This window comes from Chenopodium album, chromosome 23 (assembly GCF_948465745.1).
Source record: "Chenopodium album chromosome 23, dcCheAlbu1.1, whole genome shotgun sequence".
Taxonomy (NCBI): Eukaryota; Viridiplantae; Streptophyta; class Magnoliopsida; order Caryophyllales; family Amaranthaceae; genus Chenopodium; species Chenopodium album.
Genome location: NC_137856.1, coordinates 38,183,863 through 38,299,392, shown reverse-complemented (window position 1 = coordinate 38,299,392; position 115,530 = coordinate 38,183,863). Strand labels below are relative to the sequence as shown.

At 34.8% G+C, this 115,530-nt stretch overlaps 9 protein-coding genes and 2 pseudogenes across 11 annotated transcripts; 6 read left to right on the top strand and 5 right to left on the bottom strand.

Annotated features, from left to right (window-relative positions):
- Positions 1–4,993: 4,993 nt before the first annotated feature.
- On the bottom strand, positions 4,994–6,734 carry LOC145608478 (protein PSK SIMULATOR 3-like). The gene has a single exon (XM_081664093.1). It carries the CDS (start codon positions 6,478–6,480, stop codon positions 5,047–5,049), a length of 1,434 nt encoding a protein of 477 aa, XP_081520219.1. The 5' UTR covers positions 6,481–6,734; the 3' UTR covers positions 4,994–5,046.
- A 16,119-nt stretch (positions 6,735–22,853) lies between these two features.
- LOC145607819 (cleavage and polyadenylation specificity factor subunit 1-like) lies at positions 22,854–43,396 on the bottom strand. The gene is made up of 26 exons (XM_081663417.1): positions 43,000–43,396; positions 42,027–42,173; positions 40,582–40,735; positions 39,033–39,168; positions 38,601–38,746; positions 37,833–37,928; positions 37,638–37,690; positions 37,076–37,207; positions 35,193–35,244; positions 34,929–35,048; positions 34,637–34,771; positions 32,401–32,529; positions 32,088–32,165; positions 31,213–31,353; positions 30,308–30,402; positions 29,763–29,959; positions 28,900–29,678; positions 28,520–28,600; positions 28,368–28,433; positions 28,201–28,278; positions 27,462–27,692; positions 27,210–27,338; positions 26,882–27,055; positions 25,075–25,260; positions 23,591–23,976; positions 22,854–23,452 (listed from the first exon to the last, which is right to left on the bottom strand). Exons 1-26 carry the CDS (start codon positions 43,311–43,313, stop codon positions 23,338–23,340), a joined length of 4,350 nt encoding a protein of 1,449 aa, XP_081519543.1. The 5' UTR covers positions 43,314–43,396; the 3' UTR covers positions 22,854–23,337.
- A 2,250-nt stretch (positions 43,397–45,646) lies between these two features.
- Positions 45,647–50,906, top strand: LOC145609304 (uncharacterized). Its single transcript, XM_081664818.1, has 16 exons — positions 45,647–46,121; positions 46,830–46,973; positions 47,235–47,370; positions 47,598–47,685; positions 48,123–48,173; positions 48,350–48,447; positions 48,537–48,615; positions 48,703–48,759; positions 48,922–48,980; positions 49,264–49,342; positions 49,430–49,495; positions 49,597–49,659; positions 49,789–49,851; positions 49,993–50,037; positions 50,152–50,243; positions 50,472–50,906. The coding sequence occupies exons 1-16, from the start codon at positions 45,941–45,943 to the stop codon at positions 50,488–50,490; spliced, it is 1,320 nt and encodes a 439-aa protein (XP_081520944.1). The 5' UTR covers positions 45,647–45,940; the 3' UTR covers positions 50,491–50,906.
- Positions 50,907–51,636: 730 nt separating this feature from the next.
- Positions 51,637–69,418, bottom strand: LOC145606842 (protein transport protein SEC24 B-like). 2 transcript variants are annotated; one of them, XM_081662684.1, is made up of 25 exons: positions 69,281–69,418; positions 67,881–68,793; positions 67,054–67,275; positions 66,057–66,131; positions 65,842–65,940; positions 65,123–65,234; positions 64,121–64,248; positions 62,783–62,902; positions 62,239–62,319; positions 61,840–61,917; positions 61,665–61,757; positions 61,285–61,339; positions 60,153–60,229; positions 59,505–59,576; positions 59,298–59,381; positions 58,213–58,332; positions 58,038–58,106; positions 56,315–56,392; positions 55,995–56,133; positions 55,746–55,910; positions 54,134–54,279; positions 53,837–54,016; positions 53,327–53,415; positions 53,200–53,231; positions 51,637–52,115 (listed from the first exon to the last, which is right to left on the bottom strand). In XM_081662684.1, exons 2-25 carry the CDS (start codon positions 68,721–68,723, stop codon positions 52,009–52,011), a joined length of 3,264 nt encoding a protein of 1,087 aa, XP_081518810.1. In that variant the 5' UTR covers positions 68,724–68,793; positions 69,281–69,418; the 3' UTR covers positions 51,637–52,008. The 2 variants fall into 2 exon arrangements, with proteins under 2 accessions (XP_081518810.1, XP_081518811.1); XM_081662685.1 differs by having other exon boundaries at positions 67,881–68,754; positions 69,281–69,361.
- A 586-nt stretch (positions 69,419–70,004) lies between these two features.
- LOC145609282 (uncharacterized) lies at positions 70,005–72,725 on the top strand. Its single transcript, XM_081664805.1, has 5 exons — positions 70,005–70,297; positions 70,618–70,822; positions 71,365–71,433; positions 71,612–71,744; positions 71,846–72,725. The coding sequence occupies exons 1-5, from the start codon at positions 70,060–70,062 to the stop codon at positions 72,464–72,466; spliced, it is 1,266 nt and encodes a 421-aa protein (XP_081520931.1). The 5' UTR covers positions 70,005–70,059; the 3' UTR covers positions 72,467–72,725.
- A 692-nt stretch (positions 72,726–73,417) lies between these two features.
- Positions 73,418–76,655, bottom strand: LOC145608491 (cysteine and histidine-rich domain-containing protein RAR1-like). Its single transcript, XM_081664107.1, has 6 exons — positions 76,473–76,655; positions 75,585–75,587; positions 74,721–74,803; positions 74,356–74,522; positions 73,950–74,167; positions 73,418–73,861 (listed from the first exon to the last, which is right to left on the bottom strand). The coding sequence occupies exons 1-6, from the start codon at positions 76,572–76,574 to the stop codon at positions 73,766–73,768; spliced, it is 669 nt and encodes a 222-aa protein (XP_081520233.1). The 5' UTR covers positions 76,575–76,655; the 3' UTR covers positions 73,418–73,765.
- A 4,745-nt stretch (positions 76,656–81,400) lies between these two features.
- LOC145607777 (K(+) efflux antiporter 5-like) lies at positions 81,401–92,768 on the bottom strand. The gene is made up of 20 exons (XM_081663367.1): positions 92,359–92,768; positions 90,694–90,737; positions 89,230–89,297; positions 88,379–88,463; positions 88,202–88,263; positions 87,940–88,015; positions 87,734–87,808; positions 87,200–87,271; positions 86,928–87,011; positions 86,758–86,826; positions 86,577–86,654; positions 86,398–86,486; positions 86,150–86,246; positions 84,847–84,900; positions 83,901–83,996; positions 83,431–83,619; positions 83,270–83,347; positions 82,239–82,283; positions 82,026–82,121; positions 81,401–81,874 (listed from the first exon to the last, which is right to left on the bottom strand). Exons 1-20 carry the CDS (start codon positions 92,603–92,605, stop codon positions 81,827–81,829), a joined length of 1,752 nt encoding a protein of 583 aa, XP_081519493.1. The 5' UTR covers positions 92,606–92,768; the 3' UTR covers positions 81,401–81,826.
- A 2,005-nt stretch (positions 92,769–94,773) lies between these two features.
- Positions 94,774–97,591, top strand: LOC145608709 (putative protein phosphatase 2C 49). 2 transcript variants are annotated; one of them, XM_081664316.1, is made up of 4 exons: positions 94,774–94,975; positions 95,390–95,436; positions 96,374–96,780; positions 96,920–97,591. In XM_081664316.1, the coding sequence occupies exons 3-4, from the start codon at positions 96,458–96,460 to the stop codon at positions 97,479–97,481; spliced, it is 885 nt and encodes a 294-aa protein (XP_081520442.1). In that variant the 5' UTR covers positions 94,774–94,975; positions 95,390–95,436; positions 96,374–96,457; the 3' UTR covers positions 97,482–97,591. The 2 variants fall into 2 exon arrangements, with proteins under 2 accessions (XP_081520442.1, XP_081520443.1); XM_081664317.1 differs by lacking the exon at positions 95,390–95,436.
- Positions 97,592–98,269: 678 nt separating this feature from the next.
- On the top strand, positions 98,270–99,790 carry LOC145609097 (CDGSH iron-sulfur domain-containing protein NEET-like). The gene is made up of 2 exons (XM_081664661.1): positions 98,270–98,535; positions 99,523–99,790. The coding sequence occupies exons 1-2, from the start codon at positions 98,339–98,341 to the stop codon at positions 99,623–99,625; spliced, it is 300 nt and encodes a 99-aa protein (XP_081520787.1). The 5' UTR covers positions 98,270–98,338; the 3' UTR covers positions 99,626–99,790.
- An 8,599-nt stretch (positions 99,791–108,389) lies between these two features.
- On the top strand, positions 108,390–110,644 carry LOC145608077 (xyloglucan galactosyltransferase XLT2 pseudogene; annotated as a pseudogene).
- A 2,307-nt stretch (positions 110,645–112,951) lies between these two features.
- On the top strand, positions 112,952–114,657 carry LOC145608360 (xyloglucan galactosyltransferase XLT2 pseudogene; annotated as a pseudogene).
- Positions 114,658–115,530: the final 873 nt, after the last annotated feature.

The window sequence follows — 115,530 nt, the reverse complement described above, 5'->3', positions numbered from 1 at the left end:
GCTCCTAGCTAGGCTTTTACCACTCCCCTCAAGCAATATAGTCCTAATTTAACTTCATTTGTTATATATACTATTTTATAAACGTGGTAAAACTAACTCGTATCTAATTATTTAATTACTAAACTTGAATTATATGATTCAAGCTATATGCCAAACTACGGGATTTAATTTTGAACTATACCAAAGCTCTTCCGACTGAAATTTTATTCGCTAAAAATATGAATACTAAACGAATCATCTATTATGACGACCCAACTCAAGCCAATATCGATCAAACCTAGCTAACAACTTGATCATCACCTAATATGACCCAAACCAAATAAAATATAATCCAATTTGAAACCTTTAGATTTAGATTTGTAGCTTATAGTATAGGTCTTTTGACAGGTATGATTGTCTCTTACTTTCTAAGAGTTTGCAATATACTTGTATCTTATTTGTCTTTATTGTTTTCAGCTGTAACTGTAATGCGAATCTTCTTCTTGTATTGTCTATAGTGACAAAGTGAATTATTCATTATTTTACCAAAAAAAAATAAAGATATGAGTATAAAAGAGTTCTCAAATCTCTTACAAAATTGCATTATGAATTAATCAATCAATCAATCAATCAATCAAAGCCTTAATCCCAAAAGTGGGGTCGGCTAACATGAACCAAATTTGATTATTCCGTGTAGTCATCAACATAAATCTTTCTCCTCCATCCCTTACGATCCAAAACTTCATCCTCACGTAAATCCATGCACTTCATATCCTTCCTCACTCCTTCCAACCAAGTCATCTTTGGTCTCCCTCTTCCACGTTTAATCCCTCCATGGTCCCACTCTTCCACTCTTCGCACCGGTGCACCCTCGGGTCTCCGTCTTACATGTCCAAACCAACGCAGACGATTTTCCCTTAATTTATCTACAATGCCCGCCACACCTACTTTCTTGCGAATAACCTCATTTCTGATTCTATCTCTTAAAGTGTTTCCACACATCCACCTTAACATGCGCATTTCCGTAACCTCCATCTTTTTAATATGCTCTTTCTTAGAAGCCCAACATTCTGTACCATAGAGCAACACTGGTCTTATGGCAGTCCTGTAGAATTTTCCCTTCAACTTTAAGGGAATGCTGCGGTCGCATAGCACTCCCGTGGCCGCTCTCCATTTAAGCCACCCTGACTTAATCCTGTGGGTCACGTCTTGATCAATGTCACCATTCTTCTGGATGATCGACCCTAGGTACTTAAAACATTCACTCATGGTCAAATCCTTTCCATCCAAACTCACCACTTCATTGCTTGTCCCCCTCTGAGTGCCAAAACGACATACCAAATATTCAGTCTTACTCCGACTTAGCTTAAACCCTCTAGATTCCAACCTTTGCCTCCATTGCTCCAACTTGACATTAACCCCATCCTTAGTCTCATCCACCAAAACGATATCATCTGCGAACAGCATACACCATGGAACCTCATCTTGAATTGGTCTAGTTAATTCGTCTAGAACCGTTGCAAAAAGAAAAGGGCTTAATGCAGACCCTTGATGCAATCCGATTGTAATAGGGAAATCTTTTGTCAACCCTCCGCATGTCCTCACATTTGTTGACACATCCCGATACATATCCTTAACTAGGTCTACATACCTTCGTGGGATACCTTTCTTCAACATTGCCCACCAAAGTATCTCTCTTGGCACCTTGTCATATGCCTTCTCTAAATCAATAAAGACCATATGAAGATCTTTCTTCTTTACCCTATAAAACTCCATCATTTGTCTTATCAAATGGATTGCCTCCATAGTAGATCTCCCAGGCATAAAACCAAATTGGTTATCTGAAATGCTTGTGCATGCCCTCAACCTTTGTTCAATCACCCTTTCCCACAACTTCATAGTATGGCTCATAAGCTTAATTCCTCGATAGTTAGAACAATCTTGAGCGTCTCCTTTGTTTTTATAAACCGGGACCAAGGTGCTCTTCCTCCAATCTTGTGGGATCCTTGTAGCCGTCCATATCTTGTTGAAAAGGTTTGTTAACCAATCAATACCAATCTTACCCAAACACCTCCACACCTCTATCGGTACCCCATCAGGGCCAACCGCCTTCTTAGGTTTCATCTTCCTCAGTGCAATCTCCACCTCTACTCTCCTAATCCTTCGCACATACTCCATGTTGATTTCTTCATCACTCATAGAGGTATCTCCTATCACAACTCCATTACTTCCATTAAATAATTCATCGAAGTACCCCTTCCACCTGTCCTTGATGCCCTCCTCTTGCACTAGGACCATTTGGTTCTTATCTTTGACACACTTCACCATGCCAATATCCTTCCTTGCCTCTTGTCTTCTCTTTGCCATCTTATAAATGATCCTTTCTCCCTCCTTGGAATCAAGCTTTTCATAAACCTCCTGATATGCCTTTTCTTTTGCTTGGCGAACAACTGCCTTTGCCTTACTCTTAGCCTCCTTATACGCTGCAAAGGTTTCATCACTCCTACATTTTCCTAAGGCTTGATAGCATTCCCTTTTTTGCTTAATTACTGCTTTCACCTCTTCATTCCACCACGAAGTATCTCTCTGTACCGAAGTTCTTCCCCTTACTTCCCCTAAGACCTCTTTGGCCACTCTTAGGAAACAGTTCTTCATTCGTAACCAGGTCATGTCCGGATCCACCTCTCCATCCCAATCCGCTTCTTCAATTACCTTTTCTGTAAAAACCTTAGCTTTTGCATCCCTTAGGGTCCACCATCTTATCCTTGGTTCTTCTTGTCTAACTTTTTTCTTCGCCTTCTCTTTCAGACGAATAGTCATTACCAATAGCCGGTGTTGGGTGACCACACTCTCCCCTGGGATAACCTTACAGTTTATGCAACTTTGTCTATCTATGCTCCTTGTGAGCAGGAAGTCTATTTGAGTTGCATTTGCTCCATTCCGAAAAGTTATCAAGTGTGAATCCCTCTTCTTAAACCAAGTATTAGCCAAAATTAAATCATATGATTGGGCAAAATCCATAATAGCTTCACCACCGGCGTCCCTCTGCCCATACCCAAAGCCTCCATGGACACTCTCATAGCCATCTCGGCTCGCCCCAACGTGCCCATTTAGATCCCCTCCAATATATAACTTCTCTGAGTGGTGGACACCCTGCACCACCTCGTCTAGGTCCTCCCAAAATTGTCGTTTCTCTTCTGCATCTAAACCCACTTGGGGAGCATAAGCACTGATAACATTCACAATCTCCTTGCCACATAGCAACTTCAGCCTTATCAACCTATCGTTCTTCCGATAGACCTCGATCACCTCTTTTGCTAACCTCTCATCGAGAACCACACCAACTCCGTTCCTAGCTCCACCATTCCTTGTTCTGTGGCTCGTTTCTTGCCCAACATACCATACCTTATACCCCAAAACCAAGCCTCGAGCTCCTTCTCCTGTCCATCTTGTCTCTTGGAGGCACATGATGTTCACGCGTCGTCTTTTCATTACTTCTACCAATTCTGCTGATTTTCCCGTAAGAGACCCCACATTCCAAGAACCAATCCGCAAACTAAATTCTTTTCTCCCACGCTCCCTCCTGATCCCAACTCCAAGTCCTTGATTATTTGACACCACAATTGGGCAATATGGCGCGTCGCTTCTGGGCGACGACCTAGCAACCCTTACATACTTATCACTGCACCCGGGTCTGGGAAGTGCAGCGCGTCGCTCAGTAGGGAACGCCCCAATGGCACGCCCTTGCTCATTTGACACCACACTCGGGCAATGTGGCGCGTCGCTTCTGGGCGACGACCTAGCAACCCTTGCATACTTATCACTACACCCGGGTCTAGGAAGTGCAGCGCGTCGCTGAGTAGGGAACGCCCCCACGAAAATATCTGTTTGGCTCATGTCATGGGATGTGACGAAGTTTTATACTGGCTGTCACTGGCCTACCGTAACCCTCCTCCTTTATCCAGGCTTGGGACTGGCAGCGGGAAACCCACTGGCGGAGTTTGCATTATGAATTAATATACAAACTAAATGACTAATGTCGTTATTACTGTGTAGTTTAACGGGCTAGGCATTTTGAAAGTGAAAAATATAGAGTATTCCGCAATAAGATATTACCAAATAATTTGATAAAATTCTGCATGCTGAAATCATACTGCAAGGTTGAAAATACGAGTACTCATAATAGTACGGTATTACGTTTGATGATACTGTACTTCACATTACATGCCTTTTTCGATTTTCCCACTCAATAATTTCAAGAACGCACGCTATTAGATAAATATTATCTAGGTTAGTAAACCTAGAATCACAGTATGACCGTCAAAGATTTTCTTTTTATTTTTTTTGTTAAAATTTCGAATCGATTCAAAAACATGTGTTCACCATTTAAAAAAAAAAAATAAATAAATAAATAAAACCATGTTAGGTATATTAGAAATAATTTTTTAACAAAAAAAATGTCGCTATTTTTTCAATCATTTGAATATTGGTATCGTAGTAGCTAAGATAAGAAAGATTGAAAAATAGAAACGATTTTGATTTGGTACCTCACTGCTTGATTGATTAATGCTATAATGGTGTGTAATTGAATTCATTAAAATGTGGTAATGCAAATAATAGGTCTATGTCAAAAGAATGACAAGCTGTAATTATAATTGTATTGCAAGAAAGAACAATTTCACATGGTAGGAAATCATATAGTATAATTTTAATGAAATTATATCATAGTCAAATATATATCACAAAGTCATCAACTTATTATTATAGTAGTAGTTATTTTTCTTAAATTTCACTCAACCATCATATTTCATGTACAACAACAAACTTAAATTTTGTACTATTTAGAAGTAAGTATTAGGATCATCAAGTACTACAAACTATACAAATTAAGGGTCAGATTTTTCTTAGAAGACCCTTTGATCGATCTCATCAATCAATGAGATCTCAAAATTCAATCCACCCATTTTTATGAGTTGAATTCTAATTAATTAATAAAGTAATTAACAGCTAAAAATCAATCAAAGCAACCCCTTAGAAAATAACTCAAAATTACAAGTTAATATGGTACTAAGATTGTAGATTATTGATAGGAGAACTACTTTTGTTGTTGAAGAAGAAATTGGAGCATTCTAGCAAGGCTTTTGCATTCATTTCGCGCTCGAATCGCCATATGTAATTCAACCCAACTAGTAATTCTGTAATAGCAGCTTCAGTTTTGTCTTTGTTGGCAAAATATAGTGTTTGTAATAACAAGACATTGGTTGATTTCGGCATTAGATTTTGTTGTTCGAAGCTTCTTTCATTTTGCCACTTGATCATGTTATGTGCTAATGGACCCAACCAAGTGAGGATTCGCCCGAGGGCGTCCCTCCACTCTGCGGCTAAAACGGGGTCGGTTGCTGAGAACCCGACCCCTTTTAGCCTGGCGCGGAGGGAGGATCTTATGCTATTGGGAAGCATAGCATAAACATCCTCCCTCGCGTCTAATCCCACCAAGTGGGGTGACTTGATCATTTTCTCTAGGACAATGATCAAGTTAGAGTAGTGCAACGCCAAGGCCGCCGCCCCCAACGTAGTTGGGGGTGGCGTCAAGTCTTTGGTTCTAGACTCAAAGAACCCAACTCTATTTCCGGTCCCTAAACCAATTGTAGTCATCCTCTTGTTGAGGCGGAGTGGGGTGGATGTTAACGGCCCTGACACATAAGAATTATGGTTGCCACTGAGATCCGATGAAGGAAATACAGTGGCCGAAGCAGAGAGACTTCTAGGAAGCGTGCTTGGGTGAGGGTAGTAACTCTGTCCGATCCCGAACACAAACTTAATTCTTGCAAGGACAGTAAATATCAAACGAGCCAAAAGAAGGACAACCGAATCATAACTTCGGTTCCAAAGCGATTTCTCTTTCACGTACTTGATTTCTTGCTTTTGCCACACTACTTTCTGCTGGACCTCTAACGCACCTTCCGGAGGCGTTTTCTTTAAACTATTTTGTATCGAGTTCAGCTCCTCTATCTCCCGGTACAGCGCAGCAGTAGCTGCGATGTACCGGTCTATCCTCCGGACCAACCCCTCTAGGTCCTTCCCGCACAGGGCGGCCCAATTATAATGGTCCCGCCCTGTGCTGGCAAAATCCTCCAAACACTCCGAAAAAGACCGGAGTGTAGGATCCGTAGCACGGTCACTCAACCGTGCTACAGCCTTACAAATAACATGAAGATTCTGAACCATCTCGGCACACGCCAACCCAAGAAGGAAAGACTCGTCATTAGAGACGATCTTCCGAACTCCTTCAAGGGCTATAGCCTCGTTCTTGAGACGGACAATATTCTTATCAGATAAAGATTGGTGTAGCGCAAGAAGCTTAGAAAAAAGACCAGCAATCTCAAAAGCTAAAACACCAACATTCCTAGATTTTGATCTAGCAAGTTTAGAAGTTGGATGAATAAGTTTGTGAGAAATTTGTGATTTGAGTCTGCTTAACCAAGTAGTTTCTCTCGCCATTAGGAGGAGAGAGAAAGTAAAGATTTAATGGTATGATTGAGGAAAAGAGTTATGGGAGGAGAGCTTATAGAAGAAGATAAGAGGAAGAAGAAATAAAAAGGGGTGATTGATTATTGGAGTGAAGAATGAATTGAAGGGGAAAAACTGAAAAAGAGATAAATGAGCAAGTGGAAGCTCGTGGGATGTAGTGAAAGCACTAGAAATACAAGTGAAAAAATTGGAGAGAGAAAGTTGTAATCAAGACTAAAACTAGAATCCACAAAATGAGAGTATGGTGAATGAATGTATTACATAGAGAAGAGGGAGAATGTGGGAATGGGAAGGGAGTTGGAGTGTTGAACCCACATGTGTGCTGCAATTGGATGGGGGTAACTTTGTCCTTTTGTGGGCCTTTGGTTTTCGATATCGTTTTAAAAAATATATATTCTCCCAATTCATAAATAAAAGTCTCATTTATGTTCAGATTAAAGATAATATTGTTCACATATTCGAGTAATATACCATGAATATAGTAATGAAAAAAAAAATATGTAAAAAAAATGGAAGGAGAAATAAGTTTTGGGTGAAATTAGACTTTTAAAATTAAAAGAAATTGTTTGGGCTTTTTTTTTTTTTTGTAAGATGTATTATGGAGTAGTAATCACTAATTAGTAATCAGCTTTAAGAAGAGAGCGTGGAGTTTAGATAATCATGTCTTTTCATTTGCTTCAAAAATCAAAACCATTAACATTGGAAATATTTTTTATATGCTGAATTGCTGGTGAGGGCCTGAGCTGAGGCTAAAGACGCAACCTTTTGACACTAATTGCATGACCCAACGTGGTATTCATATATAATAGCTACAAGTATGTGTTAGGTGATTGAGATGTAGGTTTTGTTTGGTTATCAATTGTTATTGCTTTGACTGGTTGACTAGTTTAATTAATCGACGAATGTTTTATTTAATAAGATGTTTAATAAAATCAATTAATGGATTAAACAATAATATTGGTTATAAAAACAACTAAAATCTAGAGATTATAAAGGTGTCATAGTCATTTCTTCCAACATTTTTTATGTCATTTGGACACGTAAAAAAGTTCTAAACACAAGCCAAAAACCGATCAAAAAGCTAAGAAGGAACGATCAACCGGAAACGACCACAGTGTAATCATATGCAACTTATTATATTTCATCTAGACAATCTAGTATGTATCTCAATTCATAAAAGTTAATAGTTGACGTAATAGGAATATGATGAAATTGAAAGGCTACCTACTAATGTATCACCTTAGTGTTGAAGAAGTTTACCTTAATAATTAGCTAGTAGTTCAAATGGACTGAATATAATCAAGAATTGAGAGTTGTAAACAAGAAGTTTGGTGTTTCTCTGCTTTCTAATGGAGTAAAATTTCAAAATTCAATGATGCATGGTCAAACATTATGAAAGATCAATTATTCATCAAAGACTTATTGAAGCATCAGAAAAAAAAACTCAAATTGTAGCTAAGAAATGATTAAAAAGCCATATCATGTGCATATATAAGCTGCATTTAACCAGACTTTCGTGTCTATATTGGTTCATGCATTCACTTAATTTGCTTGTCATATTCTAAAATGATCATCTATTACCTAGTACCTACAAACTAAAGGGATATGGTTTGAAGTTTGAACTCAATTACTCAATTATATGGTATTTATTTAGTATATAACGTCTTGGGTCACTTGGTAATTAAAGATTACTATCTCATTTCTTAGAGATTTGGAGTTCGAATATTGCTAAGTGATGAGGATGCTTGAGATTATTAGGGATGGATAATCTCCTTACCTTTTTTTCGAATTTCCTACACTCTCAAAGTCTCAAGTCAGTCAAGTGTATAGCCTTTAACTCGTATAAAATACAATAAGTTTATAGCCTTTAACTCGTATAAAATACGATAAGTTTTTAATGGAATCCATAAGAGCTTGGGAGGCCACTTGAATATATGATTGAAACCATATAAATTGCTTCAATTCGTAACTAATAATTTAACATGTTACGAACTAGCCTCTTAGCTTGCAATTGACTCAAGGGCTTTACAAGCTTCTATGTGACTAACTAGTGGGTATTCAAGTCTTCAAACAATATTATAAGACCATAGGATGCACCCTGCTATTACTAGTTTTCGACATTAAAATCCTAATAAAATCTTCAAAAATGGTCTGATTTCTTGAATTATATCCTTTAATTTTCTATTAATATCTTCCAAGATCTGATCTCCAGACCAAGAAGACAAACATGTACTTTCAACAACCTTACAAGTATGCAAATTTAACAACAAAATAAATGACATGTAAAGATGAAATCTCATGTAAAAGATAATTGTTGAGAAAAGAGAGTTCAAACCGCATGAACTGATGATCAAATTGGGAAACTAAGAGAAGTAGTAATAATACTAGTGTTGTCTTTGAGTTGCATGATATAAATGATAGCTTATGCTCCTGGGTAGGCTGCAAACTTTACAAAATGTCATGATAATTTCATAAAATTGGACACAGTGCATGCTTTTATTTTTATTTTATTGTATAGAAAAATAATTTACAAGAGTGGTCCAAAATTTTCATGTCTTTGATATGTCTCCTCATGCGCCATACCCATGTTCATCTATTTGATTGGCATCATGCATGGTTTTCTTTCTCTCTCTATGTTAGTGTGTGGTCAAACAATCAAGTAATCTAACTACCCATTTGCATTTGTAAATAAGTAAAAGAAAATGACACATACAATCTTCACAAGGGTTCTAATAAATAAGAAGCGAAATCACATGTATGTTGGTTGATTAAGTATTAATTATAGATCGGAAAGTGATTCTGTTATATGTTTTATTATACAATAGTTTATACTCCCTCCGTTTATAAATACTTGCTTCATTTCTCCATGCACGGAGTTTTGGAGAAAGTAATAAAATATGGAGATAATGGGATTGGTGGGAGAATAAAAAAGTGTAAAAACCAAAAGTAGTGGAGAGAATTGAAGGAGGAAGAATATGGAATTAATATTGTTGGGTCCACTTGGTGAGAAAAATTAATTAAAAATTGTAAAAGCTTTCCAAATAAGGAAATGGAGCAAGTATTTAAAAATGGCCATAAAAGGAAAATTGAACAAGTATTTAAAACGGAGGGAGTAATATCATATCCGTTATAGAATGTACTTAGGGCCTATTCTCATACGTTGAAATTCAATTCAATTCAGTTCAGTTCATTTAGCTCCTAATTTCCTTCTCTTATAAAATATTCAGTTCCGTTCAGCCCTCAATTCAATTCAGTCAATGAGAACAGGCATTTATAGTTTAATTTTTATTTTAAGAGTTGCATATATAATAAATTAAAAGTACTCGTAATTTTTTGTATTAATAAAGGGGTAAATAATTAGCAAGATTAGTAATGATTAAAGTAGGTGAGCTCTTTTGTTTTGGAATAATCTGGCAATCAGTATCATATCGCCTGCGCATGTGCAAAGTGACATAATTAATTCGCCAATACTTATTTAATTAACACTACATTACCAAGAAGATTTCAACGAAATATTATTTAATATGCTGATTTTATGTGACTAGATTATCTGGTGATTGAATATCGCAATTTTCAATTGGAGGATTATATCATCCTTCAATTGGAGGAACATCTATTCTACTTATTCAGGAATCAGGATGACTCTATATTATAGTCCTTGAACAAGGAGTAACTATGCAAAGTTTTACATAGAACAATTGTTCGTATGAGTATAATCATATATATTACGGAGTAAATTTAAATCACAATATTTATAGTAACAAAAATGGCATTTGTAACTTTATAACGGGATCAACTATGTGTATCTATTAGTTTTTAGTTTAAAATTATTTCGATTACTACTTATAATAAGATAAACTAACGATCAAATGTTATTATGTTTATTTATGTTCTCTGTAATAATGTATTTCTAGGATTACAATTAGACAGTGATATAATTAGCTTGAAAGAGGCTGTCGACTAGTTAAACAAAGAATTTACTACTGTACTAGTTATTTAGTTAACAGCTGTTAAAATGAGATTAATTAAGAAAACCCCCTAAAAAAGGCAAGAAAAGTGAGGATCCTTGTAAGTGAAATTAACCTTTTGCCTACCAATGGAAAGGCAGTAAAGTTGTGACTTTGTCCACTTGTCGGATCAGGAATGACATCCATTCTCATTTTTTTTTTATCTTGGCTTTGAGTGCTTCGTGCTTGTGCTCCCATTCCTTTTTTTTTTTTTTTTTTTTTTTTTTATTACTAAAATCTATCTATGCTAATAAATTAAAAAGCGTTTATAAAACCGTCAATGCGTCACGTAAACTCCTCCAAATCATGCCATATAACTTCACAAATACTTGATGATGCCATGTCATTTCATAAACACATTTATGATGTCACATCACCTACCAACTCTAATCATGCATGTCACACCATCACTTCATATAAAAAATTTGGGATAAGTATCGAACCTTAAACCACATATAACAAAATTGACTACGTACTCAACCATCTAAGCCAATTATCAAAAATGTTACAAATATAAAAAAAAAAAAAAAAGAGAAATATACATTACTATAAACCACATCGTTTCAGACAAACACACACACACATTCATTCAATAAAAATGACATGCATAATCTAGAGGCGTGTACGAAAACAGGTAAAATGACCGTTTAAGAGCATATTGGATGGTTTCACCAACCTAATTGGATTCTCATAGGGTATTAGGGATCATGGTAAGAATCTCGGCAATTTTTATTTCCAAACGAAAAAGGGCAAAAAATTACAAAATTGAAGCAAATCTATAATCGACGCTTTTTGAGTAAATTTTGAGGTTTCGGGGCTCGGTGGCGAAAACTCTTGAGACCCTAAGGGATGCATCTCGGAGTCATATAATGTTGTTTGAAACCATATAAGATCATTGTATGTTTTCATAAACGTCCATGATAAGCTTGAGTTTACGAAATCAGTGCAATTCAAATTTGAAACATGTAAAATGACCTTTTAAGGGCATATTAGATGTTTCCACTGACCCAATTGGATTCCTGGATGGTATTAAAGACCATGGTAAACATATCGGCAATTTTTATTTCCGGGCGAAAAATGGTCAAAAATTTACAAAATTGAAGACTATAATCCACGCTTTTTAAGTAAATTTTGATGTTTCAGGGCCCGTCTGTGAAAAGTCTTGAGACCCTAGGGGATACATCTCGGGGTCATATAATGCCGTTTGAAACCATACATGATCATTATATGTTGTCATAAACGTCCGTAGTAGGCTTGTTTTTACGAAATCGGTGCAAGTTGCGAACGGGTAAATTGACTGTTTAAGGGAATATTGGATGGTTGCAACCACCCAATAGACTCCCGGGGTGTATTACGGTCCATGGTAAATATCTCGGCAATTTATATTTCCGGACGAAAAACAGTAAAAAATTTACAAAATTAAAGGCTATAATCCACGCTTTTTGAGGAAACTTTGAGGTTTCGGGGCCCAGTGGTGAAAAGTCATGAGACCCTAGGGGATACATCTTGGGGTCATATAATGCCGTTTGAAACCATACATGATCATTATATAAAGTCATGAACGTCCGTGGTAGGCTCGAGTTTACGAAATCGGTGTAGTTGCGAACGGGTAAATTGACTGTTTAAGGGCATACTGGATGGTTGCACCCACCCAAATAAACTCCCGCGGTGTATTACGGTCCATGGTAAACATCTCGGCACTTCATAATTCCGGAGGAAAAACGATCAAAAATTTACAAAATTGAAGGCTATAATCCACGCTTTTTGAGGAAATTTTGAGGTTTCGGCACCCAGTGCGAAAAAGTCTTGAGACCCTAGGGGATACATCTCGGGGTCATATAATGCCGTTTGAAACCATATATGATCATTATATAATGTCATGAACGTCTGTTGTAGGTCTGAGTTCACCAATCAGTGTAGTTGCGAACGGGTACATTGACTATTTAAGGGCATATTGAATGGTTGCACCCACCCAAATAGACTCCCGATTTGTATTAGGGTCCATGGTAAACATCTCGGCAATTTTTATTTTCGGGCGAAAAAATGGTCAAAAAATTGCAAAATTGAAGGCTATAATCCACACTTTTTGAGGAATTTTTTAGGTTTTAGGGCCCGGTGGCAAAAACTCGTAAGACCCTAAAGGACACATTTCGGGGTCATATAATGCCGTTTAAAACTATATATGATCATTGTATGTTGTCATAAACGTCCGTGGTAGGCTTGAGTTTACGAAATCGGTGCAAGTTTCGAACATGTAAATTGATCGTTTAAAGACATATTAGATGGTTCCACCGACCCAATTGGACTCCTGGATGGTATTAGGGACCATGGTAAACATCTTGGCACTTTTTATTTTCAGGCAAAAAATAGTAAAAAATTTACAAAATTAAAGGCAATAATCAACGTTTTTTGAGTAAATTTTGAGATTTCGGGGCCCGGTTGCGAAAAGTCTTGAGATCCTAGAGTATACATCTTGAAGTCATATAATGTCGTTTGAAACCATATATGATCATTATATGTTGTCATAAACGTTCGTGGTAGGTTTGAGTTTACGAAATCGGTGCAAGTTGGGAATGGGTACATTGACTGTTTATAGGCATATTGAATGGTTGCACCCACCCAAATAGACTCACAGAGTGTAATAGGGTCCATGGTAAACATCTCGGCAATTTTTTTTTCGGGCGAAAAATGGTCAAAAATTTACAAAATTGAAGGCTATAATCCACGTTTTTTGAGGAAATTTTGAGGTTTCGAGACCCGGTGGCGAAAAGGCCGAAAACTTGTGAGACCCTAATGGATACATCTCAGGGTCATATAAAGCCGTTTGAAACCATATATGATCATTATATATTGTCATGAACGTCCGTGGAAGGCTTGCGTTTACGAAATCAGTGCAAGTTGCGAACGGGTAAATTGACTGTTTAAAGGCATATTGAATGGTTGTACCCACCCAAATAGACTCCCGGGGTGTATTAGGGTCCATTGTAAACATCTCGGCAATTTGTATTTCCGGGTGAAAAATCGTCAAAAATTTACAAAATTGAAGGCTATAATCCACGTTTTTTAAGGAATTTTTGAGGTTTCAGGGTCCGATGTCGAAAAGTAATGAGACCTTAGGGGATACATCTTAGGGTCATATAAACCCGTTTGAAACCATATTAATCATTATATATATGTTGTCATGAACGTCCTTGCATGGTAGCTAGGCTTGAGTTTAAGAAATCAGTGCAAGTTGAGAACGGGTAAATTTACTGTTTAAGGGCATATTGAATGGTTGCACCCACCCAAATAGTCTCACGAGGTGTATTAAGGTCCATGGTAAACATCTTGGCAATTTTTATTTACGTGCCAAAATTGGTCTAAAATTTGCAAAATTGGTCCACGCTTTTTGAGGAATTTTTGAGGTTTCGGGGCCCGGTGGCGAAAACTCGTGAAACCCTAAGGGATACATCTCGGGGTCATACAATGTTGTTTAAAATCATATATGATCATTGTATGTTGTCATAAACGTCCGTGGTAGGAATGAGTTTACGAAATCACTACAAGTTTCGAACATGTAAAATGACCGTTTTTAGGCATATTTTATGGTTCCACCGACCTAATTGGAATCCTGGATGGTAATAAGGACCATGGTAAATATCTCGGCAATTTTTAATTTCGGGCAAAAAATGGTAAAATATTTACAAAATTGAAGGCTTATATCCACGCTTTTTGAGCAAATTTTGAGGTTTCGGGGCCCGGTGGCGAAAAGTCTTGAGACCCTAGGGTATACATCTTGGGGTCATATAATGCCGTTTGAAACCATATATGATCATTATATGTTGTCATAAACGTCCGTGGTAGACTTGAGTTTACGAAATCAGTGCAAGTTGCGAACGGGTAAATTTACTGTTTAAGGGCATATTGAATGGTTGCACCCACCCAAATAGACTCACGGGGTGTAATAGGCTCCATGGTAAACATCTCGGCAATTTTTATTTCTGGCGAAAAATGGTCAAAAATTTACAAAATTAAAGGCAATAATCCGAACTTTCTGAGGAAATTTTGAGGTTTCGGGGCCCGGTGGCGAAAAATTGTGAGACCCTAATAGATACATCTCGGGGTCATATAATGCCGTTTGAAACCATATATGATCATTATATGTTTTAATAAACGTCCGTGGTAAGTTTGAGTTTACGAAATCACTACAAGTTACGAACATGTAAATAACCGTTTAAGAGGATATTGGATGGTTCCACTGACCCAATTGCACTCCTGGATGGTATAAGGGACCATTGTAAACATCTCGGCAATTTTTATTTGCGGGCGACAAAAGGTAAAAAATTTACAAAATTGAAGGCGATAATCCACACATTTAATTTGAGGAAATTTTGAGGTTTCAGGGCCCGATGGCGAAAACTCTTGAGACCCTAGGGGATACATCTCGAGGTCATAAAATGTCGATTGAAACCATATATGATCATTACATGTTGTTATAAACGTCTGTGGTAGGCTTGAGTTTACGAAATTGGTGCAAGTTGCGAACGGGTAAATTGACTGTTTAAGGGCATATTGGATTGTAGCACCCACCCAAATAGACTCCCATATGGTGTATTAAGGTCCATGGTTAACATCTCGACAATTTTTATTTCCGGTGAAAAATGGTTAAAAATTTAGAAAATTGAAGGCTATAATCCACGCTTTTTGAGGAAATTTTGAGGTTCCGGGACCCGGTGACGAAAACTCTTGATACCCTAAGGGATACATCTCGGGGTCATAAAATGTCATTTGAAACCATATATGATCATTATATGTTTTAATAAATGTCCGTAGTAGTCTTGAGTTTATGAAATCACTACAAGTTATGAACATGTAAAATGACCGTTTAAGAGCGTATTGGATGGTTCCACTGACCCAATTGGACTCCTGGTTGTTAGTAGGGACCATGGTAAATATCTCGGCAATTTTTATTTTTGGGCGAAAAAGGTCAAAAATTTACAAAATTGAAGGCTATAATCCACGCTTTTTGACGTAATTTTGAGATTTTGGGGCCCGGTGGCGAAAACTCTTGAGATCCTAGGGGATATATCTCGAGGTTATATAATACCGTTTGAAACCATATATGATCATTATATGTTGTCATAAACGTCCGTGGTAGGCTTGAGTTTACGAAATCGATGCAAGTTGCAAACGGTTAAATTGATCGTTTAACAGCATATTGGATGGTTGCACCCACCCAAATAGACTCCCGGGGTGTATTAGGGTCCATGGTAAACATCTCAGCAATTTTTATTTTCGGGCGAAAAAATGGTCAAAAATTTACAAAATTAAAGGCTATTATCCATGATTTTTGAGGAAATTTTGAGATTTTAGGGCCCAGTGGCGAAAAATCTTGAGACACTGGGGGATATATTTCGTAGTCATAAAATTCCGTTTGAAACCATATATGATCATTATATGTTGTCATAAACATCTGTGATAGGCTTGAGTTGACAAAATCACTACAAGTTGCGAATATGTAAAATGACCGTTAAGGGCATATTGGATGGTTCCACCGACCCAATTGGACTCTTGGATGGTATTAGGGACAATGGTAAACATCTCAGCGATTTTTATCTCCGGGCGAAAAATGGTCAAAAATTTACAAAATTGAAGGCTATAATCCACGCTTTTTGACGTAATTTTGAGGTTTTGAGGCCCGGTGGCAAAAACTCTTGAGATCTCAAGGGATACATCTTGGGGTCATATAATGCCGTTTGCAACCATATATGATGATCATTATATGTTGTCATAAATGTCCGTGGTGGGCTTGAGTTTACGAAATCGGTGCAAGTTGCGAACGGGTAAATTGACTGTTTAAGGGCATATTGAATGGTTGCACTCACCCAAATGGACTCACGGAGTGTATTAGGATCCATGGTAAACATCTCGGCAATTTTTATTTCTGGGCGAAAAATGGTAAAAAATTTACAAAATTAAAGGTTATAATCCACGCTTTTTGAGGAAGTTTTGAGGTTTCGGGGCCCGATGACGAAAACTCTTGAGACCCTAAGGGTTACATCTTGGGGTCATAAAATGCCGTTTGAAACCATATATGATCATTATCTAGTCAAGTTGGATATTACCAAGAACAACCTCATGCTTAGTATGTGGAATTATTATTTTTTTTTCTTGAGAACAAGTATGTGGTATTATTAATTATTAAATAAAGCTTAATTGATTAGATGCCTATTTCATTTAAACACGACGAAGAGAGTATCACTTATTCACTTAATGATATCTTTAATACTTCATATCTCATTAAAATAAGGGTTGTTTTATTTGCAAAAATTGTCATAATATATTTTTCCGTCGTATATATATAAAGTTTTATACCACACGTACGGAGATATATATGTACCAAAACTTAGCTGTATAACTCTAGTAATGTGGAACGATGTAATGTACTGAGTACAAGTAGTGTAGCAGTCCCTTTGACCCATGCATCGCCACTAAAAGTTGTTCATATCAATGAAATCTTTAAGGCGGAGACAACGGGATATGCAAGTAGATGTAATAAGAAGGTGAAAAAGGCATTTTCAACAATCCAAATGCATCTTGTTCTTGAGAATCTATAATAGTCGACATTGCATATATTTCTTCGACGAGATCTCTTTCAATAATTATTGGGAAAAGAAGCCTTACTAATAATTTTAATCCTTTCATCTATACATATTTTGCGTAGGTGTCCTCTTGACATTGGTCAACATTCCATCAACTAAATTCGTTGTTTATTATCATTATTATTATTTTTTTTTTATTGAGAATAAAATTTGTATAAATTAAAATAGTTTATTAGATGGTGTCTATCAAGACACGCACCCTAATTTTCATAGATTAAAATAATTTTGATACATCATTTATATAATCAACACTAACAACTAAAAATTGTTCAAGAAATGTCATGCTAGGATTTAGTAAATTTGAGTAGATAATACAATATTATTGTATAGAATTAATTTAATTGATTAAGACGGTTAATAAATTATTGTCTTTTTCATCCAAGTACAAAGAACTAATATGCTTAGTCGGGTTACGACGAAACTAGTAATCTTAGAAATAAGATCATTTTTAACTACTTTGATTTCGGTGATCCGTATTATCATCAAATCAAGAAAGATTCAGCATCTCGTTTTGTTTAAATAAATTGTATATTTCATATAGACTAATATTCAGCACTATTTTTCAATCTTATCTTGCATGAGCCAGGAAGCATGGTGTATAGTGTATGTTCTAAAGCCTTGGCCAAATGGCCAACAATCCTAATTTTTTTTTAACTTAAATATATAAATATGACGTTGAATAAGATTACTAATATATGTTATAACAATTTAAGATTACCAATATGCGTTATGACTTAGTAATGAGCCATTTCAACTTTTTTGCTCTATTTATGTACACGTGTACTTTTGTCATATAGATCAATTATAAGAAATTGAAGTTCCTCAGCCGTGAGTGGATAACCCAGCTCCAAATGCTTTCGCAGAATCATAGTTAACATCTTCGTGTTTGTTTGTTAAAATTATTTCAATTATTTAAAAATATTCATTAAATTGAATTAAACATGATACCACATGATAACGATTTAATTTTTTTCACATACTAGTTAAAACTTTGATTAAAAAATAGTGTGGAGTAATTGGTAACATATCTAATTCTAATGTGATAAGTAACTAAAATAGGAAGATAAGAGGGAATAAAAATAAAATAATGAAGTCAAATCAAGAAACACATGTTATATGATGTGTAGACATCATATCATTTGACTTGTATTATTTTTGGTAAAATCTCATTTGACTTATTAGAATTGGCTAGATTGCATGTATACACCCATATAAAATTACAAATAGGCCAATAATCATACATTATGGTGCTTTATGAATAGACCGACCAATAACCATGATCAACTTTTACTAAATTGCCACATAATATGAGCTTGTAATTCAACATAAAATCATCATAACTCTTAAGAAAATTTATGAATAATTGACGGTTGCCACAACAACAATTCCATTAAGTCACGATTTTCATTTCTAAAAAATCACATAATAGAGATAAATCCAATAAATAAGTGCCAAAATTAAGTCAAAAAGAAGATAGTGTTGGGTAAAATATGAATATGATTGATAGAAATTGTAGATTATCAATTGGAAATGTATGGTGAAGAAAATTTCCCAATTAAAGTTGTCTATATATTGTTGTGCCCTAGCATATAATGTGGTACTACTAATACTATACCAACTATATTCTATAATTATAATTGAGCCCACTAACTTCATAAATGGTTGTACGTTTGCTCCTTTTGAGCTACAATTTCTTTACTTGCACGGTACATTAATATAACATTGATTTTTCACATTAGGTAAAATTTAAAAAGAAAGACCTGCTTTTTTTTTTTTACTCTTCCGTATGTCAAACAAAGTAGTTCAATCATGCCATTGTAATTAGAAGTTTTTATTGTTCACTAAATATTCGAATATTTCTACCATGAACTCAAATACTAGTACAAATAATATTCTGTATAAAGTTTCTATTATACACCCGGACATACATATATTGGGACAATCGGTGATGTACTTTGTATATAAGACTAGCGCAATATAAGGTATTGACCTTAAAACAGACAAGAGGCAGGCAAATAGTGGGCATAGTGGAACAACACAAAAAATAAAAAGAGGGAAATAATGTTTCACCCGAAAATGTAGCTGAAACCTCCACTTAAAATAGGTTGAATATGAAATGGATGTGAGCTTTTATACCACTAATAATATTAGCTGAATTCTTTCTGAAATTGTAAGAATTTAAGGGGGACTTCACTGCATTAATGTGCATGTTACCTGCATTCTTTAGGGACACTATTCGACAATTCACTCACATCCACTCCTTCGTTATAGATTAATAATGAATTTATTTATTGTGTTCTTATTTTTTGGAAAAACATGTTCGACTTCAATTCAAGTCTCCTGAATCTTGATACATCTTTTTCGTATTTGCTCCTATCATATTCGGTATCATTAATATCATGAATAATACCACATTGTATAAGTAAACCGGCCTAAAATATGAACATTTATATCCAAAATACATATTTTGTATCAATAAAATCATGTCACAATGTCATTTTACAATATGATCAATATATGAAGTATGTATTAATTAATTATTATAACTTGGTCTGATTAAGTAAGCTCTTAAAGTAAACAAAAATAGCTAGCTAAAAGTCTATAACATTCTATTCATCAGAAATAGGGTAAACCTGTTACTTAGGGTCTGTTCACATTTACTAAGCTAAGCTGATTGGAGCTGAACTGACTAAGCTGAAATGAATATTTTATGAGAGAAGGAAATTAGGAGCTGAGCTAAACTGAACAAAACTGATTGGAGCTGAAGTGAACAGGCCCTAAAGTGGAAAAAAAAAAAATTATGCGAAATAATATGATCCTTTATAATCCGTGTATCATTATTTATCTTTGGTATAGATGTTGTATAACGAGTTATTCATTTTAAAAATTTAATTCCTGATGATTGAAAATAGTTTCAATCAAATCCAAAGATTACTGCTTTACACCATTGTACCAAAATAACGTACCATCAACTTTTTCATGAACTTTTTTTATTTTTTTTTGGCAATGATCCCTATATATCTATACTGGCCCAAATTATTCCACTTCTTTATTGGTTTCTACCAAATGTGTATGTAAACATGTGTTCAAATGTTCAACTTTTTTTTTTTATTTTTGTCCTCTAGCTATATATACCTTAGCTTCTATGTTCGTGAAGTGTGTAAAGAATTGTAATAAAACAAAAGTGCCTAAAGAATTAGATTCTACAGAGTAGTTTATAATCTCAGCAATAAAATCTTCTTTAATTCATTTGATTTTGATAGAATCTCAACAAATTCATCATTAATCTCAGCTTTTTTAGCCTACTAATTTAAATGATTTGGAATATGATTTACTATATACAATATACTACAATCAAGACCACAAATCATGTAAATTAAATATGCTAGTGTAACTAGTATGAAATCAAAGCTAGTTGTGACAAGTGACTTAATTAGTATGTGTACACCAAAATAGGTAAATTTGAAAGATAGAACACTACTTTCCCCCCTAATCCGTTAGTTGACAAGAATAAAACTCGTAAGTTGATATCAGAATTTTGACAAAATTTGGATGATCTTAAACATTATAAAGTTTGCTCATTTCCGCCATCACGAGTCTAATCCTCCAAAGGATTATCAAGACAACACCACCGTCAATTAATAAAGTATTGATATGCATTTTCAATATATACTCTATCAAGATCTACAAGAAGAATAAGTTCTCATTAAACAATTGACAAGAGTAATTTATTTACGTTTACACAAACATTAATAATTTGTAGAGGTTCTAATAAGATTTAGGACGATTCTCGAGGTTATTATATGTCTATACATACTCAAGAGATAAACCAAAACATACTTACATGATTACATAGTATAAATCATACTTATTATTAAGAGTTGATCATGTCCATTGTCCAGCAGCCTTAGCTTTGTGGGGCAAAATGTGCATGTGTGGTATTAAGAGATATCTCACTTTTGTTTTAAAAGAAAAAAGAAGTGTCAAGAATTTGCCTTTTGAAATTAAGAGAATACAAAAGCGTGTTTTTGGTAAGATAATTAAATTATAATTTAAAAAAAGGGCAAAATTAGTGGAAAATGTGAGTAGAATAGAAGATATGGAAGGAATTGTTGCACTTTATGTGGGCATACCCTTAAAGATGGATGGTCCTACGCCCAACAAACAATGCCACTCTTCTTAATTGTGTTTATCACTTAGTTGTTCTTTATTTTTGTTATATTTTCTTTTGATTTAGGGCATTTTTTTAATTGATAAATTTGATCCAAATCTAAATTTGTACTGTTTGTTAGCTTTGTGTTTTTCTCCAACTTTCTTCACTTAAGTTGAGCATGCTAGATGGGGCAATGCTCACGTGTGCCGACATCATTCTTATGTAAACTCTTTCTAATCAATACATTATGAACACATGTTTATGGTTGGTCATTTTTCGGTTACTTCTTTTGACTACATCATTTTGTTTGAGAGTATTTTTCAGTCTTAAATTAGTTGCTTCATTTTTTTTTTTGTCATTTCAATTTCAATTAATTGCTCTATATCTTTATGATTTTTAATTTTTAAATAAATTATTAATATAAAATTATTCATTAGTTCATTAAGACACTTTCGAGTTTCCACATAGGAATGAAGAGGGCTACAAAATTATAATGTGGAAAAAAAATTCAAATAATAGTACTAAATTTAGAAAGTTAAGACTAGCATCCTACTAATTACAAGAATTTTGATAAGAGTGAACCATTCAGTAAAAATGAAAAAAAAAATAGAAGTTCAGTCGTTTAAAATCTATTTTGAAATCAACTCGACTCAACTCATTATTAACAAAGTAGGAGGGAAACAATATAAAGCCAAACTTAAATCATTTCGATGGAGCCCATTAACTCTCATATTGGAATATGATACAGAACATGAATATATACTACTATGATTTTAACATACAAAACAGTTTAGAAGGGTAATTTCATGTTAAATAAGGTAGCTAGTGGGATCAGTTCTTCACTTATATAGTACCAGTAGATAGTGAACAAAGGGGAATCTAATTAAAAAAAACTAAGTGCCCTTAAATCATTGCTTAACGACATAGATGATAAAAACATCCAGCCATTCATATCACACTAAAGCTTTTCCTGTGCAGTTAACAACCATCATTTTTGTGTCTCAATTCTTTGACTAAACGCCGTAAATTTGGTCCTACCCAAACCAATTTCTAATCATATTTTGAAAATTTTAGACTTATCATAATGATCCAGCTTCAAGCACATTATATATATATACTTCTAAAAGTAAAAATCCAACAAGATAATGTATTGAATTCAAAGCCAATAACTAGACAATCAAGGTTTTTGCTGCCTCACTGGCCCAGTTTCTGGGTTGCCCTTTCGTATTACCAAACTTCTGAATTGCCGCGAGATCAAAGAGTTCCTTTCTAAGACCGACATCGGCTGCATGATGGGCAAGTTTTGCGTGAAACTATCTCAAAACAACAAACACAAAACTGATCTTATTTGCCACTTTAACTACCGGTTTAACATACACAGTTGCTTAAGGCGTTGAAGCTATAGTACTGTACTCCATCAGTGTGACTACTAACCTTGACATAGTATAATGGGCATAAATCAATTCCTTAGATCTTGCAGTGACTTAAAGAAGAGTGTTGTTCTTCGTCCAACAACTACACAATTACTTTTTAGCCTCTACTGAAAGTTGGTCATGATCTTGAAAAAAGCCTAACCATTTACCTTAAGGTATAGTACGGAGTTTCTGTTTTACAATATTTTTTTACACCGAAATTTGAATATGCCAACGAAAGAACAGCAAAAGAAATAATACGAGAACAAGAAACATTTTACAGAATCAAATTTCACTAAACTAGACAACATGTACAATACAAACAGCCATTTACAGTGATATTGACTCTTGTGACCCAGATATGACGGGAACTTGGGGAGAAAACAAATAGGGGAAAAAAAAGAGGATAGAAAGAATTTTACAGTACCCTCCCAGCAGTCACTATAGAATCAGCTCTTCTAGGTGTTGGCCTACGTTACTCCGCCACCCTGTTGTAGGTCTAGTGTCAAGTGTTTTGACATGATAGCGTCGGACACGAAACGCAAATCTGAGCCAGTGCATCATAGGTCTTGGCCTTGTTTTCTTGGCAACCGTATGATTGGAAGTATATGCTCTTATAGAAAGCTTGTTCCTAGAGAAAGGTCGTTAAAATTAGATAAAATTTGTGATCTTGTAGTCCCAATCTGGTGGGCGATTTCTAGTTGTTCTTCTAGCGGTAACATCTCATAACTGCAAGAGAAAAAACATCATGATAATGAGTATCTTAGTACTTAGTTTTACTCATTTGATTATATTTGGAAGCAGCAGTAAAATTAGTTTTCAGCAGAAACATGTCGTGTAGCAAGGAAAAGAGTAACAGAAACTCACTGGCAAAGCAGCTCAAAATCAACTATGTTGTCAGGCCCAGGGCGATGTGCCCTACCGCATGACTGGAATTGGCGAAAAGATTTCGGATTTAGCCCAGCAACATGAGGAGCAGCATCAACAAGCTTTCTCTGCAGCGATTGCAGCCTCCGAAATGATAGCTCATCAAGTGGTGCAATACAGCCAATGCTTCCATCAAGAGTACCAAATAATAGCGCGTATCTATTAGTTTTATCAGGGCCTGGAGTAGCATTTGGTTTATCAGACGAAGCAGGAAGCATTTGCAATCGCAGGAATTTCGTCACATGGGCACCAATATGAAATTCAGCTCTTGAAAGAAGCTTTTGTCCTTTCCAACTCTCAGACAACTTTGGCGCATAGTAGAAAACCTATTGGCAGAAAATATTAACATATGGGGAAATGTAGCCAGAATCAGATAGAGGAAAACTTGTAAAAGTCGCATGAAAAAATTAGAAAGGTAGTAAAGCTGGTAATGGAAAACCAAAGCCATGAGTAATTTCAGCAATCCATTAGTCTAGCAGAAATCAGTAGTAAACAATTGCTCCAAATATAATCAAATGAGTGGTACTAACTACTAAGATACTCAGTAAAACACAACTAAAATTACTAACAACTAATATAATTAAATGAGTAATTTAAGTTGTTTTTTTAATTTCTACTCTGTAATTTTGATCTGTGGACAAATGTTTATGCTTAGAACATTGTCAAATAAAATAACAATAAGTAAACAAATAACTGTAGCACAGGAAACATGTTCGGACATCAGAGTTGAAAACGTGCCACCGTCTTTCTTTAAACAGCCAATTAATGTTCAGTTAATTCTTTTCCATTTCACCAAATATATTTAAGAGCTGATGAAACAACAAAAACAATAATTCTATCAAACCCTCATACAACAATTTTAACTTGAACAAGCAACCCAAATCTTATTTTCCACAAATAATTGTCTAGGTATATTTTATACCAGCACTATATTAGAGTAGTTGTAAATAATAATAAGCATCCTACATTATACTATAGTTCTTTAAAAGCTAAAACTTTGAAAAGAAACAAGCCAGATAATCCACCCAGCCCAAGATCAGATGTCTTCCAATACATGTATCGCAGAAGACACATCCCAATCTCCCACTCCAATTCATCAATTGCTTTTGCATAAAAAAAAGTGTCGAAGAACAAAAGTCTACTATCTGATCATTTTGTTCCTCTTGATAAACTACCTAGAAGGCCATAGACTGCCCTATTCCATCTATCTTTCCAACCTACCACGGAGCAACATTCTATTAAATTAGTATATTTGCACAAACTTACATAGATTTGATTAAAGAGCCATCTGTAGGTTAACAACTCATAAGTAATCCCATCAAGTTATAGTCCAATGCTGCTACATTCTTTCACTGTTCCATATCTATCTCTATTTCTATTTCAACTACAACATAACTTTTTTAAACCATAGGAAAAATGCTGACCTGAACATTTTTCTGTTCATCTGAAACTACAAGGCTGAGTGTACTCCCATCGATCAGGAATTCGGTTGAAAAACAATCAAGTGACCCAAAATCCTTTGCCAACAAGCTAAGTTGAGAACCTTGTTCCTTCCAGTTAAGAAAATATATGCTCTTATGAATGTCTCCAAGGAGAATGAAATTTTTAACCTGCAACAGTCAAGAAAATAATGATTATATTGAAGAAACATTCTTTATATATATATCTCAAATCTCTATTGCAAAAGGTGTCAAAAGCAATTAAAAATAATTTTAAAATATATGATTCATGATATCAAAAAATGGATTTACCATAATATTGCATTTTATAATTACAAAAATAGAAAAGAAGAAAAGATAAAGGAGAAACTACAAAAGCAGAAAATACACTCACTGGAATATCAAGGAATCATCAGAGCATCTATAACTCACAAGTTAAATGTCTATCATCAAACATCCAAGTCAGTGCATGAAAGTCTATAACTAACCTTTATCTTTGAATAAGAAAAAATCCATAAAAATTGAAAAAAGGATTTCAGGGAGTGAGACTAGTGGCGGAACAAGATGAAAAAAAATATATTAAAAATCCAATCATGTATTACCCAAAAAAAAAAAAAAAAAAAAAAGACCAGGGAGGTCCAAAAAGACCCACAAGGCAACAAGCTTAAACCCCGATAAGCTAAACACACCACCCAGTCCCATCTTGAAGCCAGAGAAGATACCTGATCCCGAAAAATAATACCATTCCTCCACCATCAAACATAAACAAACGAAAATTTGCAGCTCACCACAATTGAGTCCCAACAACATATTGTCTCTGAAACAGATAAAACTTCATATTGGACCTTTAATAACCCAGGCAGTATGTGGGGTAACCCAGCTAACCCCAACAAGAAAAAGCCTTTGCCATATACAAGCTATTATGTCACAATGCAATAACTAGTGGTTTACCATCTTTCCATCACCAAAGAAAGTACACAAACCCTTTTTGAAACTTCAATTATTACATACACTGAGCTTTCTCCAAACTATCAACCTAAACCAATGCTTTGACCCACTTTGGAAGTCTATAAAGGTGGAACCAAAGAAAGATTTCAAGGTACAACTTTTGTGCCAGTGGCTGGAGAAAGAACACGAGTCATGAAACTATATTTTGTATACTGAGATCCACAGAAACCAATTCAATATTGCTCAACAAATTTGAATGCCTTCCATGACTCCTACTCAAAAAGATTCCTCCTGAAGTGACAGTTCTAAGAGAAATTAACCATTTGAAGAAACCGCCCACCAAAGAAGAGAGAACTCAGAGTGGTGAGTATCAAACCATCTATGGAGCCATTGGAAAAGTACACTAAATTGTCGTGCCCCTTCCCAAGAATCCACCCAAAAGCAATCTGATTTTTACTCACAAAAGAAAAATGAAGACACTGTGAACCGAACTTTCAAGGAATCTAGAAAAGAAATTATGTTTTTTATCTGTCGAAACTGTTTGAACCATTTCCATCTGACTTATACCCACATTAACATGGATAATAAACTTAAGCAAGCAGGTTTATAAATGACAAAGCAAAACTTGAAGTATATTCAAAGGTCCATCACAAAAAAGCTCCATCTTACAACATAACTTTAAAACATTTGTGATCTCAAAAATGTAATGGAAAATAAAATGATGCACATTGCACATACCACAAAAATAGATGGCAACCACAAAAGCAATATATAGCACTCATCTAGTGTACAAACAAAAAAGGGGGTCGAGGAGTAGAAACCAGTGCCAAAAGGGAATACATACAATGTTTAAGCTCACAACATGCAGAGGAGCATCAAAGAATGCCACGCCATTCAAGTCTGTACCAGTCCATTTGTGCAAGATAATTTTAGTACCAGCAGCTATCAGCAAATGACCTTGAAGCGAAGCTACAGCAGATATAGCACCCTTCAATTCCTTGGTATACATTTCTGAAACCTAAGAGGAAACCCGGGGAATAAAATAAACTTACAAATAAGTGAGCTGCGACATGCACAACTTTTGGTAAAGTTTATGCCATAACATAAAACTATATAGCAGAAGTATGAACATCAAGAACTAACTGTTAGAACTGTAAGATTCAGCAGGATACCAAATTTTGAGGATTATCTGATCGTCCAAGGGCATATAAGAGCACACGCCCTCTTGCTGCCACATCCTCTCCTTGCACATAGGCTGTGCCGATAGCTAAGAGTGTTTCATTCTCTTTAGTGGTTGTGTTCTGCAGAAGACGATAACCACAGAAGAAAATGAGAGAGAGAAAGCTAACAGCAATCATCAAAGCTGCAGGCAAGAGATCGCATAGATTAGTCCATTAAGTTATATAAATGTATAGTGAGCTTACTAGCAAGGTAACCATTCTAGCAGTGAGAGCATTTTCTGAACTTTGCATAGGGATAGTAGCTTTTGTTTGCCAGGTTCCACCAGATTTTTCTGGCTCCATTATCCGAATTTCAAATGCATCTATAGTGTAAGTCCTCTGTAGCTCATCAGAACTAAGATTATCATGATCAATCTGATGGCCAGTTTCTTGATCAACTAGAGATGAAAGAATCTGATTTAAGGGCTTCATAACCTGCAAGGGATGACATCATTTAATTTTGCAGATAGGACCATGATGCATGATACATTAGAAGCACCTTTCAGATTGTAATTCACCTATCAAAGTACATTGAGAAGAAAGCAGTAGAAAATAGGAAGGCAAGAGGCATATTAGTAAAATGCCAGACTTGTTTCCAGCACAAAATAGCGCAAGGCAGCATAAAAATACTAAGGCAATGCTACCTATGATAAGCTGCCCACTGAAAATAACTTTTTCACATTGGCGAAGTTAAAGATGTGTGTGGGTGGATTAAAGCATGTGCAATGCAAGGCACTGACTCACAGACTCGCCAATACTGAAAGCAAAATTAAGTGCAACATACACAAATGCAGGGGAATATGAACCAAGAATTATAAATAGATTGATCCTCAATCAGCAAAGTTACAATATGGAAAATTTAAGCTACCGACTCTTCAACCATCAAATTTCCAACAGCAAAAGCTTTAATACTCATGAAAGAACGAAGGTTACAGGAACTCACAGGAAACGAAACAATAAGTGGGTATAAATTCTTATCAGCAAAGTAGGTGACTTGATGGGGAGTGCCCTTCAATGGAATCTAACAAAAAAAAAAAAAAAAACTCTCAAGTTAGCTCATAGATATAATAAATAAATTTGTGCAAAAAAAAAAAAAAGGAAAACTGTTACTTTCTGCATGGGCCAGTAATTGTCGTAACTCAATCCAGATGGCAGCTGGCAAATTTTAAGCAAACCCTATCACATAGAAGTAAAAAAGTAATATCAGTCAAGTGCCACAAAAGTTAGGATTATCAACTAATGTGCCAAATCTAAGGAAATACCTGTGAGGTCACATATATAAATCCATGATTGCAATTCACATTGTGAAGAACCGTGAATGCGACAATGGACCCATCACACAGCTGCAACCAAAGAAATGACTTGTGTTAAACTGTTAACTATGTTAGACCTTTTTTACAAATACGAGCAACAGCATGAACAATAATGACATGAATTTAAGAGAAACAACAAACAATAGTAACAAGAGATGTCAAAAGCCTTAGAGAGAAAAAAAAGAGAGAGAGAGAACAGAACTAAGTACCAAATGTTATGTTATAAATGGTTACTAAGTACATATAACCTACAAAAGCAATATTTCTCATGCGGGTTGGGAAAAGGAAAATGATTGATATGCTATATATTCAAGCTGCAATAAACCGACCTGTGGGTGAACACGCAAACGCTCCCTGAAGACCATAAACCAAGCTGGTCTCATCCCGGAAAGAAAAAATCCCTGATGACCACCAATATTCTTATAAATGGAAATACGAGGCATGGCACCTTCTGCGGACACTTCCTCACGTGTGTGCATATCCAAGGGAATGCGGAGAAACCTCAAATTTCGCAGCCTAGAGGAACTTGTGCTATCATGAGTGATTAAATCTTGTCCTCCTTTTTCATCTTCATTTTTAGCATTTTCTTGAGCCTCAAATAAATACGCATGGTAACAAAGAATTGTTCCATCTGTCAATATTCCAAATAGAAAAGGACGGCTGTGCTGTCCAGACCATCTGTGCATTACTACTTCAGAAACTTTAATGTTCTGCACATTTTCTTTTCTGGCCTGACCTGCAGTATCCTCAGAACTCTTGGAGATCTCGTGAAGTTCTAGCAGTGACTCTTTGACAAAGGAATCAGTAAGATAGGCCTTTCCAGAGATAAATTTTTCAACAGTGAAAACGCAATTAAAACCAGGCACATCAAATATATCAAGGGTGCCATTATCATAACAAGTGATACAGTAGATATCCCCATCATGTGACACCCCATCTGACCCAACAATGGTCTCACCAACACCAGTTGAAAGCCAAGCATCCGTACTGGCCTTCCGAAGCCATGGCTCAGGACCCCTATCATTATAAAGTGTACAAGCAGAGATTGATTTCTTTAAACCCTCGAATACTGAAGGAACATCAATGGAAACAGTGCAATTGGAAGGATCTGCATATGATTTTGCAAAAAGCCAAGATGAGATATTATGGTGAAACAGCATCAGCATACAGGACAACAATATAATTATCATACCTCCAACAAGAAGCTGGACACTATGATCACTCATCTTCAATAATACATAAGGATCAGCAATTGAAACTGCTGAAACAGTTATGCCATCAGACCCAGAGCCAGATTCAGTGCCGTTAGATCCAAAAGTTAGCTCCTGGGTCATGTAGGAACCATCTAGGATTCGGGCACCACGAGCATAGACCTGAATAACACGACGCCTGGAAACAAAACCCAAAAAACACAAGAAACAACCTCAGTAAAGATTATACGACAACTACCACTCATCAACAAGTGGTTAAAAGAACTGTCCACTTTGTGACACAGCAGAACACCCTAAAATAGATGCATTTGAGTATCATAAGTATAAAACTCTTGCAAGTAAAAAAAAAAAAACTGGTTCGACAAGATCATGGACTTGTGGGCACTGACTAGCAAGCAACAGTCTGTTTGCTCGGAGCATATGCAACAACAAAATTTAGAGATATACAGTTCTAAATTGAGGAAATTCTCCTACCTAAGCCTAGGCCATGTTTTAGAGATATAAATGCATTGCTGTAAATAATCACCTTCCAAATAAATTTCCTGCAGCAATTGTACTCCCTTGAACATAATAGTCAACACTTTCAGTAACTTCCCCTAGAAGATCAGCTGTTTCAAGAACCTGAAAAGACAGGAAAACACATTATCAAAATAAAATTGGACAAAAAATTGATTAACATACGAAAAAGCTTCAGAATATCATGATGTAAGCACTTCACAACAACAAAGTATGGAATTCTTCCAATTTGGATAGGATGCAGTAAAGTTTTTCTTTCAACATCTGATACTAGGAAGTTAAGACTTGAATATAATAGGAAGTTAAGATTTGAATAAAAAGAATAAAGTAGTCAACTTCAAAATTGGAATTCTCAAGCTCAGCAGTAAGGTTTCTCTTTTCTTTTCTGTACAAAATTGTTAAGAGGATAGTCGAATATAAGTTAAGGGACAAAAGCTATTGATCCTCACTACCATAAATTGTTTGACCTTGCACAAAGAAGATAGGAGAGCAGCTACTGGGGTCCTGGGGCCAAATAATTCAAAGAATGAACCAAGCTCAAAAAAAAAAAAAAAAAAAAAAAAAAAAAAAAAAAAAAAAAAACACCAGGTATGAATTCAGAATAAAGCTGATAAATCAGCCAAATAACATTGCATCTGCATTTTTAGAATAGAAAATAATTGGGAAACAGGGGTTCTCAAGTCAAAAAGAAATTAGAAGCATAACAAGCATAGTGTTGTGACTCCACGAAGGAGCATATGCTTAATTAAAAGCTCTGCTGTAAACTGTCTCTACAGCGGCCAAAACAATATACCCAATTGAAAAACAGAATGCTCCCAATTTCGCAAAAAATAATATGAACATAAGAGAGTAAAAGCAACGAAAATTCAATCTGCTTCAGCAACTTTGATCGACATAAAGTGGATATCTCCATACCATCGTTCGTGCTTCTAAGCTTATGATCAAATATGCATGATATTCATCCTCCTCTGCTGCTATCTTGGATGCATCAGAGTTATGACTGCGAGAACTCTTGTGATAGACGGTCCAAATCCCTTTAACTCCAGGTAATTCGACCTGATAAATAACCAAAGCAAAAAGAAAGTATGAAGCCATTTACTCAGAACATCACATAGCAAAAAGAACATAATGACACTCTTCAAAATTTTAAGAACTAATAAAATAAAGTCCATACAGAATGCACAAACATTGAGGTTGTTGAGTGAGCATATTTTAAAGAACCATGGAATTAGACGACATATCTATCAAAATCCATCCACTCATCCTCCACCCCACCGGCTGCGAAGATTCAAATGTGTACAAGTACTAATAAAAGTGTCATGAATGCATCTTTTGTGTCATTCAGGTGAAGAAATTAACAGCAAGGCCAAGCTGGTGATGAAATTCAAGCATAAACATATATAACAAACCTCCAAGAGATTTTATTTTTTTTTTTTTTTTTTTTTGGTAAAACACAAACCACTTCCAGGCAAGTATCATAGGTTACTGCCTTTACTGCAATTTATGTAAAAGGGGGGAGCAGCAACAGATGATAATAACACGAATAACCTACCAGAAATATCTGGAATTCCGTACTCATATCATAAAAAAATTGAAGAGCATATCAACAGAATTTGCAAGATCGTTATGATGACAAGAAGTCAACAAAAAAGGGAGGGGGGAGGGCATAGCAATCCAAAGTCTCACAATCAAGCACAAACATCTAGTAACATCCCATCCCACCCCACCCTGAAAAAGATGACCAGCATAGATAGAAAAGCACAAATACCAATAAATCTACCAGAACACACCTCAGTAATCGTTTCAGGGCGAATTGAACGCTGAATAACACAAAGTGCACCATTTTTCCCATGTCCAGAACAACAAACCTGCATGAAAAACATTATTAAAAGTAGCAAGAAAACCAATGACAAGGGAAATCTGATCAAATGATAACATTGGACATAAATTCAACTTTTCCAAAAAAACTAGAAGGACTACAAATTTCATGAGAACTTCTGATCTTATTCCCCCCCCCCCCCCCCCCCAAAAAAACAAAAACAAAGAACGTAAGATTTATCCCAGAGCCCTTATTCCAGATTAGCTTAGGGCAGCAGAACTGACCATTTCATAGTTACTCTGCTTAGCCATTCCAGTGGCATTTGGGTTTGCATTGATCCTTAACCCATATGAGAAATCCTTCAGGGGACCAATATTTATCAATGAATCCCTCACTGCAAAAGCAAAAGATTTCTGCAAAAATAAAATCAAGTGAAGCAAAATCACTAACAGATCATACCAATGCCTTATTTGGCATAATACTTTCAATTTAAGCCACACATAATATGTCAAAAAACCTGTACATTAATAAGTCCCACCATTAGCATCAAAAAAAAAAAAAAAAAAAAAGTCCCAACATTCTATAATCTAGGATATATAAGCAATTGTTTACAATTCACATGCATTTTCAAAAGCAATTCTTACGCTTCTTCTTTTCTTGATACGGGAACTCATCTAAGGGTATAATAGCAAATGACCTTTAAGTTCAATGTTCAATTTTAATCTATAACTCTGTATGCTAGATCCTAAAGACCCTAAGATTAAAAATCAAATCATCATAGTATAGAATAAATATAAACTTCTACTAGGTACAAATAAAGTCTATTTCATTGGGCATTTGAGACAAAGCCCATATACCACATCATTGGCATGCTCTCATACAGATGAAATGTTGCACTTTCTGCCTGCCTAAGAAAAGAAGAATATGTTAAGTCATTTTTTACCCCTTTCCTAAGGCTCTTTCTCTTTGGCACTTATCATTAGCCTTGTTTGGGACAGCAAGAAGTTCTTGTTGCCTGAAAAAAAGGACATAAAAAGGTTCTCTTGCTGAAGCTGTAGCGTAAAATATAATTCCATAGGCAATTTGGTGATGCAATTGGAAAGAAAACCAGCAGATCTGGAAAGTATTGGAGTGAATCTTCCCTTCTCAAGTTTAGAGTCCAACTTTTTAAGGGTATGTAGGTGGAGTCAAGTTTTAGTGTGTGAGCATTGCTAAACTTTTCTTGATTTTGTATGTAAAAAGCTTCATGAGAGCTTAAGCTTTTAAGTCCTAACAAAGCTCTCGTTCAATATATGGATACCAACTAGTCCTATATTACAAAACACACCTTACAAAATAGATAAGAATTCAAACTAACTGAAGATAATAGCTTATATCCAACTAAGTCAATAGTACGATATCTAAAGAGCCAAAATTCTAAAACCCAAGGCACCTCGCCTCAGACTGGCTGGCATCTATCACCCACATTACCAGGAACCTGGTCAGATATAATGCTTCCAACAACTTCAGGTCTAGGGGCCAGCTAGGTTCAGGAATGTGGATCGGGGGACACACCATACTGCCAGATCCAAGGACTTGACCAGATGGAAACAAACTTAGGGAAAACAATATAGAGATTCACAGCTCTAAATTCTGAGATAATTCTTAATAATTTGTTATATTCTATGGTAAATCTTAAGAAACAAGTATTTGTTATTTTGTAATGCATTAGAACAGAACTATGGAATGCACCTTACAGCACAGGGCTTAATGATCTTATATCACAGCTCTGCACATGTCAGGCAAAAAGGAGGAATACAAACAAGAGAAAGATAAAATATAATAGTGCACTAATCAAATGGAGGGTGAAATGACAGACTTTTAACACACTGGCTTCAAATTTATTGATCTTTTCCTTCATAGGAAACAGGATATTCACCACAGAAATATGTCCATTGACATATCACTTAACTGATTGGAGCTAATTAGATAACCTTTTCCCTCTCCCCTAACCAAAAAAAGAAAAAAAAAAACAAAAAAACAAAAAAAACCCCAAAGTATGCCTTACACTGTGTTGGATGAAAATTTAGAAAGGAAAGGGAGTGAAGAGGAAGGGAGGGAAGAAATAAAGTAAAAAGGGTTGGACACAGAAGCAGGGGAAAGGAGGTGAGATAAAGAACGAGGTCGGATATAGAAGCAAAAGAAAGAGGAGAGCAGGAGAGGCAGAACTTATGTGACTGGAAGTTACCATTTTCAATCTCTCCAATATAGGAGAGATTAATTTTTTTAATATTAAAGGACAGAATATTCTTCCCTCCCCTCCTTTTCCCTCACCCTCATAATGTACTATCCCAGACAATGGAACATCCCTTGCTCCTTCTCTCTTCTTTTCTCCTCAAATCTTTCAACCCAAACACACTGTCAAAGAAAAAAATCAGGGGAAAAAACACAAATTTAAAAAGGGATGAGGATATACAGGCTATGGAACAATTTTTCAAAGATCAGTGCTCCATAATGCACTATACTAATAGAAGGACATACCTGAGCTGAGTCTGCTTTATTAGGAGTCGAGCCATATAAAGAAAGCTCCTCACCACCAACCATGTCTTGCAACGCATCAGATGATGATCGCCGTAGGCGTTTCATTGACGGGGCATCACCTTCAATATCCCCAACCTGGCAAACAGAGAGTGCAACAGGATCTTAGAATTAATAAATGCATAGAAGCAAAAATGAAAATAAATCGAAAGGAATAAAGAGAGGATAAGAGAAACAACTAGATTCATGCAGTAACAAAAGTTAAGCGAGGAAATATTAGGAGTATATAAAGCACCTCTTCCTTCACAGAAGATGCAGAGGCTGTAGGAGCAGTTCCAAAAGTATATTGCACAAGCAAGCTGTCTCCCAGGCGGCTACCCAGAAAGAACAAAGAATTTCCTACTGTCGTAATATCCTATAAAAAATTAAGAATAGCTAAATTGCATCTATAAAATCCATGAAATTATGAGGAAAAAAATGGCAAAGAAGAATAATGATGAAAACAATAATTACATAAACTATGAAGGTGAAACTCGACAAATTCATGAATACAACTAACCGAAGTAAGAACAGAAGCTCTGGACTTCACTAGGTCAAGCCTCTGCACAACCCTACACATCAAGGATAGGAATGATAACAATAAGAATTGACCATATAATTAAAATTACCCAAATATGAGTAGCATATAGGAAAATTTCACCAGAACTAGATTTTCATAAATTTCCTAACCTAAATGCCAACTACTTAGCAGGATTCAACAATCAACATACCACAAAAAATGTAAAAGACACAGCCCAAACTGCTCATACTCTTTGTAGTTAACTTCTTCCTTTTCTAGAAGGTGTGAAAGAACAAAATCCTAGTCTTAAAGTCAATGATATTATAAAAACCTCGGGGAGATCAAGTGAATAAAACATCCCCCTTCCAACCATAAAATATAGAGTTTCATATTCACCCACCAAAATCTTGATGCAACTGAGTCCAATTAGCGTCACAACCAGAACTTTGGCTAATCATACCTCCATTTGGCACTGCCCCTAAACAATACCCAAAATTTGGGTGCGCTACAAGAAACTTGAAAGAAAAATGAAACAGGAGTGCAACACCGCCATGCCTCTACACTTATCATCAGTAAAATAAAAGTATCTTCTGCTGTATGCAGCAATATTTATCAGTTCAGCACAGCTGGGCAACTCGGTTTACTACAAGCTTTGGTAGACATAACCAACACCTCATTCAAGCATTAAATCCTTCAAATGGGATGAAAAAAAGCTTCAAAAACAATCATCTTCCTCACAACAAATGTACAACACCTAAAAACAAACAGGCTTACTTGATTACGGTCCTCCAATTACATAAAAGGGGGAAAAAAAACTTTTCAAAAACTAGATAGTTGAATTCCCCATGGCATTAATACTTGCACCACTGAATGACAGTCCAACATTTTAAAACTAGATATTTAAATAATAGTCATCCCTAAAATTTCATCTAACATTTCATGATCCTACTCCAATTAACATCAATCAACTACAAGCTCATTAAAAGAAATACATACTTTATCCGTTTTTTAATACTTGCAACACTTCCTTGAAATGGAAATGTAACAATACTCAAAACACACTATAATTAGTAAGCTTTTTTTGTTAAAAGTTGTACTGTTACCCTTAGTAAAGCTCATGGCCCATTTGTAAAAAAAAAAAAAAAAAAAAAAAAAAAACTCATGGCTCACTACATTATACTTCTAACAATCTCTCACTCCACCCCCCCACCCCCATTTTAAGTGTATTAAATCATGCGATGCCCACTTTTTTTAAATACCGTGAAAAAGTGTGTTGAATTATTCAGATCCGGAGGAAGTATTTACTTATAACAAGGTAAAATTTATAAATGGTACCAAAGCAGTGTAAATACGTACAAAAGGAGAACAGTCAACAATATATGCTCGTAAGCTATCAGGTAAAATTTTCTAACAGAACCATACTCCATACTTTAAGAGTCCAACCTCTCTCCGTCCTTTTTCATACCACAGGAGCAACCTTGGCAGCATGAGGTTGAACCCATTTTATCCCAGAAAAACCACTACAAATGAATAACATGGTTTTTTTTTTTTTTGGGGGGGGGGGGGGGGTGTGGAATAAAACCAAAACACAAAGACAGAAGAGTCACTCTTTGGAAACATGCGGCAGAAATTTGCTACCTATAAGATAAAATGTATACTGTGAAAAAGAATTAAAACATCCAACCCAGCAACTAAAAGTGAAACAGAAATACCATATAAGATAAAATGCATATTGCGAAAATGAATTAAAAGTTTGCATCAACAATATTTAGTGGAATATCAATTAAACTACAAATGCATTACTGTGGCTTAGAATCTCCAAGTGTTTGGAATCAAATAACTATCAAGCACTTAGAGAATAAAAAAGAGATAAGAACACCTACCTTCCATCATAAACAAGTGTCAGCAAAAGTAGTTCACCAGTTTTAGTTGACAGCATAGCAACGTCATTAGCTAACCAAGCTGCATGGGCAGTATCAAGCTCCACAGTGAAACTTGATCTTGGCATCTCTTGGCTGATAGGAATGATGTGTAGGAAGCACACCAAAAAAGTGCACAAACAGTGAGAAAAATATAGCACAAACATCAACTTTAGGCTTGAATGATCTCCATCATCCAACAGGCATATGTAATTAAGTCATAATGGTTAATATCTTAGAGAAACAGGAAGCACTACTTTAGTATCCTTTACGTTTTAAATTTTACCCTTACAACATAATAGTTTCTATATTCACAGGTACTATATTAAACCCGGCAAAAGTGAGAACTGAGAACATTTTAAAGTAAACCGACGTAGTAAAAGGAGAAAAATCATGATGTACAGATTAATAGTATGCCACTAGCCTAGTAAAAGAGGTACTTGTGAAATTATTGGGGTATAATCATTCCACATTTGAGCATTAGTAATGGATATAAGGTAACATTAGAGAAGAAAACAAAAGTTACCTCCCATCAGCTGAAACTGCAAACGTGTTCACAGCCAAGGCACATGACATTGACTACCAAAGAAAAGAAGATTTACAATCATTAATAAACCATAATATAGATTTAGAGTAAAGATTGCTGAAATACAACAAATGAAACATAAACCATAACTATGAAACAGCAATGAGATTAATGCGTGCAAGCAAAACGTATTACCTGGCTGTGATAATAAACGGCATTAGAGGAGATTACAATAACACCACCAATCGGAGAAGGAACTGCAAGCAGCTTGTAAGCATCATGTGGCAGGTTCTGTTGTCAGATGCATGAAAAGACATGATCTGAGTATGCCAAGACAAATATAAAGCTAGAACTAATACACAGCATGATACAATGTTCAACTTAGATGCATCCTCAAATCTTATCTGAAATGTGTGAATATATACATCATTCAAAGACCTATTCACATTGTCACAAAAAAAATAATAATAAAAAATAAAAAAAAGGGAAAAAAAAAAGACCTCTTCCAAATAAACAGCAAAGTTCAATAAATTTTGTCATATCAAGTGTCACAAACCACCAATCAATACATATTGTTATACCAAGACTATAAACAAAGGCAGAGTTCAACAATACTGTCATATCAAGACTAATATTGCAGTACACTTTTAGGAGTTATAACCTCTAAGCCTGGGCAAAAAGTTTCAGTTGCACTCATTAGAATAAAATAAATAAATAAATAAATAAATAAATAAAAAAACTCTCTTGTTAGAAGCAATTGTCTTATTGGAGGATCAGATATGTGGGCATCGGAAGCTATTGATCAACCATAAACCCTTTTTTCTATTGATGGGCCATCTGTAATCCCAAAGCCTTAACTTGTAGATAAGCAACTCCAACCCATTATTCCTATTTAGTAATTTTTAACAGGGCAACTAAGCCAGTTTGACCTACTAAAGTCATTTCATCCAGCTGAAAACTTACCATAGCTGACCATATAAGGGGATGTTGCTTCATTGTTGTATTGATACTAAGCGCTGAAAGCATGCAAGTGTGGTGCTTCCATGAGATCCTTCCTGCCCAAGTAAGCTCCCGTTCATGAAGTATTACCAGCACAGGTTCAATGTATCCTGAAAACCAATCCATGTACATTGAAAATACTTCACCAGAAGTAGAGCTGAAAAGCACTATACTTAAACACACAAGAACATGTGCCAGACCAGCATACATTTACATATTCATAAATGCTAATATTGCTAAGCCTAATCACAGCAATTACATGAAATTATAATTTATCACATCCGTTGATTTTTTAAAATCGGTGGGACAATGCAAACAAACAAACGGACAAGGCTATTTAGTAAATAAAGACAAAATTCATAGAAATGGTAGAATATAATTTTCACTGAACCTCACCATGAACGAATACAAAATCTTTAACATGCTTGATATCCAAATCCCTTAGATTAATTATGTAGGATGATTCAACTCGAGCGGAAGCCGCACCTCCAACACCAGAATTCTCATCATCCCCAACCAAACCAGTACCAGCCTGTATCACCATAGGATATAGTACAATTACACTATATACTGAACAGCAAATAGAATGACATGAATCAATAGTTTAAAAAACAAAATTCCAATCAAATATTGTAAACTTCTATGGTTGAAACTACTGGATCAAGCTAACCTTGTCAACTGTCCCAATGACATAAAAGCTTCTCATGTAACTCACTATTGTATTTCTGTTAATGAGCTCTAAGACATACACAAAGGCAGATGGAATCTATGTCAAAGATTTTTCCGATAAAGAATACCCGTTTTGTTGCATAACAGGCTGCCAGCCAGCCCACAAAACATATAAGCTAAATTTAAAAGCCTACACTTTGGTTATCTTTCTTCTTTTTCACTCCGCAAATTCTATGGAATTACAAAAGAAAGTACTTAATCCGACAGATTTCCTCCTAGGCCATACAGCATAATTCACCCAAAGGGCTGGAGATACTCAAAAACCTAGATAGGACAATTTTAATTCACAGCATCTTCTCCACTTTCGTCTCAAGCAAAGAAGCAAAAGACAAACAAATGGATCTCAGTCTCTCCAATCTTATTACAAAAGATAAATGTTAGAAGAAAGGCAGTGTCTGACCTCAGATTTCCAGCCTATAACTGAACTGAGTTTATCTAATGTCTTCCATTTACATTTTCCAGGTCACATGAAAACTTCTACTCATCCCTTAATAAACTGAGGTCATTGACCACCAAAAGAAATAAAACCTAATTCACAGACAACATATCAGCAGGGGTTAATATTTACTTCATGCAGCTTATAAAGGTAATATGGCCAGTCAAAGTCATGTTTTGGCTTCTCACCACATATTCCTAGCAACCAGTTACTTCAAACTGATGCCTATAACCTTAATAACCAATACTTATGAGTTTACTATCCTGTCTCTTTTGCCTCAGCAATCATAAATTAAAAGGAAAATAAAAAACCAGAATTGAAAATGTTAATAACAAAAAAATATATGCAACAAAATTATAGGTCAAATGATATTAATATTTCACTCCTAAAAAATCGTGGGTTATAAGAGTGTGAGGTAAAAAAATCATGCAAAGGCTAGCTGCAATCGATTCCAGATTAGCTCTTATGTAATTCAAAATTGTATCATAAGTGGGAAATTCACCTAAGTCCTTCATTGTGCAATTATACATTTTGATAACAAAAGAAAACACAAAAGCCTCAGCTTCTGCTAGGGAACACCTTGAGAATAGCATCTTCTTCATTTTATGTAGTTAGAAGATTGAGTTTTCAAACAGGTGAAAAAGAAAAGAAAAGTAATAAAAATCTTCTGTTAAAAAAAAAAAGGTACTTTATTAATATAAATAAATAAATAAATAAATAATATAAAATATAAAAAAAGGCTGGAAAGCAAGCATGGATAGTGACAGATGAAAAAGAGACCTGAACAGTCTTAAGTATTATCATTTGCAGATCATAAACAAGAACTCCGCCGCACCTGCCTTGAGGATCAACTTTTACCAAAGGGCCTCTAGCAAAGGATTCTCTTCCCCTCTTCAGATGAAACCAATCTGGACCTTCAAAACAATGCAATGAGCTGAAGACAAATTGCACAACATCAGACACTACAGATTGAGAATGGGAGTTCAATAATCAGTGAAAAGATGATGAGAATATTAATAATAAAATAAGGATCTTTGGACAAGCCATGAGCATACTCTGTAACCATCTAAAAGTCGCAAACAATGTGAGGGCACTCAAGAATCAACTATTTATTACATAAAATCAAGAAGAATGGTAAACACACTTTTTTTTTTTCTTTAGTTGCTTTTTCTGAAAAGATAGTAGTTGGGATGTACTAGGACAAAAAAAACTGATGATCAAAATATTGGTAATAGCTTTTCTTTACAACAGAAATATTTACATCAGCAAGATATTTAAACCAACAGGCACAACAAGTCCCTGAAATAATTTTAATAAAGGAATTCCCTGAAAGGTTAATATTCCTTGAGCACAACATATTTATGGAAAGAAGTCAAGGCAGGGAAGCACCCTCACATTTGGGAAGAAGCTTCAGCAATGAAACACCCTCTTTCAAATATATTTACTGATCATCATTACCTGGCTCATACATATCAGCATTTTATTATAGTTATTTCTATGGTTTAAAATGGTTATTAGGTCTATTGAAAATTCAATCTTTGCGGGGAAACCTTCTGAATAGGAACTTGAAGAACATTGATTTTGTTCAGAATTATTGAGGAGATCAAAGGGTTCGCCTGGGAGGTATCTCCTATAATAAACACTTTAGTACTTTACACAGCTTTTCCCCAGTTTATATATATTTGGAAATCAAAGTTCCGGAAAATTTACAAGGCCTTTTTTTTCAAGCACCTTCAGACAACAACTATGATAATTTAATGTTCGGAGACCAAATGAACCCTTTCAGCTTATTTACGTTATGAAATCACAAGTAGAAACAGCGAACTAGATAATTCTAGGTTGCCAGCTGTCTAGTTCTCATTGGCATTATCTCTTTGAGCCTTGAGGTTATCAGAAAGCAGAGTTCAGTAAGGCTAGAGTTTTGATGCACCTAAAAACTCCTATTGAGGATCAATATATAAGCCTACAATTCTATTTTCTATATGCCCATTCAAGAGCGAATCCATATCACAATATACATGAAACCTATATGTTTAAGCATAAAAAGTGGTTAGATACTGATGTATATGATAATGCAGAGCTATTAATATAAAACAACAAACAAAAAAAAAATAAGAATGTAAGTAATTAGTTCAGATATGGAACCTAACTAGCCAAACATAATTTATTTGAAAGTAACAGAATTTAAAATGTCTCCATTTCATAGTGAATTTTATCATTCTTACCTGGCACGAAGACTGTGAGTAGAGTCATCAAACTCCAAGACAGATATCTTTGCATCCCGGAATGTTAATATGACTGAATCTCTCCTTTTTGAACTGTCAATTCCACCAACTGAGAGGACAGCCATGGATTCAATGTTACCATGCAACCTGGCATGCCCCAATAGCATATTATGCATTCAGAACTACACAAACAAGCAAATAAATTACAGAGTCTATGACTTAAATCATAAATTCTTTCCCTCTTTTCTAAATTCCAATAATCATGTTGCCAAAATTTCATTCCAATTTACCTACAAAAATTTCTAATTATTCTAACCCGAATGGTTAATATTGTAGATTATATCACCTATTTTCGCAGATTTCAGCTTCAAATTGATTTCAAATGGTCAAAAAGCTACATTTTCCACCGAACCCCCCTTCCCCTTGTCTAAAGTCTATTTAGTCCAATTGCCAATGTATAATTCCAGTTTACAGTTATTCTCACCCAAATGGTTAACAATGTAAGCATGATTGCCTAATTTCAGCTTCAATTCAAGTGCAAATGGTCAAAAACACAAAACCAGCCTACATTTCCCACAAAGACCCCCTTTCTTAAAGTCTAATTATTCCAATTGCCAAAATATCATTCCAAATATAACAAATAATTCTAAACATTCTAATTTAAGAGTTAAAATTGTACAAGTTCAGCTTCAATTTAAGTTCAAAAGCTCAAACCAACCTACATTTTCCTGCCAACACCCCCCTTCCTTTCTAAACTGTAATCCATCCAATAGCCAAAAAAATCATTCAATTCCACCAAAAAATTCTAACAATTCTAACCCTAATGATCAATATTATACGCATTATCCCCTATTTGTCTCAAATTGAGCTCCAATAAAAGCTCAAAATCAACTACATTTTCCACCAACACCCCAATAAACCAACCTAAACTTCAGTAATAGAAAACAAGAAGAGAGTAAAAGTAAAAAAAAACCTATAATGGCAAACAAGCTCCAAAGAAGCACCAGAGACACCGGACATGACGCCACCGCGCTTGGCATCGGAAGCAGCATTATTTTCCTGAACCCGAACGACGTAAACCTCGAGAACGTTAGCGGCGGAAACGATTAAATTAGGGATAGGACCAATGCCCTGACTACGGCGAGGCCAGTCGGAGTCGAGGTCATCGGAAGGAATAGGAGGGATGAATTGAGGGGTGGAGTCGGAGATTGAGTGAGTGAGATAGCCGGCAACGCAGTTTTCGATGCCGGTTGGGCAGTGCATCATCTTGTATGCTGCGTAACTCATTGTTGTTGATCAGTAGAGAGAGAAAGTGTGGGAGGAGAGAGAAAGATGAGAGTGAGTGAGTGAGTGAGTGAGTGAGTGAGGGAGGGAGGTGTTTTAGGGTTTTGGAGAGTTGAGGGGGGGATTGCAAATTTGCAAATGTTGTGTGCCTAAAACCCTGAGTTAGACGCTTGGCGGGACGATGGTGCGGTCGGGTTCGATTCCTTTGTTAATTACTCCGTATTACTTGCTAGTCGCTGCGACTTTGTTTGGTTCATTGTTAGCAAAGGAAAAGAAGAGAAAGGAAAGGAGGGGAAAAGAAAGGAAGAGAGGGGAAAAGACGGAAATTTTATTTCCAATGTTTGGGAAATGAAATGTAATGAAGGGAAGAGAAAGGAAATATGCTTTTATTTCTCTTTTCAGTCAAATTCCTCCAAATTTGGGAGGAAAGGAAACTAAAAATTTGTAAAGAGGCTTTCCTTTCACTTCCCTTCCTTTCCTTTAAATTTTCATGTCATTCGTCAAACCAAACATGGGAATATATTAAAAACCTTTTCCTTTCTTTTCTTTTCCTGGCAAATCCCTTCAACCAAAAAGGGCCTACAATTTTTTTTAAAAACGTCTACGTCTCACGTAAACTACCTTCACTACACCACATCACCAACTCAACTAATCATTGCGCCACGTCATGCACAAGGTGTTCCTAAAAACGTCTACGTCTCACGTTAACTACCCTCACTACATCACATCACCAACTCAACTAATCATTAGTTCATGTCATGCACTTAAATAAAAATAATAAATTTCACCACAAGATTTGAACACGCAACCCCTAAATCTAAAACTAAGTGTTTTACCACCAATGTAAGTTATTTTTAATGTATTCTTTTGAATGCGAAATATTAATATGTAACAAATGACAATTCAATATGAACAACAAATTTAATTGAGTTATAAATTACAATACTATGTATATTAATGATCAAATTTAAGAAATAACCCGGGGCATCGCCCAGCCCAAAAACTAGTTAATCAATAATTTTCATGTTGTAAGTTATGTGAAAATTGATAAAATATGCTACATGGCATAGGTTAAAACTTAAGAGTATTTGGTTTAAATATGGTGTGAATGTCCACACTTTAGTGTCTTCATTTGCAATTAAATAATTAATATCTAGTCAACCTTATTGTCATCCCCTAATATTATAACCTACAAGGCTACAATGTAATAGTAATTTGCACTAATATATATAGTCACGCAAATTTACTTGTATGATAAACACAAATGTTACATAAGAGTCAAATACTACATAAGAAAAATATACACAGGTAGTAATCTTACATTTCTTACCTTCTTTTCTTAATCCTCTCTGTATCTATTTCATACACTATAAAATTATTATGAACATTTGGATTAAAATGTAAATTAAATAAGACTTTTAGATATTAAATTCTTTCTCTAATTTTAAATAAATGCCTCAGTCAAACTAGACGAGTATGTCAACGTAAATGTTTCACTAATGTTATCATTTGTCATCAATAAATGTAAATTACGAAGTATAAAAAGTTGATATTTGAAAATGGTATTTTTGAATATGCATATATGTTTTTTTTATTAATAAATTATTAACAAAGTGACTTATGTGAATAGGCAAAAAGTTAAAATGAGACATTTATTTTGAAACAAAAGCAGACAATACAAAGTAATATTGTACACCCTTTGCATACACAAAAACAGTTGTTAATTTATATACTAGTTTAACTCTGGTTCTTTATAAAGTTATCTAGGATTATACTTTGAATTGATAGGGCAAATCAAAATCGAATTATGAAATTGTACTAGAAAATTGGTAGGTTCCATCATGCCACTGTATAACTCAAAGTGCGAATTACTAAAATGTCATTATTAATGTTTTAACTATACAGTCTACACATAAGGCAAATTCTAAAATTATTTGAATTGCTAAACTATCGCAACTTTTAAATCCGTAAATTCATAATGATTGAAATTTTCAAACAATATAGTACGGATCGAGTATAGATAAGTACATCAATCATCAATGTAGTAATGTTTGTTACATGCAATTTCTAGGTCGTGGCCCATGACATAGACATACGAAACTACGAAAGAACCAATTTTGGTTGTTTTAGTACAGAAAGAAATTGACTTCACATTACCAACAATTACAAAACGACGAGGATTGAGGAAAGCAAAATTGTCCATATCAAAAGAAAACATCCCTGTCTTAGGAGCGTTATTGGGCAAAAACGAGGGACCCCACAATTTCAAAATTTCCAGGAAAAATGCTGTTAAATATCGTTAACAATTAACATCATCATCTTCAAACAAACTCAAAATTCCACCCATTTTTTCCCTCCTTTTATTTCTGCCTTATTTTCTCTCTCCTCCGAAATCTTCGCCATTTTTTCTTCAAATTCCTTTCTCTCTCTTCTCGCCATTTTCTCTCTCCTAGGGTTTTCATTTTTCAATTCAGAGAGAAAGAGAGGGAGAACAGAGGGAGAAAGGAGAGAGGTTTTCCGCGCTTCGATGAAGGTGTAATAATATTGTTATCGAATTCATGTCTATTATTGTGTTGATTGAGGTTTCAATTTGAGTGTTGATTGAAGAAGATTAGAGAGAATTGATTAAAATGGGTTTAAAAATAGACGAAGTTGAAGAAAAAGCTTGCGTTTTCGAGGAATCGTTTGAGATTGATTTTGATTATGAGTTCGATGTTGCCAAATTCTATGATTTTACGCAGCTTGAGACGCCTGAGGAGATTGCGGAATCCGAGCTGTGGTTTGATTTAGCTCAAGGCCATCCTCCTTCTCGTAAGATTATTGTTGTTTTTTGAATTTGAATTTACGTAATACTCCGAGATATAATTATCTGTAAGATTTTTGCAGTTCTTTGAATATGAGTTTACTTAGTACTCCGTAATATAATTATCTTGTGATTCACATATACATAGTATCAATGTACTCGTCGTGCACCTCATGATTATTGATTCCGTGTAGAGAAAGTATTTTATGTTTTTGTGAGGAACTTAATGTGCAAAAGTTCATAAATAAGCTTAAAAGTAACTAGTGACAGTAACATGATGTGGTGGTACGATATTACAAATTCTGCAGGTAGTAATTGAAACGTTGGTTAAACTTGCAGTTGCACTTTGTATTGAACTGAGGCAGCTAGCTAGCTCCTTTCCTGAGCATAAGAAATTCTTATAAAATCAAACATCTAAATTCGTTTAACAACGAAACCTGCTCATGACAAGCAAACTTGCACGACCAGTGTGTTACGTGTGTTGTTGACCATTGAAAGTAGTTTATAGGTAAAATTTAAAATGTATCTGACTTCAATTTGCAAAAATGTTTTGTACTATTTGTTGTATGAATTTATTAAACTGTGGCGCAATTTGTGTGAAGAACAAGATTTATTTGTGATGTATGGATAGTTCTGTAATACAAACTTGGGTTAGAGGATACTATTCAGTATTCACCATTCATCTTTTGTAATATCTAGATTGTTACCATTGTCAGCTTTGATAGTCAAGTTGGATATGGAAGCGGACGATTTTACAGACAGTGTAAGTTCTTCCCCAAGGTGTGGAACTCTGAGCGTATCTTCCATCGACAATGACAGTGCAGGCTCTGAAGTTTCCTTAATTGATAAGGGGGAAAAAGGTTTGATCATAGTTTTTCTATGCACATTTTGGTTGGTTTCTGTATATTTCATTATTTTGCGCTTTTAGGATCGCCGTTTCACAAATTTGAGACTGTGAAGCACCTGTTTAATGTGTCCTGTAATGTTGAGAGGCACCTGTATGTATAATACTTGTTAAAAATGACATTCAAAACTTAGAAGGCCGGCTAACCGTTATTAAACCACTTTATAGTTGATTGATTTTATTATTCCTCTGAATCCTGCAACCAATTTTTTGACAGGATCACAGATGCTGAAGTTGAAGTCCACATCTCAGCCAAATTATCAAGTGAGCTCAAGATTGTTACAACCTACAGCAAGCCTTTTGGCCAAGAAAAATCAGTACATAGATGTTTATTCGACAAGAATTTCCAGAAGGTATTCCCTACGTGTTTCATTTCCTAACATTAATTGTGATATACTTTTAATGCACCATCTATAAAGTAAAATGCAGTGTTCACCATTTTCTGTGTTGAAGTTTAGTTCCTCGCTTCCCTTTTTGTTACTATCAAAGTGCTGTAATTATCGAAGTAGTCTTACATATGCCTCCTCCCCCAGGGAATATCATCCTAATTTTCTTCTTTGTACTCTTTTCTCTTTTTCAGACTTCAGAAGCTTGGAAACCCAATCAAGTCTCCTGGAGAAACCGATGCTACCAAAAGGCAAAAGCTGGAGATTGGTTACCTGCGCAAGGTTATTACTCTTCATCACAATTGTCTTGCAATCATTATTGTCTAATAACTGATGGATTTCACTTGTCTTCTTCTTATGATGTGCAAAACAGCATAAGATTGTTCTGTCTCAAACTGGTCATAGCATTATAATGACATGAAGTAACCTTTTTTCTTTCCTATTCTTTCCCCATTTTTATCCATCAATTTCTCCTCGATCATGAGGGCAACCCTACAACTAAATACCTACTTATTCGATGCCCACCAGATATATGATATTGTTGCATATGGAGAAGCTTTAAGGGTGAGCTAGAACCTTATGCATCTGAAACAGAGGTTTCTTGATTGTTCTTGTTAACACCAACATACATTATTATACGGGGTAGAAAATTCTAGATTGCTAGTAATCTATAGTATAGTATAGTATGTAACAATTCTTTTCGTTTTATGCATAAGCAGGTTGCTCAGCTTAAACACCAAACAAGTTTTTCGCACAAGTCATCCAAAAAGGTAAAGAATGTACGAATATATCATTGTAATATTGCTATAGAGGGCACTGATTGGTTCCCTTTTTAGATACATCTCACCTTCAGTGTAAGACATTTTGCAGAAACATGAGTTTGTTTTTATATATAAAAATATCTGGTATCATATCAGCTAAGGATTACTTTCTGTGTTTTTTCAAGGCTGAAACCACTGTTGTGAACTCAACTAATACAAAGCCAAAAGTAACTGTTCCGAAAGAACCAGACTTGGCAACGACACATAGAGCACTGAGACAAAGGTTGTTAACTTGTTGCAAATTTTTTTTATTCAATATAAATTATGATTAGAATTCTAGATTTATGTGTATTATGCTTTATATTATTCCAGGTCCAAGAATACAACCCAACTGGACAATGATGTAAAATATAACAGTTCCACCCTTAGAGCAAGACCCTCAGATAAAAAAGTAGGTAACTTGTTACATGGAGATAGTATTCTGATATGTGTCCACAGGCCACTCTTACTTAATTTGCTTGTATTCCTTGAATGCCAGATTCAGGAGAGTCAATCTTATAAGAATAAAAGTACACCACCCTTGCCACAGTGTCAGGTTACTTTCTCTTTGGAACTAATGTAGTTTAATTTGGTTATTGTTAAATTTTACTAAATTAGCTACAAAATGTTTCTTTATAAGATCTTAAGCAAATTTAATCAGTAAGAAAGTATTTACCAGTATTTTATTAGATGAAAAAATTCAGCTTCTTTTGTACAGGAAAGTAATGTACGTGGTGGAAAGGCTACTAGTGGTAGTGCAATGCTCGACTATAAAAGGTAGTCTAACATCACTGGTTCTCATGCCCAGTTTTCTTTCCATTACTTATAAATTGTGTTTTCTTCTGTCATATTTATTTTACTATCTCTAAGTCTGGTTTGGAGGGAATTTCAAGCCTTTCTTTCACTTAATTGTGAAAAACTAGTGCATATCTGTTTCTTGTGACCATAGCTGTATGATTGTCTTTCCAAACTTTTTTTCCATGATGTTGAGTTAATTTTCTGAATGGTTAGTTTTTGTTTGGAGGTTTGTGGAGGATTTTTGACTTGGTTATGTTTTTAGGATAAACTCCAGCAAAACTTTGGTGCGACAGAAATCTGATGTACTCGATAACTTCAGAGCTCATCCTTTGAACAAAAAGGTAATATTACTACAAAGATGTGATCTCATTCTCACTGATAATTAACACTCACATTAAATTATAACTGAACACCAGTTCTGCACACAGATCTTATCAAGTAAAAGCGATATTGGTGTTTTTCGAAATTTTAAAAGGGAGAACACAGTCCCTAAGGTAATTCTGCTGTCAACTGTTTTTTTTTCTTCTGCATCCTCAATAAATTTTCCCCCAGTATGTTTCTAGTATTTCTTAATCTTTTCTGTGATATTTATAAGGAATTCAAGCTTTCCAGCAGTAAGAAATTTTCCCAGAATCCACCAACTGAATTATTCAGTAAGGTAGATTAATGTGATCCTTATCCTGTTCTTTTCTGTCTAATGTTTCAACTTGTCTTTTTATTTAATTTTATGTACATCTTAGCGTCATGTTCAATTTTTTTTATATACTTTAAATACTGTTTTTGCCAGCTATCTCTGATTCCTGGAAATCATTCTTCATCACTGCTTGAAGAACACCCTCTCCAAGTAAAGGTATATGCCTTGTTAGCATGGAAAATGTATTTCTCAATTACATTCTACCACCTTGGACACCATTACTTGCAGACTTAGGGTCCTTAGAGTATATCGAGTGTGCTTATTTATTTTTATTTTTTATTCTTATTAACAATAAAGGTTCTGAAGAAGAATGTATCATTACCCAGCATGAAGGAAAACAAGGTATAGCAGCATGAAACTTACAAGTCACCGAACACTATCAGTGATGAACTTTGAATTTCAATATCTAGCTAAATGCATGTTATGTTTTTCTTACATTTTAAAGTGGCAATCTAGAATGCGAATGCAGTCATTGGGAAATCGATGAGCTGTTTTGGAAACGGGAGGCGGATGATCACAGACATTAAAAACCATCTCAGTAATTCCAGGTAGAAATTAGGACAAGATTTATGTTCTGCTAAAATTAGGACAAGATTTATGTTCTGCTAAAAGTTCACATTACATTGCATTGAAACGTTTTTGGTCACTGCACTACTTAGAACTGTATATTTGAGCTTAATTAACCTTAAAAAAAAACAATCCGTTCTCTTTAAACTGCGTACACATGGCCCATTCCATAATCAGGTTATTACAACATTCCTGCTTTAATTTTGCAGGAGCTTCACAATTAGCTAAGAATATATCATCACTGTTTACATATGCTGGTCTTATCCCGCTGGAACAAGGAATATCGTCGTAATTGTGTATACATGGCCTGTCTGTGCTGTCGTACGAGTTCCTTGCTTACCACCAACGTGCTCAGCATCAAAAGACTGCTTTAGGTGGTCGCGCAGTCGCGCTCTCAGCTAGTAATCAATCGGTAAATATTGTAAATGGCATGAAAGCAGGAATTAACTTAAAATCAATTTTGTAGATCCCAAGTCTTCACCATTTCCTGTTGTACATAACTCACTGAGGGTGTATCAAATATAATTGATGCACACCACTCAGTGAAATTAAGTAGAGTAACTTATTTTCATTTTAAATGTAGACAACCCCAAGAAATTAAAGTAAAGTTTTTACATTGCCATACTCTGTTATAAAAATTTATGGGAAAGGAATCTCATGTACAACTCAAGTTGTCTTAATCGAATTGTTACTTAATATCATCAAACTTTAGTTTGCAAAAATGGCTTGTTACAATTCCAAACCATAAATTGTATTTCCTCAAGTTCTGATTGATTGCAAATAGTAGAATATAAACGCAAAAGTTCACAATACTACTGAAATGTGACCAAAATGGGAGTCATTTTTTTTTAAAAAAAATTATTATTAATTGAGGATGGATGAAATCGACAAGTGTTGCAAATTGCAATCAATTAAAATAGGAGAGATTAATTGAAACCATTGCTTATGAATCAGGGGCGAAGCCAGGGGTGGGCTGCCCCCTGTGGCCAGCAGCCCAACTTTTTTTATATGTAGCTCTGAAATTGTATGATATATGCAAGAAAGTAATAACCTCTGGCCTTGCCCCTGAAAATGATAATGCCATGTTTGCTCTAATCGCTGTATTATGAAAGTGTACTTGTAAGTAAGCTCTAAAAATTATGTTGTATAGAATTCTTTTCTATTACGCAATTTTTTAGAGCTGTTAATACTTCCTTTATGCTTAACCATTGTTGTGGGTATTGACAAAGGATTTTCTTTGCGCACTGTTCATCCAAAGTTTAGGATCAAGCAATTTTCCCATCTCTGCCTCCGCTGTTGCTTCATCTTTAACAAATTTATCATAGCAGTGCTCAGCTTAAAAAGGGGAAAGTTAATGAAAAACTTGGAATCTGCTAGACCAAAAACATGAAAGTATTTGACCTATAGACGTCGATCTGTGCAAAAAACTCAAATGTTGTAGTTAATATTCCTTACATGAATGATGGACGTTTAAGGGAATCAAGGAAAGATGTGATGATGATGGATCACTCTGATTTTAGCTAAAAACCAATCACTTAGTACTTGTCAGGAAGAAATATTACAAGCACAAACTTGAAATTAAAATAATGACGACAAATCCCTACTTAACTTAATAAAGAAAATTACATCATCCACACTAACTGATTTCGTATGAGGCAATATATTTGTCTTCCTTCCCGTGACTTCATGCACCATCCATCTTATGACTGTCGCTATTCGTACAAGTAATTCAGATATATACATTGGTTAATCCATTTTAACTTGTATCTGCCGGTGTATATGTACCAGAAACTCAACATAGGATAAGCCCAATGGAGACTTGTCTTCTACCATGTATGAGAAAAATAACATTCCTGAAAGCAAAAGAAACAGTCAAACATAAGAGAGGCCACTTCAGTAGGGTTAAAATTAGTTTTATACAAATTATGCATGATCATCATATTAAAAATGTCTATTAATACATTTTATTCACAATTCCTTTTCTCAGTCTATATATCCTATCACTAATTTTATTTTATTTTATTTTATTTTATTTTTAAATGCTGAGAAATTAGGTTGATAGGTCAGACAAAATTAGTTAGAACTTGCACTAAAAGATGGTTTGTTATTATGAGATTGTTTGAACTATGACAACTGAGAAGACCATATGGCCAACCTAGAGAGTTACTAGAGGTTATTGTTGTATTCTAGATTATATAGTATATCTTCATCCATCTTGCTCAACTTCGCAGGGGGCAATGGGTAAAGGTTGACTACCAAGATTTGGTCCAATTGACTTAAAAAGTTGAGGTATGCAAATGCAAGCCCATCAGGTGAAAAATTTCTAGTGAAACTTAGTCAGAACCCCTGGTGTTCATAATCACAGTTACACAACATATTTCAGATGTCCAATAAAGATGCCATATTTCCTAATATAAAATGGTTTAGGATTGGTCTCTTTGTAAATTCATGTCATATCCTAATGGGGTTAGGACTTACAACAATAAATAGTTAAATTATGCATAATAGAGCATGATGTGTAATACAGTTCAACTTAATATTCTTTCATTGTACTTGCATTTCTTTACACACTTATTTTAAACAATACATTTCTTACTATATGTTCCTTTATTATGAAATGCATGGCTCTTTATGGTGAGATTTGTTCTTTTAGTTTGAGCTACATGTTCTTTTACTGTGAGTTATAGGTTTTCCAGATCCTGTAGGATCTAATGTGCAACTTTTCAGAAGTCAAATAGAAGGTTTTTTTTGTAGAAAAAAGAGGGGCCGAAAGGGTAAACATCTACATGAGGTACAGTTGCTCATCATACAAGAGACCTACATATATGAACTCACACATACAAGCATCACTTATTGGTCAGATAAACTTATACATTCAGAAATATAGGTAACAGTGTATCACTAATATAAAAATAAAATAATAAAAAAAAGCCTTACCTGAAGAGTCTCCTTGCTTGCACAATTTTAAGCTGCAAGGAAGGTATATTTGGCAATAATTAATGGCATTTCATAAAAGAGATAATGTAAAAGTTATCTTAAAAAACTAAGAGAACTTGAGGTGTACCGTAGATAGGAACATCTCTGACGTCGTATCTCATTAATGACATCATTAAGTTTCTTTGACTGTGAATTATCATGCTGCTGTAGCACAAACTGCACATACAAGAATACAAAAACTGTTTTTCAAAAAACATGAAGGCTACCTAATATCTTTTCTCATCCACTGACCAACTACCTTAGGGAAGACCAAGAAAATTGGATTATTCTAGTAATCACAAGAAGTTATTGTTTGCATCTCTGAATACATACAGTATATATCTACTTCATTGTAGTACTGTACACTTGAAGAGCATAGACATGAATAGTTTTACAAAAATGCATAGAACTACCTTCATCTGCACTTGGACACATATTTTAACAAATAAATTGTCATCCACAAATGATAGCACTGAAAAACTTATTTGGCACATTGTGCTTGCAGCTTACAACACCATTATGTAAGGGAGCCTAAGGAGAAATGTTTGAAAAGTTTGTAAGGGTAGGTATGATGAACTTTAACATGAGCTTGGCATACCTGAGTAGGAATCTCAGCAACTGATGAAAAGCCAAATAGTTGCTGCAAAGTATTAGAATTCACGGAATTCCCAATATAAATTAAAGCATCCAGGCCATTCTCAAGAAGATAGATTCCATCATCACTGATGTTTTCACTAGAAAGTGGGAGTGCAGATGGAATAAGTGAGCCATCCGTTTCCTGATAAGTAGCAGAAGAGGAGACAAAGCAATGCAGCATCTATGTAAGAACAGAGATTTTAAAAAAAAAAAAAAAAGATGGCCAACAAAAAAGCTGCAAGAAAGCAATCAAATGTACCTTAGAGAAAAGATCATGGACAGCAATCAGCCTAGGATATACCAATGGAACTCCAAGAGGCGCAGATACAGAAGAAACATATGTCATCCAGAATGACCGATCATCTATTCTTCCATCGGTTCTTAGTCCGGTACTCTTAGTTAATGCTGAAAAGAGTAATACACAATATCACCATTTCATAAAAAATAATTCCCAACCAGCTGATACAATTTGACATCATTCATATGATGACCTACTTATATCTTGTATGGTGACAATGCAATGGAGATGATCAGGGGTCCACCTCTAAGTTCTTCCTAAATCATGGCCAAACCATGTTACCAAATGTGCAGCAGAATGCACTAATGCTACGCCTAATAATCTAGATAGATTTCAAAGAAACAACCGTCATAATTCAGGTTCACTGAAACAAGACAATTTTTTGGTGAAGCTTAAACTGCGTGACAACATGGCATCTAGCCTTCAACAAACGTTCTTTTTGGAGTACATACGTGGTCAACAGACACAAACAGCTGATATTGTAGCAATGCAGAGGCAGCCATCAAATTCAAATGTAATCAAGAATACCTCTCAGTTTATTATTTTACTTCAAAATGCAGCAGAGTGCAGATACGAAAGTGGTTGGGACTTCCATAGCATACTTGACTTAGGAGTCATTATCTCATTTTAACAGGTTTTCATAGTATGTTAGTATCATCATCATCATCGTGTCTCAGGTATTTCATGTTCTTGACCTGGGTTTGTTACTTATTTCTAGATATTTGAAGGAAACATGTTTTAAAAAGTGTCAGAATGTAAGTTATTCAAGAAGAAAATTAAGCTATAACTTCAGACTACGCAAAATGCTAAATGTAACTCTGGTTATTACTACGAGGACAGGTCATGACAAGTTTAGATATGAATGTCCCCAAAGAAGCACAGCTTGATTAGTAAGTGCCTTGGTATTCCACAACATAAGAAGGACTCATATCCTTGCACCCCCTACCTTGTGTCGTGATAAATAGATGTGGTAGGCAAAGGTCAGAATTAATATAGTTACCCCCTCCAACGCTACCCCATCTGCTCACCCTCTACGTCTCTAACAGATGAAAACTAGTTAGCAAGGTAACCAACTAAAATGAAATGCAGAGATATAAAATATATTGCCCATGGGAAAGAGGGGCGACATGTAATGAATCCCACTGCTGTCTAATCTTTGGAAGTTTAAGTGAAAATGACAAAGCCTTCCACCAAAGGTCACTGTCTAGTCTTTAAATGTTGAAGTGTTAATCAGATCTGAATTTCTACACTCAAGAAGCATTTAGAAGCTCAAAAAAATCTAAAAATTTAGTACAATCATTATGTGTATGTAGCTATGTGCATTTGGGGAAAATACATGTTTGGCAGGCATTTGACCACAAATAGATCCATCAAGAGAATGCTATCTAGTCCCAGGCACAGAAATCAGGAAAATTCAAAAGTCATCCAGTTGTAATCATTAGCTAAATTAGAGATAACAGATTAAAACTATAACAGAAAAGATAAGAAATATTAAAGACAAATTGTTCCAACACAAGGTCATAAGATCAAGCTCTATATCTTACAGTTGAACAGTAGCAATGAGAGATCATACCAAGAGTGTATAAAGGCAGAAGTTTGAGAGCTTCAGGCAGAATGAGTTGTCCAGTAGATTGGACAGTTGAGCAAAATTTTCGATAAGAATGCAGAATATTGACACAATGGTTTGTTGCATGCTCCCTGACTTGTTGAAGAGGCAAAGTAGGAATTTCATTTCCAGCTAAAAAAAATGAAATTGTTAGTCTAAATTCCAAGAGGAGCAGTATCATAATTATCTACGATCAGCCTATATTAAATGCATTACCTTGCTTCAAGAAACATGTAAATTGAGCATCCAAGTCAGCTGAGCGGAATAGATTAGGAAGCGCACTTGTACACGATAGAGAGAGATTCATGACTCTGATTCTTCTTTGACCATACACAGTGGTGTAGAGAATGGCACACTGAATACACAGAGTAGTTAGTTGAAGTTGGCAAGCAAAAATTACTAACATGATGTCTAATTGTATCATTAGAAATGATAATGTTGGTTATGTAAACACGAGTATATGATTTTCAAGTTGTATGCAAAACTGATTGATGCTGTTATGGCATGATGCATTCATAAGTATCACCGAATTATACCTGAAAAGCACATTCTGCGCCATCTTGTAGTTTATCATCATGTTTTAAGGTTACTGTTATAGTCTTATCGCAGTCAATCTGCATATCCATCAAGTTTGGTAAATTAGTAGATTGAAACTTCCCAGCAACTGCATTTCAGGGTAAGAAGCACCGAAGAATATAGGCAATGCAGACAAAATGTCTTGGAAAAGTTCTACATAAATGAAAAATGAATTCCTTTCTACATATGGAAAAGCAAAAATAAAGAGGATCAATAGTTCTCTCAGAAAAACAATGGATATAGCAGACATGCATATCCATCAAAGAAAATCCCAAAGAAGCACCAAAAGCAAGCAAGGGATTACCCCCCCCCCCCCACCAAAAAAAAAAAAAAAAAAAAAAACCAATCTGAAAATATTGAAGTTTTGTGACAAGTTTTCCAAATACATCTGTAACTTACCAGCTAGAATGCCCATACAAATACAATAACCAAAAATTGCTAATGCCTTAGTGCTAAAATGATTTGGGGTCGACTAACATGAATCGTACGAGATAAAGAGAGGGACATAACAAGATAATCATTTGAAAGAGTTTGAAAAAAGGTGAAGGTGACATATGTTGTGTACCGCTCGTCCGGTCTACCAGATTTAAAAAAAAAAAAAAATGAATGCTCTTAGCTCCAACATGACCTGGACAAGTTGAAACTTCCCTCCCACCCCCTCCCTACTCCATTCATTTCTTGGCCATGTCGAGTCAATTTAGCAATCCTCGTTTACTAAACAGTCCGGCTATAATATTGACCAAAGCATATTCCCTAAAGAACAATTAGTCTTCACTTTTTTCAGGGAAAAATAAGTGATCTAAATCTTAACAAACAGAAAAAATAGTCCTTCCCACTTGAAAGTGTTTTGTTATGAGTTGATAAATTGACAAGGACATGGAGTATAGGAGTAATTGAAGAGCAACCCCATAAAATATGCATACAATGTTTTCACATGGCTTAAGGAAGACTTCTAAAGTCTTATTTGCCACACATATACATAGATTGGCAAGTTGATTCAAAGACATGAGAGGGGTTCATAGAGGCATGTAGTTCTTTTTTCTCCTTACATAGAAAAAGGTTCAAATAGGCATGCAGTTCTTTTTTCTCCTTACATAGGTCACACAACCCCCAATAAAACAAAATAAATAAAAAATAAAATTCTCAGCAGTAATTCAAAAGTCTTCTGGTGATGCTAAATAACACCGCCCCAATTGCTGTCTCCTCTATATGACTATATCTAACCCAACTTTAACATGAAAGGAGTGTAATATAATTTCACATGAAGGGATAAAGGAAACAGAGTTCTTAAGTAAATCCAACACTTAGTATGCCAAAAATAATATATTGCAATGCATTTTCCTATTCTAATTGAAAACCCAAGTATTATAAACACTTTTAAACCAACATAGGGCCTCATGGAGTATAGGCACTGTAAGTTAATAGCAATTTCACAAAGCTTGCAACACGACACACCTCACATAAAACTCAGGGAACAAACTCAATTGCAAATTCTGGCAACACAAGTTTCAGAGACAAGAAAATTAAGGAAATTGGTTGTGAATATCTACCCTAAGTGGTGAAGTATGACATAAGCTTTTTGAAATATTGGGTTTACTGATAATAGCTAACAAAAATCAGATTTAATATTACCCAATTTGGGATAAAGCACTAGATTCAAGTAATGAAAAAAGATTAACATACTGCAGGAAGGTCAACATCTGTTGGAATACGCTTGCAGAAGTTTCCAGTGTATTCTTGGACTTGAAGACCCTAAATATATATTTGAAAGAACAGTTCAATGAGCATAAAATCAAGGAGAATCGGTAAACTAAATGACATAATGAGATTTAGGCCACTACCAAATACAATAACCTACCTGGCTGCAACGAACACGCATCACAGCTTCAAAACCTTGTGGCCTTGATACATTCCATCTAAGATCATTATACAGCTTAGCTGTATCAGAGAGTGACGAGAAGGGATAGTAGTAATAAACCTATAACAATAAGTATCAAATGGTTAAAAAAAGGTTCCATGCATTATATGGAGTTTTCATTCTTATCAGAAAAGAAAAAAAAATACAATAATGACACAATAAATACCCAAACTAATGGAGGTGATAAATGATCAATCAGTAATCCATTTATTTGGAAAAATTAAAAATCGAAACTTCCTCAAGTAAACACTACATATGGCACTTGTCTGAAAAAGAAATCAAAAGAACCCAGCAAGGAGCTCATATTAAAACAAACATTGGTCAGGAATCCAACCATTCCGCATAGAAAGAAATGATGTCAGCTTCATACCATATTAATAACTAAAGATACATTACCAAACCCCAACAAATCACAAAATTGACATACAAAGAACACACTCATGAAGGAAATACGGCCTTGCCTCTGTATACATTTAGACAATTACTCTGTAGAACCTTAATAAAATAAAATCAAGAGGCAGACATAATTTTGCAAAATTCAAGTAATTATATGATATACAACTACAATCAAGCTAAAGTAGATAGTTCAAGATGCATAGGACGCCGGACTGTATCAAAATCATAACTGAATTAAAATCTCTTGAACATCCTTAAGCCACCACAGTAGTAGTTTTAACCTTATAAGATGAAGAAACTTAAAGTTCTAGCAGACTATGCAAGGAAATGACAAAAAGATAGTCTAGACGCTCTGAAATTCTGTATGGTTGTATATGACCAAGTAGAACCACTAGCTTCATCATTCATCAATGCCATTTGAACACAAGCTACAACCAAAACTAAGCACAGTTCTAAAATCCATTTTCTAAATTGATTTTCTCCAACATTACTAACAGGAACCAACATTTGATTCCAGTATACTATACCATATAATATCACCAAGAAACAGGATCGGAGAAGAAAGATTTGAAATCAAGGAGTCCTTTTAACGTAAAAATAAGTACAATGAAAAATACATCCATGTATACCTGTCCACCAGTAGTCCTTGGCACAACAGAGATAGAAGCAATATCCATGTATGACTGAGTAGTAAGGAACAGATCAACACAGACCTAACATTGACAAGAGGAAAATCAAAACTCAAAATGCTCAAATTAATTTGAACTGAAAACATACTAGTTCTAAACCTTTTGCTTTTGACATAGTGACACAAAAGTGAAATGTCATATAGTCACCTGATATTCAGCCAACTCTAAAGCCATTTCTCTCAAAGTTTTGTCTGCAGGCTGCAACAACTTATGAGCCTCCTGAGATCATAGAAGTTTATAAAATTGCATCTTCAGTTCTCTTAAAAGTCAAAATCATGCAAATGGATCATAGAAACGGATTCCAGACAAGAAAGTATCGCTACATACTAATTGCATCCAACAGTGTGAATTTTTTTTTTTATAAATAAAGAAATAAAAACTGTTTGATATGTGTTAAATTTTGGGTACTCATTTCTTAAGCAACAAAGTAGGATGTAAAGTGGAGAGAAAAGGTCAAATCAGTTTCAGCAATGGTTCACTGTCTCGATCCATATCTATAAACCTAACAAAGAATTTATTTCAGTGGGTGAATTAAGTCAAATCCTAGTGTGAATCACAAAATTAATATAGAAAAATAGAACTGCGGAAGGTGATAATTATAAAAAAGGATGCAAATCCAGAGAAATTTTGTTTTAAATACATATATATAACCAAACACAGTAAATATTAGGCATGCAAATCGTTAAATAAGTGAAAAACAAAATTGGCATCCTTAACACAAAGAGATACCTACAACAATACCCCTGGAGTACAGTGATAAATTGTCATTGTTAAAGAGTATTGTTTCTAATTTACCTTGTCTCCAGCCAATGCATTTGCTCTACCTTCAGCTTCTCTAACAGAAAGGGCGCTAATGCCAATTGATGGTAATACTGCACACACAGAGTTATGTATCTTGAGAATAAACATTTAAAGACTAAAGAGCACGAAGGACCCCTATTATATGAGCAAGTCTCATTCTTTTATAACTCAATATAAAGACATGAATCCCTGGTTTGTCGTATGATATGGTATACATGATTCATATATATGAAAAAACTAGAGATGCATAGCGTATTTATAATACATTAGTCTAGATAAATTCTCAATATGAGAGCAGCCATAAATGTTAATCATCAAAATGTCCACCTCACTTCATTTACGCCTTCACCTCTTCATCACGCATTCATGCTTGGGCTGCACTGCTTCAGAACCCCTTTCACTTAAGTGCCTCATTCTATTTTTATTTTTTTTTAATGTTTAGAGAGCATGTAAATACATGATAAGGGTCCACTATTGAGTCAATAATCCCAAACTACCCCATCAAGCTTCAAACACATTTACTTGTTAAAAAAAGAAAAACGCAAAGAAGCATTCAATCTATTCTTCCCAAACTAATAATCGAACCAATAGTTTCAGCGGGGAAAAAGTGATAAAATATAGAGGAATATATAAATCATAAATCTTCTAAGCCTCCCTCATGCATCTAGATATTTTTAGCAATTAACATTGATGTGGTAGAATCTCTCAACCAACAATATCAAGAACAGTGATGAATAGAAGAATTATTTTCAGCTCCAAGCTTTGCGTGTAAGGTTAAAAGGAGAAAGCAATGGAAGCTATATACGTTGAGGTGGAATCAATTACTGTATAATGCTCACATAGCACTACAACACTGTTTACTTATACAAAGTATGAAGAAAAGCACAAATGTACTTTTTAACATCACTTTATATGCCTACACGGAGAGATCAAGATAGATAAATTTTCAATAGGTTAGGTGATGTACTTCATAACATTTTGCATTCAATTTAAGTAATGTTTCCATGCCATAAATTCTACAATGCAAAAAAATCTCTACTCTGTTGATATTAATAGACTTTTATTAATAGAACATGATAAAAACGATGAAAATCTCCTAATAGATAAAGGTATATAAAGCACTTGCCTGATTGAAACACTAAAACCTTTCCTCCACTGCTCTTCATAGCCATGTACGCAGCCTAAAGGTAGATTAAACAAAATACCATGCCAGTCAGTTTGTCACCTAAATCCATGGCAGCATAATGTACACACACACACACACACACACACAATCCTGATCTCATTCTTCATACAAACTACCTCCCTGTCCCAAATACATGCTAAACATACTTGTAGCCTAAAAGTAAGCCAAACAGCATTACCCAAACTTTAGTGAGTTGCTGACATTACAGACGGGGAATAAAATGTCCAACCATGCAACACAGCAACAGTACCATGCATAATAAAAAGATTCATAATCATACTTGTTCTTTTCTAAACATGAATGAACTAACTACATCATACCTTGACTGCTGCACCAAAGGCTGAATCAGCAATCATATTACTCTGAAACATGGTTGGAATGCTTTCCAGCAATAGCTCTAAATGTTCACGGCACTGAGTCAATAAAACATAAAAATTTAATCAAAGGAGCTTATTAGCATGTCGAAGGAACAAGGTTCATGTTTAATGGGAAAACCTCGGAAAGTTGAACGATAACATCTGTTTCCAGAGGAGTATAGACATCATGTACATCAGGAACTATGAGCATCAGCGGCTGCAAATTACAACAAAAAATCAGTTTTTATCATTATCATTTGTTATTACATGAAACACGTGTATGTAACAAATTATTAAGCCCCAAAGACGATCTCTATAGAAAGAGAAGATAATGCCAGCAATGGTACTATATTATGATCTAATACAAAAGTTTCCAGAAAGAAAGAGAAGAATAACTGTACAACTATGAGTACAAGTCAAGAGCAGTTTAGTAAATAGAATTCAAATACATAAATCAAATGCACATCAATCAAGACAGTATTGACATTGATTCTAAAATATGGCATGCATTAGAGTTAGAGAGAAGTGGATTGTAAACCTGCTGAAGTGCCCGTTTTAAATTGTAAAAATGTATTGTTGAGTCAAATGTTGCAATTCCCACCATAGTTCTTGGACCTTCCTGCAGTCAAAAAACATGGAAACACAGCAACCAATAATTTGGAGTCCATAGGCAGTGCTAGATGCATTGCAAATTCTAAGAAGAACAAATTCATACATAATTTAAGCTACCCTGCTTCATGATAATAGGTCTTGAATAACTTTTCTATTAAGTTTGGCTTCAAATTAGTTTCATCCTTGTACATAATTTCCTAAGATCGTACTTATTCCAGTACACAAAACGCAATAATAAACATGATAATCAAAGTTGCTAAAATCATATAATTGACCAAGTGTTTACAAACAGGTTTCCTAACTGAAATAACTCATTTTTGGATACCCATTGACCTGTTCCTTACAAAATATCCAGTTGAAATCCATTTTCAGAAAAACGAAATCCTCGTAATAAAACTATTTGAATATGATGGATGATGAATTATGTTCAAGGTTTAACCAAAATAACTGCATGTAAACACAATACTTACTGGGAGATCAGCAATAACTTGATTGATAGCACTACAGGCAGCTGCAGTTGCACCAGTCTGTATAGCATTCATTGAAACATCAACAAGGAAGAAGAACACTGCAGGCATTGGATCACGCACCTAGGAGACAGGAAAGACAGGAATCAATACTGTTTCATAAAGGCTGATGAGTTCAAACACACTACAAATGCAGTCAAAAAGAGTAAAAAGTTTGTCTTTCCTCAGATTCTACTCTCTTATGGGTGGACACCAATCCTGTTCTAAGCTCGTTCAGCAAGCCAAGACAAGTAGTAACTACCAAAAATTATGAGCAATTTAACGGTCTTTAATTATTAATCACAATTCTATATTGTTCAGACTTGGATATGAGGATTGAATATATTTACATACACAGATATCTGTTCATTAAGAAAATGGGCAATCAGTTTGTGTCATTGTGTGACATAAAAGAGAGAAAAATCCAAAAGTTGTAAAAAGAAATGAAAAAGAAAAAAAGAAAAGAAAATTCCACAAGTTTAAAAAATATATATACTGATCCCTACCCCCAACCCCCCCCCCCCCCCCCCATGATAAAATAAATGCTTACTCTGCCACAGTCCTACAATGTAGACCCATCCATCTTAATCCCTTGTGCAGCAAAGTACAAAGACTGAATGTGATGAAAAGAGAATGACGAATGGACAAAAAGTGTAGGTGTATAACACTAAAAGCATCAGTTTAACCAATTCATAGGTTTGGTAGCTTAGTTAACTTTAATATAATAAGATGGTAACTATGTAAGTGGAATAGTTAAAGTATTACATTGCAAAAAAAAAGATAGTGGAGTTAATAGTTTATTGAAAATTAAGGGAAGTGAGAGTTGATAACACATAAAATTTATAAAAGAAAAAGGTATGAGTAGGGACCATGCGAGGAGAAAGATATGATATTAGAAAGTAGTATTTAGCCCAAAAAAATAGGTGCAATCAATCAATCAAAGCCTTAATCCCATAAGTGTGCATGTAAGACGCAGACCAGTGGGTGCACAGGTACGAAGAGGGTTTCCCGCTGCCAGTCCCAAGGCTGTATAAAGGAGGAGGGTTTCGGTAGGCTAGTGACAGCCAGTGTAAAACTTTGTCCCATCCCATGACATGAGCCAAGTAATTAGCAAAAAAAAACAGGTGCAATATTAAAAAAAATGGAGGAAGTAATTTTTACTGTTTGTAAATACTTAATATCAGCCACACAAGTCAATCTTCATAATTAGTTCGACCATACAGAACATTTAAATTTCAAACCATCGATATAGCTTAGCAATATTCTGTGAGAAGTCTTAATTCGTGATGTAAAATAACTAACCATGTATTCTTTTGTTGCAACAAATTCAACTGTTCCCTTGGACAATTCAGGCCTTTCATCAGCATCTCTACGCCGCCCATCAGGCCCAAGATTGCATTGGTAGTCACGTGGAGTTTCATCAGTAAATCCTGCAAAACACACATAATCAAATCTGGACATGTAACTGACAATCTAATATCTGTAGTTAATATATTTATATGCTGAACACAATGTTGTATAATGCTGAGCCCCATGTGATTACATAAGGGTTTTTTCATTAAGTAGATATAAAATTGTAACAAAGCTTTTGCAGAGCAAAATTTTTAATGTAGTGATTACAAAGTACCCTGGTTTCTGCATACTAATAACTCCATCCATCAATAATACAGAATACCACTAGACTCCAAGCCGTGACACTCTAGAAAAACAAGAAGATTCTATTATATATTATATGGCCTCATAAGTCGAAGAGGTTAACAAAACAGTCAATTTTTTGAATGTTGACCAAATTTAATGCACCGATATTTTGTACAATTATTGTGCCGTTTAATGGACTTGCATATCTTATACTTTTATGAGGTGTATTGTGGAACATAGAAAGAAAAATCTCTCAAATTAGTTCAGATGACCTTCATGCTTTAACACATTAGGAAATTAGTATACTATCACTCTATCAGGTCATTCATCAATAATTCACGCATAACCAAAGAGTTTCATTGCCAGCGTCAAAAGCTGCCCTTATGCAGGCTTCTTCAACAGGCTTCCTTTGAAAATCCTCCACACCCCACAAACAATAACTTTCACTTCAACAAATATTTATTTTGAAGTTCACTTTGTTATCTATTCATATTTAGTAAGCTTTCCTCAGATACCTTTTGCAACTATAACATGAGAGTTTCTCCTTCCGCATTCACAAAAACTCATGAGAGCTAAATTGAACTTTCCGAATCATATAGCAGTCAAGAGTAGACTAGGATAACAAAAACTGGATCAGGAAAAAGTCAATAAATTGCTGATACTAACCACACAAGTTGCAGATGAATTGACGTCCCTGATCAATAAATTTCATGAAAGGGTTTATGTAGCCTTTGCAGCGAGAGCATCGCAATGGACCTCTTTCCCCAAAGTCAACAACCTGAACAAAATTAGATCAGTCTAACAGAAACAGTGTGATTATATTCACAAATGGACTGAATATAGAGCAGAAGCAGACACAAAACACACAATGCTTCTGCAGTATCAGAGCCGGCACCTCATTAAGTACAAGAAAAAGCACAAGAAGTCATCTAATCAGGAACCCAAATTGCAGATTATGCCAGTTGCTTTCACCTCCTTAATCTAATAACTCTTAGCTGCCCTAGATGTCTTGGCCCATGAAGATACTTGATACGTTACTTTATCCTTTATTAATACATTGAGGGGGGAAAAAAGGTCTAGCATATATAGTCAATAGAAACTTATATTTTCTTTGTAGATGTGCAAAAAAAAAATGTTTACAAAGGTGATCATCCATTTCTTTTCTCCATTGGTCACCCCTTTGTCCACGGTAAGGCAGTATAACTCCTTTTACAATTGTCCAGAAATCTTATTCAAATAATTACAGAATATATCACAGAACACAAGAATGGATTTCAAATCCTTTTCTAGCCACAAACAGAGTCATACAGATCTTCTACTTCCATCCTTATTCTCCAAGAGGTTTAAATTCCAAAACCTAAAGAGCAAAAATATTTAAGCCTTACCTGAATGGGTTCCTCAGATGGATGAGGAAGAGCGAATGGTTGAACCAGCAAAGCCAACGGCATCCCAGATGTCGTCAGAAGCTCGCTTGTGCATGGGATCTGTTGAGATAGCAAGGCAGTACAAGTCATTCTAGATTATAAAGGAAAGGATATAAATTCCCTACTTATGTAATCAAGATACTTATCTGACCAATCCCAAAAAAACAAAAAGTTACCTGACTAATTGTACACCTCATGTTGCGAGGGCTGCAATTTCCAGTGTCTGTGACAATATACTCGGTTGTAGCAGGCTTCACCACAAACAAGAAGACAATAGAATTTAGAAGGATTGATTTCCATACTAATAGATATTTCATGTATAAACCATAGACAAATGCGGGATTCAGGGTATGAGCCATCAATTACAGAATACAAGAAATATAACAACCTAGTAAAAGGCATGCCATTCTTAAAACAAGCCTTAACTCCAAAAATTTACCAGACAGCCTTAAAACATCAATCACCACACATATGTATGCTTTTCTGTTAGTCTTCAAAGAAATATTACCATCACTGCCCCTTTTTGTGAATGATTTTGTTCTTTTTGGTGTTTGGGTTCAACGAGAGCAAAGATTTGAGGTTGGAATAATATGCTAGCACAATTATAAATCAAGTTAATACTACTAACTTTTTCTATTATTCTATAATGGAAAACTCTACAACAATGTGACATTTTCCATGCTTCCTACTAAGAAAATAAATAAAATTCCACATTTAAGCAACATTTTCTCACCCCTTAAACTCAATGAATCTATTTTGATTCCTCAATCCCCATTATTTAGCAATTTTCCAATCAATAAACAAATACACCCATTTATTATGTCTCCTCTTCATGTTTTCCCCCAAAAGAGAAAGATGTGAAATTATTGCATTATATATTCTTCCAACCTTACAATATTATAGAAAAAAACACTCTGATCTACATGTCTATCTTAAAGCAAAATGAATTCAATAAATAGTTTCATACTAAAGATAACAATGTATTTCCACTGATCTCTTCCCTCTTTATATTTGAGTTGGTTAAGGGGGTTAAATTCCTAAATAAAACCTCCAGTTCTACAAAAACAAAAAACCTGCTACTTAAAAGATCCTAAGTTCAAAACGGATGCCATATTAAATGGAAATTAAAGAGCTATAATAGCTAATCCATTACAACACAGCAAGATATAGTACCGGAGGAGGATTGGCCTGATTGCCTTGACGAGTCTCGTACAAGATAACTGACGAACTTGGGAAAGGGCGGGGAATTTGGCTGGGATCAACCTTCGATGCCATAGGACCTCCAATTTGACTAACAGCAGGTGGTGCTCCAGCCATATTTTGGCTTGATATTGGTGGTGGCATTCCATACATCGTTGGTGGTTGCAGAGAACTGGACAATGATGAAGGAGCAACCTGACATAGTTTCAAGATTTAAACCCCACAAGTAATAGAGGTCAAACAGTAGGACAAACGTTTATCTGATGCGTATAACCGAAATGCATGTTTGTACTAATGATGCCAACATAGATTGGTCATCTAGTAACACCATTCAAAGAAAGAACATTATAATATAACATAAGGAAACATTAAAACAGCACATGTCAAAAAGCAGGAAATTTATAAACTAATAAATCATGTATTAGAATAGAAGAGCGAATGAGATGAAGCGAAAACTTCACCCTCTAAAGGTACCAATGCTTGGAAGGTAAACTCGGATAAAAGAATGCATTGGTGTGCCAGTCAAAGTGTTGCAAATATTATGAAATGGAGGGAGTATACTAGTAATGGAGGGGAAAGAAAAATTAAACTGACAAACGGAGATTTTTAAGGTATTCTATCAATCAGGTAGTGGTACTCAAAACATTTTTTACAAAATTTTTAAGGTAGATTTTCACAAATTTGACAAATTTGGAAAGCAATTATGCTTTAAAAATAGATACATAATGAAATTTCACCTCGCTATATGTTAGAGCTTCAAAAACAACCTCACACATCTAAAATAGAGTATTAGTACATACCTGACGTGGTTGTGTCTGCCATGGTTGTTGGCCTTGTTGCCCGAAAGGAGAACCAGATGGTGGTTGTGCATGTTGAGGTACAACGGAAAAGGGAGATACTGGTTGTGAAGGTCCTGACAGAGACTCGGTGGGAGGAGCAACTGAACCACTAGCATGCTGAGTTCCGAGATGAGGATGCATCATTGGAGACTGCACCCCAAAGGATGGTGGGCCTCTTACAAAAGATTGCTGAGTTCCTGCAGAAGAACCAGGAGGACCACCAGGAAAGCCTCCAGATGAGAATGAAGGAGGCCCATTACTTATGGGGCGTTGTTGAGTTGAGGAAGAAGGAACCGGACCTGCAGTTAATGGTGATGACCCAAAAGCAGTAGGACGAGCACTTGGTTGTTGGGGTAAAGGTTGCGAACCTTGAAAGGGATGGGGAGTTACCCCTGGTGGGGGAGCACCAGGAGGAGGACCTCTAGAAGCGAAAGGTGGAGGCTGACTAGGCATAGGACCTGTAGGTCTGCCAGGTCCCATATTGGGTGGAATCATATTTTGTGGAGGTCCACCGGGGGGCATCACGCCCCTTGGAACAACACCAGGTGGTGGAGGTCCTGGCCTAGATACAGGCGACGGTCCAGCAAAAGGTGGTGCGTTCTGACCAAAAGGAGGTGGCCCTCTAGGCCCACCAAAAGGAGGTTGGGATGGAGCATTTTGTGGTTGATTAAGCTGCAAATTCTGGAAATTTTGAGACAACGAAGGATCGGGGCCTCTCTGTAAATTAGGATTATAACCGGTTGGTGGTCCAGAAGGACGTTGGTTATTGGGTCTAGTTGCCCCTGGATATACAGGAGCTGACATTGCTCCAAAAAGCTTCTGCTTCTCCTCAGAACTTCAAACAGATATCGCCGTCCGTTTGCAGAAACATAAACTAACCACCAAATTCATCAAATAAGACTAACATAGTACAATTTACATTCGAGTAATTGGAATAATGAATACTCATACATTATCAAATTGCAGCTCAGTATAATCAGGCTCTTGCAAAAGTGAAATCTTGCTAATAAATACATCGCCAAACTACCGAATTCACTATAAAAAAAACACAGTTCAGCAGAAACCTACCAGTAAATCTGAAATAATCTTAACATCGAATTCCTAACATCTTATAACACCAAATTCCAAAATCAAAGCAAAATTAAGATAATTTCCAGGAATTCGATTCAGACAATTAGGGATTTGAAATTAAGTGAACAATTTAACATAAGATTCCAAATCGATAATAAGTTATAACAATGCAGTTTATGCAATTCAACTAATTGAAAAACACAAAGATATCCAGATCAAATCTTTGATGCCATAAACAAAAATAGCAACAGATTTCAAATTAAAAATGATCAAAGAACGAAATCGAATACCTGATAATCGCAAAATAGGAGATTGAAGAGGAGCGAAAAATGGGAGTGATCTATGCTCGAATGAATGATGATACGTACTTGGGAGGATCCGCTGTAAGAAAGTAATCACTATTTATATAACTTCTCTTTCTTCGAAAATTATACTCGTATCTTATACTGTATTTAAATGGTACTCCGTACTCTGTAATTGGGTTTAATTTTCATTAAAGACACTTTGAGGAGGGGATTCCTTAACCATACCCTTTTTCGGTTTCCCCTCAGCCCTCACGGTTAAAATGTTTGACCTGCAAATACTAAACCAATAAAACCGTGAAGATTAATGTATGGTTAGGGCCTTTCTTTTTATCTTTGGTAAAAAAAATTGAAAAATTATGAGAAAGTTCTAATTTTTATTTTGTTTTATCAAGCGGCAAACTGATCACACCAAACAACCAATTTGAGTCACTAATGCAACGAAGTGAATCACACCAAAAACCCACAACCCTAATCAAACAACCAAGTACACACAACCATAATACGAGATTAGGATATCATGCTTAAGGGAGATCACCTCGATGGCACATTAACATATTGTTTTGAGGTTGAGGGGATGGAGTAGTGTATCGTATATGCAAAGTATTTCAAAGTAAGTTATGCAAGTACACGTCATTGGTCCAATAGGGATTTTTCGTTTTCTTTATGTGTCCAAAAAAAAAAAAAGGAAAAAAGAAAAGAAGGTCATAAACCCTAACACTGGCTAAAACCCACACCTCTTCGTCTCTCTTTCTCTCTTTCCAGTGATGGTAGCCATGGAAGCAGAGCTTCAATCCTCTGAAAATCAGCAGAAAAATGTCGCAAAATTATTATGCGAAGAATGCAATTCTAAAGAATTCAAGTATAAATGCCCAGCTTGCTTTCGCCGCACTTGCAGCCTTCCTTGCGTCAATTCCCACAAACAACTTTCTGGTTGTACTGGCAAAAAATCCCTCTCCCAGATTATTCCCCTTTCTCAATTTGACGATTCTACCCTTCTTTCTGGTATCCTTCTTCTCTTTTCATTGTTTCCAATTATTAGTATTTTTATCAATTTTTTAAAATATTATTGTCATTTTTATGGTTAGTCATATATCTATGATGCTATGTTATTATAAATTTGTTGAATTTTTGATGGAGGATGATACTCCGTATTAGGCAGCTGGTTTTGCTGATTAAATATTGGTTTTCATTACTACTAACAAAATTTTGTTGATTTTGATTATTTCTGATTTTGGTTGTTCCTTGATTTTGTTGTTGGTTTGCTTTTATCATTCAATTTGACATTGATAAACTGTGCAATAATGGCAGTGTGTTTTGTTCAGATTATAATTTGTTAGAGGATGTGAAAAGGGTAGCTGAATCTGCCCAGAGAATGCGTGTTAAGTTATGTGGTCATCATCCTCAATTTAGGCTCCCTTTCCATCTTAAAGCCCTTCGGACTGCTGCGGCGAAAAAAGGGACTAAGCTTTTGTTACTTCCTGCTGGAATGGCTAAGAGGGAGAAGAATCAAACAAGATATAATCAAAGGTAATAATCTATATTGTGACACACTTCCAGAAGAATTTGGTTTAAGATTTTCGAGATATAGGTAGTTCTTCATTAGAAAAAGATCGTAACTTGAAGTCGCTGGATGATTGAGGCTAGATGACTCAGTTTCTTCCTTTTGCCTTTGCTTTCACCTGTATTATGCATGTTTTAAGGTTTTGTTGTCAATTTCATGGTTGTTATGCGGGTAACAAAAAGACAGCAATTATAGTTCTTTTAGTTCATTTTCTTAAGGAGTTTAGATGTGGTGTGGACACTGTGAGGCACTGGTTTCAAGTGATTGTAGAATTAGGTATATTTCAAACATGATAGACCCTTCATATATATTAGACGTTTACTTTTATTGCTAATGATCCTCTCTTGGTAGAGGTTTCTGGTAATTTTTTTTGTGTATGGCTGCATGAAAGGTCAAATAATTGATGGCTAAGTTAGTATATTCCAAGTAGACATAACCTCTTTGCATTGTGAATGATGAGTATTGTGGACATGTTATTTATGGTTCTACACTTCTACTTATCTTCCAGGAAGAAATCTATCTCATGGACAATTGAATGGCGATTTAATTCAACAGATGTTGCTTTACTTGAACATGGGTGAGTATCTATACTTCTCTTATCATATTTCAATACAAACTTCTTTGCCTTCAATCCTGTGTTGGTAAAAGCCTCTGTGGGGTGTATCTCAGGAAAATTGACCTTTTGGTTTTCGTGCACGAGTCATGTTATTTCTAACACATCTAGTGATGGGGCTTTCTAATATATACCTGTGCAGTGTCCACGAAAGCACAACGTTGCGCTCAGTAATTGAGAAGCATCTACAGCCTAGCCCCTGGAAAAATAAGTTGAGGAGATTTTGTGATGAACCACTGGGCAACCTCAAGCTTTTTATACGTAAATATCATAAGGTTCTTAATTTTGACCTCTTTGTTGTTTTCTTGACAGTATCCTAGTTTTAGCTCTGTTAAAAGCTGTTCAGTGCCATCTGACAGTCAACTTTGGTTTGCAGGGCAACAAAGCACCATATCGTGAGCTGGATTTAGATACACCTTTGAACCAACTTTTTGGCGGTCTAGTTATTTTGGAATACCCAATTATTCGTGTTTTCCTTCCGTCTGATAGCTATGATTTTGAAGTTGTTAAAGACGTCAGGCCCCTTCCAAGTTGGCGGGACTCCAAGAGACCCGACAAGGATGATATTGCAAGTCCAGTGGGTGTTACTTTTAGAGAGGAAGAGATTAAAGAAGATGAAACTGCTCCTGAACCTCAAATTATCGATCTTCTGAAGAGATCAGAAGCGGATACGCGCAAAACAAACTTGATTGATTTTCAGAAGATCGACAAGCAATCTAATGACTCACCAAATATGTCCCAGAGACAAAAATTCGAAAGCGATGAATTTTTTTCCGGTGACGTCAAGGAAGTTGAAATGTTGGATGCAAAAAATGAGGATTTTGATTTCGACCAAGAGTTGATTGACGCATATTCATTCCTGATGGAAGAAAACAATCCGGATGACTATCTTAATTACAAACCTGATGGTGAAGCAGAAGATCATGTAGATACTAATGTATACTTTGCAGACGTGGAAGAATTGGAAGAGGGAGAGATTCCCAACTCTGTAGTCTGAACTACCTTGTCAAAGGAAATTTAAGGATGAGTCCTCGTTTGTAACAATTATTTTTCTGCAAAGCATTTGGAGTAGATTACATAGGTTTCCTGGTATTTTAAAGTAACACTGCCTGGGTATCAGTTAGAAGATTATTTCTAGTAATGCTGTTATTCTATAGAGGGTTTTCTCCTTGATACAGATAGTTAAACAGTTTTTTTTTTTTTTTTTTTTTTTTCAATTTGTTGAAATTTTTTGTTGTAACACCGCAACACATGTGTAAGTTAATGAGTAAAATTTTTACTATATATCGAGTAAATTTTGGTTTAATGTATTTCATTGCAATTGGGAAATTATCCGTGTTGATAAAGCTTAATTGTTAGCTGCAGAGGTATTGTTAAGGGGATAAATTGCCCTTATTTTCAATGGTACGTGAAGGCCTGAGGAATTCGCGCAATGATAGTATTTTAAAACATGTTGCATGAATGCAAAGGATGTGTTAAGACTGTGGGAAGCTGGGAGCTAGAGCTACTGTCTTGTTGTGCCATGTCTTTGTGGAAGATCAATTAATAGTAAAAATGAATGTAATGGGCCTAATGGCTGTGGAAGTGAGCTAAATACGCTATCTGAAAGAGGATGAAGCTGAATTGTGTCACAGCTTTGTTTTTAGGCAGAGTGATCGGGTTAGGAGTTGTGACTAGTAACAAGGGGGGTGGATGTGGTAGCTGCTGCTGCTACCTAATTTTGTGCTTGCTGAACCATATGTTGCAGAAATGAGTGCAGTTATTTCTAGTTAAAAAGTTGCCCTATACAGGTATACTGCAGTTATATTGAGCCAATTGAGGTATTATAAATGCTTTTTCTTATTGTTTTCTGTAGTTGGTTTAGTCAGTAAGCATCACATAGAAAATGCTACATTACAGCAAAATTTCTCCCTAAAAAACCCTTTGCAACACGGTGAAGATGTCCCAGTTCCGTGAAAATGTCTTTTCAGCTTGACATGTCTGCAATTGATATTACAACATACAACAGGCATAAATTGCTCAATTCGGGGCATGCCCGAAACATGTTGGAGCTACTAAATGTGCCTATAAAGGCATTCATTTTTCACAGTTTGGGTTTCCATGATGTTGCTCTCAAACATGGAAGAACCTCTTAAAAGTTTGAAAATGCTATCTAATCAAGGTAAGAATAGCTTGAAATAAAAGGCAGAAGCTAAACATAAATTACAAGCACAGTTAGTCCCCCAAAGCAGGTCAGGTAGTTTGAATTTGATCAACTCGTCTTGAAACTTCATGGGAAAGAGCAAAAACACGTTTTCTAGGATGAAGGATCAGCATTGTGCCATCCCTTAGTGCAAGGTGGAATGCTCATGAACTCGTCAAATTCCTTCACATGAACATCACAGCATTTCCACTGCAAACACAAGAAAGCCACTCTTAGTATTCATGGACAACAAATATGCAATATAGATGTGCATAAAAAACTAGAAGTAAAATCTCACTCCTCTCATTCGGTCATGGAAAACAGCAGGCCCTGGATGATGGTTACATGCAGTATCATGATTATCTATCTCTTTAAAAGTTTGACCGCAACCCTTATTCTTACAAACTTGAGGCTCAGTTATGCTGATTGTCTTCCGGGGAGGAGCAGAAGCATTTACAGTCACTTCTGCAGCAGCGACTGCCTGTGGTACCACAGGTTTAGGTTTTGGCTGTGAACCTGAAAAGATGTAAGTTGTTACGTCAGAGATTGAAAGAAACAAAATACTCTGTTAATTTTGCACTTCCAATGAGTTCAAAATATGAAAGACACAATATATTCACAACAGTCCAACCATGAATTGGTATTACAAGGCAGAGCATCAACTATTGCCCAGATAAAAAGTTCACACACAAAGAGAGTAATACCGTGGTCTGAGCAGAAAAATCCCTGCCTGCATCTAGAGCAAGTTTCTTTTGCTGATGTAGCTGTTGTAGGAGCTGAGATGGGACTAGGAACAGGTGTGGGGTTCCTAGATCTTGGGGCAGGCTTCGTGAGCACAGGTTTCTCAGTTGTGTGTTTACCCGTTTTGCATCTTCAATGAAAAAGAAGACAACACAAGAATGAAAAATTAAATAAAAAATTAGGAAAACCAAATGAATCTATTGTAATCAATAACGAACTATGCAATGCAGTGGAAATAAAAATTCAATGAATACGTCAGGGACTACTAGTGACAATAGTATTAATGATAATGCATATGCAATGTACATCGGAAATGGCAAACACATACCCTGGAATATCCATAAACAAGCTAAAGTCATGACTTTTTTTCTTGCAACAGCTCCACTCTTTCATTCCATCATGAAATATAGGCTGAAATTACAGAAAGAGGCTTATTAAGTTAAAATGTATATAAATAAAGATATTAGTAATATAAAACTATTAAGAACAAGAATCAAAATGAGAAAGATCTCATCGAAAAAATAATATAACTATATAAGATAAAAAAAGAGGAGGTACTTACTCCCTGATAAACAAAAGGAAATCGAACAAGTCCAGCGCCAACATGCAATTAAGATGAAAAATACGTCAGCTACAACTACAAGTTACAGTGCCCAAGCATTCAAGCTTGCACGTAATTATTCAACCATATGTAAATTCCAAATAATCAAGCGAAAAATATTTCCTCCAAACAAAAAAGAGCAGTTGCAAGAGGGGGGATAAAAAAAAAAAAGAACATTGCTGGTCAATGCAGAACAACATCTTAGAGAGTATATAAATCCTTTAAATGATAAAGACAGATTTCAATTACTGAAGATATTATAGATACCCCTTCCTAATTTCTATTCCCTTTACAAGGGAAAGGGATAGGGAACGGACGTCAGGTAATTGAGTTAAACGATTCTTCTCTCCAGAGTCTAGAGTCCTGCAGTTCTCCCAAACCCGAAACAAACAACCTGGTTTTAACATTCTTCAAGGGAAGAATAGATTACCCAAGAAAAGTTTGACCTAAGTGAGGCCTTTGTCAACAAGCTAATTAGCTCCCTTAATCCCTTCTTGTAAGTTTCAGCTAACAAAGATCAAACCACAATCATTTACTAGTATATCTGAATAGGGAAGAAAGGATAACTGATGAAGCCTTGACCCAAACAACGCCCTCAACGACAAGCTAATCAGCTCTCATCAGTCTCATGTTTTCTTAAGTTATCATCTATACCAAAGACTATTACTTTCTGAGAAGTGGCCTAGCAGCCTAACACTAGCCTAAACTCCATGATCTATACCCGGTTCCTCACCGAAGCAATTAGAGAAGAAGGGAAAAGGGTTTACAGGGAGGAGACATGAAGGCATGCAGATGAAGAATGTGGCATTACTTTCTAAAACAAGGAAAATTACTCTCAGCCTTGGAAAAACTAATACTTCGTATATTCAATCTATAATAACTACTGCCTCTCTTTAAAAACCTTATTAAGAAACTAATTTCCCTTAGAAACAACCACCACCATCCCCTTCCGACAACCACCAGACACCGCCGCCTAAGTAACTTATCAATCCTAACTCCGTTGAAAAGCAAAGGTATTGCTAGATTCGTCACTAGACACAATTACACAATGCCATATACATCATCAAAAACCAAAATATTGCCATAAGTTATCAATCCTCCTTTTTTTTCCATTCAATTCTTGTACAATCTTATTTCCTTCGTTCCTTGAACAACTCCTAAATCACAATCAATTAAGTCATTCAATTATATTTTTTTTACCTCCTAATAACTATCAATAACTGAGTTAATTAACATAGTCTCAATTCACAAAACAAAACAAAAAAAAAAAAAAAAAAAAAAAAAAAAAAAAAAAAAAGAGAGAATCTTTAAAGCTTATAAATTATAACACAATTGAGATATTTTGCATTCAAATTGGATGTAATTCCACACAAAATAAAAGGTGCAAAACTCCAAATTAGACTACATAAATCAAACATCACAGTTAGTTTAGCAGATCAAATTAAAAACATAAGAAATAAAGGGATGAATAGAATATACCGAATCGTGGAAAACGCAAGAACCTTCTGGATTATGATCGAGCGTAAAGGTAGCATTGCAGCCGATTCTCTGGCATCGAAGGTTAACTGGTTGTTCAGACATTATCTCTCCTCTTTTTGTTTGGAAGAAACTTGACCAGATTTTTCTTCAACTCACTTTACCAGAATTGTCGGGGACACACTCTGTGAATAAGTGGGAGATTAATTGTACTACAAATTAGGAACTACTTATTAGGAGTATTATTACTGTATTACACTTCGTAATATTAATAGATAATTTTTTTTTTTTTTTAATTAACAACTTTTTCAAAGAAATTGGTGTAATTTAAATATGGAAATAAGACAATTTTATCAAACTCGTGTTTTCCTACCCTATAGAAAGTAGGAGATTGCTCCCTATAAAAAGTAGAAGATTGCTCTTATAAATAGTGCATAGACCATTATACCCCTCAAAATGTTTGTTTACCTTCTTACCTCCCTGTGTAATTTTGTAATTTTTCTTAAGACCATTAATCAATTCGAAATTATAGGGAGGATAGAATAATAAAGTTGGAGGTTATGGTTTGATTACAGGACAGCATTAGTCACTGGACAACAAAAGGTTGTTGTTTTATGTAAGCGTTAAAAACCTTTTGCATGCCCCCGGTTTACAATAATTTTATTGTAAATCGAACATTTTGCGAAAAGTGGCCCTTTTTGCTTACAAAAGTGACCCTTTTTATTTACAAAAGCGACATTTTTTTTCATAAAAGTGACCCCTTTTTTCACAAAAGTGACATTTTTTTTCACAAACGTGACCTTGAAAGTGATTCTTTTTTTCCGCAAAAGTGAACTTTTTTTTCACAAAAGTGACCCTTTTTATCACAAAAGTAATTAAGTTACATATGCAAATTGCGAAACAGAGTATCAAAATGTCACTAGTTTTTTTTTTTTGTTTTTTTCATAAGTAACCCATATTCTGTTACTTTGATTCGAAATTTCTACTACTTTGATCTATTATTATTGCTGCTATTGTTACTCGCTTGATCTGTTGTGAAATATGAACTATCAATTTATATACAATTTTTCTGTTCACGAGGCTCAAGTTCACGGTAGTGGTGGTGGCAGCGGTGCTTTTCGTAGTGGGTGAAAAATTAGATGAACATGCATACCTCGAAATTGGTTGTAGAAGATGAATCATTTATCAAAACATGAAAATCATGTTACAAAATCAAGATAAAATCGAAAAAAAAAAGAAGGAAATTGAAGAACGAAGGAGAAAGAAAGAAGGAAGAAGAAGTGCAGAGGAGAGAGAAAGTGAAGAGGAGAGAGAAGAGAGCAGAAAAAAAAGATCAAATAGAAACCCATGAAGAGAGAGAAAAATAAAAATTGTAGTACTCCGTAAAATTGTCTCGTGCTAAATACTAGGGGTGAGCGTAGCAGAGTACCCTGTAAAAATATCGGTACCCGGAACCGGAACCTGTTGCAACAGGTTCCTAAAATTAGGAACCGGAACCGGAACCTGTTGCAACAGGTTCCTAAGAATTGGGAACCGAAACCGGAACCTGCAGGTTCCGGTTCCTAAACAGGGTACCCTGTCTTTCAAAGTAAGCTTAATAGTTACTTGATAAATTGTGACAAATCTATATTTTTAAAAATGGATGTTCACAATAAAAGCTTACAACTTTAGTAAACTACTTCAAATATAACAAACCAACACTAATTGTCTAGAATATTTAATATCATATAGGTTCCGGTTTCATGTACCCTGTAGGGAACATGTACTAACACGTCTAACAGGGTACCCTACAGGTTTTAGGTCCAAAATTTTATTACCCGGAACCGGAACCTGTTGCAACAGGTTCCTAATTTTATTACCCGGAACCGGAACCTGATCAACAGGTTCCGGGTTTGGAACCTGCGGTTCCGGGTTTGGAACTTGCGGTTCCGAACAGGTTCCGGTTCCAGATCAGGGTACCCTGAATTTTTGCTCACCCCTACTAAATACCGTCATTCATTAAATTATTGTAAACCCGCTTTTTTAAAACTTTTGTGTAATTTTAAGGAAGGAAATTTTGACAATTACCACCTTCTATTATGTCCATTTTAGCAATTACCACCTTCTATTTTTTTATTTGAAAATTACCACCTTCTATTTTCAAAAACATCAAAAGCTACCACCTTCTTGCCCCCCAACTACCACGTGACGTCATTTTGGGCCCATTCTTTCCCTTTTTACCATATTTCCCTCACATTTCTCATTCCTATTTGGATTCTCATTTCCCATTTCACTTTTTTTCCCCCAAACCACCAATAATTGTTCGTCAATTTTGATTTGGAGGAGTGAATTGAAGTGTTTTTGATTGTTTGGGGGAAAAAAGTGAAAGGGGGGATGAGAATCGAGTTAAGAATGAGAAATGTAAGGGAAATAGGGAGGAAAGGGAAAGAATGAGCTCAAAAATGACGTCACGTGGTAATTGGGGGGCAAGAAGGTGGTAACTTTTGATGTTTTTGAAAATAGAAGGTGGTAATTTTCAAATTAAAAAATAAAAGGTGGTAATTGCTGAAATGGACATAACAGAAGGTGGTAATTGTCAAATTTTCCTTTAAAAGTAGTTTAACTAAAGTTTAGAATGTTGCACAACTACACAACATCTATCACAGTTATTGTCTATATACATATAGTTTTGATAGATATTATACACAAATCGGTATAGGACGTAATGAACATTGATAATAATTCTTTTAAAGGGCTAGTTATACGCGCATTGGAATCCCTAGTATTAAAAAGATTACTTGTTGGGGCTCCATTGAAAATATAACCTTAAATTTTTTTAATTTTTTTTTTTTTGAATGGTTTTTTTTTTTTTTGGGAATGGAAATAGATAAATAAATAGATAACCTTACATTGTACGTAGTGTGTGTATATACTACAATACTACCTTCTGGATCATAATCTTACATTGTACGTAGTGTGTGTATATTGAAGTTTAAATTAAGATTATAATGTTACAAAAAAACTAGAATCTTATGGAGGTTATAATGTTACAAATGTTTTTCCTAAAGTATTGTGACTTTATAAGTAATTTTTTATATATTTATACATAAATATATTAAATTATGTATGAAAACACCTAACAACTTGACAAACCACGTGAAGGAGTTGGTAAGTCAATCATACTTACTATTGTTTTTTTTTTTTTATACAAGTATGTAATATGTTTACATTCACATATTTTCTGAATTTTTTTTATATTTTGTTACGTCGCTATATGCGATGTTGTGATGGCTAGATGCAGATTGAAGAAGCTAAAATTTATTTAGGGCAATATTTTAGAGGTGTTGTGAGTGACAAACTCTCAGCCAAACACCTCAAGCATCATTGTTCGGATGTTGGTACCGACAAAGGGTTGTATTCATTCCTGGAAAAAAAAAAATCATGTGACCACTCGGCATGAGTTTAGACGCATATGTCACTCCTAGCAGTAATGTTAATCTAGATGACATGACTAGCTGCACGTCGTATAAAATTTTTAACTACAAGGTTGTTGTTGGAGATTATGAAGATTAAGCTCACCCAGTTGATGTGTACAAATGTGTTTAATTTGAAAAGTTAACTGATTACTTAAGATGTGTTGGACCATTTTATGTAACTATGGTCAGTAATGAAGAAAAGACATCGGTTTTTGGGATTCGTAATAGATATTACCGTCGAACTTCAAATGATCAATTAAAGTCAACAAAGTATTATTCACCGCTTTTGAATCACAAAATAGTCCTCTTTCTCACCCGTCGTAATATTCTGGCCTGATACTGTCCGTCGAATTATATGTTTCACGTAATTTGTTAATTTACGAATTGCTTACGTAATTTGTTAATTTACTAATTATTTAACGTAATTTGTAAATTTACAAATTATTTCATGTTATTTGTTTATTGACACAAATGATTTGCATATAATTTGTTAATATCGTGTTGCTTGAAACTTTGTATATATATTATTGTAATTGCTTGATCACACCTTTTATGGGAATTTGTATTTGAAATCACGCCTAATAAGATAATTAATAATTTGGTTTAGGCTAATATGATTATAATTCAAGTGATCGCCAATAATTGTTTTTGTTTGGCATTAATATTCAACCAACATAGATTAAACAGGTTTAGGGTTAACCTAATGTTGTTAGTCAGAAAGCGCACATGAATACGAGTAAAATAAAGTAGAAACCTATTTTATAGGGCGGGTTCTTTAACTTTTAGATTGGATTCGTACCCTCATCTCCGAGCATTCAGTCATGGTTACAGACCTATTGGAGTTGACGATCTCATGGATCGTTAACGGTGTAACCTTCACCCTGTGAACGATTTACAAGGTCCTACCTAAAACTTGTTGGCGACTCTTTTACTCTTATTTCTTTCCCTTTAAACGCCACCATACTTAAGTGTATGATCACAGTGGGGTTCAAGTTTGGGGTAATGCTTGAAATATTCCCTACAAAAAAATATAAAAAAATTCAGAAAATATATGAATGTAAACATATTACGTACTTGTAAAAAAAAATAAAAAATAAAAAAAATTAAGTATGAACGGCTTACCAACTCTTTCACATGCTTTGATGTAGGGCAATGAAGATTCTTCTAAGATGACTCATGTCAAATTCTCCCTCATGATCAAAGATATCCTTACCTCTCATATGTTGATCTTCTTTAAAACTTCAATAGTATATAAGGAGTGGAGACGTGGAGTAAGAAGTAACAAATATATGATGATATGATAGGTAAGGGTCTGTTCTCATTGACTGAAATCAGCTGAGCTGAACTGAACTGCATTTCTCACTATAATTTTTTATGCATAAAATCTTCCTACAAATTTCCTTGCTTAAAAAAAAATGATGCAGTTATTGATCTATGATAAGTGACGACAATTTGCTCCTCAAAAAATTCACAGAAAAGAATTTGCATTGTATTCATTTATATTAAAGTTTAAATTAAGGTTACATTGTTACAATGAAAACTAGAATCTTATGGAGGAAACAAAACTTCCAATATACTTTGTACTCCAAAAGCTCTACACTTAAAACTTTTCTGGTCTATCCCTAGGTCGTGTACAGTAACTACGATCAATGATAATGACAATTTTTTTGCACTCGTAGAAGCATCGCCCGAGACCCACGAGGGCAGCGTGAAGAAACATATGTACACAATCCAAAAGAATACAAAATTTGTCTGACAATATATATACATCCATGTGCCAACTATTAGGTTCTGTCAAAGTTAACATGATGCATGTTCATCACAAGCTTCACTCTGAATTTTACCCCCGAAGCCACTTCTTTTAGGCCATTAATATGCTTTGATGATGATACAAATTGAAGGTCACAACATTCTATTGCGTGTATCGATCATTGGAGTTCTCTCCTGCAGCTAAGAGAACAAGGAAGCAAAATGCAAAATGAAATTAACAATCAATTTAACTTTGGAAGATTCATTTAGTGAAGGGTATAATATAAACAGGTCCTCAGCCCAAATAAAGGTAACTCTCTAGACCTGGACTGGAGAGAGAGAGAGAGAGAACCTCAATTGGTATGCTGCTTTCAGAAGGGAACCAATGCATAAGAACTCCCAAATGTGTCAAAGCCGGCATCAATTTAAACAGGATAGGAGTGGTAACCTTCAGTAAAAACAAGATTTAGCTGTAGAACTATGTTGTAAAAGCTAGACAAGCTTTTTATGCACAGTAAATAATCATCAGGAAAAGTAACAGTATATGTTATCAGAAAAAGCTTACCAAGCTAAGAGCAGTTGTTCCAAGAAGTAAAAGATACATTTTCCCCTACAAAAAAAGGGTAAAATCTGTAAGTCGCATTAAAAATTAACTATACAGGAGGAAAGTTGCTGCTAGCCACCTATACTGAAATATAAGACTATAAGAGTAATCCAAGTGGAGGATGAAAAGGCACAGCCCCAAAATGCTGAAAGAAATGAACAAACTCATTTTGATGCATGACATGCATCCAGCTTGTAGCTTTATTATCTCTACCAATGTAGCCTAGCAGAAACTACAAGTAGCACTCCAGAAAATACCACACCAAGCAAAAGAGGCAATGCAGCACTGGCAAAGCTTGGAAATCAGAATTCCAGATTAAATTAAGCATGCTATCAGAGTAATCAGACAAAACATGCACAAAATAGACTATTGCTGCGAGGGCTTGGGAAATTCATAATGTATACAACCTTACTCTACATCATTCAAACTAACAAACAAGTTGGCCACCAAAGAAAAACTTAATGATAAAAAAGCAGGATCATTCGTAAATTAAGAACAAACACAGGATGGAGCTCAATTCTAGAAAGACCTTTCACAAATTTGGAATACTTCTAACCGTTCTTGGTGTCAGCATTGTACTAGAGATATCCACCACATTTCAAAAAGGAATATAAGGAAACACATAGCAATGTGATCGTGTTGCAAAGCCCTTGATTTTGCCAAACAATCAAAGAAAACAGATACAGCTAAAGCTTATTTTTATTTATATAGAAAATAATATTGAAAGATGGAAAAGATTTTGCAGAAAACAAGGAGTGCCCCAACCTTAACAAAAATAATTGTCTATCAACCACACTGGCATCATTTTGAATATACTCTAGATAAACACCAAATTTATGCAAGGTTTTCTCAGAATAGAGAACAAAAATCATATTAATCATCCATTGCCAGTTTCCAGCCACATGTCCCCAAAATAGCCAAGCAAGCTGATTTTCAAGATATGAATATTTGCAAAACAAAAACAAACATTATAATTTTCTAAAAAAGAATACCTCGATAAGGTGAAGATTTGAAGCACGGCTTAGAAGAACGAAAGCAAATTCTCCAATTTGAGCAAGTGACAATCCAACCTGTTTATGTCATTTCAACATAAGTCAATTTTGTGCAAGCTCTCTACCTTTATAATAAAAAGAACTTCAGAAGCTATACTTACAAGAAGAGATGTCCTGATACTGTAACCAAAAGCCTTAGTTATCACAGCCGTAACAGATGTCTTAAACACCACAACCAAAATAACTGATGCAACCAATATATCCACATGAAGCCAAAGAAATTGCACACGTATCAGCATTCCAATGCTGGAAAGGAAAAGAGCAGCAAACAGGTTACGAATTGGCTCCACCTGCAATATACGATTTAAGAAACAAATACTGCTCAAAAAGGCTTCATGTACAAATATAGCTCAGAAGCAAACAGTAAGTAACATAAATAGCAAAGCAGTTGAGCAGACAATTATTGCAGAAGCTTCTACAATAGTGACTCTGACATATTATCTGTTTTCAGAATTGACAGCAGCTGAATTGAATACAGGCATTTTTTCTTGGTAATGTAGCCCGACATAGGCAAGCTTATAAATGAACAACATCCGAATAAATGAATTCTGGTTCATATACAGAAGCATACCTGGTCCAAAGTGTGCTGTGCAAAGTCCGTTGTAGAGATCATGACCCCAGCTACAAATGATCCCAGTTCCAGACTAAGACCAAGCTTATCACTGCACTGGAAAGACCGTAAACAACATAAATGAGCACAACTGAAATTCACTCATTCTATGTAAAAATAAAAAATAAAAAAAATAAAAATAAAACACTAAAACACCGACTGTTTCAATTACATCCAATTCCAAACAGCGAAACCTTCATGTTAAAATAGCAAAATATTATCCAAAGTAATCTCTAACTTAAAGGATACGCTGATACAGTAAAACAAATTCCCACAAACAATTGTTCTTTACCCCAAACTCCCAACACCCATCAAAGAGAACTTAGGATCGATATGACAAAATATGAAATTCTACAGTATGTCACTAGTAGCCACCCACATAAGGACAAATAGTCCAAACAACCACAGGTATTTCAAGTACCACAGTAACTAGAATCCTTGACATTGAACTAGTAAATAAACTACAAAAAAATCTTCATAATAACACTTGTCATAATTCTATATGTCATTACAACAGCGATCTCAACTTTCAAACCAAAAGTCCATATCAATAGCATATTGGTGTTACATTAAAGACTTGAAATAAGATAATAATAAAAATTTCAAAGTCATTGCATTGACACGATAAGATATCCCAATTTGGTGATGCAATTGAAACATTAGCACACAAGCTATGCACAAAACAACGATTTCAGAATAGACAACTTAAAAGCCAGCATAAATTGGATTCTATTAAAAGCCAGCATTTGTTTATGCATAGATGTACATGCATAAATTATTATTAATATTTTAAACTATTTTGTCAGAAGTGGGAATTATTTCAGGCTGGAGCAAAAAAACACAAGAACAAAGACAGCTCACTTGAAATAAGCAAAAGAAGAAAAATGATTGTGTTGGTAGTACTTACCCAAGCAGACAGCAAGCAGAATGCCACCAAAGCAAGTTGATAAAGTTCATTTGTCTGAAAATGGGAGAGAAATAAATGCCAATCGACATGTTTAATTGAAAGATGGTAAATTGGATAAATAAATTAGAAAAAAAGGCGAAATATAGTAATAAGAAAAAAAGGGGAGATTATAAGATACAGTTTGATCCTGTGTAATATATTTTGACAACTACTGGGCAAAAACCAACTAGAAAAGCATGTGAGTTAAGAACGGTAGACATCAACCACGGTCAAAAACGAATAAGGTTGATACTTATTCATTGTTATTAGCCTATCAAAAGCTTCACATAACTGATATGTTTAAACATATACAAACAAGTAAAAGCCCAAAGTAAAACCATTCTTAATAGTCAAACTACTAGAAACCTACACACATGCGAAATCCTTGAAATGTTATCAATGTTTCCTTTTGCAGCTATATCTACATCTACAACCCAAGATCACACCTCCGTCCTTAGCCACTTTATTCAAAAAGTCAAAACAATTAAAGGGTTTGATTATATGATGCTCATGTTAGGTGGTAACAATAAATGATGCTCATCTTTCAATGTGTTCAGACTTCAGATAAGAAAATTTAGGGAAAGGAAGGGACGAGTAAATAAGGGATATGTGTTCCCTTGTCTGGATATGCACGGGGCTAAAAGAAGGCAAGAAAATGGAATAAAAGGGATCCATTTTCATTCCTGTTTATATAAAAAAAACATTCAATTGTTTGGAAATTTTGGAAAAATATGACAATCCTCTTTTTATTTTTCCTCGCCCCTCCCCTCCCTTTCCCTTACCTCTATTTATTTCTTTCCCCTCCCTTACCCCTAGGTTGCAATCCAGATAATTGTTCAATTATCACCACCAAATGAAAGTATGACCAACTAACTAGGAAATGCTGAATTACTGATAAATATTAAAGCATCTGGCTCGAGAATCAAACTCTCCAACGTCACATAACAATCCTCAACATAATTGTGACTATTTTGATGTGAGAGAATTTCGATTAACAATTGGGCTCCTTGGTTCTCCCACAAAAGCCTCTTCAATGAAGAACATTTCAGGACTAATGTCTGAGGAAACCCACAAAATATAATGCTTATTAGCTACCAAATTTAGCCTTAAGAATTTATGGTCCCTGTGACCCCATTAACTGCAATTGACCAACATTTTTTTTATTAAATGTGAATTCAATTGTAATCAGGGCTAACTCAGGAAACTTACAAGTTTGATGTTTCAACAATTATTCTGACAGTGAACAAAAAATACGATCATTCACCTGAGATGACAGCTGTATCATCAGCTTTAGGAAACGAGGTATAAATGACCACGTTAATATAGATGCAGTTGCGAGGTAGAGAGACAAGATCAACAACCTGAAATTAAAAGTCACATAAATAGAATGATTGAAATAAATGTAACCATCAAATGAAGTAAAAGTAGGGACAAAATATTTCGAGTTAGAATCATAGTTATGGATGTGGAAGTTTGATAACAAAGTGATCTTGCAGACTGCATAAAACTTACAATCTACCCATTGAGGCAATTCCCATCAGAAGGCCACTGTTACCACCCATAACTGGAAGCAATGCAAACAATAACCCCACAGCACAATCCTGAAATCTCTCAAAGCAGAATAATAAACAGATACGAAAAAACAACTAATTCAAGATCCAACTTCTGCAAGAAATTCAAATTTAAATCACCTGAAAGATAAGTATCCCAATAGCAACTTGGCCATGTAGAGCATTGTTCTGGTTTCTTTCTATCAAAAATTTCACCACCTAGATAAAGGTTTACAATGGAAGATAGTTATGTGATGAATGCAGCTACATTATAAAAACATAATAAACTGTCAGGCTACAGCAAGAGTACACAAGGAAATACCACAGCTGTTGATGACATAGAGAGGAAAGAACCCACAAACACCCCCTCTGACAATTTTCCTCCACATATCTGCAGGGATAGTCATGTATTATCACCATAACCACCTCAACATCAAATTTATGAGTAAATATTAATTCATTAAAGTACAACTTTGAATCCTGAGACTTTACCATAGCAGTTATGCCACACAAAAACATGAAAACGATAATTTGAAGCATCCCACCGAGAGCAGATACAGGTCCTACTGCTCTGAGCTGCACCAAACTACAGTTAAAACAGCTTCTACCATAGAGTATGAACACATTTGTGGTTTTAATTTATATATTTTCATTTGCTCAAAATGAACACATAAACTTATTGTAATGAAACTCTCCATCAAAAGTCAAATTAACAGCAACAGCAAGAACACAGATAAAAACTAATCAGGAAAAAAAATTCTTGCCTTGGTCATGGAAAATTCCAATCCTAAAGCAAATAGAAGGAACACAACACCAAACTGAGCAACAGTTTCAACCTATACAGAAGAAAACATGTAAAACAAATACAGAACGGTTAGATGGCTAAAGAAATAAGTTCCCAAAATGTGGTAAAGCTAAACACATGTAAAAACAGAAACTATCAGAGGCAACTGGATTAGAAGCTACATGAAAGAAAACATTCCGCTATACAAGTCTCTCTTCTCAAAAGGTCACATATTACTGTCATACACAAAATATAGGAAAAAAGAAACGTTCTATGTTCACTTTTGTACAATAAACTATATGTTTCCTCCCTAATGCTGTCTTTAAAATACTTCTGTGAATTTGATGAAAAATGAAGTAAAATATGATATTAAAGCGACTGCAAAAGCTGAGGAAGAGCACGAAAAACTAAATAGTCGTAAATCATACGAAAAACTGCTCACGACGAATTATAAGCAGAGCATGGCAAGGAATTTCTAATATATTTGTAAAGAAACAAGGCAGTCTGACTTCACCTGAACCATTTCACTGATACAATTCAGACCCCCTGGCCCAATCATTGATCCCGCAAGGAGGTAGCCAACAATAACCTGCATTTCAGTTACGAAAGCAAAAGACTTAATACGCATAAATGCAGACAGATAAAATTCATCATCTAGATTCTAGAATCAACATCCCCCCCCCCCCCTCCCCCACCCAAGCAAGAGGTAAAAAAACGTACCGGTTGTCCCAAACATGAAAAGATAATTCCTCCAACGGCAGCAGATACAATCAGTATAACCAAATCTGAGATTAACCTGTTACAAATGCAAAGCAAAGACAATTTGTAAATCCAGCTAAATAAATATTTAAAAGAAAATGCACCACATAAATACCTAGTTATGTTCGCATAATAATGAGTAGCTTCAGTTTATTTGAACTGAAGAACAAAAAATATAAGGAAAAATATAGTTGACAAATGTAAAAGACAATTAATCACATACCTAAAATCTACTTGAAGAATTGGATATTTTGATTTCTTGTTAGACATCACAAACACATTATCCTGCAGGAGTACAATGTAATGAGAGTTGTCCAAAAAAAAGTCCATAACAATTTGATTAAAGTATTTGCAAAGTACTTCAGAACAAGAATGCATCCAAGTTTGGACTTTGGAGCACCTTTTTATCAATCAATGTTGCCATGTCATCAGACTCTTCATTATCCAAAGAGAAAACATCTTGGATCTGAAAGGCCTTTGTTCCACTGCCACGGTTATGTTGGCAACACAGTAAAGAATAAGAATCAAAATACAAAAATAAACAAAGCAAACTACGCTACTTTACCTTTCTAGCAAGAATATTAAAAAAATAAATACTACCTCCGTTAACGGTTATTTGCAACATTTCTAGGTGAATTTGGGTTCAAGGTTTCGTAGGTGTTGTGGGTGGTCTAGGTGGTGTTGGGTTTTATGGTGGTAGTTGGGATTAATTCAATTCGTGGTGGTGGTGGTTGGGATTAATTCAATTCGTGGGGGGAAGGGGATGGTTCGATTGGGGATTTCGTGGTTTTTGTGGTTGTTTTCGATAGGTCATAGTGGTAGTTTTCAGTGATGGTATTTAGTGGATTTTGGTGGGTTTCAAAGGGTTTTGATGGTGGTTTTCTGGGTGTTGGTGGTATTCGGTGGTGGTGGTTTCAGTAGGTTTGTTGGTGGTGGTTTTCGGTGGGTTCAGGGTGTCGGTGGTGGTGGTTTTTGGTGGGTTCTGGGTTTCAGTGGTGATGGTGAATTTGGGTTTGAGTTTGGTGGTTTATTGATTTTGGTTAATTGTGGTTTTTTAAAAATTAGATTAATACTTCAGTACTACCCTTATATTTCAATAATCATGTTTTAAAACTTTCGCCTAGGAGTCCGTGCATGTCCCTTTCGTTGCAAATAACTGTTAACGGAGGTAGTAAATAAATAACACTCTAGATTGAACCAGATATGACAAATGAAATAACTACTGCATAATGCCTCCAGTTATTTTCTTACTTTGCTTCTCCTGTCTCATTTTTCTTCCCTTTTTCGTGAGAAATTTTAGCAACAGTCTCAAGCTCAGCCTGTTGAGAAAGAATAAAATAATTAGAAGTTGTCTTCAGATAAACACGACAACATCATGCTTCAAGTGTATACTAACTATTTCATATCAGAGACGTGACAGATATACATTTAGTAATAGAACAGTAACGAAATGACATTCCATAATGGAAAAAAAAAAAAAAAAAAAAAAAAAAAAAAAAAAAAAAAAAAAACCTTTGCCCTATGATGTTAAAATAAAAAAGTAATGAAGACAGATGTAACTATGCAATGGAGTGTATGCAGAAAGGGCATTACCATAACAGTACCAATGGGACTATTAAAAGGGAGTGTGAAGGAAGAACTTAGGGGTCATTTGGTTCAACAAAATAGATTGGAATGGATTAGAAATTCCATACCATGTTTAATAAGTTTGGTTATAAACTTATAACTGGAATGGATTTGTATTTAATTAGAACTTGTATCTAGGGTGGCACGGATTTAGAATCACAGGGGATGAGATTGTAAGGAGTTGGAATGGAGTTATATACTAATATTATAAGGTTCCACAGCATAAAATGTCCAACCCGAACCAAACATTGGAATGGATTTGAATCCATCCCAACCCATTCCCCTAGTGGATGATCGGGCCCACCCAAAATAAGAAATGGGGCTTATAAATAGCACATAAGTTCTATGAGGAAATGGGAAGACTTTGTTTAGGGACGGAGGAAATAATTGCTTCATAAAAACTAGATATGCTATCAAATTCCATTCAAGCTTACAAAGATTACTAAATTGACAATAGAATTTTATAGATCATATGGCGCCAAATACACAATTAGCAATTTTCAAAACCCTTACTATCTTCTTCTTATCCAGCTATCCATAGGATAACATGTCACCTTGCATATACTTTACAAGATAGACAACATTAAGTTTGAACATCGGACTGTAAATACATATGTTCATCTATCGTTGATTAATGATCTAGGAAAGCTAAAAATTGCATGACGAAACTTTATTTATTAATCAGAGAATAGCAAGCCCATCTCGCTCTCTCCTGTTTACTACAATCCTAAATTAAGTCACCTAGATGCCAGATGGCATGCCAAATGCATTATAAACAATCGGCTTACTGTTCATCATCATTATGATCTTACATAAGACCTTAATAGTCTACCGACTACACTCAACAGTTCATTAATAGACAAGGCCACAAGGGGGAAAAGAACATCATGTGCAGAAAACTTAAGATGTTAAAGCAGCCAGACCACGATGATTTTAATTTAAATACTACTGGTATCACATTTCATGTAACAAGCAAATCAGTTCAAGCATAAAGCCTAGTAATAAAAACTGAGTACCTGACAAATTTAAAAATAACTATTATAAACTATTGAAATCAGAACCAAGAATATGGAGGCATTGTGGACCTACTTGCTTGTCAGCTACACTGGTGTTGAAACTACTTCCATCAGAGCCTGAAAGATACATCATAAAAGAATTTAAAATGATATCATCATCATCATAAAGTGATCAGGAAAACAACATCAACATCAATTAACTGCAGACCTTAAAAGTCATTAAAATTTTAAGTGAACATGGTTCTATAAATTCCTTGAAAAGAGGACCTTGTGGAAACTGAAAACATAATTTGGATGTTGAACAGTACCCAAAGAATAACAAATTGATAAGTTCCTAGACACAATCTAGAGATGAAGCAAAAGTAAATATTATAAAAATCACCATATCCAGAGGTATTTGTGGTCTCAAGTGATTTCATGGACAAATTAGAGTAACAAGTTCCCACAATAAACCTATAAAAAAAAAAAAAAAATAAGTTTGGGAGGGGTTGGACTTTGGAGATTAAAGACACTTGAAGAGGAGTTTGCACAGATAAATTAGGACCTACATTGAATAAGAATATATCAAACCATCATATATGAGGTTTGATATCAGCTAGTATCAGCTTAAATCTTAATTATAAGTCACAAAGCAATCACTTCCCTGAGTAAAAGGTGTTAACTCCAACAAAAACTTTAAAAAGAATTTTCAGAACTGAGCTAAAAAAAGCCAACTTTTCAGCTTTGGCTAATACAAACATTAATATTAAAAAATTGAAACAAGAGAAGAAGAATTCCTAAAACAAGGCCACAAGGGTCACAATATGCTGCACGGCTGAATCACCACCAAAAAATGACCCTCCATGATTTGTCATATTGTCTACACAAATCTTAGCATAAGGTGGGATCGCAATATAAAAAATAAATAAGATATACGGTTTGTTTGGATAGCAAAGTGGAATAGAAAGGGAAGAAACGGAAAAAGAAGGAAGGGGAGGAATGGAAGGGGAGGGAGAAGGTAAGGTTACATTTTCCCTCCAAATCCTTCTAACATTGGAAGGATTTGGTTAATTAAGAGGGAAAGAAAATGAATCCTTTCATTTCCTTTCCTTTCCCTTCCCCTCCTATCCAAAGAAGGGAGGATGAATACATTCATTTCTATTCTTTTCCTTTCCTTCCAATTTTCTCAATCCAAACAATGTGATAAAATCACCCCGTAATTGAGTAAAACTCACCCTAAGATTCAATGTATATGTAAAAGTCTCTCCATCAGCCCATCCATTGTTCAAATTCATCCTCACTCAGCTAGATAAACATAACAATGTGATTATGAACATACATTGTCAAAGTTCGTCAAAAAGCAACACATCCAAACACAATCACAGGAACGGACCAAGGAATTCGCCACACTAGCCATATCAACCAAATGCATCCGAATAAGCTCCCAATTAGATATAATCACTTTTAGTGTTCTTTCATACACCATGAAGTAGTAATCATGCTTAAACAAATCATATTCCTAAAGTCAAAATTACCTCATACATTACATACCAATGCAATCAAATGCAACACTAATTCAATTACAACTAAACTACTTCAACTCAAATTATAACACAAAATCAGAGTAACAACCAAAACAAACACCAATTTTCTCAAATTTCACCAATGCTAGCACTATAACTCAACATTCAATCAAAAGATAAGCTAAAATCCACAAAAACCCTAAAAAAAATTCAAAAAAAATCCAAAATCATCAAACCTTCAGGCTGATCATTCTCAGAAAACTCCTTCTCCAACACATGATCGATCATCTTGGCGATAGTACCCTCACCATCAGGCGGAGTAGAATTGAAGATATTATTGCCATAAAATCTCTCCCGCATTTCTTGGTCAGATCTCGCGCAATTACAGAAATTGACGCCGATTTCAGCAACCACTAAAACCAAAACAATGCAAACCCAAAATCTGCTGAATCTCCAACTGAAAAAGGGTTCCACATTCGCCATTTTCGGAAGCAAGAAAGATGAAGGAGGGTTGAATTTTCTCTCTCCTGAAATCCGGCGGAAGAAGACGGGAGGTTGGAATGAAAAGGGAGAAGAAAGAAGGAAGTTTGAGTTCGTTAAAAAAATGGAATTGGGAATTTGAAATAAAATTTAATTGGGATTTATGATGTTAGCGGGATCTCCATTGGTTGCTTCAAATGGCAACGATGTGTACCTTTTTCTTTTTTCCCTCTTGTGTATTTTGACCTTTTTAGGTGCAAATCTAACTCCTTTTCTTACATGGTTGTTGAAGCTACTCGGGTAATTATATTCTCCCATTTGGGTAAATACCTCTTTTAAATATGATAAGGGAATCACAATCAGCGTTGTCTCTAATGATGACACCTGATGCTGCTGAGTTGTTTTTTTAGTGAACCATCGAAGTTGAGTTTAAAAGAGTTTGTAGGAGTGCTTCCCAAATAACCCGTTGTTGTGGAATGGAATGGATGGGTTGGTGGTGGGTATGAGTTTGGGATCTCTCCATAGGTGATTCCGAGCTTAAAAAGATATCTGTGAGAGTGCGACATTGCCACTCGTTGAACGCAAATTGCGCTCTATGGAAAGTTCGAGGGATATCTAATGTTTCATTTCAAAAAATAATAGAATTTCGTTCTTTCCATATGCTCCATAATAAAAGATAAACTTTGTAAGAATTGAGTTGATATTTTTGAAGTTGTTTAGGGTGGGTAGCAAGTCGTCATGTATTATATGAGAAGTTTCTACCGTAACTTAGTATAACTATTAATTTTATTACATATACTATATAATCATGACATTTTTTTTAATAAACTTCTCAACGGTACGTTCTATAATTTTTTTATTATGGGGTTGTCTGGCAACCGATGGTTGGTTGCTGGTTGTTGGCTTGTTTGACTAGCTAGAAGTATTAGCTGTATAGGTTGGCTTGTGAGTTATTGTTTAAGCCAGCTGTTTACAAAAGTGTATGGTAAAATTATTAATGGTTGTTAGCTGTTTATTAGTGATACGTGGGTTAACAAGCCAAAAGCCAATAGAAAAAGCTGCTCTTATTAGCTTTTGGCGGAAAAGCTAACTTAAAAGCCAACTACCAAACATATTTTTTTGGCTGTTTGACCAAACTAAAAAGCCAAAAGCTAGACAAAAAGCCAATTGCCAAACACCCCCTATGTAATTTTACATATTGGCCTTGTTTGGCAATTGGCTGCTGGTTAGCCAAAAACCAACAAAAAAAAGTCAGTGAAAAGCCATTTACCAAACAAGCCCAAAATATACAGAACTTTACCCTTTATACGCAGTGATCATATGTAGACAGACAATCTCATTCAATAGCTATCTACCTAAATTAAATAATAATTGTTCAAGTTTCTAGTTTGACTGTAGGAGATGAAGAAAAAAAAAAAGGCAAAACAAAGGAGAATACAAGTTCAATTCAACATTATTCTTTCTATGTTTTTGGGTTTTAATTTACTTTTTTAATGATTTTTTCCCTCATATTTATGTCATACTTTATTACTTTCTCTGTATCTTTTTAGTTGCTACATTTTTCTATTTTGGAAATTTCTAATTAGTTATAAATCTTTTCATTTTTGACTTTTTTCATGAGTCCAACTAATTTTTCTCCCTATCTCCCCCCTTTTAAAAAAGAATTTAAGAGACCGTAAAAAATAAAAGTGTAGCAACTAAAAAACGATGGAAGTATTAACAATAATAAGATTGTCATTGCAACATTACATTACATCAACTTTTTGTTTGTTCATGCTATAAATTGTATATGTATGTTATGTCACATTTTTTTAATACAAGTAAATGTTTATTGAGAGCATAGAGTAATTTTTAAATAGATGGGGTCCTAAATTAGTACTTGTATCTAGGGGTGTCAATTCGGATAATCAGATCGGGTCTAATATGTTCGGGTGGGGTCGGGTAAATTTTTAAAGTTGAGTTATACTAAATTATAATGTCTCCAAATCTGAATCGGATATTTTTTTGGGTCAGTTTCGAATCGGGTCGGGTCGGGTGTGCTTTTGACACGTCGGTATCTTTTAAAAACGAAGTTATATCGAACTCAACATGGGCCCTCGCAAGTCTCAACCCAGCCCATAATAATAATAAAACAAGTATTTGGAAACCCTAGGGTAAGGTTCATACTTCCATAGCAGCATCTCAAGTTGAAAGAGAGAGAGAGAGTGAGGCTCAGACATTTGCAATGGCGGCAAAGCAGAGGAAACCACGAGTAACCCGAAACCCAGAATTGGATCACAACTGTGGTCTTTGGGCTATGAAAGCTAAAAACGACGGCGTTTTGATGATGTCATTGATGATTAATAAACGTAACCCTAAGCCTGCTAAACTCAGGTTTGTTATCTTTTTATCAATGGATTTGGTTGTGAATTGTGATGTTGATTGCCTGAATTGGGTTTTATTAGGAAAGATATGATATATTATTTGATAACAAGATATATTTTCTTATAGTTTATCTTAGGAAAAGATAATTAGTTTCCTAAGTTAGATAAGTTTTGGTTTCCTTGTTGCTCAAGGAGAGATCTTGTATAAATATGGATGTTGGGTGGAATATTATGATCAAGAAATACAATTCTAAATTCTTCTAATTCTCTTAATATTATCAGGTTTTGTGTTTTCAGAGCTAGTATATATAGAGGCGGTTTTGCCCTTATTCATAATTCATAATAATTCACTAGATTTTCTTAAACTTTTCTACCAACAACTTGTGTGTGTTTGTTGTCTGAAATTGGAATAATATGGGTGCAGAAACTGAAGTCGGTAACTCTAATATTGCTGTCTCTTGCTTACAAGCTGTAAGTTTTTATTTTCTTACATTTAAATTTGGCCTTTTATCTCTTGCTGTTGATAATTATGTGATATTGTTCATTTAATTTTACATATTATCGTAAGATTTCCGTTCGATTGTTTGATTTATGTTAATTTCCAGAGATTGACAGTTGCGAAACAAGAATTGAGGTTGAAAGCTTAGGTGATAAATTGTTAATAAGATTGGCAAAATTGTTGTGTGTGAAACTCAAAATTCATGGGATTGAAACTTGAGCATTTAAATTAAATTTTGATGGTTTATTGCGTTCATAACCCCTTAAAGTTATTGAATAGACTAATTTTTTTTTAATTAAATTGCCTATCTTTTGATTCTGTTCTCATCAGAATTCTGAATGAGTGATATCTTAATTAGCACAAACTTTTAAAAAAATCGGGTGTACATTAATTATCGTACATCCATTATAAAGATAGGCTAAAGTAATCCAAAGTTACCCCTGAAATGAATAAAAGTTACCTTTAAAATGAATAAAAGTTACCCCAATATGTACGAAAGCAACCAATGCAAATAAAAATCATCTATGCTTTATTAGTAAAGAATCACATTTTAAATGACTAAAAATCAATTATTAGTGATTGAATGTAATTAAATTACCATTATAAAACTTTTCTTGTTGTCTATTTATATAAAAATCGTATTATGTTTAAAGTTACCTAAAAAAAGGCAAAAAGTTACCCTAAAATTAGGTAAAAGTTACCCTTATACTGCTCGATGTACAATAATATTATTGTAAACCGGGTGTATACAAAAGTTTTTCCTTAATTAGATTGCCAACAACGTAGTGATTTGACTTGGAACATATGATCTGATATGTGTAGTTGCCTAGTTGGAGTTAGGAGTTGCTTTGAAATTGTTATAATTTATTTATTCTAATTAATTTTAATAAGAATCGTATCTTGTTTCAGGATAACAAGACCCCATCTGATGGACAGCAGTTTGTACCAAAAATTCGCTCAGGTAGCTCTGCTGATATCGGGCCACGTAAGCGTATGGAGGATGAACATATAAGGATTGATGATCTTTCTCTGTACTTGGACTCAATGTTTAGTTGTCCCAAGCCAAGTGCTTTTTATGGGGTTTTTGATGGTCATGGAGGTCCTGAAGCAGCAGCTTATGTCAGGAAAAATGTGAAAAGGTTCTTTTTTGAAGATGTGAAATTTCCCGAATTCTCTGAATTGAACGACTTATATCTTCAAGAAGTAGAGAATTGCCTCCGCAATGCCTTTCTTCTTGCAGATATAGCCATTTTTGAAGATAGCAGCATCAGTACTCGTACAGGGACAACTGCTCTTACAGCTTTGATTTTGGGAAGGTATTCTTTCATTTAATTACAGTACATATGCCTCCTCGTTTTCGTGTAGTATTAGGTGATGCTCGGTTTAGTTTAGTCGAGTTTAAACTTTTAATGAAGCTGTTTTTTATCATTCATCATTGTCCTGGTTCTCTTTCAGGTTCTTGCTGGTTGCAAACGCTGGTGATTGTCGTGCTGTCCTATGTCGGAAAGGAGAAGCAATAGATATGTCGCATGACCACAAGCCTAAATACCCATCAGAAAAGAGACGAGTTGAAGAACTAGGTGGCTTTGTAGATGATGAGTATCTAAACGGTGTTTTAGCAGTGACAAGGGCACTAGGGGACTGGGAAATGAAGCTTCCTAAGGGTTCAGCCGCACCCCTAATTGCCGAACCTGAACTAAGACAGATTATCTTGACTGAAGATGACGAGTTTCTTGTAATGGGGTGTGACGGAATCTGGGATGTCATATCAAGTCAACGAGCCGTTGACCTTGTGCAATATGGATTAAGGAGGCACAATGACCCACAACTATGTGCCGAGGAGCTACTTAGAGAAGCTTTGAGGCTCGAGACCTTTGATAATCTGACTGTCATAGTTATTTGTTTCTCTTCTTTTGATCATCAGAATAATAGTCGCTCAATGTTCAGGAATCCGGGGTCTAAACGTAGCCTCACAGTGGAGTCCTTGGCAAAGCTGAAGAGCTTAATAACTCATTAATAAGTAGAGTTTCGCTATCATATTTGTTGAAAAACATGCTTGCAAGAGTGTTAATTTTCCGAATTCTTGTGGAGTACCTTTTCAAGCAGATTATTTGCTCAATTGATTACGTAGTATATATTTTTCCTCGGTCCGTTTGACCGAAGTCGCATACACTGGTTGATATCTTGATAAAAATTTTCTATAAACTCATCATGTGAGCTGAAATCAAAATCATTTCTTAAAGAAAAGTTTTCAATACTTTTGGTCCCGTACTCCGATAGTTCCTAATCTGTTTTAAAGGTCAAACTTTGAAAATTCTAACTAATAATTCTTGTTGATAGTACTATATAAAAATACATGGTTAAAATATTGTTAGTTTTGTCTAAATGTGTAATTTTATAATATCGGATCAATTTAGGGGCTGTTCTCTTACGTTGAAATTCAATTCAGTTCAGCTAAATTCAGTTCAGCTTCTAATTTCCTTCTTAATGTACTTTTTACTGATACGCCATTCAAAATATATCGCGACCTCGAACCGAATTATAGTGTATCACTGTATCATGAGGTCCTCATGTTAAGATGCGTTGATGTCCATGATGATTAAGACCCCTCATTTCTTAATCCTTATCTAAGGACAAGAGAAAAGGGTAACAAAATCTGCATTTGCCAAAAAGAATGACGTGGCAATGATTGATCCACTGATAATTCAAATACATGATCAACAACAAAGAGTGTGCTCTCCACACGTTCAAAATAAATACACTTTCATTTTACTCATTATATATTTATATGATTAATATCTTTCTTACTATTTTGCCATCCTTTCTAAATAAAGCAAACAATTTTAATTCCTTTCAATAATTTTACTAAAGAAAATGGCTTCTTCTCTTAACATATTTAGCAATGTTAATGGGTTTGGGTGCACGACACCATCAGTTGGTTCACAACAGAGAAGAAGGATGGTTGTGGTAAGGGCAGAAACAATTAACCCAGAAATCAGGAAAACTGAAGAGAAAGTTGTTGATTCTGTTGTTGTTACTGAGCTTTCCAAGAATATCACCCCTTATTGCAGGTTCTTATCCTAATTATTACTCTATTTCTTTATAATTTCATACACTATATATATTCTTGACTATTTGTAGAAGATCTTCACCCCATATATGTGCTACCAGTTGTACATAAAATATTGTCTTGGCTTCATCTAGTTTAGTTTCAAAATTCTTATGATCTTTGTTGTTATAATTAAGTGTCTTCGGAAATTATTATCCATACAAAAGTAAAGAATTGTTAAATAGTTCGTTATAGGTTTATGGTATTTAAACTTGATGTTCAAAATTGCCAAATAATATTGTATTGTTATTTGAACATGAGAAATTGTATCCTTATTTGTTTAATGATAAGCCAATGACAATATAATAATGATATAGATCTATTGGGCATTACTTAGGGTACAATGAACAAATAGACTAGTTATAAAATATTTTAATATTTTAATTACCCCACGTATGGTTACATCTATATTAAATAGATACTTACACCGTATCTAACCTAGTTACTAAATCTGGCTGTGTTTTAACAAGTGTTACACTTCTTTTATTGGAAAAAACTACATTAAAATATTATATCTCTCTCCTCTCATTGTCCCCACTCAAACCCCTACTACTTTTTTTTTATTATTATTTCTTTCCACTCACATTCATTACTTTTCAATAAACTATTAACCCCACTATATTTCTTTTACAATTTTTTAATACTTCAACTACTCTACTTACCTCTTATATTATTTAAGTCAATTAAATTGCCTAAAACTATGTGCTGATCAAACTGTAACACTTAAAAAAACACGTAGGGAGTATGATCATTCAATTTTGGGTGTTAGTCTTATCAAATTAATACAACTGAAATGGGTTGTTTTTTTGGGCCAGGTTTTGACAGCTTTAGTTACTTACTAGATAACCTCTATTATGTGAGCCCATGTGAGCATAACATTTGAAGCGGCCCAATAATAACAATATGAATTTGGACTTCTGAGCCCACTAACACATGGCTTACTTTGCAGGTGTTGGAGATCAGGGACATTTCCTCTGTGTGATGGGAGTCATATGAAGCACAACAAAGCTACTGGTGACAATGTTGGACCTTTGTTGTTAAAGAAGCAGTAATTCTGATTCATATCGATGATCTACTTTCCTTCTATTTTTTTGGTTGCTTTTCTTTTTGTTTGGATTTTGATTATTGTCACCTAGCAACTTATGCCTAGAGTTATTTATTTCCTCTTCGAGTGGTTGAGATTAAGTAAGCAACCGTATTTTGACAGTGCATGCTAATGAGTTGTGAATCCTGTGATTAACTGTTTTGCGATAATGTTATTACTTGTTGTTGCTGCCTTCGTTCCAAAATTATACTCTGTACGACATATCTCATTCACATGATCTAATATAACTATATATATAAGTAATAACATTCGGGTATAATTAAATATATATTTATATATATACACATTGATCACTTGTCGTGTTCACCCTGATCGATATGATGGTTCTTGGTTCATGACCTGGTGTATAGCATATTATTCTTCACAAAATAAGCTAGTTATTGTCGGTGGTGCCGAACACCGCGAGATGTACGTGAATTGTCTAAGTCATAATGGTAGGTATGTATGTAGTTGCGTCGAATTTAGCTGTTAATTGGCAGCCAAACATAAGATTAAGTGAATTGAGGACAGCCCTAAATAGTTTTTTCTAAGTAAATTGACAGGCACAAGTTTGTTTCGTGACCACCTACAACGGCATGTGCACTATAATTTACCAAGATTATATTCTTTGACTCCAATTCCACCGACTAATTTTAATTGCTTCTCAGATCATTGAATTGGTTGTGTTAGTCATTTAAAATTTAACAGAGTTACAAAGATCTTTGGTAAATTTATTGTTGTAGATTGTTTGATACTCCAATGTATACTATTTATATGCATATATATTTTATTTTAAAAAGCTATGTGCATATATAAATTAACTTCTAACTTTCTACGCATTGCTTATTTGCTTGTTTGTTATTTCGTATTAGAAATCTGCCTTTTATTTGTTTCAAACTACATAGTATTGCATATTCACATCACTTTAATTGTCAAGCTACTACGATTGCTTACCATAACTTTGAACATTAATATTCCAAAAAAATAAAATATAAAAACCTTAATATGAAGTATTATGAGATTTTACAATGAAACTAATCCATTAAACTACAATTTAATTACTTGATAACCTTTTTTTTTTTTTTTTTCAAAAGAAGTCATTTTTTTATTAAGTAAAAAAAAAAAAAGTGTAAGTTAATCATTGTGAACCATTTTTAGGGTTGATATAGTAAAATAGCAAACTTTGTACGAAGTTATAATTAACTATTCATTAAAAAAGATCAATATTAAATTAAAAAAACACTCCGTCCTCGTAGTACTATCAACTGTAAACTAAAATCTTCAAAAGATGTACGTGAAAGTTTCGAATAACAAGTGTCATTTTTAGGTCAAATTATAATGGAATCTTATTTGAGTACTAGCTATCCACCAATTCAAGAAAGGAGATTTGAATAGATTAATTAATGTTCGTTGCTTTAGTTTGCTCTCTCAATCATGTAGTATTATATAATATATAAAATCAAATAAAGCACGTACTTTTAATTAGAAGCCGCAGAGGTGTTCTAATTTGCAGGGGTATGAACATTGAACAACCTAAGACGTGTTGATTGTGATTATTTCAACTTTGATCAGCAGGCCAACTTGTACTAGTCATTATTTTCATGTGATTTTATTGTCATACATCACATTAAAGATATAATAATGCAGACTATATACTAATTATTTATTAAAAAGTAATCAAATGATTATACGGAGTAGATATTGCCTTTCAAATACACAGTTACAAGCTTTGGACAAACTTAAATTGCGAAACATACACTGTACTTCATTACAACTTATAATACTATATAAATAATTCAACTTAATACATTAAAAAAATAATTGCAAATTATATTTAAATAGGTGTAGACGTGTAGTGGCAATAATCAAGTAATCAACCATATAACGTGATCAATAATAATACTAGCAAAGGCTATGATGTACTTGTATTTGTTAGCGAAAGGCTTCCAACCCAAAAACGACCATGGATCGAATATGACGATTGGTTTATCAACATTGGTATTTGTACAACTATACAAGACACTCTATGCACTACATACAAAATTACAAATTGTAGTAAATCTGTTATTATTACCATCATTTGTTACGCGTATTGAACGGACTAAACAATTGAGCTTAGCAAAATTGTTGTTTGTAACACGTCACAATCGATCATATGCTTGTACTCCTAAGTAATTAATGACGAATATAGTTTAGCGACAAAAGCAGCATCTTAATTTTGTGATTATATAGTATTAAATGCATTAACTTCAACTTTGAGAAGCACACTGCCCTACCGCAAAATTGAAGACACTAATCACGTTAGATTGACCATGTTTCTGGGAGCAATTTAAGGTACACTTGGTGTACAAAAGGAATCTTGTACACAAGTTTCCTATTGGTTGAATTGGAATATTTCTTTTATGTGGGCCAACTTCATTTTCATTTGAAATTCAAACTTGTTTTTAAAATTTTCAACTTTTGAATTTCAAATTTTTCTATCCTTTTACCTACCCAAATTAATGTAGTATATAATCCCAAAAAAAAAAAATCAGAATTTTTGACCTCATTTTTTTTCTCTCTCCTAATTTTTTTCTCTCTCCTTTAGTTTCCCCTCTAATGTATCAGGGTAAATAACTGTTGAAGAACAATATAAAAAAATGAGTTTTTGAATTTCAACGTGAAACTAATTTGGTTCAAATGGCTGCCATAATTGAAGGGCTTGGGTATGAACATTATAATGTAAGTTATATTCCTTCGTTTGATTGTTCGATGAATGAATTATTTGATGTCGTGGATGATGAAGGATTCATCAACTTGAGAAGAGTTGCATTGTCAAATAGATCTGTGCACATATTTATCTAACATAACCAGAAATTGAAGGGGGATAGTGTACGAAGATCTGAAAAGCATATTGCGGTCCGAAAACCAAATTCGAAGGTATATGTTTGAATTGAAGCATTTCAATTATAAATTTGATTTATCGTTTGAATTCGTATCCACATTGCATGTTAATTCAAAATTCAATTCCAACTTCAATGGTTTTGTAAACCTCTAGTTTTATCTAATTATTGCAGTTTATTTTATGGAAATTAATATAAGTTTGTAAAACTATGTTGCTTATGAAACTGTAAAAGAAATGAGTTAGTTATTGCCAACACTTAGTTAGGGTCAAATGATACTGTAAATTAAATAAATATACTTTTAAATACATTCTGATGCACAATTATATTAAGTAAAATAATTGAAGTGATGGTAACGGAAAAAGTTATTTCTCCTAGTGTATATTAACCATCATATGCTTTCTTTAATCTACTAATGAGACTGTGTAAAAAGCAAATTCTTTGTCATGTATAGTAACCCTTATTGTTTCATATAACTTTATTATGATTTTGTGAAGTAAGTTATGATCTTTTAAAAGAAATAAGTTAGTTGTTATACTGGTGGGTGTATGTTGATCAATTGTATTTGATTAAAAAATTGTGTTACAGTATTCAAATTGCACAAATCTAGTGCGGTTTGTTGAACTCGTTGGGAAGTTGAATCCTACTCAAAGAGGTTGGGTTAATGAAATGGGATTTGTCAATCTCCTGCATTTGTCCGTTACAAGCATAGACCCATCCTTTATAAGTTGGATTGTTTCAAGGTATGATCACGTTTCACGCACCCTTAATATTAGGGAGAACTACAATGTTGTTGTTGATTGCGAGATGGTTGGATGGGTCCTCGGAATTCCTGGTTGGGATTTCTTGTTTTACCCCGAAAAAGCCTCTGCTGAAACATTCAAGTATTTGAAAAAAATGTACAGGGGTCATTCCTTTCGCGGTGCTATCAAAGAGTCAAAAGTGTATGATGACATATGTGCTGAGAAGTATAATAAGTCCCCTTTGGAATCAATCACTTAAAATAAGAAAAGGAGGAATCTTAGTGATTTGGAATTTGATTGCAACTTTGTAATAAATGTTTTGTCTTTTCTTGTTTTATTTATGGTTATTGGCTATAACTAATCGCCTATTATAAATTTTGATTGGAAAATTTGCCATGTCAGCAATCCTCTAGCACATACATTAACCAATCAAAATTATTTGATTCTTCAAACACCCAATTAGATTAATTGTTCATGGATTATGAAAATTATTCAACTTATAATAATGTTAGGAAATATTCAATGTGGGTATATCATTTTGAAACGCCCAAAATAGTATATGGGACTAACAAAATGAAACGGAGGGAGTATTGTTCCTACATCATTCAATCATCAATTACAGCAAGTATTCAAATAATATTTAAACCATACTCCGAAAATTGATATTGCTCTAATAAATTAATTACATACAAAATGAATACAAAATCAATTAGGAATCAATATTCCTACAGTAAGATACAAAAACTGAGTAGTGAGAACCAATAAAAAAAAAAAATTTAAAAAAAAAACAATTACACATGAAGTATAAGAATAATACGTAGTAAGAATCAAGCAATATGTAGATCATATATTGCCCCATATAATCGTCCATTATTAACCAAAAAATAAATAAAAACAAACAAAATTGAGCATTATACACGCACAGTATATTATTGGACAAAAAATAAAGTTAACTTACAGTTATGTACCTTGTTTTTTTGGACTCACTAAAGTTGGACTATACTAAATAAAGTTAAATTGAATTTGATGGAGTTAGACTGAGTTAGATTGAAAACAGTTATAATAATGTACACGTAATGTAATAAATTGATTTGAACTAGATTGAAATGAAAATTGAGAAGCTCCCTACTCATATAAATCTATAGCAAGGCTTAAAACCTTTAAATTATGAAACTTGTGCAAGTTAAACATAATCCAATTTTTGCATCAAAAAAATGCATGTACGAGTATAAAAACTATTTTTACCTCTACCTCTCTATTTCGATTTGTTGTTTGTGTCATGTCAGGGTCTGTTTACATTTACTGAACTGAGCTAAACTGAACTGAACTGATTGGAGTTGAACTGAACTGAATTGAATAGACAACTCAAAACAATAAAGTTCAATACCATTATAAACTATATAACTACAATTACAATAATTTTAAATAACTTTATCATCCTATTTTATTTAACACCCTAAACCCTTAATCTTAAACCCTAACTCCAATAATTCACACTAACGAAAGATCATATTGTATTTTACGGTATCATATTAGACCTTTATTTAAACTTATTTTAGATATATAAACTTACCTAAACTTATCTTAATTTACCTGAACTTATCTTAACTTATCTGAACTTACTATACCTTATCTTATATAATCTGAACTTATTAGACCTTATAAAACTTATTTTAGTTGTAATTTGTACTTGGGTAATTTTTATCATAACTAATTAATCCTAAACTGAACTTACGACCTGTTCACTTCAGCTTAATTTCAGTTCAGTTCAGCTCCAATCAGTTCAGTTTAGTTCAGTTCAGTTCAACTCCAATTAGTTCAGTTCAGTTCAGCTCCTAATTTCTTTATCTTATAAATTAATATTCATTTCAGCTCTTTTCTCAGTTCAGTTCAGTTCAGCTCCTAATTTCTTTATCTTATAAATTAATATTCATTTCAGCTCTATTCTCAGTTCAATTCAGTTCAGTTCAGCTCAGCTCCTAACAGTTCAATATAGTTCAGTTCAGTTCACCTCCAATCAGTTCATTCAAGTTCAATTCAGTCCAGTTCAGTAAATGTAAACATGCCCTTATTACACGTGAAATAAGTAAAAATAAGATGAACAGAAAAGACCATTTTAAGGCTTGATTATAACATATTAAAACTTGTTAGACCTTATTTAGCTTAATGAAACATATTAAGCCTTATTTAACTTATTTAGGGTGAATTTTATTCACCTGATTTTTACTTATCTGAATTTATTTGATCTTATCTGAACTTATCTTAACTTATTTAAACTTATTTGATATTATCTGAACTTATTAGCCCTTATTAAAACTTATTATAGTTATAAATTAAACTTGGGTAACCCTGATTAACTCTTATCACAACTTATCTGAACTTATTTTTCCAAAACTTGCTTATCTTATTTGAATTTTTTTTGAACTTATCAACCCTTATCTGAACTTATTAACCCTGAAATAAGTACAAATAAGGTAAACAGAACAAGGCCTTAGTTAACCTGATTATAACTTATATGAACTGATTCGAACTCATCTGAACTTATTAGACTTGAAGCTTATTTTTATAAAGTGAAGAGAACAAACCCTTTAGTGAACGACGGTATGCAATTGAAAAAGTTTTAAATTTGACCGCCTATTAAAATATCCCACTTTAATTAATGTAGTTAATTCATGAAAAATGAATTCAGGATCGTAACACTTTTATTAGTATCAAATCATATTCCAATCCTAAACTCTTAACCTAAATCTACATAATTTTGCATTAACGAAAGGTCATATTATATTTTACGGTGTCATATTCTGTTTAAAGGCATCATGAAATTCATTTGACATCCACACATGTCATACAAAATAATATAAATCATTTATGAACGTGTTGATACCCCCTGCTTGGTTGGTTTACAGAATTGTTGTTGCTACTATACCTCACCCAAGTTCGAATCCAATACAAAGCTATTTTGAAAACAAATTCCCAAGTGATCTAGTTTGGGAAAGACAAATGTACATAATTACTCCATGATAATGTAACATTTACATTTTTTAAAAAAATTTAATGTATCAAACTCGTATTTGCAAAATCATAAATAATATTCGTATACAATATATATGTAGTTACAAACGAACAAGTGTTTTGATACTTCCTATCTTTTGTACCCATATCTTACAAACCAATTTATCTTATAAACCAATTTAATACAAGACATCATATGCAAATACGAGTTTTAAAATAACCAGAATGTTGAAAAAAATATATAACCAGAACAATCTAAAAAAAATAACCAGAACACTTCTTCCCTTAATTAACCAGTACACGTCAAATCAAAACAACTCTAGCTTAGTGATCAACACCAATCTCGCAAGCCACTCTGATGATAAAAAATGAAACCAAATAAAAACCCCAAATTTAAGGATGTGCGGTGGATCAAACCTCAATCAACCCAAACCTTTTTATTCAGGCAACTTAAGCACCAATTATTCAACACCTAATAAGCAATTGCATGCTTAACAAGAATCCAAAAAAAAAAAAAAAAAAAAAAAAAAAAAACCCTTTATATTCAGCCAACTTGATTGTTTTCAACCAAAAAAAAAAAAATTATTGTTGATGAATCAAACTGATTAATGAAAGTTTCAATTTAATCAAATATAAATTTATTGACAAGGATTAATTACCCATAAATCCTTGCTTGAAGGATGTACTTATTCACAAACACTTTCTTCACGCTTTGTATAATTGAAATTCAAATAGCTATGTTCATTGTAAATATTTTTGGGGAAGAAGATAAATATGCCTAAGAATTAATAATATTGTCTAGGAAATGAATTTTGTATTATACATTAATTGCCTACCTACAGTTTGGCGCCCAAGTGAAAAGAATCCCACCAATTCCCCTCCTAGGCGGTGAATGGCGAAATTTTTTCCCGCCGACGCTTCCCTCCTCTATTTTTACTTTCCCTCTTAAACTAGTTGAGTTGGCATGATTTTATTGGTGGTGTACAAAAGAATATTGTACACTAAGTGTACCCCTAGCCTTTTTTACCATGTTTCTTGCCGCTCAAATCTCAAAAATTGTGCCTAACTCTAAAGATTAAGGGTTGTGATTTGTGAAGCTAAATACGTACGTTTTAATTTGTTCTCCACCTAAAGAGTTTGCTGACGAGTTTGTTATGTGATTATGTCACCATTGGAGTATTGCAAAAAAGAGGCCTAGGTCATCTCTCATAAATGGCATTTTTCTTAGCTCGTCATTTGTGTGAGAATTTCTATCAAGTTCCTCAGATTATGTGTGAGGTCTCTAATAAGTGAGCATGAGAGCATTAATGTGCATCCTATATCATTGTTGTTAGCTTGTTACACTAACAAATTAAAAAAAAAAATGGCGATGAACTCAATTGATTTAAAAGAAGAAAAAAAAATTGAATTAATGACAACAGTTTAAATTCATGGAATGTAAAGCTAGCTACATAGAAAACATCACATGGACCAACATATATACAGTATTTGGACATTTGCGTTTTTTCACATGCTAAACTCGCTTGTGTTACATTGAAAGGTAAAGTTAGATTATTGTAAGTGGGTTCAATAAAACCACTTACCTGAAGTAAAATCTATTTTTTCCAAACTAAATTAAATTATGTTTTGATACTTCAATAATGAGAAAATATAAAGCTAGTTAAAAGATATCGAAACTGCTATTTTGAGCATCGCCACTAATTTAATCCTCTCTACCACATAATTGGATACAAGTTGATTTAACCTGGGTTGAGATTGAACTACAAAGTTTCAAGTTGCTCTTAAACCTCTAAACAATAATTGAATACGAGATGATTTAACTTGGGTTTGGTTTAAAGTTTTAAATGTTGCCCTTAATCCTCTCTACTAAATAATATAATAGGAGTTGATCCATCTCGGGTTGGGTTTGATGTTTAATTTGGAAAGTTTCTAATCACTCGTACAGTAATTTTTATTGTCGAAGCAATAAATCTCTTTTCAAATCCACCATATCTAGTTAAGTTCTAGTAAATCGATGTATTGAGCTAATGCCTCTCATATACAACAAGGAATAGTACCGATAATTTACTCCGTACTCCATTATTTGAGCTGATGATTGTTATATTCTCATAGCACGTTACACTGTACAACACCTTTTGTTTCTACTACACAATCTATTTTCACGTTTAATCCCACCCTTTTGCACAGAAACACCAAAACTGACTCAAAAAATCTGGAAGCAGCAGCAGTTTCATTTAGTCCACTCAATCAACTCCCACGTGGCAATATCCCAACCCTCGTATTTCACCTGTCGGTAGCAGACTATTTCCCGGTACCACCCATTACACACGCGTCCATTCCAACATTTTCATAAATCAAAATTAATTAAATTAAATTAATAATTCTTCCTCTTCTTTCCATAAACCCTCACTTGTCCTCACTTGTCACTCCACCAAAATTTCCGCATTTCTCTCTCCTTTATCCCCTCCACTCCACTAAATCCAAACCCACTTTCCCGACCATTTTTCCGGCAAGAATTCGCCGGAAAACCACCATTAACAATCGGAATTACCACCATTTCTCATGCTTCCTGTAACAGACACTTCATTGTCGTCTACTCAAGACAGGCTAACAAAAAGACCCAAAACCCCTCCAAAACAAATACCACCATTTTCATCTTCTCCAGAATTCTCCAAACCTTCTTACTTCACTTTCTCTCTCCTCTACCACCATCCTCGATCATGCCTCCTCATCTTCGTCCTCCTCCTTCAACTCTTCCTCCTCTCATACTCCGGCCACCGTCCTCCTCCTCTCTCCGCCGCCTCTTCCACCACTCTCTCCGTCGCCATTTCCAACTCCTCAACCTTAAACCCTAACCCTAATCCCAATTCCGAACATTGCGAATTAGGGAAATTCTTCGTTTATGATCTTCCATCAAAGTTCAACTCCGAAATCTACCAAAACTGCGACAAACTAAGCCCATGGGGGTCCCGGTGCGCCGCCCTCTCAAACGACGGATTCGGGAGAAAAGCGACGGGAATCAACCGAATCATGCCGGAAAATCTCGCCGACGCTTGGTATTTCACTGATCAATTTTCCTCCGAAATATTATTTCATAACCGATTACTCTCACATGAATGCCGTACATTAAACCCAGAATCTGCTGCAGCATACTACATCCCATTTTACGCCGGACTAGCCGTCGGTAAATATCTCTGGTCAGATTACAGTCCTAAAGATAGAGATCAACATTGCGAAATGATGCTCAATTGGGTTCAAGAAAATCACCCTTATTTCAACCGATCCAACGGTTGGGATCATTTTCTTGTGATGGGTAGAATTACATGGGATTTCCGCCGTTCAAATGATCAAGATTGGGGGTCCAAATGTATTTACTTACCATCAATGAGGAATATCACAAGGTTGTTGATTGAGAAAAATCCGTGGGATTATTTTGATGTTGGTGTACCTTACCCTACAGGATTCCACCCTGGTAACCCCTCCGACGTCGTTTTATGGCAGGAGTTTGTCCGGTCACGTGAGCGGCATTCGTTGTTCTGTTTCGCGGGCGCTACTCGTGGAATGATCGCGAATGATTTCCGTGGGGTGTTGTTAAATCAATGTAGGAACTCGGCCGGGTCGTGTCGTGTCGTGGATTGTGGTGGTAATCGTTGTTCTAATGGTACGTCGGAGATTCTAGAGACGTTTCTTGATTCGGAGTTTTGTTTACAGCCTAGAGGTGATAGTTTTACTCGTCGGTCTATATTTGATTGTATGTTAGCCGGTTCGATACCGGTTTTCTTTTGGAGGCGGTCGGCTTATTATCAATACGAGTGGTTTTTGCCGGGTGAACCGGAGAGTTACTCGGTTTTTATCCACCGTGATGAGGTTAAAAATGGGACTTTGGTTAAAAGTGTGCTAGAAAAGTATAGTAAAGAGGATATTAAAAGGATGAGGGATAAGGTGGTGGAATTTATTCCTAAGTTTATCTATGCTAAATCCAATGAAGGGTTAGGGAGTATAAAAGATGCTGTCGATGTTGCCGTTGATGGGGTTTTAAAAAGAATGAAGGAACAACAAGAGTATGGTTTTAAATGGTAATTAGTTTAGAGTATGGATTATTTTTCATTGTGTATATAACAATTGCTATTGTTACACGTACTAGGGAAGAATTGTCCACTTTGTTAAGTGTGGTGGTCGCATACTATGGACCCGACAATCTTTTTATCCGAATTGAGGCCGTTTACGATTAGTCTTGATGTATTGTAATACTCGTATATACAATACTGAGTAATTATTATATATACGTAGCAATGTAGTATATTCTTTTGGATGCTTATTAATAAATGGTTTTGAGCTTTGATATTGGCAAAGTGGTGTTAAAGTGTGATTATGTGCAGTGTGAATAATGGAGGGTCATTTGGGTAGCTAATATTTTAGCAATGTCACACCATAATTTGGACCCGCCTTTAATTGAATGAAAACGACGAGAAAGTGTTATGGGATCGTTATGTTTGATGAGGCAGGGCCATGCATGTTTGGTGTTTTTTCATGTAATGATGTGCTCTGGATATTTGATTTTCAAACATTTTTAAGATGGAATTGATCGTTAGTACGGAGTAACACTTTAAAAGAAACTATACAACTGTAAAATGCAATGTGGAGTGATACGGATTACGGAGTACTCCGCACTAACTAATTGCAAAGTATCATGCGGAATTACAATTGTGTAGTGTGTGAGATGGATTGATAGCTACTTCATTTTGGTGACTGGGGTTGGTGGTGCCCATGGGCCATGGCGGCTTTGGGAGTGTGTAAAAGACTAAAAGGGCATCTTCGTATTTTGACTGTGTAGTTGTTGATGATTTTCAGTAATTGCGGACTTGTTTTAACAATAATTTTTAAGTCTACTAAAACCTTAAATTGGATGTTAAAATGAAAAGGAGCAAAAGGAATAATAGATTTAGTACATTAGTACTCCAAGAATCTACAATCTCTTGGAAAATATTTGCCTGAATTGAACTCCATAATTATATGGCATCCACTATGTCACAAACTCAAGACAGCCAACAATTCAACACAATAAGCTTAAATGATCACAACTTCTAATCACCAACCAATTCAATGAGGTAATGAAATCGAACCCTTGTTACGTTTTCCTCTGTATTTGTGTGAGAATTGTTTCAGCTTTCAATCTTCACACTCACTTACTTCTTTTTCTACAAGAATTAATGCACCTAAGCTTACTAAACAAACCGTAGAATAAGCCCCAATTACACATAAACCAAACAAGTAAAATGTTAAGAAAATGGGCCATCCAAATTGGACAAAGATAAAACACACTTTACCCAAACTTGGGTTAGACGGCCCACAATAAATTATTCACCACAAATTAATAAATAAGAAAGCAAACAAAATCCTTTCTCAGTTTCTCTACTGTATAGTTTTCGTTTCATTATCAGTTGATCACAATAAACCTTTCCTAGTTAAAGACTTTAAGAGGCAATATTGTTTGCCTACAAGCTAACTCATCTTTGTAATTAATGTAATATAATGACTTCCATGAATGAATAAAACCCCCCTCTCCTTAGTTCCTTTCATTTAGATAAAAGAAAATAAATTAAATAAAACATTAATAATTAACCATATATATAAATTGTTCATAATCTGTGGCTTAAATAAAAGAAAATAAGGAGTAAGGACAACAAATTAAAAGCAGAGATAGAGCAAGAAGACATGGCAGTGAAATCGCATACGGCATAACTTTTAGGCTCTTAGCACAACGAATCGAATGAATCAAATGATCTTTCTTTTCAAATTCATTAACTATGGACTATATACAGTTGCATTATTGAACAAAACTTCTTTATTGATGAACGAAGGGTGTTTTTTTTTTTTTTCCTTGATGAGATCTTTTGTGGATTGAAGTGGAGCAGAGGAAAAAAGTGATGTAACATAAGGGCTATTATACAAGTGATATAACTATTTAAACAAATATATGTACAAGTATTAATTAAATCATTTAAATTTTACAAAAGTGTTAAGATGAAGGGAAAAAAAAAATCAAGATTACAATATGGTTAATCAAATGATATCTAGTACAGTATAGAGGAAGTATTGTTACAATATAGAGACTTATTTTGACAACAATACTTATTCAAATCACAATTTGTGGTGCAAGCAAGCAATATAACAACTTACAAGTTTGCATAATTGTTGATTTTAAAATAATCTCTATTTATCGAAACAAGTCTTAAAATTGAATTTGACTTATTGTTGTAGCTTTTAACACTACATTACTACCAAAATATCGATTGCAATTGGCTCTCGTCACATGTTCTCATTTGTTATTTGGAATTAACCAATTTTGAATATGAAATTAACTTATTTTAACGATAAGGCTCAAATGTCTCGTGTTTAATTTGTTATTGACTTTTACAATTATGATCATATATCGTAAGATTGAATTATTATTACCTTGACAAAAATTATAGATTAATTTAGACTAGTTGGTGGCATAATTGTTGAATGATTAATAAAATTATCAAGTTGCAAACTTGCAATAATGCATAGACATTAATCAATGTTTATTTTCATTTAGTTGAATTTTAATTATGTACAACTTCATTGCATATACATACGAGTATTTGACTCACATACAAGAAATACATACACCTTTACAACTCCCAACAGCTTTTCCCGCATTTTTTCTCCCTCCACCACCACCAAATTAACAACCTTAAACCACCACAATTTCCGACGAAATTCCCGGCCAACGGTGAATTCTCACCGGAAAATCTTTTCTCATGCTTTCTAAATCAGAAACGTTATCGTATCCTTCAAACCGCCAACCGCCCAAACCACAACCACCGCCCCTACCATCGTCGCCAACCGATTTCTTTTTCTCTCTCTTCCACCACCACCCTCGCTTATCTCTCCTCTCCCTTTTCCTCCTCCTTCAACTTCTCTTCCTCATCTCCTTCTCCGACCACCGCATGCCATTTCTCACCGCCGCCACCTCCACCGTCACAACCACCACCCCACCACCTGATCAATGCGAAAACGGCAAAATCTTCGTCTACGATCTCCCATCACAATTCAACTCCGATCTGTACCAAAATTGCGACAAATCAAGTGCTTGGGGTAACTGGTGTGGGGCCCTCTCAAACGACGGGTTCGGCCGTAGAGTGACAGAAAATAATCATTTAATGCCGGAGAATCTCGCCGGCGCTTGGTACTCAACTGATCAATTCTCATCCGAGGTTCTTTTTCACAACCGTTTACTTTTTCACAAATGTCGTACATTAGACCCGGAATCTGCGACGGCGTATTACATCCCATTTTACGCTGGAATTGCAGTCGGTAAATATATGATGGATGAATTTAGTCCTAAAGACAGAGATCAACATTGTGAGAAAATGCTTGAGTGGGTCCAAAAGAATTACCCGTATTTTAAAAAGTCAAATGGTTGGGATCATTTTCTTGTAATGGGGAGAATTACGTGGGATTTTCGACGGTATGGTGATCAAGGGTGGGGGTCTAGGTGTATCACCATGCCGTCGATGACAAATGTCACTCGATTATTGATCGAGAAAAACCCATGGGATTATTTCGACGTTGGTGTGCCTTACCCTACTGGATTCCACCCTAGTAACCCCTCCGACGTCGTTTCATGGCAGGAGTTTGTCCGGTCACGTGAGCGGCGTTCTTTATTTTGTTTTGCCGGTGGCACCCGAGGTTGGGTTGAAAATGATTTCCGAGGATTGTTGTTGAGTCAATGTCGGAACTCGTCTAAGTCGTGTAGACTAGTGGATTGCAGTGGTGGTCAAGGGTGTGGGACGTCTGTAATCCTCGAATCGTTTCTTGATTCGGAGTTTTGTTTACAGCCTAGGGGTGATAGTTTTACTCGTCGGTCTATTTTTGATTGTATGTTAGCCGGTTCGATACCGGTTTTCTTTTGGAGACGGTCGGCTTATCTTCAGTACGAGTGGTTTTTGCCTGGAGAGTCGGAGAGTTACTCGGTTTTTATTCACCGTGATGAGGTGAGAAATGGGACTTTGATAAAAGCCGTGTTGGAGAAGTATGGTAAAGAGGAGATAAAAAGGATGAGGGAAAAGGTTGTAGAAACTATTCCTAAGTTAATTTACGCAAAACCTAATGAAGGGTTAGGGAGTATGAAAGATGCCATTGATATTGCTGTTGATGGCGTTCTAAAGAGAATTAAGGACAGAAAAAATGAGGAAATTAATTTAGGGTGAGTATATAGATCATATGTGCGCCATTGTTGCATATACGGAGTACCACCTTGTGGCACCATCCAATTGTTAAGTGTGACAAGGTTCAATCTTATTAGTTGAACAATTTCGAGTCGAAGTGGCAATCACACATAATTACTCAACGTGTTGCAATAGTTACATTGAATAGTTACTAGCCAAAGGTAAATTATTTTTATACACTATGCAAATTGTTAAGTGGTTATGGGTAACAAATTGTTGCCGAGCTCACAACATGGAAGGAGGTACCTTTCAATGCAAATTAAAGATGGGAGAAACTATTCTGTATATACAACATGACCATACATGTACGGTATTTTTTTTTTAATTACGGTGAATTTATATAGTCATATAAGTTATATAGATTTATTAGTTTTATTAATTTTTAGAATCATTTAGACTACACTGTAATAATTCTAAAGTTCTAATAATTGTGAGATAACAAGTGTTTATTGCATTTTCATTCGCAAAAAATAATTGTGTGGGTTGCATTTTTGCATACTCCGTACTTCCTCCGTTCTTTTTTACTTGACCTGCTTTGACTTTTACACTATTCATCACCCCTCCTTTGACCGTCTTTTATAAATGATATGTAAGGAAAAATATATTCATGTGAGATCTTTTTGAATTCATCTCTGTAAGTACTATCATAATATACCACTTTTATAGTTTTTACTTATGGAGAAATAAAGTTATTGATCGCTGAAGTTTTGCATTGGCAAGCGTGATAAAAGAAACAGGTCAAGTAAAAAAGAATAGAGGAAGTATTAATCTATAAAGCAGTGAATTGGGTCGCTGGTCGCTATCTACACAGTAGGCACTCAATTTCTTAGAGCTTTAATTAATGGCAGCATCGTATGGGATAGCTGTGAATGATAGTTCAGTTTGGCACTCCCTTATTTCAACTCTTGTTTGATTACTTCGGCTAATCTTTGATTATTGATTATTGATTAAACATTATTGAAGATTGATGCTTACATATTA

Coding starts and splice junctions, on each gene's coding strand:
- LOC145608478 (XM_081664093.1), bottom strand. CDS start 6,480: ATGGCGAGAGAAACTACTTGGTTAAGCAGACTCAAATCACAAATTTCT.
- LOC145607819 (XM_081663417.1), bottom strand. CDS start 43,313: ATGAGTTACGCAGCATACAAGATGATGCACTGCCCAACCGGCATCGAA. Junction 32,166..32,400: donor AGCAGAGTAACTATGAAATG/GTCAGTTCTGCT, acceptor TTTTTCATGCAG/GTTTGTTGTTCTGGACATGG. Junction 27,056..27,209: donor CAGATAATCCTCAAAATTTG/GTATCCTGCTGA, acceptor GTTTCCTCTTAG/GTTTCAGAAATGTATACCAA.
- LOC145609304 (XM_081664818.1), top strand. CDS start 45,941: ATGGGTTTAAAAATAGACGAAGTTGAAGAAAAAGCTTGCGTTTTCGAG. Junction 46,974..47,234: donor AATTGATAAGGGGGAAAAAG/GTTTGATCATAG, acceptor ATTTTTTGACAG/GATCACAGATGCTGAAGTTG. Junction 48,616..48,702: donor CAAGACCCTCAGATAAAAAA/GTAGGTAACTTG, acceptor CTTGAATGCCAG/ATTCAGGAGAGTCAATCTTA.
- LOC145606842 (XM_081662684.1), bottom strand. CDS start 68,723: ATGTCAGCTCCTGTATATCCAGGGGCAACTAGACCCAATAACCAACGT. Junction 67,276..67,880: donor GGCAGACACAACCACGTCAG/GTATGTACTAAT, acceptor AAACTATGTCAG/GTTGCTCCTTCATCATTGTC. Junction 58,333..59,297: donor CAAGGACTACTGGTGGACAG/GTATACATGGAT, acceptor TTATTGTTATAG/GTTTATTACTACTATCCCTT.
- LOC145609282 (XM_081664805.1), top strand. CDS start 70,060: ATGGTAGCCATGGAAGCAGAGCTTCAATCCTCTGAAAATCAGCAGAAA. Junction 70,823..71,364: donor CAAACAAGATATAATCAAAG/GTAATAATCTAT, acceptor CTTATCTTCCAG/GAAGAAATCTATCTCATGGA. Junction 71,745..71,845: donor TTATACGTAAATATCATAAG/GTTCTTAATTTT, acceptor TTTGGTTTGCAG/GGCAACAAAGCACCATATCG.
- LOC145608491 (XM_081664107.1), bottom strand. CDS start 76,574: ATGTCTGAACAACCAGTTAACCTTCGATGCCAGAGAATCGGCTGCAAT. Junction 74,523..74,720: donor TTGTTTATGGATATTCCAGG/GTATGTGTTTGC, acceptor TTTTCATTGAAG/ATGCAAAACGGGTAAACACA. Junction 73,862..73,949: donor TCCATGACCGAATGAGAGGA/GTGAGATTTTAC, acceptor TTGTGTTTGCAG/TGGAAATGCTGTGATGTTCA.
- LOC145607777 (XM_081663367.1), bottom strand. CDS start 92,605: ATGGCGAATGTGGAACCCTTTTTCAGTTGGAGATTCAGCAGATTTTGG. Junction 87,272..87,733: donor GTATCAGTGAAATGGTTCAG/GTGAAGTCAGAC, acceptor TCTTCTGTATAG/GTTGAAACTGTTGCTCAGTT. Junction 86,487..86,576: donor TTGGGATACTTATCTTTCAG/GTGATTTAAATT, acceptor GAGAGATTTCAG/GATTGTGCTGTGGGGTTATT.
- LOC145608709 (XM_081664317.1), top strand. CDS start 96,458: ATGGAGGATGAACATATAAGGATTGATGATCTTTCTCTGTACTTGGAC. Junction 96,781..96,919: donor ACAGCTTTGATTTTGGGAAG/GTATTCTTTCAT, acceptor GTTCTCTTTCAG/GTTCTTGCTGGTTGCAAACG.
- LOC145609097 (XM_081664661.1), top strand. CDS start 98,339: ATGGCTTCTTCTCTTAACATATTTAGCAATGTTAATGGGTTTGGGTGC. Junction 98,536..99,522: donor AATATCACCCCTTATTGCAG/GTTCTTATCCTA, acceptor CTTACTTTGCAG/GTGTTGGAGATCAGGGACAT.